General features: G+C 47.2%; 1 protein-coding gene across 3 annotated transcripts; it reads left to right on the top strand.

The window, feature by feature from the left end:
* The first annotated feature begins 54,733 nt into the window (after nt 1-54,733).
* On the top strand, nt 54,734-140,011 carry RPH3A (rabphilin 3A). 3 transcript variants are annotated; one of them, XM_045534786.1, is made up of 22 exons: nt 54,734-54,989; nt 55,115-55,235; nt 84,993-85,081; nt 90,280-90,291; nt 98,398-98,544; nt 113,680-113,809; nt 115,085-115,171; nt 116,736-116,901; nt 118,009-118,047; nt 118,147-118,299; nt 120,830-120,916; nt 121,431-121,493; nt 122,394-122,633; nt 124,516-124,595; nt 127,006-127,080; nt 127,924-128,033; nt 131,654-131,780; nt 132,523-132,579; nt 133,248-133,402; nt 136,557-136,638; nt 138,238-138,334; nt 139,451-139,950. In XM_045534786.1, the coding sequence occupies exons 3-22, from the start codon at nt 85,011-85,013 to the stop codon at nt 139,579-139,581; spliced, it is 2,109 nt and encodes a 702-aa protein (XP_045390742.1). In that variant the 5' UTR covers nt 54,734-54,989; nt 55,115-55,235; nt 84,993-85,010; the 3' UTR covers nt 139,582-139,950. The 3 variants fall into 3 exon arrangements, with proteins under 3 accessions (XP_045390742.1, XP_045390743.1, XP_045390744.1); XM_045534787.1 differs by lacking the exon at nt 90,280-90,291; XM_045534788.1 differs by lacking the exons at nt 54,734-54,989; nt 98,398-98,544 and having other exon boundaries at nt 55,166-55,235; nt 139,451-140,011.
* Nucleotides 140,012-144,179: the final 4,168 nt, after the last annotated feature.

Genomic DNA, 144,179 nt, shown 5'->3' with positions numbered 1-144,179 from the left:
GAAGGTAGAAGCCTTTTCAGACTTAGAAGGAAAGAGGGCAGGAATGGTTTGGTGACGTTTGCCATGGGCATAAGCCAGGCGATTTGCAGGTCTGTACCATGTATTTGCTCTCCTTAAAATAAGAATCTTCCAAAGGTGTTTGTTTTCATTCTTCATGCACAATTTATGACTTTGCCTTGATGTTGGTCAGGCTTTGTCTTGGACATGGTAACACATTTATAATGCTCTATCCCAGTGATTCTCACCTGGAGGCAATTTTGTCCCCCAGTGGTCATTTAGCAATGCCATTTTTGGTTGTCACAAATGGAGGGGTGCTACTGGCATCTGGTGGGTAGATGAAAGCTACTAAATATCCTACAATGCATAGGACATCCTCCTACAACAAAGAATTATCATCCCCAAGTGCAATAGTGCTGAGATTAACAAATCCTCTATCTCCTCCAGTGTTTCCCGGGATAAACTCCTAAATAAATACCGATGGGTCCGACACTGGTAACAAATGGGGACGTGGAGAGGAAAGAGAGGCATACAATAAAGGACCTATTATCAAACTAGCCACCAGAGCTTATTCCTTCCAGGAAACTCTAAGGGTCAAAAGAGGACACACACCTCAGTTATCCTATCTGAGAGGTGTGGGAGCTGGGGTGTTTATACACCAACTCTCCACAGTCATTACTTGAAGGCTGTTCCCAAATGGCATTTCTAGAGCATCCTTTACTTCCTGATAATAGTGTGCATTGCACTCTGTGTAATAGCTTGTCTAATCATCTCCCCCACGAGATTGAAAACTCCATGAGGGCAGGGCCCATGTCTGTCTCTTTTTATCATTGTAGCCCCAGTAAGTTGCAGATAGTCAATAAGGATTTCTGGAAGGAATGAATGACTAACAGCCTCTTTGGGATCAGTTGGTCTGCATGCAGGAATGGCATGCAACACATTAGGGGCAGTTGACTGATACATTATGACTATTGGGTACGATGTTGTAACGGGAGATGGGAGCAGCTGACCAATCTGTGTCCTTGTATTTGATCAAGGGATTGTCCATCCTGTCATAGAAGCCAGGGTAGATGCTGTTCCAGAAATTTGTGCAGACAGCAGCCTCCACCTCTGTATAACCAGAATTGAGCACTTCCCTGGTACCAATGGAACTGGGAATATTCTGGCATTCTATTTGCTGAATCTCACGACCACCTTGTTTTTCTATCTTTATCCATTAGTTTTCCCTTATAGCTTTCTGCCCCAAAGCCGCTTAACTTTGAGCCTGCAGCCTTTTTCTTTTCTTCCTTCTCCTCATTGCACCAAAAGACTCTCTCAAGAAAAGGAAAGTCAGAATTACCGTCCACACGACACATTTCAGGCTCATTCTGCACTCAGGTTGTTTCCTGAATCTCTTTGGCAGAAGACAGAAGTGTAAGATTGACAATTGTCTCCATGATTGGCGGGGAGACCCGTGAGTGTATGTGTGCGTGCACGTGTATGTCTTTGGAGACTTTGGGAGACATTGATTAAATTCTGCAAAGTTCAATGTCAGACTCAAGGGTTTCAGGCGAGCGAATCAAGCCAGGCATCTGAACATAATGATGGATGACATGGGGCCAGCACGTCTTAGGATATCAGATTGTGGCAGGCAGATGATGCCTTCCACATGTTGGTGGCTGTATTGTTTCCTTGTTCTGTAAATATTGGTGGCTCATACTAAATTAAAAGAACAAGATTTTCCTTCCAGTTTTAATGAAGATCTATGTTACTCAGGAGACTGAACTATGGTGTCTGTATCGGTTACTCAGGAGACAGTAAACTATAGTGTTTGCTGTATAAAAAACAACCTCCAAATTTCAGTGGCATGCAACGAACATTTAGTCTCATTCTCAAGTTTGCAGCTTGGTTGGAGTGGTTCTGTTCCACGTGTCTCTTAGCCTCTTCCTGGGACTAACAGGTCACCCAAGGCACGTTCTTTTCTTGGCAGAGTTTCAAGAGGGCAAGCCCAACCGTGCGAGGACATTCCAAGCCTGTACTTGTGTCATATATGCACAGCTCACATTGGCCAAATCAAGCCACATGGTTGAGTCCGAAGCCAAAGGACAGGGAAGTACACTGTGCCTTTTGTAGGAGGAACTCCAGGTTGCATGGCAAAGGGCACAGTCGCAGGAAAGGATGAAGAACCGGGGCAATAGTTCAATCTATCACAGTGTGCAGAGCCTGGTTTGTGGAGTCAGACAGACCTGGATTTAAACCTCTGCTCCTCTATTTACTTAATGATGACTTGAGCAAATGACTTCGCCTCTTTGAGCTTTCTCATCTATCTGACACGTGGGTATAATATGGATACCACACCTCGGTGTTGTGGAGAGGATTAAATGGAATAATGCACATACGCTATTTAGCATAGTTCTGGGACAAAGAAAGTGCTTAATAAATTACAGCTAAAAACAAAACTCTAAAGCCTCCAGTGCTGTGGATATGACATCTCCTCTTCACATTAGTCACCATGAAGATTATATTACTCCTTCATTTCTCTTCCTGGAATTTTAGCGACCTGAGGAGTTGGTGAATCTCCAGATATGCCTAGCTTAGGTCACAACGGATGATCTTAAAGGATCTGACCCTTGGAATAGGAAGGATGTTAAGCTTTGAATTGATCAGCAGAAAAACAAACAGCAGCAGTTGCTCAGGGTAGCAATATTTCAGGCAAGCAAACAGATGGAAGGCCAGATTGTGAATATACCAGGCTCCAAGGAATCTATTAGAAAACACTAATGTATTTGTTATAGTTAAATATTTTAAATTTGTTGGGCTAACAATTGTAAGCAAAATAATATCCTTTTATTAAAAGAAAATTAAAGTAGCCTGCAGTACTTAAATAGCTTTTGCAGTGTAAGTGAGTAATAAGATTAGATGATGAATTTTTTTTCCTGGTGGTGATCTACCTTATCTAGATATTTTAACTCATTGGCAAAAGCCGCTAATCTCAGTAATGCGTACTTATGAAACCTACCATGGCAACGGTAATTGCATTCGAGATATGGCCGTGTTAGATGTTGTAATCCCAAGTTACATATGATCCAATGAAATGAAAATGATAAGGCAGCTGGGAAGTGGAGCTTTTAATTCTTTTTATCCAGGAGTTTATGTCTCCAATTTTCATGCATTTCCAAGTTCCATTAACAAAAGAAAAAAAAAAAAAACTCTTAAGTAGAATTGAAGTGGATTTTTAAAATAGTGGTTAATTTCCCTTTCTCCACACTCTTTTGACATAAATCTGTCTACACCTGTGATAATGTGATGAATGGATTTTATAAAGATGGATAGAATGTCAGGCCTGGAAGGGGCCAGAGAAGGCTTCCCTTCCCCTTCCTCCTCACTGACAGATGAAAAGACTCTTTGCCCTGGAGGTGGATTTAAGGCTGATTGGGAGAACTTTTGCTCATTAGGCTCGGATTTTTATAGCAAGCTCTCCCATCCCTGTCACATCTCCACTCTGAGAACAGCTGAGAACCGGTTATTGGAATCATCTCCTTTGGAAAGGAGAGCTTAGCTCTTCAGAGATCACGTCCTGATCAGGTTCTTTAGGTAGATCTGAGACTAAATGGACGTAGGACAAATAGAAATTCCCACTTAGGCATAAAGAATTCGGGCTATCAAAAGGCTATATAAGTAGGTGGTTTAATAAAGTAAAAAATATGATTTCTGGTGTCTGTATCTTCTAAGGAATGTTGTGGAATACTCTACTAGTTGTCTAAACTCCGTATAGTCTCTGCTTCTTAATCAGTAATAGACCCTTATATTGTTGGTGGGCATCCATACACCCTGCTGAAAAATTATACTTCCCAACTCTGCTTGTGGACAGGAGGGGCCAGTGAAATGCACATGGAAGTGTTGATGGTGCTTCTGGGAAATTTCTTTAAGGGAGGCTGGACCAACTGGGCAATAGAAACGCTTTGGCCATTTCCTTTACTTCAGTTCTATTTGCCTGAAATGTGGATGTTATGGTTGGGGCTCCAGCAGCCATTTTGTGACCATGAAGCAAGTTTGAAGACGAAAACCACATGTTAAAGGTAGCAGAGAAGGGGTCTGGGTTGCTGGTGACTCTGTAGGTCTGCCTATGGACTCATTTTACACAAGAGATTAATAATCTCTATCTTGTTTGAGCCCCAATTATTTTGGTATCTGTTAATATGCAGCTAAATTGAATCTTAACTGATATAAGTGTCAAGGAGGCACATCTATTAGACACCAAGAGAAGGACTATGAGAATCAACAAGGAAGAGGGGGAGATAGAGGAAATATAATAACTTATAATTTGCTGATATCTTTCATATAGCTCATTTCTCTGATCTTGTCTTGCAGCCTTGATATGTATACACAGTTGACCCTTGAGCAACATGGGGGTTAGGGGCACTGACCCTCCTCTCTGTGCATTTAAAAATCCATGTGTAATTTTTGATTCCCCCAAAACTTAACTACTAGTAGCCTACTGTTGACTGGAAGGCTTACCAACGACATAAACAGTCGGTTAACACGTATTTTGTATGTTATATGTGTTATATACCATATTCTTACAATACAGTAAGGTAGATAAAAGAAAATGTAATTAAGAAAATCATAAGGAAAAGAAAATGCATTTATAGTACTGTATTGTATTTATTGATACCATAAGTTTGCACCATCTGTTTACAAGATGAGTCATCTGTCTGAAATGGTGGCAACCACAGCTACAGACCTCAACCTGAGTTATGTATCAAGCAAGACAACTTTTTCTTGTAGTGTCATGACCTTTCTCCGGTTCTTGGGAGCATTTCCAACATCGCTAAGTGGCACTTTGTGTGGGTCTCATGGTGTTATTCCAGGTTTATGGTATCGCACTAAACATGATGAAAAATATGCGAGAACCTCTAGAGATCACTTTTTACTGCGATATGCAATTTACTGGAAAGACAAACAGCTCGCAAGGAGATGATTATTGTCACAAGCTGTTTTAGGCGGATGCTCGCAGCACTTGAGCTCACTACAAGAGCAACAGGAGGTGGCGATGAAATCATTACAGTGGTACAGCCTGGACCGCAGTGAATTGTACGCAGTCATGACTTAATACTGCATCTTTATGTTTCTCTCAACATAGAGTGGCACCATGTAGGGTCTGTAAATATCTGTGTGCATAAGTTTTGATAAATTTTAACTTTTCACGACAGATTCGTGTACATTTTATGGGAGCAAATGATAAAATAGACTAGTATCTACATATACTTTATGCATTCATGACAAACCTAGCTTTTTATATTTTTTAAAATATTTGTTGGATATGCAGTTTGTCCCCAAGGGCTTGGATTGCTGCCGTTTGCTGGCTCTAGTGGGCTGCTACGACCCCCCTGGTGACTGGCTGAACAGGCGTGGGGGGCATAGTGCACCACTACGAAATTCTCTGCTGTCTCCTGTAAGAAAATAGTTGAGCAGCATCCCAGAGTGATCCTGGCTTATTGTCATATCCTGGCCTTTGTTAGAGCTGGTTGTGTTCTGAGATGCTAAATATTGTGAATAGGGGAATAGTGAAGTATTTTATACTTTGGGGGGAGGGGAATTCTAAGTCCTGTAATTCATTTCAGTTTATGGTGTGTGTGTGTGTATCCGAGAAGGGGGCGTTGGAAAGAGAGAAGGAGGAACATGTCAATGAATACATGTATAAGTTTCCATTCACTGTCTTTTTGAAGATTCAACACCTGGTACGGTAGGCAGTCAGAAAGTGACAGTCATTTAATCTATCCCCCAATGCGTGGTAAAAAATGCCAATCAAGTACAAAGCATATAACCTATTATGCAGTCTTCGAGCTTCAGTGAATGTCCAGCTCTCTATTCCTATTAAATTTAGAGGAAATGCCTGCCTTCTAAAAGCTTAATCACCTGTGGATGTGTTTTGGAGACTTCATAACAAACAAACGGTGAATCAGGGAAAAGATTTCTTAATTTCTTTTATTCCAGTCTCTGCTCTGTTGAAGAGGCCCTCACCAGCCTCCTAGGTTTTTCCTGGTCTGTGTGATTTGTGCTCCCTCTTCCCACCTCCCTCACTTCTAATTTAGCAGTTTCAGATGCGACCATTATGTCATAGCCGTTTGGGGGATTTCTCCCTTGAAGCCTTTCTAATTAAATCTTCCAGAAAAATGACATTTAATTATGGATAGAGGTTTTGTTTTGTTTTGTTTTGGTCCCAAAGACAGTAAATATTTCAATCAAATTGGTGCAGTCCTCGTACTTTTTTTTTCTCTCTCCCTTTCTCTTGCCTAGTGAGATGGGGAAAAAAAATCCAAAACGAATCTATAAAGAAGGTACATATTTTGGGTGCTCACTTGTTTATTTTGACAGGCTTTTGGTGGGCTGTGAGAAGTCTCTGGCTTATGTCTTAGGTTCTAGCTTCAATCAGATAAGTGTGTTTGATTAAACATCGTTTTATACGCATTATCAGCTCAGCAATGACTTCTTTCAAAATAACCGTTCTGAGGATCTAATCTCAAACAAGGGCTTCTCGAAACATGAACTTTAGTGTTATCTGATTGGTGTTCTTGGTACGTGCTGGGTCCCACAGAGGCTCCTTAGGGTGACACCCAAGGGAAAAGCTGGGTTCTGGGGTATCAGGTGGCTTTAGCTATTGCCTTGGCTACGTCTGAGAGCTGGACTCGCTTTTGAGACTCAATTTGGAGATGAAGGATGGAAACATTCATTTTCAAAGATTTAAGGTCCCAGGCTTTGAAGTCCGACACACACGGGCTTCCATCCCAGCTCTTCATTTGCTACCAGTGTGAACTTTTGGAGCCTCATTATTTCCCGTCTGTAACATGGCATTAATAATTCCTACCCCCTGGGATTGTAGTGAGAATTCACTGAGTTAATGCATGTGAAAGCTCTGAGCAAGGTTAACCCTTTTTACAGCCTGGCTTGAGAAACCGGCTCTGAGACAGAGATGAGTGTGTAGGATGTTTAAGGAGAGCTCTTGGTATCCACCCCAGTGGAAGGGAGGAGAAGGGAGCAGGAGAGGGGACAGGCAGAGGTCGAGCTGCAAGATGGGCCCAGTGCTTGCCTCAGCTGACCCCACAGAAAACTCTGGAGCTAGAACAGCCCTCGAGAGGTATCCTGAGTTGGTTCAAGATGGTCCAGTGTGTATACTCTGCATTAATCCATCATTGGTATGGGCCACCCCGGGAGGTGTGTGGTTTTGGGCAAGGTGGCTCTGCAGTTGGGGCAGCCCGTTCTTCCTTGAAGATGGATGTGGGGTGCATAGCCTCATCCATCAAGACCCTGGGTAGGTGTTGGCTACTGTTGTCACTGAAAGGATTAATAGGAGATTGGACTTGAGGACTACTTTCCTCTCCCATAGGACGCAGAGTGCTGCTTGAGTTGCACGTTGCATTGCAGCCATCAACCCGGTCATTTAACAAATGTGCACTGAGCTGCCCCTGCAATGAGCTGGGCACCATGTTAGGCTCTGGTTCACCTCCCCTTGCTCTTGCGGGTCTCACGTTTGAAATGAGAACCTCGTCTTCTCCCAGTTTTGAGACAAACACCATTACGATGTTTGTCAATGATGGACCACACAGATGAGAGAGGTCCCATAGGATTATGATGCCATATTTTTACTGTAGCTTTTCTATGTTCAGAGATGTTCAGATACACAAATACTTCCCGATGTGTTACAGTTGCCTACAGTTTCGGCACAGAAACATCCTGCACAGATTTGTAGCCTGGGAGCAAGAGGCCACACCGTGTAGCCTAGGTGTATAGTAGGCTATGCCGTCTAGGTTTGTGTAAGTGCACTCCACGATGTTCACACAACGATGACATCACCTCGTGATGCATTTCTCAGAATGTGTCCCTGTCATTGCAAGATGCATGACAGTATATGGTGAGCCTGAGTCTGAGCTCCCGAACCAGACACCTTCCCCTGACTGCCCGCTGCAGCCCTGTCACAGAACAGAGATAAAAGCCTCGGGAGAATCACCCAAGGGGAAGACAAGATTTGAGAGCTCAGTATCGATTACCCAGCCTGTTGGCAAAAATGGCCAACAGCCTGATTCGCTGGGAGGTTGAGGGTCTCGGTGAGCTCTGGGCGGCAGTAGGGCTTTGCGAATTCCACTGGGACCCTGAAAGCACTTTCAGAAAAGTCAATAGAAACAAGGGAGAAAGGCATGGAGAGATGCCAGGGACGGAACCTTAGAAACTTCTTTTTGAGTGTGTGCAAGCCTCCAAGGGGAGCTCAAGTTAGATTTTCTTCTTACCTTCCTAGTTAAACCGAGTGGAAAAAAGTCTCTTTCAGATAAAAATGGTCAGAAATGCCCCAGGGCAGGGGTTTGGACACCCGCTGTGCTCTTGCCTGTTGGAGCTGGGATTTCAGAGGGAGACCATGCCTTCCTCACTGCAGCGCCAGCGCAGGCTAATTGCTTTCTGAATCTGTGCCTGGCAGAGTCTGGGATGGAGAACGACACTTCGCACTTGGGCCTGCCAGAGATGAGGTGCCCAGAATTTAGGATTAACTAGACATGGGGCAGAGACTCCTGGCTTCATGGAGTCCTGCCTCCAGCCTTGCCCAACTTCCCTCTACCCTTCCCTTAGGTCTGACCTGTTCATCGTCCACCCTGTCCACCCTGCTCACATACTTTGAGTGCCTCCCCATTGCTTATAGGAAGAAATTTAGACTGCTTAGTGGGACCTGCTGGGATCCAGCCCTATTCTACTTTATAACTCATGCTCCCATTTGGAGAACATTGTGCCCATTTTTCCTTGGGAGAACATCCTGAGACATGTTCTGCAAACATGCCTTGCCCTTTACTTTCCTCCTTGCCTTTGCATAGGCTGTTCCCCATGCCTGAAGTGCCTTTCCCCCTCTTCTCTACCTAATAAACTCCTACACATCCTTCAAAGCCTATCTCAAATTTGTCTTGACTTTGACTCCTCTAGCCCAGGGTTTCTCAACTTTGGCACATTTTGGACTGGACATTTCTTTGTTGTGGGGTTTTTTCTAGGCATTATAAGATGTTGAGTAGCATCCCTGGCCTCTATCCACTAGATGCTAGTAACACCCACCCCCGCCAGTTGTGACAACTAAAGGTGCCTCCAGACATTGCCTAAAATCCCCTGGGGGGCAAAATCACCTCTGTCTGAGAATCACTGCACAGCCAGAGTTTAGCAGCTGCTTCTGTGTTTACCTGGTGCCACTCAGGCACCTCATCTCACTGCACTGAGCTCATTTGCTCACCTGTCTGTCTCCTCACCAGACTAAAAGCCCCGTCAGGCTAGGACTTTGTCTTGCTCCCCTTGGTAGCCTCAGTTCCTTGTATTGTCCTGGCACATGGTAAATGCTGCAGGAATATTTGTTGAACACAGGACGAAATGAGACATGAAGTTTGGGGACAGCAGTTGTCCAGAGTTATGTCTCTTCATAAAGCCAGGGGCAATTAATCACCCTTGGGGCAAGAAGAGTGATGACCTCATGGGGCTGTGCAGATTGAAGGACTTACAAGATTTAAAGCTGTCAGAACAAGGCCAGGCACATAGTAGGTGCTTAATACGTGTCAGCTACTGTTGCTATTGTTATTTTTCTTGCTCTTCGGGGCTCTCTGTTTCAGAAAAGCTGGCAATTTGAGGGTCAAAAATGGCACGAACTGGTGGGTATTGTGGGTGGATCCCCATAGTTTTAGGCTATTTAAAAGAAACCACTTCTTTATAAAGTGAGTTGGAAGCAGATACTATGCTGATGGATGCTATATAGACATGGAGGGTAGGGGTGAGGACTCTGGGCCAGACTGACTGGGTTAGCCTCACTCACTTAGCCTCAGTTTCCTCATCTGTAAAATGGGAATAATAATAGCGTCTACCTCATGGGGTTATTGTGAGAGTGGAATAAACCATATGTAAAATGACACACAGTGAGACACTATAAGTCTATCACCACCATCATCATCATTATAATTTTTAGATGTATTCTTGAATGATAGTTTCAAAAATGGATCTTCCACAAAGGGAAGCTGGAATGTTTGGGGAGGGTGTGGATAGCAGAGACATGCCACTACTTCCCATTTTAATCCCGGGCAGACATGACTAGTCGATCGTCTTTCCCGCTGATCCTTTGGCGTCTCCTCCAGGGCACCAGCACTGGTAGATCACTGTCTGCACTTTGCGTGCGTGATTGTCCTTTGGGGTTGCCAGTAAGTTCCAAGTTCTGGAGGGAAGGCGCACTAGACCAGGGGCCACTGATATGACGAATAATTTCCCTGGACCTTAGTGTTCAATTTTCTACCTCCTGTCCTCCAGCCATCGTAGCTGGGGCACTGACACTTAAGGCCTCTCTCAGTGCCAGGTCAGGGAAGCCGACATGACAGGCTCCCTTGGGGAGGGACCCCAACCGCCGGAGGAAGGTGGAGCCCAAATCCACAACAGAGCTACTTAAAGTGCGGTCTGTGGACTGGTGCTGGTCCACAGAGTGCTAGGAGCTAAGTGCAGGAATTGAGAGTATGTTAGTTTCCTGAGGCCTCTGTAATAAATTACCACAAACTGGGTGGCTAAAAACAATAGAAATTTATTCTTTCACAGTTCTGGATTTCAGAAGTCTGAAATCGAGAGGCAGTTAGGGCCAAGCTCCTCTGAGGCTTTGGGCAGAATCCGTCCCCAGCTCTTCCAGCGTCTGGTGGTCCCCGGCAACCGTTGGCATCCCTGGTCTTGTAGCTGGGTCTTTAGTCTCTGCCCCGTCATTCACGTGGCCTTCGTCCCTGTGTATATCTCTGTATGTCCTTTCCTCTTACAAGGACACCGGTGATTGGATTTCGGACCCACCCTAATCCAGTACGACCTCATCGTAACTAATGACATCTGCAGGGACCCTATGTCCAAATAACGTCACATTCTGAAGTTCCTGATGGGCTTGCATTTTGCAGGGGACACTGTTCAACCCACGACGGGGTGGAAGCATTTTCTAGACCACATGCCTAGTAGATTATTCTACCCTCTGCCACCTCGACAGCATGGGTACAGAGGGGACAAGAAGGGTCCCCCTGGAAGACGCGTGTTGTTGTCTGGGGAGTCACACCACCTCCAGCTCAATTAGAACAAGCAGGTGACTCATCGGGTGGTTTTGTGCAGAGCAAATTAAACCTGTCCCACCACAGCGGAGCAGTGCAGACAACTTCATGCTGAACTTGTGCCCATATCTTGCATTTCCTAGTGCTAATTGTGGCTCGAATTCCCTAATGCCTTCTAAAACCAAGGTCTCACAACAGACCTGCAGGTCCTACGAGATGGGGTTCTTTGCCTGGGTGTTTGGCTCCCTCTCTCTCTCTCTCTTTTTCCTAATGAATAATTTTCTAAAGCAAAGTAGGGTCACAGTATGAGGTAAATGCATGCATTAAGGAGAAGAGGCCAGAATAAACAGAATTTGCAGGTTCCCTAGGTATTGTTTCCTGGGGAGCAGCTTGTAACTGTTAATGAACTTGAATAGGTTTGCTTGACAGCCAAGGGTCTCTGAGAGAATGCCCAGGACGGCTTTGAACACGTGACGGAGAAATTCGCACGTCTTCTCTGCCAGCCCCACCTCCTCAAGAGGGGTACCCAGCCTGTACGTGAGCTGATAATTCCATGAATAAAATGAGAAATCTGTAGGTTATATAATGTTGTTGATGGCGGAATTAGGAATTAGGTCTATTTTTTCAGCACCTACATGAGCCAACTGCTCTCTAAATTTTAAATCAACTTTGTGAAGGGCATATTTCTATCATCCTTTCTCCAGAGGAGGCAACTGAGGCTCAGAGAGTTGAAGTCATTTGCCTAAATGACTCATCGCCTGAGCCGGGGTTGGAACTCATACCTGGGGGTGATCCCTTGTGTCTGTCCTTAACAGGGGACATTGCCCAGAATCTGGGAAGGTCATCCGAGCCCCCTCTGTTTCCATGTTGCAGGTGCCAACCCGAAGAAATTTAGAGTTGGCTGCTTTGTTCTGCCATGAAAGGAGCTGTGGTTTATTGCGCTTTAGCTCAGACCTGGGTTCAAATTCTGACTAAGCCACGTATCAGCTGTCCTGGTCCTGGGCCTATTTGCCTGTCCTCTGCTCTGTTCTGATCACAGGGGGCCTCACCCCTACAGGCTGCATTTTTCAGACTTCCTTGTCTGCTGGCTTCCTGGGTATTCCTGCCCCTCCCTCTCTGCTTCTGGGAGCATTATTGACTCCTCCAAATTTCCAGCTTCTACCAGGTGACACTGGCCCCAGGGCTCTTGGAATCCTACCTCCAGCCCAAGGGTAATAACAGCTTTCTGCCATAGCCAATCCCTGGGTGGCCTCACCATCCCATTGCCTTAGCTCGCTCCTCACCCACGGAACCAATTCCCTGCATTAAATTCTCCCTTTTGTGAATGCTTGAAACGGTTTCTGATTCTTGACTTGATCACGACTGAGACACCAGCCAAGTGACTTCACTTCTCTGAGCCTCAATTTCCCTATCTGTAAAATGGGAATAATAATAGTACCTACCACCTAAGCTATTTGTGAGGATCAAGTGAGTTAATTTTAGTTAAGCGTTTGGCTCAGTTTTGGGCATATAATAAAAATGGTTTTCCCAGCTTGGAGACCCTAGGCATGTGTTTCCGGAAACAATTTAAGCAGCATGTAATGAATTCTATAGTTAGCCACGGAGCTTTATTTTGGTTTGCTTTTTTGAAATGCGTTGGTTCTGGGTATGCATATTAATGAATATCACCAGAAAAACACATTCCAGTGACTAAGCCTGGGGGCTTAGTCTAACGGATTCTGCCCGTCCGTCTTCCTCCCCTCTTCCACCTCACAGAGCATGCAAGCCGGCGTTTTCTCAGCGCCACGCACAGCCAGGTGGATGCAGAGAAAACGCTGAACTTTCAGAATTTCTTGGGGGCTCCTGAAAGCCTGTGTGTCATCGTGAAACATAAGCTCGTCGTATAAATCTGTCTTTCATAGACGCTTCGGTTACCGATGCCAAATGTCAACATATCAGATTGTTGGCTAATTTTAGCTTTCTCACTGACTGGCTTGCAGACATGTAATTAACACCACAGTCCAGAAGTGACCCAGGCATATCTTTATTTTGCATTGTGATTGTGAGACCTTGACCGTGAGAGCTAAGGTTCCAAGTCTGAAAGTGCCATCTACGTGTGGGATGTCTCCCGTTTCCTCCATAGTTCTGGGGCCACGCGTCCCTTTAACAGCTAAATAAAAACGGTCTAAGCTCCGATCCCACATAGCATAGGAAGTCCAATGCCTTCTTGGCTGCATTTGCGAATTCTCAGAGGGCTTTTACAGTCCTGGTCACTTTTTGTGGGAGATTCTAGATGGAGTCATGTGGTATCTTGCTTCCTGAAGCTGTTGTCTCCTCTTTGCCTAACTTTGGACTCCACCCCGCCCCCTGCTCCTACTGTCCCCATGCCTCGGGACATCACCAAAATAGGAAAGTTGTGTGTTGCAGACTTACTGAGGGCTTGGAGATGGCTGAGCTGGAGACCATGGCTCCAGAGAGAACAGGAAACAAATTAAAATGGAATGGTCAACGTTGTGAATTTCCTTAGCCACTCCCACCCCAGGAACTTTCTCGGCAATTGTCCTTCCTCTTGGGCTCCTGGGTTCTGCCCTGTTGCTGGGGCTCCTTGTCTTCTCGTTGGCTCTCATCTCACCTTCTCTCATTTGGGCTTGTTTCTTGTCCTTCTCTAGTGACCTACCAACCTCCAAACTCCACATTCGTGCTATTTTTGTATTGAGAGTGAAAAACATTTTTTTTTTTTCCTACTGCAATTCCTCCTAGACCTAGGGCTGTCTTTGTTCAGAAGACTGCTGTCATGAGAGTTTGGGGAGGGAGTGAGCTTTCTGCCCCCATGTCCCAGGTCTCACTCCGGAGCTTGGAAGAGAATGGAAAGGGACGAGGATGAGGAGAAGAGGGGCCTCCGTGAGTTGCAGAGAGGCCTGCGCGAGACGCAGGGACAAACGTGAGGCGCCATGTTGGTTGGTGTCTGTCTGCAGCATAATTTCACGAGCCCCCGAGTCTGCGATGACGCGCAGGTCTCCTGGAAGATGCTTCCAAGGCAAAGCATCATAGAACCCGCAGCACCCCGCACACTGCCACTGCCCCGCGTCGCTTGCCTGAATCACTATATTCCATAAAAGATAAATGACCCTAATCCTTGCCTTTTCTTACATTTTATAAGATAACGTCTGACGGGATTAGTGATTTTGCCTCTGTAATCTATAACCAGATGTGCTCTTACACCCGAACTTTGATGTGATTTTGCACACACGGAACCTCCACCCCTGTACCTAGCAGTGGGCCTAGAACACTCTGCCAGAGCCGCCTGATGGAACCTCTCTATAAAGTGCTGCTCCTCGGCTGTAGGTCTCGGTCTCCAGTCTTCAGTAAGACTTCAGAATAAAACCAACTTTAATTCTTTAAAAGCTTGGTTTTTTTTCTTTAGTCAACACCTGGAAGAGTTGAAAGTCCAAGTGAAATCCCAAGCGATGTTTTGGGATGGGTGATGTCTCCCGTGGCCACCAGCCACTGTCCACGTTGCTGTGATGTACAGCGCTTCCGTGGACTCCCCCTGGAATATTCAGTGAACGATGACATTGTTAGGAAATTCTTGCCGTGGGTAGATCCTCTAGGGAAATTGAAGCGGAAATGCTGTAGATAAAGCTTGCTATCTGAGGAAGCATCTATGGTGCCAGGAACCAGGGTGCTGAGAGAAGAAATCAGCCTCTGGGACATGTGGAAATCTAGTGACAAGAATGTTCTGGAATGTGCAGAAGCCGAGGGATGAGCCTTTGGACTTTGTTAGGCAGTGGGGATGATGAGAGCTGAGGTCCCAGCAGGAAACAGTCGGCGCTCTCAGACTGGGTTATTTGAGGAGAATTGAATGCAGGATTATTTCCAAAACTGTGAGCAGAGTTCAGGGAAACCAACAGGAGCTAGTCCTGTATCCCGGCGGTATTGTTGCTGGGGGTCATTCTCCCTCCAGGTGCGAAGGAGAAAGTCAAGTTCATTGCTGGGTAAATACCACTCCTGACATCTCAGTGTTGTGGGGACCAAGGGGCCTGTGGGGGTGCACATTGCCCGTGCATATTAGCTTCTTTTGGCTGCTATAAAAAATCACCCTACGCTTAGTGGCTTAAAACAATGCAGATTTATTGTCTTACAACTGTGAAGGTCAGAAGTCCAGAGTGGGTCTCATGGTGCTAAGATCAAGGTATTGGCAGGGCTGTGTTCTTTCTGGAAGCTCTAGGCGATAATTGGTCTCCTGGTCTCTTTAGCTCGACACCCCCCAGCAATCCTATCACCCCAACCTCTCACTTCTGTTGTCACATCTGTGCTCAAACCTCCCTGTGCCTCTCTCTTATTAACACACTAGTGATGACACTTACGGCCCATTTAGATAGTCGAAGATAATCTCCCCATCTTGATCTCTTGCAAATCACATCTTGCAAAGTCTCTTTGGCTGTGTAAGGTAAGACAGTCACAGGTTCTGGGGATCAGGCTGTGGACAGGAGGCCAGTGAGGAGGAGTGGCAATATTGCGTCTACCACAGCGTGGAACACACCACACACCCCATTCACATGGGTTCCTCCCGGCAGACCAAACCGCAGCACGTTTGTTGCAGGTACTGACCGTGGTGTGTGGCGTGTGCCATGCCACCCTCCTGCGATATTAGTTTCATATAATCAGTTTGCAGAGTTTTCCCCGTGGTCTACACTTGGGGAAACACTGCTCCACACCGTCTGGTGTTGTCCACTATGGGTCTGATGTTTGCAAGCATGCCTGCTCCTCAGCTACGGTACACATTGCTAACAGCAAAGGCAACAAACTGTTCTTTGTATCCTCCCTGCAGCTTCATGAGGATTTACATATGGTAGGTGCTCAATAAACGCTGTGGCTCAGCTGTCAATCTGCTCACAGGGGTGTTTTGAGTTGTTGGGCTGAGTGACGTACACTCTGAAAAGGAGTTTGGGGTTTTTTTTCCAAGGGCAATAGGGAGCTACTGAAGGTGTTAAGTGAGAGCATGACAAGATTTGTAGCAAGAATTGGGGAAGGATTTGATATGCTCGTGCTTTGGGCAAAGACATGGAGATGGGAATTTTAAAAATGCGGGTTTGGGGACTGGTGAGATTTCATGGGGAGATGTGGGCAAGATTTTCTTCTTGGTTTGTCTCCATTCACACTTTACAATGATTGCACACACATGCTTTCACACTCACACGCTGAGCCTGATTATCTTAGTAACCCCCACAGTGTCTAGCAGTAGCCTGGCACATAGTAGGTGTTAATTAAAATTTTGGTGAGTCACACTATACTTGGCAAGCCACTTGACCTTGACTGCCCTAGACTTCAGTTTCCCATCTGTAAAACAAGAAGGTTAGGCTAGGACCCTCACAGCTCTGAGTCAGTGGTATTTAGACTCCTGCTTCTTTTTGTGGAGGACATTTTTCGAGGAGACCCCTACTTGGGAGGGCAGTTGGACTGGAAGACTCTGAGGATCTCACACAACTTTGAGACTTTCAGATTTATAGTTGCTTCTAACATTTATCAAGCATTCATGTGCCCCAGAGACTATTCTTAGGCCCTGGAGTGGGTTATGTCATCAAGCCTTTACAATAGTCCGATAAGGAAAGTCACTATTAGTAGCCCCATTTTACAGATGAGGAAACCGAGGCTCCGAGAGTTAAGTGGCTTGTCCAAGGTCACACAGCCAGGGGGTAGCAGAGCTGGGATTTGAACACAGTTCCCCCGATTCCAGAAACCAGCCCTTACCCTCTGCTCTGATGTTCGAATTCTTCTTCCAGTGTATATATTTTTTAACCCCTAAATACTTCAGTGTGAATATCCCAGGAAAAAAGGTATTCTCTTACATAGCCACAGTTCAGTTTTCAAAATCAGGAAGGTTACTATCTCTATAACATTGTCCTCTAATCTACAGTTCATTTTCAAAGTTTGCTAACTGTCCCAGTAATATTTTCTGTCCGGGGTCCAACCCAGCGTTCTGCATCTCACTGGGTTCTTGTGTCACCTTCACCTCCTTTATTCTAGAACAGTTCTCAGCCCTTCTTTGTTTCTTGACTTTGGTGCCTTTGAAGTGTTCAGGCCTGCCGTTTTGTAGAAGGTCCTTCGGCCGGGGCTTCCCTCATGCTTCCCCGTGGTGAGATGCAGGCTGTGCGCTTTTGGCAGGAATGATGCGGAAGCGATTCTGAATGCTCCTCCGTGCATCCTACGCGGAGGCACCTGCTATAGGTGTGTCTTGTCCCTGGTGAGGTCGATCACTTAGAGTCAACTGGTTTCTCCACTGTAAAGTTGCAATTTTCCCCTTTGTAACAAATAAAATAATTTGTGGGGAGATACTTTGTGACCAGTAAATATCTTGCTATTCATCAAACTTTCACCCATTAGTATTAGCATCCATTGAAGATTTTCTAACTCCATCAATCCTTGTAGAGTTCTTAGTCGGCTCAGAGCTTCTCTTCTCCCCTCCCCCATTTATTCATGTATTCACATTTACTTACATTGACACGGACTCAGGGATCCGTGACAGTCTACGCACGTCAATCTCCCACCAGTTTTTTTCCCCAGGTGAGCTGTCACTTCCTCGTTTGTTCCCACCACGAATTCAGTTTATCTTTTCATTATTTGAAAGTCCAAGGGCTCCAACTGCCTGGAAATCTTCAGTTTTAGCTAGAAAGAAGCAAATTCTCAGACTTCTGCCTTCAGGAGGAGGCAGAGGAGTGAATGGGGATTTTTAGGAACCCTCACCGGGTCCCAGGGGAGCTCAAGGAGCCAGACTGTGCACGGGGTCCCCCTGCCTGTCCTCCAGCGATCGGTGTGCGCCGTGGGGTGGGGGGAGGTGGCCTCCCTGCTCTGTGCTGTCCTGGTGGCCATTTTTCCTGCCAGCCTCTCCCACAAACCTACATTTGTGGCTGTGGAAACGTAGATGCCTTTTCAAGAGGCACGAAGGTTTATGAGCTTCCCCGGGAAAACCCAGGAAGATCATTTCAGACTCAGCCTGCAGTTTTCTCTTCTTAAAGAGTTAATCCGGATGAGGTTAAATCCCCTTGCAACCTGTTCTTCCTTGGCAGTACCCGTGACACGTGCTTAACATCTTTCCTTCCCTTCCTCCTTTTCTACCTCCCTTCCTTCCCCCCTCTCCTTTCTTTTAACAAATTCATGCCCTTGAACACCTACTATGTGTCCACCCATGAACAAGACAGACACAACCTGCTCTCAAGCCCTCTTGTGACAAACATACATTAAACAATGTCACAATTGAATATTAATACCTGATCACAAACTTTGATCAGTGCTGCAACAGAATGTCAGAGGAGGCGAGTGCACGCTCACGTTACAGATAAAGAAACAGAGGCACAGAACTCATGGTCCCCACGGAGAGTCAGGGAGGTTCTAGAAGCCAGGCCTCCCAACGCCCACCTTGCCCTTCCATTGCTCAATCCGAGCTCCAGGTGTCGAAGGAGCAAACCTCACCTAGCTCGGCCGAGCCAAGCACGGAGCTGCTATCAGGCTAATGAACAAAGCCCTTCTCGTGTAGGATGAATCGCTGGGAGCCGTAGGAGATCAAATATTTACCTTCGCCGCCCACCGAAGAGTCAACTTAAGGAAAACGTGGACATCTGTCTCCCTTGTAAAAATAAGGCCCTTGCAGGTGTAGAATCAGGGGGAGGTGGCCCTGTAGTGCCCATGTCACTGTCTCTGCCAGCTCTCTTCCTGCTCTGCTCTCTCTCTCTGGGTCTGTCTCTGTCAGTTTCTCTGCCTTGTCCTCTCTCCATCTCTCGGTTTCTGTCTCTCTGTCTCTGTCTCATCTCTCACCGGCCTCCCACTCTGCGTTTCAGCCAGGCTCAGTGACTCGAAGTGTCCCCAGGGTGCCACTTTCTACCCTCCCGGTCTTTGCACATAGTGTTCTGTTTTCCAGGAGTGGTGATGTCAGTGCCAAATTTCTGCCTACCTTATTCATCCTTCGGGTCTGAGTTTAAATGTCGCCTTATACTTCGAGGAGCCTAAACTCCACGAGAGCAAGGTTTTTGAGTCTTTTCTTCACTGCTTGCTATGGTCTGAATGTTTATGTCCCCTCCTCCCTCTGACAAAATTCCTATGTTGAAATCCTAACTCCTAAGGTGATGTATTAGGAGACGGAGCTGTTGGGAGGTGGCTAGGTCACGGAGGCGAAGCCCTCATGAATGAGACCAGTGGCCTGTGAAAGAGGCCTGAGAGAGACCTCTGATCTCTTCCACCATGTGAGGACACAGCCGGAAGGCTCCATCTACGAACTAGGAAGTGGGTCTTCACCAGACACCAGATCTGCCAGCACATTGGTCTTGGAATTTCCAGCCTCCAGAGCTGTGAGAAATAATTTTCTGTTGTTTATAAGCCACCCAGTTCATGGTGTTCTGTTACAGCAGCCTGAACAGACTGAGACACTGCTGTCTCCCTCGTGCCTTTTCATGGGATTTCTATGACAATAACTTATTTACTGATGGAATTAATTGTATCTAGAACAAGTGCCTGGTGCATAGTGAGTGCTCGGTCAACATTTGTTGAATGAATGGGTGAGTGAGTCAATAAGAGGCTGGCTCTGGTCTCCCCCAGTCTGGGTCTGTGCCCCAGAGCATCTGGTCCTGCCACTGTCACAGTTCTTATCTCTGTTGTAATTGCTTCTTAGTGTATTGGTTAAGCTGCTGTAACCAGACATCTACAGCAATCCAGAGGCATCAGGAATGTAGAAGTTTCTTTCTTTCATGTAGAAGTTCAGGGTGATTGTTCCAGGTCAATAGATGGTCTTCACAGTTATTCACGGACCCATCAATCTGGGCAGCTCTGCCATCCTCAACATCTGGCATCCAGCTGCCCCTTCTTGCAGCAGGGGTTAAAGAGCACAGAGAAGTGGACATAGGAGTTTTCACGGGCCACCCCTGGAAGTGACACACAAGGCTTCTGCTCACATTCTCTTGGCCAAAATGGCTACATCTAGCTGCAAGGGAGGCAGGAAAATGTAGTCCTGGAAGATGGGGAGAGCAGATGGCAGCCTCTGCCACATCTGGTTGACTGTTTGAATCGCTCAATGGGCTATAAACCCCGTGAGGGCAGGGACCCTGTCTGTCTGGTCATCCTTGTGTCCCTCTTGACTAATACCCGGCCTGACTCACTGTAGACCAGCAGTTCTTGAACTTGGCTACCCATTGGACCCACGTGGGATATTTAGAACATCCTGATGCCTAGCTTCTACTCTTGAACATTCTTGTATAATTTCTATGGTGTGGGACCTGGGCATTGGGATTTTTAAGCTTCCTTGGTGGTTCTAATGTGGGGAAAGGTTTAGGAGCCACTGCCGTTGAATAAATGAATGAAGGGAGGCATGTATGCATGAATGAATGAATGATCAGATCTGCCACCAGATGTTGATACCCTGTGCCAGAGGTTACAAACTGATATTTTGGGAGATGATGTTTTGTTTGGCTTGTATGGGGCTTGAATTTTTTTTTTTTAAAAAACATATGTCAATTGCCAACATTTAAAAACTGGAAGATTCCATATAACACGTTGAACTTTTGGTCTGTTTCTGAAAATCAGATGATCTGGCCACACTGGGCTCCTTGCAGATGCTCTCAAGTTTGCCACAGTCCCCACCACTCCCTTATGTTCACCACCCACCCCCTCACCTATTTGTTGCCTACATGGAGCTTAAAGGCATTTACATTTGATTCTGCCTGAGTAACCTTCTGTGCATTATCTCATGACTTTCAGCTTTTTCCAGAGTCATTCTCCTTTGAGAGAAAGAGTGATGTGTTGTCAAGTCCATTCTAGGCTGGGCATTTTTCCTGCCTCTGCCTTCAATCCATTTGATCCAGCAGCCCCCGGCCCAGCCCACTGAAAACAGAAATAGATTTTGTCGATTTCATCAGTGCTCGGGGTGTGGGCAGAGGATGTGGTGGGATGAGCTCTGAACTGGGAGCCGGGATGCTGGCCGCTTTCCTCGGCTTTGCTTTAACTCACTCAGTCATCTTAGAGACAGGGTATGTTTCTTTCCTGGGCGTCAGCTCTCTCCTCTGCAAAAGGAGGCAATTGGACTCAATCATCTTCAGTTCCCTTCCTACGCACGGGCTCTCAGAATCAGGCCCCGTTTTAAAGACTCTGGAAGTCTTCTCCTTTGAAAAGGGCCATTTCCGACGGAGAAATCTGCTTCGTTGGGGACTCGTCCTTGAAATGAAGCTGCTCACACGTCCTTCCCCGATAGAATCAGCCATTTGCCAATCCTGCATGCAGCCATGCAAAGCTATACGGCAATCAATTAAACCAGTATAAATTGTAGTCATACAAATCCCATTAACAGGCGCAAAAGAGGAGATTATATCCTCTGGAAGCGAACTTAAACATTAACGCCTGCCGTCTTTGGGGGAAGTGTTTCTCTTTTATCTCTCAGCCAGACTAATAGTTTGTTTATAGCAAATGCTCCCAGAAAGAGATATATTAAAAATCCTTGTTCGCCATGGGCTGAGTCAGTCTTTAATATTCTCCTTCTTTCTCCTAAAGGAATCTCACCGAGGAGTCCAGATGTCCGTATCTGCAGGACAGTGTCTCTATGGGGTGCTTAATAATGCATTCTTGTCTGGTCCCTTTCGAGGTGGTTGTGCATGCAAAGCGCCTTTCCTTCCCACTGAGGGTGAAGGAGATAGCTTGGAGGTAGACGTGGATCTCTCATCCGCAGGCAGGGCCACCGCGTGAACGTCTATTTTCAGCCTCGTAACGCTGCGATTTTATATTTGTGGAATGTGCCTAAACTAGACAAAGGCAAAAAGTCATCATGTCGTGGACTTTGTAGTTGCATCACTGTCTTAGTTTGGGTTCCTTAGAAATAGACCCCATATCGGGGATTCAAGAGTAAGTGCTTTATTTGGAATATGGTCCCACTGGGAGAGAAACGGGGACGTGAAAAAGATGTCCCCAAGCCGAGTACTGCTGTGGACTACTGGAGCTTAATCCCACGGGGCAAACCTGGGAGCCACTGTAGAACATGCACCTTAGCTGTTCCGCCTGAGGGGCGAGGGAACTGGGGCGTACACCAATTTTTTCATCATTGCTTGAAAGTTGTTTCCTGGGGATATTAATTCCCTGATGCCTCTCCCTGCCACGAGCGAGGGTGGAGAGGCACTTAGGGTGCCCTGCAGTGGTTGGAGATGGGTGGGGCACAGGAGAAGGTGCTGCAATGTGCAATATCCAACTCTCCTTCTCTTGATTCGTGTCCTGACTTTCATTGTGCACCTTTTCTATTTCGCCTTTGGAGGATGCTAAATCTACTGCACTCTGGGGTCCAGGGCCAAACCAATCATCATCATCCTATCCCCTGGCCACGGTTACTGGTTCAGGGTGAGCACATGAAGCAATTCAGATCAATGAGAAGGTGGAGTTGCTGGGAAAGGTTTCCCATTCTTCTGAGAGGGCATCCAAAGCCAATCTTCTCTGCCCCGGTCTGGACTTGGGGGATTAGGGCACAGAGCCTTGGGAGTTGTTGGGGACCATCTTGAGACCATGAAGATGGGTCAGAAGGAAGATGAAGCCTGCACTGCAGAAGATAGGGAAAAGAAACAAAACCTGAATCCCAGCCTCACCAGTGAGCTGCTGAATTAAGCCATCCTTGACACATGGCCTTCCTTAGGACTTCTGGTCATTTGAGCCGATGAATCACTTTACTATTTCATCCAGTTGTTGACTTTTCTGTTGTTTGCAACTGCACACTCCCTACATGATTCAAATGAGGATTGCTCAGTTCGAGTGAGGGAGGTGAAATGAGGACTTGGGCGTCCTCATGCGTGGTTGGCAGGATGATGAAATGACAGAACTGTTCTGGAAGCCGTATGCATAGCGGGGAGCTCAGTGCTGTGAGTGTGAGCGTGCCCTTTGCAAGCAGATAGGCCTGGGTTTTAGTCCTGGTTCTGCCAGTTTTTAGCTGTGTGACGTTGAGAGGTTACAGACTGCTCTGAGCCTCAGTTTGCCCATCTATAAAATGCAGGATGATAACACCAGCCTCATAGGATTGCTCAGAAGATAAAGGAGTGCGAGACCTGTCATGAAGTCCATGCTCAGTAAATGCTAAGGCCAGTGATGATTCCCGTTATGGAGAGAGCATGTGGGCACAGCATCAGAAGCCTTAAGAATATGCAAACTTCTGGAATCAGCAAACTGCACTTCTAGGAATTTATCTTTCGTAAATAATCAGATAAGTGCCTAAAAAATATATATATGAGAATTTTCTTTGCACCACTGTTTAAATTGGCAAAAGATTGAAAACAACATAAATATTCAACCAATTATGGTACAGCTGTAGATGTAATATATGGGGATTATTAAAATGGTGATGTATATGGTAATATTATTGACATGCAAAGATGTTCTTTCCGTATTATGTGGGATAAAATCAGTTTTAAAGGCGTATATAAAGATTGGTGCAGCTGTTGTAAGATAGTGTTTGCACCCCTACATTAAGATTTGCTCTCTTTGGGGATAGGATGTGGCATTATGGGTAGGTTTCAAGGCCTTCTTTCCATGTCATTTGGGTATTTAATTATACAACGAGCATGTATTACACTTGTAATCAGAATGACAAAGTCTTTATACTTTAAAAACACAAATGAGGCCCAATTTTCCTGACTTGCTAAATTATCAAATGCCCTCATTTTCCTAAATATAAGATGAGCTTTCACTATTTCCCATAAGAGATATGGCTCACACAAAGGATTTTTCCCTAACCTTTATTTGTTTCTCATTACTAAAGTGATATGTGTTCCTAGTAAAAAAATTCAATTATAGAAATTTATTACTTGGTTCCTGCACCTTCCACTCTCACCCTATTATTCACTCCTAAATTCAAAATGTGTGTATTTTTAGCTTCTCTATGCATAAACTTATCTCCCGTGTTCATTTTCTATGTATATGCTAATACATATCTCTTGGATATCTTCTATTAGAAACCACTGTCATTAGTAAGCTACTCCTTCGACTTAGCCTTTCAGCGAGACATAAAATTCTGCATCATATGAGAAGGCAAATGTTTTTTTTGGAGGGGAAAGCAAGTCAATTTCAACAAGGAATTTGAAAAATTTGCTTCTTAAAAATCAAAGAACGTATACATATATTGTTTTTTTATTAACAAGTGATTTATGTGCAGTAAAAAAATACACAGATCCTAAAGTATATAGTTTGATGAATTTCACGAGATATATATATATATATTTTAAACATAGGACCATATTTTATAAACTTTCCAGCCACTTGCTCTTTTCATTTAGCAGTATATCTTGGATCTCTTTTCTCATCTGTCCCATTGTTTTAATAGCTGTGTAGCATTCCATCATTGTAACTGTAGGATCATTTGTTTTCCCAATCCCCTCTTGATGAACATTTGGGTGGTGTCCAATTTTTTGCTGTTACAGACAGTGCAGTGAATATCCTTGCACATCTATGTTTGTGCCCTTGCGGGAGAATTTTTCACAGGTGGATTGTGATTGATGTCTAAGCACAATCGATTCAGACTATTTCACATGGGATGTTCAAGAGATGTAATCTCTGTTCTCAGAATGGCCCCCGCTAGACAAACAAACACCGTTCTACTCATGTTTTCTCTGCTCTGGTCCTGACCAGGGACCTCAGCTTTCATGTCTACTCCTCCTAAAGGTAGGGGATTCTGGGCAGAGCCTACTCAATTCCTCCCTCATCTTCAAATTTTGTACCCAGGTGAAATCCTATCCACTCCATCTGGGCAACTTTGGGGTTTGCGATGATCGATGGAATGCCAGCTAGGTGCTGGACTCTTTTGGGCTCTGCAATACTGTGCTACACACGGGGGAGACAACAAACAAGGAAATAGATGAATGATGCTGGAAACTCAAGTTAGCCCCTTCTGGAAGGCCCACCTGGCTACCAGCAGAGGGTGACAGGGACTGATCCTTAGGTACCCTCCCTTATGAATAGCCGTCCCAGCTCTAACTGGAGATGGGAGAAATTTCTCTTTGGTAGAGTATTATTTCTGTTTCTTGCCTGATCTGTAAGAATAATGTTCCTTTCTCTTGGTAGACTCAGGAAGGCACTGGGGTTAATGATTATGTAGAAATAAATCCCAGATTTTTCAGAGGCAGCAAAGCATAGGGAAACGAGCATAGGTTTGGGGGTTAGAGTTTGAATCTCAGCTATGATTGAATAATGGTGCTCCAAGTCCATGTCCTAATTTCCGGGAGCTGTGGGTATGTTCCCTTATATGACAGAAGGGACTGTGCAGATGCAATTAAGTAAAATGTTTTGAGGGGGGAAGTTTATCCTGGATTTTCAGGGCGAGGGGCAAAGTAATCACAATAGTCTCTATACAAGAGAGGCAGGAAGGTCAGAGTTAGTATTAGGAAATGTGACAATAGGAACAGAGGCTAGGGTTATGCATCACGCTGAGCAAAGGGATGAGCTTCTAGAAGCTGGAAAAGTCAAGGAAATCATTCTTCCTTAGAGCCCGACAAAGAATGTAGTCCAGACACTCCATTCAGATTTTGACCTTCAGAACTGTAAGATAATAAATCTGTGCTGTCTTAAGTCACCAAGTTTATAGTATTAATAATTTGTTACAGCAGTAGTAAGAAATTAATATACCAGCCTGTCCACTTACTGCTGTGTGACTCTAGACAAGCTATTAATCTCTCTGAGCCTCAGTTTATCACCTGTAAAATGAGCACCCTCTTCTGTGTTTTTTTTTTTAAACAACTGGAGATAAAAAAAAAAAATCTAAAGTTCCTACCTTAGTGCCTGGAGCCAAATAGATGTCAAGCAAATAAACAGAAGACATTATTAGTATATTATTGATAATTTAATTCCTCCATATCATAAATGATTGAAGACACCTTATAAGAACACAACCCATGACCCACTAACAAAATAGAACTAGAGATTTAGGCTCAACGAAAAAATAAGTGAGGGCAGAAATTCAGTTCAGGGAAAAGACCACGCATGTGTAGGCAATATGGATTTAAGGAGTTGCTCCAGGTGAACTTCAGATTTGGCATTGAGCTCCCTGGTTGCCAAAGTGAAAAGGGAGATATGTCAAGTTTTATACTTTTTAATAACAGAGAGGAAAGAAGCTATTTTCTCATAGTACTGTAAGAAATCTCTCCCTGTATTTTTCCTTTGGCATGCTTAGCACAAGTGCAGTCAACTAATTGTGTGATTATCTATTTAAATCTGTCTCCTCTTACAAGACTAATTATTCTCAACCCTGGCTTCACACTAAAATCACTTGGGATGTTTAAAAAATACCAATGTCTGGTTCTGCCCCAAACTAATTACATCAGAATCTCTGGCAGTGCAGCTGACATCAGTATTTTTTAAAAGCTCCTCAGGTGGGTTCTGGTGGGAGCCAGGGTTGAAAATCCACCTAACTGGACTGTTAGCTCCCTGGAGGTAGCAAATGGATTTATCTTGTGTACTTTACCAATTTACCCCCAACACCTAGCCTAGTGCTTAGCACTTAGTAGGTGCTTAACCTGTCTTCTTTCATTAATTCTTTTTGCACAGGTCAACTATTCATCTGATTTAAAAAATATCAAAATGTATACAACAGAATGTCTTTCTCCTCACCTATTTTCCATTCATCTAGTTCTTCTCCCTAGCCCCTCGGTACAGGTGATCACTATTAAAGTTTCTTCCAGGATATCTTTATGCAAAGATAAGTAAAACTGAATACATATAGGTATGCATACATATATACATGCACACACATGTGTGTGTTTATGTTCTGTTAAATTGAGTTATTAGTCCCAACTCTTCACTCCCCTCCCTTGACATCAGACATCCACACCCTTTGCCTTGGCTCCTGGTGGGTAGGGTGTTCTTCACTCCTTGACTTTGGACTTGGTCGTATGACTTGTTTTGGCCAATGGGATGTTAGCTGATGGGAGGTGAGTCTTGAGATGTTTTTGTGTGATTGGTCTTACTCTCCTGAGCTCATGCTTCACCATGAAAAGAGCATGACCTGGTTAACTGTTACCCCTTCAGCCTGGTCCTTGAACAAGGAATAGGGAACACTCTAAATGGCACCTGTAGCTTGCAGCGTGGAGCAGAGCCACTCTACTGAGCCCCGCGGACGGCAGAACCCCAACCGTGTCTCAGATCCATGAGCATGAGAATGAATAATTACTTTTTAAACAGTTTGGAAGTGGTTTATTATGCAGCATTATTGGGGAAATACTGTATCCTCTGTGCCTCATTATTTGTCAATATGTCATGTAAATCTCTCCAAATCAGTGAATCGCAGTCTATTTTTTAAAATCTGTAGGGTGTAGATAGCCAAAGGTTGGTTAATGGATACAAAAATATAGTTAGACAGGAGGAATAAGTTCTAGTGTTTCATAGCAATATAGGGTGACTGTAATTACAAATTTATTGTATATTTTCATATAGCTAGAAGAGAGGATTTTGAATGTTCCCAACACAAAGAAATGATAAATGTTTGGGGTGATGCATATGCGAATTACCATGATTTGATCCTTATACATTGTATGCATGCACTGAAATGTCACACTGTACCCCATAAGTATGTACAATTATTGTGTCAATTAAAAATAATAATAAAAGCAAAAAAATGCTGTATATTAATAGAATGCCATTGTTTGGCTATACTAATCTATGCAAAGACATCTAGGTTATTCCCAATATTTAGCTCTTAAAATTCTTCAGTGAATAACCTTGTATATACATCATTTTGCACAAGTCCAAGCATTCTTGTAGGATAAATTCCCAAAAGGGGGAATTGCTGTGTCAAAGAACACATGCATTCATAATTTTGATGGATATTGTCAAATGACACTCCATAGGAACACTCCTACCAGCAGTATTTGAGAATACCTGTTTCCCCACAGCCTCGCCAACAAAGTGTTTTATTAACCTTTTGAGGTTTTTGTCCATCCAAAGGGGAAATGACATCACTGTAGTTTTAATTTGCATTTCTCTTACTTGAGTGCAGTTGAGCGTCTTTTCAAACGGGTACGAGCCATGTGTGTTTTCTTTTCTATGAACCGTTTATTCATTACCCTTTAGCCATATTTCTCTTAGATTGTCTTTTTCTTATTGATTCTCTCAATACATATTTGCTGAATAAATAAAGGAATGAAATACAATGAATTTAAATAGGGAGCATTGAATACCATGGTTCGACATCCCAAAGAAAACCCGGCAGAAGCAAGAACAGATTTGGCATGGCTGCGGCTTTTCATTGCGTTCTTTGATAAAATGCCCAGGACCTCACGTTTAAATGCCTGTCCTGACAGACAGTTCTGCAAGAGGTTGAGGTACCGAGGTTCAAGTAAGCAGCCTTCTGCAGCAAGAGCTGAGGACACCCCAGGGGCATCTTGGTTCTCGGGAGGACGTTCAGACCTCATTTGTTCTCTGAGATGGGTGGTCGGGAGTGAATCTATGTGCTTTAGACACCAGACGAGCAGGTGGCAGGTTGACAACCTATTGTGAACATTAAGGAGGCCAATCTGGGCTCTCATCTGGATGGAAAGTGTCAGACTCAGCTGGTGAACGTTCCGTGCACCACGCCCCTGCCTTGCTGTCTGGCCAGAGCAGGCTTAGTAGTAATGGTTTGTGTTGTTCTCATGGTCTTAAAGACGATGGTTGTTGCCACCATCCCTGCTGCTGTCATTCCTGCTGTGGCAGCTGCTCTGGTCCCCTCTACCACTCAAAGAAATGACCCAGAATCACCTCCCCTCACGCGTATGCTGTACACCTCTGCCCGCTGCCCTGGAGTTTTCCTGTTCCACAGAGGCATGCGGCGTTGTGGACTCCAGCTGCTACCCACCCATATGAAATCCAGAAGTGTGGGGGAGTTGACACCCCACTGTGGGGGGGGAGCTTTGACCAATGGCAGATGAGAGCTGGTGGATAAATTATTCCAGCCCCCAGATGGATTGTTCAAAGATGCAGCTTCTCTAAAGACATCTGGGAGACCAAGCAATCGACCTGTCCCAAAGCTATGCCAGCACCATAAAACACTTCCTTTTGTCTCTCTCCTTTCTTCCTCACTTTTGCTTTCCTGGGATTGCATTCCCCAAAGCAGTGTCAGCATATAACGCTTTTGCTCCAGGCTCTGTTTTCTAGGGATCCCAAGCTAAAATAGAAAGTAAACTCATTTCCATCCAGAGGTGGGGGTTTCTACACATTGTATATATGACATCTAGACAATGGCTTCTGGAATTACTGTGAGGAAGATTTAAAGGAAAAGCCCTACTATTTATTGAGCACTTACTATGTGAGAATTCTACACTAAATGTTTCACATACGCTATATCACTTAATTCTCACAATATCCCTATGAAGTATTACCGCCATCATTTTACCAATAAAGGAGACTTTGGATGTTTAAGTCACTTGTCCAAGCTAGTAAATGGTTGATTGAGCTGGGCTTTCAATCCTGTTCTGCTCAGCTCCAAGCTGGTACTTATGTGATTCAAAAGTCACATGATGTGCTGTAATGCACTTGAAACAAATGCCTTACCAGAGGAACTCACCTAAGTGTATCCAACTGACCCTTTATGGGCTCACTTTCCTGCTTTATAGGAGCAAGAGAGTATTAACAACAATATGTACCTTACCGATGGGCAACATGCTGTGCTTTCCAAGTGCTCCTATATTTTATTAATATCTTCCTACTGACCCAGGAGGACGGGAATATGACACTTGCTGAATAAATCCCCATTGATTAAAAGCAGAAACTGCAGCTCAGAGAGGCCAGGGGACTTGCCCAAATCCACCCAGCCTGTGGTCACTGGAAATAGATTTTGTGCCCCATTTGTGCTATTCCTGCAGCCCTCCCTTGCTCTCAACTGGGCACATATGCGTGACAGTTGTCACTGTTTTAGAAATTGTTTCATGCAACACTGAAAATTCAAGCAAAACAAAACATGACAGAGTAAAAATGAAGTCTCTGATCCTCCATTCACATGTGTGTGTATGTTTATCCTCTTGGAGTTATTCTCTAAATATACTGACATACATAGGACACCACTGAAAACACGCAGATGGCAGGTCGTTGTCCCACATCTTGCTTGGAGATGGTTCCTTCTCAGTTCATGTCCATTAATGGCCTCTCTTGTCTGAGGACCACTTGTTCGTTGGGATGGACGGACCATAAGTCATTTGGCTAATCCTCTGTTGAGAACATCAGGTTGCCTTCTGCCCCTGCTGCACATTCGTAATTAGAGAGTGTTGGCTGATGGATGAGAGGATGGGAAAGCGAAGGACTTGCCCAAGGTCGTGCAGCTCGTTGATGGCGATGCTGGGATTTGAACATAGGTCTCCTGACCCTGGTCCACCTTGTTTTGTGGTTACCCCACAAAACTGCAGGGGCACGGAACAAAACCCCAAAAGGCCAGGGTGGAAGGACGGATACGGACAAATGAGAAATGGTGGACCTTCAATGTCAGGGGCTATAAGGGGGTTGTCCCCTTCCTGCTTCTGGGGTGGTGTCTTGCCCAGCCATTCTCCTAACGCTCTGGCAGGGTCACAGCCACCACTGAACCTCCTCCAGTGCCAATGTCCCTCTGCTCTGCTCCAGCACAGCAGCTCAGCACACCCCGGGACACCTCCCTCGGCTCCCTCCAATGACAGGTAAGTCATTGATCATCCCTGAGAACCAGCTGAGAGCAGGATCTATTTAAAGAAGCACATGTTTCCAGGTGCTGAGTCACGGGCTGGGCCAGCCGGCCCGAGTCTGGGCAGTGCGGATGTTCACGGTACAGCGGTCACTGCAGCCTGGCTCAGAATTCGACAAACTACCCCAAAGAGGCTCTGAGCTGAAATACCACATTTGATAAGATGAAACACGATACTTGGAGCCCCACATGTTTCTAAATTTTAAACATGGGTGTTCTCGGTATCTCCCACCTGACCACTATTCTTTATTATTATATTAACATAATGTTGATCAATCAGCCATAATTGCTTTTATGGAGACCCAGACTGAAATTCTAGTCTGCTGTTTACCAGCTGTGCGACCTTGGGCAAGGTGAATAGCCTCTCTGAGCCTCATTGTCCTCATTTGTAAAATGGGGTTAACAGCTACCTTGTGGGGTGTAGGGGCAAGATAAGTACAGCAACATATAGGAAGCTTACGTCACAGCCTGCAGCATGTAGTAAACATTCAGCAACTGATAGCAAATTAAATTAAATCAAATAATTAAATTAGTGTTCAGTACTATGCTGCACATGCTAGGAGAATGCCAAATGCAATGCAATACGGTGCTGGCTCTTATGAAAGTTGCAGACTAGTTGTTTAAAGAAGTCACAAATTTGTGAAGTTTAACAAGTCTGAGCAATGCAACATTCAGATAATTATTGAGGACCTGCTTTGGTTCAGGCAAAGCACTGACCGGGGCTGTGGAGGTGCACAAATGGTTCCTGACCTCCAGCAACTCACTGTGTAATGGGACAGACCATGCCATGCAAACATAGAGTGACAGTACAATGTGGCAAGTTCTCAAATATGTTTGAAGTGGTAAGGGCATCCAGTCAAGGAGCAGCTAATTCTGCCTAGGACATTTGGGAGAGGCCTCTGAAAGGAAAAAAAGATGACAAATACATGGCATATGTGATATCACTCTCCATTCTCTGTCCATGGCAGTCATTGATAGTCACAGTCCTCTGCATCCTTCTCAACACAATAATGACCCTCTGCATCCTTCTCAACACAATGCTCCAGACAGCCACTACCAGGCGATCAGCACTGATATGATAAACACTATTTGCCATCCTTGAGTGAAAAGGTATTTCAAGGAACTAAAAAGCATCAGCTGTGAGACACAAATAGAGCTGTGGATCTCAGGCAAGAGAAATGGTCTGGAGGGAGGTATGAACAAACCTGGACTTTAGTTGTAGATTTGACACTTACGTGCCCTGTGAACTTGGATCACATAATCTCTTCGAACATGTTTCCTCTAAGTGACTGAGTTCTGAGACAAGGGAGGCATTTCCAGGGTGGGTGCTCAAGGAAGGCTTTTACCGCAGGAGGCAGGATTCAGGGGGCTTTGAGGGATGGGCATAATTTGCAACAACAGAGATCAATGTGTGTGTCCGTGCGAACATGCGTGTGTATATGTGTGCATTCATGTTCTAAGAGTATGAGGGAACGTCGTAGGTAGGCAATGGATGGATCTCAAAATCTACTCCCCTCTTCCCTCTCCAAACATGAAAAGCAAACACATCCCAGCAGTCTACAGTATGGTGTGAGCCTTGTTCTTTGGGAACTGCAACAGGTGTCCGGATTGCAGGACCTGCTGGGAGTTGTCACAATTGTGGAAACAGTTCCCTGGGGAATGGGGAAGGTGGTGTGGCATCTGCCTGCTGCTCCTTCCTCTTGCGTGTCAACTTGCCATTCCCCGCAGCAGAGGAGCCATCTATCTGTCTCCTCAGCAGGGCCAGCTCACCCCTGAGCCCATGAGGATGCCCACTGGTGACCAGAAAGGCTGTTTGCCATGCAGACCTGTGTGACCCGCAGTCGTGCCTCCGAAGGGCTGTCTTCCACAGTGAAACCAGGGCAGAACCGACAGTTTAGCTCCAGATTCAATACTTGCCATTTGGACTCACTTTTCTGTTTACTTTTCTCATTCCACCTATAGCACAACAGACTGCTTAGCAGAATGGTTTGGGTGTGTGGACTCCACAGTCAAACTGCTTGGGTTCAAATTCTAGCTCTGCCACGTCCAAACTGTGCAACCTTAGGCAAACGACTCAACCTCTCTGAGCCGTAGTTTCCTCATCGATAAAATAGGGGGGCGATAATAGTACCTCCATCATAGAGAAGTGTGTGGATTCAATGAAAAAAATCTGTGGAAACACAGTGCAGTGTCTGTCATAAATGTTCAATACATAGTCACTATTATTATATTATCAGTTATAGTATTTCCTTTTTTACCTTGTCTTGCCCCAACAAAAATCTACCCTCCAGGCATGTCAAACCATTTGTGATTCCTTGAATATACCACTCCCTTTAATGCTTCTCCTTGGAAACCCTATTTCCTTTGCCTTCCCCCCAAGGTTGTCAGTCAAGGGTTTTAAAATTTCAAATGATGTAAGTCTAACATAAAGTAGCTAAAGCAGAAAAAATGTCTATTTGTTCAACTAACATCAGGATCTAGTATGACAGCCTCAGGAATGGCTGGATCCAGGGACCCAAATTATACCATCAGGACATTTTCCTTTCTCCTAGATCAATTTTCCTTTGTGTTGACTTCATTCTTAACTATGGTCATTCTTAAATATGGTAGTGGCAAGATGGCCATCGACAGTTCAGGTGTACCTCCAGCCATCGTAGCAATACCAGGAGAAAGAGAATGCCTTTTCATTTAAGGTTCTAAGAGTCTGAGATTGCCTCTCACTGGACCAGTTTTAGTCATGTGCTCATCGTCAGTCTAATCACTGTGGCTGGGAAGATGAACTATGCTGATTGGACAGATTTGGGTCATGTGTTCATCCCCGGGGCCATCATAAGGACTGAGTGTGGGTAAAAGGTCATTGGATACTGGGCAGAGAAAAACAACAGATGCTCCACACAGATGGCAAACCCTTTTCAGCATTCAAGATGAAGCTTGAATGTCATCTTAGTCAAGTGACTCTAAACCTACCTCCTACCCCCAGGTTGAGTCATAAGCTGTCTCCACTATTAGCCCACACTCCATACAATTGTAACTAACTCTTCCTCAAGCCAGGGGCTGTGTATTATTAGTGTTGTAGACTCTGGGCACCTAACATGAAATAAATGTTCATTGAATGAATGAGTGATGCCAGAGTCTGGTGGTCCTGGGCCTGTTTTCCCTCAGACCTATTGCTCCCCCTTCCCTGTCCTGTTATCATGGGGAGGGGATCAAGCCCTTTAGGTAGCATTTCCCAGGCTCCCTAACTTCCGCCTGAGGCAACCGACAGAAGACCTTGGCAGTACGTTTGAGGGTAAATTAGGAAGAACCTGGGGCTTCCCCAGCTTCCCTACCTATCTCTACCTTCCCTACCTCTCTCTAGCTGAGCGGCTTCTTTTGCGATGGCTGTATCTCTAGACTCCCAGCTTCTGCCTGTGGCCTTGGCCTCTGGGCTGTGGTCATACCTCCTCCTCCCTCTGTCTATCCAGACACAGGGACAGTGGAGACTTCTGGCTGTAGCTAATCCCAGAGTGGTCTTGCCATCCCCTGTTGGCTTCTGACCTTTTCCATCCCCCATGCAACCAACTTCCGGCATTAAATGTCATCTGTTTGAAATACTTAGCATGGCGTCTATTTAGGTTGGTGTCTGGCTAGTATCAACCTGTTAGGGGGCTTCATTTGGAGCCTGCAGACTGTGAGGAACAAGCTGGCTCTATAGAATTGTCTGAGCCAAAAGAGGACTTTGGTTTGCTCTTAGGGAAACTTTTCAGCTGCTGGTTTGAGAGAGAGGGAGAAGTCACCTCTGTCTACAGACTCTGTATTCACTAAAAGTTCTCCATTCAGCAAACACCCCTGCTGCTTGTCTGCATGGTCCCAGCTGGTCAGGGAGAAGCATGTCTGTGGGAAATCAAAAGATGTCAATCATGGGAGTGGTAGGGAGGAAGCTGTCGTGTTTCAATCATGGTGTGTGTGTGTATGTGTGTTTGTGTGATTGCTATTTTATGCCCAATTCCAGGTTTTCAGAAGAAAGGCAGGCTTCCTACCATTTGGTTCTAGGAAGTGGGGGAGACTAGTGAGATTATTTCTGCCCACAGCAAGCATAAGGTTGGGCAAGTGCAGCCCTCACAGTTCCTGCTGTGCCGCACAGAGCAGAGCGTGAACAGAGCAGTGCGGGAGAGCTCGACCTGTGGCCCTTAGTGCCCGTCAGACCTGTGCTCAAGTCCTGGCTTTGCCCTTATTACATTGTGATCTCGCACAAGGGACTTAGCATTTCTGAGTCTTGGTTTCTTTATCTATAAAATGCAGCTAATTATAGCATCCACTTCATGGAATGAAATGAATCAACGCGTGTAAAGTGCTCAATGCTCTGCTCGATGTAAACTTCCATACAAGCCTTCCATAAATATTGGCTTAAAACCTGACTGAGATCTCCATACTGAGGCTGGATCAGAGACCTTGGCAGGGCTGAGACCACACCTCACTCATCTTAGTACCCACAGTGCCTGGCACTTAGGGGATTAATTTAGTTCCAAGGAGTAGAGTTCCAATGAAGTTAGCTTAGATAAAAATGGAGGCTGTTATATGGAACCAGGGAAATCTTTTAGAACCTAATAGTAAGAACTATGGCTGGGCTTCACTGCAACTAAATCATACTGTCACCTTGGATCCCTCCCTTGCACATGTTCTTGGTGTCCCCTCGGTGCTTCTGTGTTTCATTTCTATCTCTATAGCTGGATGCCGTCTCTCCTCATGCATCCACTTGTACCTGGTCCATCATGGCCTCACCAAATGCCAGCTCTGCTCCCCAAGCCTACACTAGTGATAGATCATAACAGCAGTTTAGAGCCAGAACTTAGAATCACACTGCCTGGGTTCAAATTGTGGCTCTGCTACTTACTAGCTGTGTGCCCTTGGACTCGTTCCACACTTCCATACTCACATTGTGTGGCAGGCTGCACCAAGCACCTCATTTTCCCCATCTGTGCATTGGGGGCAATAGTAGCACCTGCCTCGTAGGGATATTGTGAAATAAGCGAGTTAATGTGTGTGAGGTGCTTACGATGCCTGGTACACAGTAAGTGCTCAGTTAATGTTAGTGATTCGTATACAACTCTTCAGCTCAACCTCCTGTCTTCGGTTGGTTCCCAGATGCACACCCTGAAACACGTGAAAAGGATTTATTAGGTTGTGTTCCTGTGGGAAACTGGAAGGGAAACAGGGAAATGGATCACAAGGAAGGAACAGAGGCCGCGCAGGGGGTGGTACCAAGCTAAGTCCGCGGAAGGCAAACTCCTGGCTTAACCCTGCAGGGGGCGCTCTGGAGTCAGCAGTCACTTCTGAGGGTTGTTCTCATTAGGAGGTGAAGGAGCTGGAGTAGTGACACTCCCGCACCTGTCAGTCATGGTTTAAGGGAATTCCGGGACCTGTTAGGCTCTCCGTGTCACCCTGAGAGGCCGCCGGCGTGCACGACGATGGTGAAGCAACCCCAGGAGAGCTGCACGGAGCACGGACCACACTTGCCTCTCCTCCCTAGGGAGCAACATAGCTCAGTCTTTGTATCCCAAGTTCAAGTCCCCCAGCAGCAGAAATCTAACGGGTACAGTGTGACCACCTCTGCCCCAGATGTGTGTAGCTAGGGGCTTCCTTAGCACGTAAAGTGGCTTGTTGGAAGGAGGACGATAGACGGAACAGCTTAATGAGAGAGCTAAGGGGAATGGATGAGGTCTCAAGGATGTAGACGCTCCTCAGCCCGGTGGGGGTCCCAGCTAGGGGCTTTGGTGATGCCACCGTTCAGGAAGGCAGTTTACAAAGCAGTCAGGTGGGCAAGCACTGGAGTCAGACCTCCAAGTTCAGATCCTAGCTTTTCCACGCTCTGATTTGTCCTCGAGCAAGTGACTTGGCCTCTCTGTGCTGCAGTTCTCTTAACTGGAAACTGGGTGTGACGATAATAGTATCTTCCTCGTAGGGCTCTCGTGGGGATTTAATAAGAGATGGTGATATTATTCAGCCATCCATGGGAGAACGAAGTACTGACGCATGCTACAGCATGAACGGACCCTAAAAACATCATGCTGAGTGAACGAAGCCAATATTACGTGATTCCATTTGTATGAAATGGCCGGAATAGGCCAGTCCGTAGAGATGGAAATGAGATTGGTGGTCGCATGGGCCTGGGAGAGAAAGGATAGGAGTGACTATCAATGGGTATAGGGTTTCTTTGGGGGATGATAAAATGCTCTGGAATTAGATAGTGGTAATGGTTGCACAATCTTGTGAATATATTAAAAACAACTAACCTGTACACTTTAAAACGGTGAGTGTTATGGTATGTGAATCATATCTCAATTAAAAATAAAAGATATGGTATGCAAAGTCCTTGGCTCACAGCAAATGTGTGATAAATCATCTTTCCCTGGATTACCGTAGTAGCCTCCTAACTGGTTTTTCCACCATCAGAGTATTCAGTGGTGCGTGAGTTCATGTCACTCCTTCTCTCTAAACTCTTCCATGGCTCCCATCTCTCTGGGTAAAAGCCCAGGTCATTACAGGGGTCTACGGGGCTCTACACTAGCTGGGTCCTGGGTTCCTCTCTCATCTTATCTCCTGGGAGTCTTACCTTGCTCTGTCTGCTCCAGCCATATTAGCCTCTTGCTGCTCCTCAAACGAATGCCAAGTATGTCCCTACCTCAGGACCTTTGCACTTGTGGCTCCCTCTGCCTTGAGCAAACTTCCCTTGGAGACGTGCTGTGCTTGCTTGTCTGCCTCCTTCAAGTGTTTGTTCAAATGTCACCTTCTCGTTGAGACTTTCGCTGACCACTCATTGTATTTAAAACAGAAACCTCCTACCCTGGGACTCCCTGTTCACCTGCCCAGATAATTGTTCTCTGTACCATTTAGGTTTATTGCCGACTCCATGATAGTGTTAGCCCCACAAGGGCAGGGTTTTTGGGCATCTTGCTCACTGCCGTCTCCCCAGTGCCTAGCACGGTGCCTGACACAGTCAGTGCTCGATATTTCTTGACCGAATAAATAAGTGTTAGTGCTTATTTTCCTCTCATGGGTGTCTCGTGCACTTAACCCGACACCTCTTTGAGGCATCTGTCTTCTTTCAGGTCATTCTCATTGGGTGTTGGTTTTAGAGGCAGACATTGTTCTTGTGGTATAATTACGAAGTTGCTCTAGAAAAGAGATTCATCTCACTTTGAAGTGAACCCTCTTTTTTCCAAAAAAAAAAGAAAGAAAGAAAAGACACCAGAGCCCCGACTGAATTCTTCTCTGTAATGAAACTAGTTTTTTAAAGCTGATGTGGAGGCTGATTTGTGTATAGCTGTCAGCTGGAAGGCTTTGAAATTAATTGTCTCAGCTAACCTCGTTGAGATCGAACCCTGTTACGTTTAGTGCATAAAAACATTATCTCCTCTTTGATGTCCTGAGGAACCGAAAGTCCTGCCTTATTTTTCTCTTGAGTAGGAGAATGTAATTTTTGTTGGTTTCAAAATTAAGACAGGGAACTAAATGGTAGTGGAAAGAACTCTTAGATGGGGAGTCAGACTCTGGAATTGGGATTCTACAAACAGCTCTGAAGTTCACTGACCATATGAACTAGGGTAAGGCTACCCTTTCTGAACCCTTTGGTGAAGGGTGCATTCTGAAATAATTTCTAATTGCACAAGTAACATGGAAATATATTCTTAAGATGTACAAATAAGGCTAATATTGCCTTTGACCATGACTCTCTTTTGCCCCTGAAGTATCCTGTTATATGTTAGATGTTTATATTTCCAAACGGTTTTTCATGTACCTGTATATAATATCGTTTTGTGAATCTGTGTCTTACGTAAATGTACAATATGTATAATATTTTGCCACGACTTGCTTTTCCATCCAGTAAATGCATATTTTTGAGTAGCTACATGGTTTTCCATAATACAGATGTGTTGTGACTTATTTAGTCATCATTTTACAGTTGAATGTTTTTAGACTATTTTCAAATTTTCCCTATTACACACCATATTGCAATGCCCGTCCTTGTTCCAGCCTCCCCTCTCACCAGACATTGAGAAGTGGAGTGGCTAGCTCGTAATTCTGTCATTCTCAAAGTGAGGAAATTGAAAAGGTTAAACTTTGAATCATTTCCAGCATAGCCCAGGGATAATTGGGGTCCCATGTGGCCCCCCAGTCTTTGTTTTTTTTGTCAATTCACAGAAACAACAATTTGGCAGAAAAATAGCATTGAATGCAATCCCACCTTTTACTTGATTGCTTGGGAAACCTCCAAAGACAGGGTGGCAGTGGTGCTTGGTTTAACCCAATGGACAAGGGAGCCCAATGACGCAGCCCACGCAGATCAGCTTCCCGGGGCCCAGTGCGGGGCGGGCAAGCGTGGAGAGTGCTCCAGAGGAGAAACAGAAGGTAACTGGGACAGTGATTATCTCAGGGGACAGTAATGGGGTGGCCGTGAGGGTCGTGGAGTGGCCTGGTTAAGACCATGAGCACCACAGCCAGAGTCTCTGGGCTTAAATCCTGCCTCTTTCACCCCCTGGGGATGTCACTTCTCTGGGCCTCAGTGTCCTCATCTGTAAAATGGGGATAACAAATGTGTCCACCACATAGAGTTGTGTGGGCATCGAATGTGTTGTATCATATGTCACATACTTAGATGAGGGATTGGTACATGGTAAGTGCTCAACAGTTGTTAGTGATTCTTGTTATAATAGTACTATCTTGGTACATCGTTCTCCTAGGCTTGCACAGAAATTGAAACGGGAGGGGAAAATGAACAAGACGTTTCACTGAGGGCTTGTGTTTTGCAGAAGAAAAAAGTAAAATTGAATGACAGAGGGTTTGGTTCCCCAGTGCAGAGAAGATCCGCCTGTCTTTTTCCAACACGAGGCCTGACCCCAGCTTTGAAATTTTGATTGCTAATACAAATCGGGCTTATTTACTTTTTCTCACTTTCAGCACTGCCATCTTTTTTTAAAAAAATAAATAATTTATAGGCTGAGGGAACATATTTAAATGGAGAGATTAAATGAGTCTTCGTTTGCTACTTTGAAATGTTTTAATCCCCTGAAGAGAAAGATTAAAGCTCTTTACAGAGGGTAGGAGTGTAATTTTTTTTTAAGTTGATGTTTATATTCAGCATCTCACAGAATCCTCTCTCATTTCCTGGTGTCAGAGGATAGAATAATGTCATTGCCCACACCATCACCCGGACACAAGGAAAGGAGGGGTGGGCTGGGGACAGGGCTGAGGATGCTGGAAGGGAGAAGTCAAGTGACAAGACTGCTTTGTAAAGAAAGGCACCGAGGAAGTGAGGGATGCCAAGAAGAAAGACAAAGCATGTTCTGACAAAGGAACAAGCCACATTGTGCCAAAAAATAATATATATACACAGAGAGAGAGAGAGAGAGATAGAGATATATGTGTGAATAGATAGATAGATAGATACATTGGATAGGAATTTTTAAAACAAGGGCAAAGAGGTTGGAATGAATGGGGAACTCTCCCAAGCATCAGAGATAAATTCTCAGATTGTCACTGACATATAAAGTATTATGATGATTAAATATGAATACAATATTTATGAAAAGAGAACATGAAACCTTATCTGGCTGCCAATATCCTGGATATGGCTGAGAGCACTGGGTTGAGAGTCTTTAGAACTGGGCTCTCCCACCCTGGAGTTCCCTCTTTCTAGTTTGTGACTCTCCCTCAGCCTCGCGTCCTCATTATAACAGCTCCACTGCTTACCTTGCAAGATTGGGATTGGTGAGTGTGAAAATCCTTTGAAGAATGTAAAGTTGTATATAAGAACATAGCATATGTTTAAAATGTAATAACAAGCAAATTATAAGTGTCTATTCCTCTAAGAATTCACTGTGCGGGTACTGCATGCCAGGCACTGTGTTCAGCCCTGGGGATACAGGGAGGACTATTTTGAGGGCTATAGAAAAACAGGGCTAGATGTGTAGGACACTAGAGAGAGATTAGAATTAAACTGTTCTAAGATCTTTATATCATCTTGGATGGTGGTAGGGAAATTGATTCATTTTAGATTAAATCACACAAGCATGTTTAAAAATGGAAGGTAATCACTGAAAAAAAAAAAAAACAGAAAAAGAATATAACTTCCAAACTAGCAATGGGAGAAATAGAAGACAGGGAAGGCAGGGAAGGGGACCACGGAACACACAGAGTAAACAGAAAGCACAAAATCAGATGACAGAATAAAGTTCAAATATAGCAGTCATCATAATAAATATAAATGGTCTAAACTCACCAGTTAAAAGATAGAGATAAAAAATGGGGTGGTTCTGGGGATAGATAATCCACTCATATCTAAAACATAGAAACAGAAGCCATATCTAATACATACAAACAGAGAAAAGTTGAATTGAAACATGGTCTTTTCCCAGGAGTGGATTATAGTTGCGTCAAGCACATCTTACATTTCCCCCTTTCTCTGGGAACTTTATGATAAGCAGTGATTAAGTTAAATTGAAAGAGTAGAAATCAGGGGTGAGAGAGAAAAGAAAGAGTATGCTCAGTGGTTTTAAAAGGGAAGAAACTGGCTTAGGATTGAAATGTACACTCTAGTATAGCTGATTGGTCGAACACTCACACTGTAGAGTCAGACAGACCCAGGCTTGATTTACAGCTCATTTATTCATTCATTTACTCATTTAACTACTATTTATTGAATGCCTACTATGGGCTAAGAAATCTGCTAGTAAGTCACTTTGATCTCTCTATAACTTAGTTTCCCCATTGTTTCCGTTATGTACTGGAACGATAATGCTATGTTAGCAACAACCACAAAACTCCAGTGGCATGTAACACTAGACACGTGCTCAGTAGTCTATGGGTTGGCTGGACAGTCGTGCTGATCTGGCAGGACTTGGCTAATATTTCTGAGCTCACTGACAAGCCTGCAGTTAGTTTGAAGGGTCTCTGGGAACTGGCTAGTCCAGTATAGCCTTGGCTGGAAGGACTTGGTTCTATCTCATGTAGCCTCTCATCTTCCAGCAGGCTAGCTTGGACTTATTGTCATGGTAGAAGCATGGATTCAAGAGAGAGGGAGAGAGAGAAATTATAAGCTGCAAGGCTTCTGAAAGTCCAGACTCATAGCATTTTATCGGCCAAAGCAAGTCACAGGTCAAACCCAATTCAAGGGGGGTGGAGGATGGGGGAAGAAAATGACTCCATCTCTTGATGGGCAGAGCTGAAAATCCCATTGCAATGCAAAGTCACACTGCAAGGTGTGTGGGTACAGGTGAAGGAAGAATTGGGGCCATTTTGCAACCAATCTATCACACTCATCTAGTTATGCAGAGATAATATTAGCACCTACTTCTTAGAGTTATTGTGAGAATTCAGTGAAAGCATGCATATAAAGCCATGATTTCAAGCTAGGCTTGCAGGAGGCACTCAGCCAATATTAGCCATTGCTGCTGCTGTTGTTGTGATCATTAATGTTATCATTATTATTGATTTGTGTCCTTCTCATCCACGGGCGTCTGCTCAGTGCAGTTCCGAGGTTCAAACCCCTTAGTAGATTGGCTTCTCTATGCCCCATTGCTTCTCCTCTTAACAAAGGAGCAAGTCAGTTGATGGAAAACTTCCTTGATTTTTGTGAACGCAGATGCCACTGTGTGTTAGCATCCTTTGGCCATTAGCTGTCAAGGCAGCAAGGCAGAGATCTATTTAAAGAACACGTAGGTGCCTTTGCTTTTGGCCGTCAAAGCTGTGCCAGGGGTGAAGACACATTTGAAATAGGAGCAGGAGGGTCCTGACACGAGACAGACCCTCCGTTCACCATCTGCATCTACCCAAGAAAGGGGAAGTAATTGCCCAGTGAAGCCTGGTTTCCTTGTGTTCATTAATGATGCTGGCAGCTGAACACGAATAGTTTATTTTTGATTTTTATTTCCAAAGAAGAGAGATTGAGGCTCGAGTCAGAAACGTGGCACAGGCTGCAATTTTGCTAAATTCTATAATCCTGCTCACAATACCGCAGCAGGATGGGGGCTGCTTTTTAGGTCGAGCCGGGAGAAGAGGCATTGCTGGGCCTTGGCTTTGCTGGGGCTTCTGTTTACGGACGAGCAAAGAATCGCCAAGATGCTTTTCATCATGTCGGATAAACCTCAACAGTGGTTGATATTATTAAAAGCCTGACAGCTTCCCCTTCATACGGGTGGCACCAGCTTTTGCAAAAATTGACATTTAGGGAGACAAGTAGAACAAATTTATTGATAGAAATCCCCACAAATCTTAATTCTTTAGAAGAAGGGAAACACCTTCTTTTGAGTTCCATTCCCAAACACAAGAAGAAGAGCCAGAGATGAAATGTGTTAGTGATTCATCAGAAAACAGACAGATTTTAGTTTCTCTTATTTTTAGAAGTAGCTGTCTAGGTACTGGGTTCTGTCAAATGAGAGAGGGATTATATTTGGAAATCCTAATTATGGAGAGGCTTTCTTTAAAAAGCAGCCTAAAGCCAAACTGGCTCCCACGGATGCTTCTTTGGTTGTTTCTTTTTTCTATTTAATCCTTCTGACACCCTGAAAGTAGTTTACACATAGAACCAAAAGAATCCATTTTGCCCATCCTTGATGTTTACTTGACTTTGTAGTTCCCGTCATCCTGTGGCCATCATTTTGAAAAACAGTGTCAGGAAATTTGTGAATTTAATTTTTTTTTTAGATGGAACGCCCAACTCAAATAGGCTAAAGCAAAACAAAAAACAAAAACAAAAACAGAGAGGGATGCATTGTCATAAATTATAGAAAAGTACAGCAGCTTCAGGCATGGCTGGATCCAGGTGCTCAAAGAATGGCATCAGTAATCAGTTTCTTACATCTCTCTCTTTTGCATTGAATTCAGCCTCAGGCTGGAGGATGCAAAGAATCCCCTCAACAGCCCCAGGCTTACCTTGTACCATCTTAGCAACCCCAATGAAAACAGTATACTTCTTCCCTAAAATTACCAGCAAAAGTTCCAGATAGGAATCTCACTGGCTTGCATTGGGCCACATACCCTTCCTGGTACCAACCACTGTGGCCAGGGAGTGAAATAGGTGGATTGGTTAGGCCTGGGCATGTGCCAACCCCCAATTTGATTAGGGAAAAGACCTGCAGGAGAAAATAGAGAGGAAGCCAGGGAAGGCTCAAAGAGCTCTCAGACCCCAAGTGAAGGGGAGAGGGAAGGCAGGCCGGGAGTGAGCATCCTAGACTCTCGTGCAGTATGAAGACGGTTGGGCAAGGCGTTGTGGAGTCCTCCAGCCAACGTCTCTGCCAGAGGAGTCCTGTGTCTCCCAGGGACAGGCCTGCTTTTGCATCCCTGCTGCACTCCGTGATTGGCTGGGAGCAGCCCGTGGGAAGCATGGCCTCATTTGCACTGATGGATTTGAGGGTGCAGCAGCTGGGGCCTTTGGTCGATTAAGCTTCCTGTAGCTGGAGGTGTGCAAGGCACTTTCTCATGGCTGCCACAGATAGCAACTCGCATTTATAAAGTATCTTACAGATTAAAAGGAGTTCAGCACACCCTTTCCATGTACAGACAGGTTACGAGTTATCAGGGTTGCTTCACTAGTCAGCGAAGGGGCAGGACTCACATCCTGACCATTGCCTCCCTACCCATCACGCCCCCTCTGTATGGGGTGGAGTAGTGCCCCGTAAAATCCACGTCTACCTGGAACCTCAGAATGTGACCTTATTTGGAAATAGAGTCTTTGCAGATATAATTACTTAGGTGAACGTGAGATCTTGCTGAATTAGGGTGAGCCCAAAATCCGATATGATTGGTGTCCTCATAAGAAGAGAGAAATGGACACAGACGTAGAAGAGACAGAGGTCTGCAAGCCATGGGGTGATGGGGACAGAGATTGGAGAGATGCAGCCACAAGCCAAGGACACCAAGGATTGTCGGCAACCACCAGAATTGAGGAGAAAAGCATGGAACAGATTCTTCCCTGGAGCCTTCAGAGGGAGTGTGGCCCCTGGTGACACCTTGATTTTGGACTTCTGGCCTCCAAATCTGCAAGGGAATAAATCTCTATTGTTTTAACCGCCCATTGGTGGTAATTGGTTACCGCAGCCCTAGGAAACTGATATATTTCCTAAGAGAAGCTGCCGCCCTCTAGTTCCTCCCTGTGTTCGTGCAGGTGACCCTGTCCTTCCCCAGCCCCGTGGGGGCCAATGATCGGATACATCCAAAGTCTGTGGCAGACAATGGAGGCTTAGAACTGTTGGGCCAAGAAGACTTGGTCGTCGACAACTCCAAGGAAAGTAGCCGAGAAAAGAGACGTAGTCATGTTGATAGCACGCTGATATGATGTGAGGAGAAGGGAACTTCGCCTCTGCGGTCTTCTTCCCCCAAATCCATGACCCTGGTCTGATCACAAGACTCATTAGACACACCAAAATTTCAGGGACGTTTTATAAAATACCTGACCAATACTCTTCAAAAGTGTCAAGATTGAGAAAAATAAGGACAGACAAGAACACTGTCACAGATTGGAGGAGACAAAGAGACGTGATAGCCAAATGCAATGTGGGATCCTAGAACAACAGAAGACATGAATACAAAACTGGGAGAATCGGAATGAAATCAGTAGTTCGGTTAATATTATAGTATGATGGACAATGTTAATTTCTTAGTTTTAACAAATGTACCATGGTTGTGTATGGTGTTGATATGAGCGCAAGCTGAGTTAAGGGTATATAGGAACTTAAAGGGCTTCTGTAAGTACGAAATCATCCTGTAGTAAAAAGGAGAGAGAGAGAGAGAGAGAGAGAGTGAGAGAGATAGAGAGAGATATTGGTTTATAATGTAACTTTTCTGAATTATATCAGGTCTGGCTAAATTCCATGTCCTGTCCTTGGATATATCTGTTCATCCATCCATCCAACAAATATTTATTGAGTACCTATCATGTAAATTGGACAATATTCTAGGTTCTGGGGATATGGCTGTTGAACGACTATTAGTTGTCTGAACTCATGGAACTTATATTGTAGCAAAGGAGGCAGACTCTGTCTATCTATCTATGTATCTATCTAAGTTAACAATAAACTGTCAGATGGTGCTATGCAGAAAACCAAAAGGCAGTAAGGGGGCAGTGATCAGAGAATCACTCTTTGAGGAGGTAACCTAGCCGTGACCTGAATGACAAGAAAGAAACCTGCCAGGCAAAGAACAGGATGATGTGTGGTCCAGGCAGAAGGAGCAGCTGGTGCAAAGGGGAGGTGGGAACAAGACGGAATGTTTGATAAACAGCAAAGGCTCGAGGCTGGAGCATAGTGAGAAATGGGTGGGTGGACGGTAGGACATGAGAACCAGGAGGCACAGGGTGGGCGTGGGGCAGGTGATGGAGGGTCTGCAGGCCACAGTGGGAAAATACCAGAAAGGTTTTGAGAGAGGGGGAATGACACGTCCAGGTTTGAGTTTGAGGAGGCTGCTGAGGAAGCTACTGCAGCTGTCCAGGCAAGAGCAGCTGGTGGCTGGGAGTAGGGGCTCCATGAGACCCATCTTTCCAATAAAGTTCCCTTTTTACTCCAGCTGCTCTAAGCGGTTTCTGTTTCTCACAGTCAAATACGTGCTGATTATGACTCAGGTTTTCTGATGCCGCATCTCATGTTCCCCCACCACGCTCTGAGGTCTTCAGTGAATTGGCAAAATTTTCCTTTAGTATGTCTTCCTTTTTGTATTCCTTTTCTCCCCTCTATGTATCAAGCACTCTTATACTGTGACAGGGATGGTATCAGTTTTTCATGCTTCTGTATTCTTAGCATCTGGCACATAAGTCAGTCCTCTGCATATGCTTGTTGAGTGAACAAGTGATCGAATGGCCAGGGTCTTGAAGGAGGAATAGGATGTGCATTTGGAAGAGACTTTCAGGCACTTCTCTCTTCCCAGGGACTATGTTTATTAATGGAGTCAAGCCATGCCACTTTGTAATTTGCTTTGTAATATGGAAATTACACCTTTTCAGGGTCATACCGAGCGTATCATGGTGTGACACTACTTCATCTCCCCTGGTCTGGGATATGCCACAATTTATTTAAATCACCCCCTATCGTCGGACACTTACGTTGTTTCCAATTTGCCGTCATTATAAGTGATGCTGTGAATGATAATCTTTGCACATACATCTAATTATTTCCTTCAGTTAAATTCCTGGGCAGAGTCTCATAAGTCAACTGGTAAGTATGTATAGGTTTTCAGGTTTTGGACACATAGTGCTAGATCACCCTCCAGAATGGCTGTGCCAAGGTACCTTGCCACGTGCGAGCCAGCTACTCTGATTGCTAATCTGCTGCCTGAGAGCTGGGCTCTCCCCATCTCTGCAGCACTTTTCGCTGCCTTTCCTGCTTGGCCAGGTGGGAATCATGGGGTGAGCTAGTCCCTCCCTTCTTCAAGCCTGCTGGATATCTGTTGTGTCATGTTAGGATTATATAAGTGTGATGTTGAGAAATCTTGGAGGAAAGATGCTCCCAGATGTTGGAGCCAGTGCAGGAGGGGGGAAGGAGAAATGTGGGGGCACTGGGAGACTGGTTACCTGGCATCCCCTCACTGCCCCCCACCCTGCTTCCCTGGCCTCCGATGGAGGTAGCCTTGTTCAATCCCTTCCCGCCTCACATGTATAACAGAAACAAGCATCCTCTATACTGGGCATCTCACATCTCCTTTGTAACCCCTGGGGTCACATTGTTTTGTAATTTGAGGGGTCTTTTCTGTCTCTCCATTGGAAGGGTGGAGTCCTTTGGTATCCCCAGCATCTGGCATGGGATAGAAATAAAAAAACCTAACAAAATAAGGATAATAGTAATAACAGTAGGTAATGTGTTGGACACTTGCTATATGCCAAGCCCTTTAAATATTTTATCTTGTTGAACGATTCCAATAAACTAATGATGTAGGTGTTACTGTCATCCTCATGTTACAGATGATGGTGCTAAGGCTCGAAGAGGTGAAGTGACTTGCCCAAGGTCACACAGCCAGTGCGTGGAGGAGGCGAGACTCGAAGCCAGCTCCCTCTCAGTTATTCTGCTAGGTGCTTGGTGATTGTCTCAGCCACTAAGTCGGGAGCTGGCTTTCCCTCTGGTCCCTCCTCAACACTAGCTAATCCCTGGGAGACTTTGAAAGATACCTGTCCTTAGTGGAGACGAGAAATCTGGTTTACTGGTTCCCAGGGAGAAGTCAGACTGGGGGTTTGAGATGATCTTCTTGGGGAAGTTCTTTGAAAACAGCTCTCTCTCTCCCCTGACCTCCCCACCTCATGTCAGTGCCTGGGATCCCCCCAGCATGGATTCATTCCTAATCCAGCAGGGCTTAAGGCTCCTTTTGAAAATATAGATTCAATAAAAAAGAAAATGTAGGATTTTCCAGCAACTGTCAGCCCCTTCCATCGTTAATACCTTGGTGGGCGTGAGGACATCTGAGTTTTGTCTCAAGCTGCAGTTTCTCACTCTACTCTTTTCTTTCCACTTGTCCAAATTCAGTCCAGCTCAGTCCCAGCCTCCCTCCCCGGGAGGTTTCCCAGCCTCTCCCGGCCTGTTCAGCTCTCTCCTGCAGCAGCAACCCCGGCATTGCTCTTCGGGGGTGATGATCAAGCCCACGTCCCCCTAAAGTTGTTCAAAGACAGCAGCATCTTGAAGACATGGGGTTCCTTGCAGAATACCATGAACTTCTGACATGTCTCATTTATGGGAACCAAAAAATGCAGTTTTGGGTGGTCAGATGCCCCCTTTACGAGATTCCAGTAAGATGAAAGGTACGAGCGTGAAAAGTTCTAAGAATAACTCGCTTATTCAACATTGACCAAACATCAGATTTGTTCTGGGCCCTGAGAACTCAGAAATACACAAGACTGAGCTGTGTTCTTGGAATGTCCAGTCTGGTGGGAGGGTCAGTTCCAATGTGGGATGGACACAGGGAGAACAGAAGGTTAGGGTCTGTCGCAGGAGCTCAGCTGGGGAATCACAAATACTGTGGATAAGTAAGTGTCAGTTACTGATTTGTTGCAGGCTAGAAACAGATTCTGGAGAGGACCCGGGAGAGGAAAGACCCTGCGTGCTTACTTAATCCTCTTGGCCTCAGACTGTGCTTTGGGACTCACAGGCACACCTGGGGAGATGGCCCTGAGAGATGCAGCTGCTAAGGGAGGGGCTGGCTAGGTAAATCTGACATACCTGGAGGGCTGATTTCAGAGCAGACAATGCTATTGAGGTGCTGGGAGTGAAAGAGAAAACCAAATTTATTTCCATCCTATGTTGTAGCCACGTAAATGTCCATAGAAGAAAACATTATGTCGCCGCTGAAAATGGGAATACAGTAATTTTTCTAATGCACTTTAAAGTCAATGTGGAACATCTAAACATTGAAAAAAAATGTGTGTCCGTAGACCACCTAACGTCCTGTCTTGGATCTCAGCACAGCATGGGAAATGCCTCTCTTCAATAATAAATAGTAATCACAATGGCAACGTTAATAAAGGTGATACACACAGGGCTGTGTACATGCCAGGCTCTGCTCTAAATGCTTTGACACATATTAAATGTGATCCTACTGACATCCGTATGAAGATGTGCTATTATTCACTTTACTGATGCACAGGGAGTTTTGTCTTTTTTGGGGGGGGGGGTAACTTTCTCAAGACCACATGGTTTACATGTGGTAGATTTACGTTGGAAGCCTTGCTCTTAAACCTAGCCTTTTAACCATGTCATTATACTGCCTCTGCCATTGCTGTCCTTCTTCCGGTACCTGGGGTCGTTTTGGGCTGGAGGCTTGACTACACTCCTTGAGGGTGGAAGGAGTCTGGCTAAGCACTCAGCACACGGTAGTTACTTAATAAATGGTGGCTGTTATTCATTATTTAGAGTGCATAAAACTCATTCCCGCCCATTAGCTTGAGGAAATGTCTTGGCCACATCGGGAGGTAGGCGGGGAAGGTATTGTGGTCCCATTTTATAGCTGAGGAGACAGAGGCTCAGAGTGTACCAGTGACGTGCTCAGGATCATGTGGCTGGGAAGTGGGGGAGCCACAGATCAAACTCAGAACATCAGGAGGCAAGTCCAGGTTCCTTTCCCTGGGCAGTGCTGGATTGACTGATTAATAGGTGATACTTGTTGACTTGTCTTGAAAGCTCGCCCCATCAAGTCCTGCTGTGTCTTGTCTGTAATTACCCTGTTTTTTCCTAAGAAGGCTAATGGGCTTCCCCAAGGCTCGCCCCTTTTCCTGGTGGGAAGCGATCTGTCGGGGCAGGTAGGCTAATCTCGGGGACCCAGCACTTTCTCTCTCTTTCTCTTTTTCTCTTGTACTCCAACCTCTCTGCTGCATTTCTATGTTTTATCTTTGACTGATGCCCTGTGATGAGTTGTGCTCCTGGAAAGCTGCCCTGTGACATTTTTCCTCTTTTGTGTTACCGATGATGGCATTTCCCTGGAGGCTCTTGAAGGAGAAGGAGGAGGAGAGGGTGAAGACAGCATGGTTGCCCTGGCAGTGCTGTCCGGCCACAGAGCCTCGCGGTCAGGCCAAAGCTTTGAGCACGAGTCCTTTCTCTCGCAGGGCACACACACAGGGGGTTGTTCAGAACAGGTTGTCATGTAATGGAAGCACTGGGTCCTCTGGCTAAGAGGGAGCTGAGTCATGATCCTAAAGCTGACTTGCTATGGGCTTCTCAACGCAGGGTCCCCTGGCAGACTTGCTGTATTAATTTCCCATTGCTGTTGTAATGAGTAACCACAAATTTAGTGGCTTAAAACAACACAGATTTATTATCTGACAGTTGTCGAGGTTGAAAGTCCTCAAATCAAGGTGTCAGCTATGTTCCTGTTGGAGGATTTAGGGGAGAATCTGTTTCCTTACCTTTTCCAGCTGCTTCTAGAGGCTGTCCACATTCCTTAGCTTGTAGCCCCTTTTTCCATCTTCAAGACCAGCAACGTAGCGTCTTTGTATCTCCCTCCACCTCCTACCCCTATACTTCCGTCATTGCTTCTCCTCTCTGTGGCCTTCCTGCCTCCTTTCTACAGGGACCCACCCAGATCACCCAGGATAGTCTTCCCATCTCAAGATCCTTAACCTAATCACATTTGCAAAGTCCCATTTTCCACTTAAGGTAATATAGTCACCACTTTTGGGGTTGGGGATGAGGACATCTTTTGGGGCCATTGTTCTGCCTACCACCCTTGCTAAGTGAAATGAGAGCATTCTTTCTTTCTGGGCCATCTCAGTACCCGTCTTCTTGGGAGATATTATAGAAGAGTACAGTGGGCCTTGAGATAAACTCTTTAGAGTCACACCCCACCCTCCCTCTCCTCCTAGCGGTGGTATCTTGGGCAGGTCACCTGATCCCTCCATGTCTAATTTCCTCATCTCTAAAATGCATAAATAGTGTAACACGACCTCATTGCACTGCCGTAAGTCATGAATAGTGCCAAGGTGATTAAGTATGGCACCTGGTAACTATTAATAATAATCACCAAAAAAAATGGGAGAGATTATTGTAATTAGAGATGCCATATAGCATAATGATTATAAACTCAGAGGACCTTGGTTCAAATCCCACCACTGATGAATGAAATGGCCTCAGGCTAGTTGCTTTAGGCATCTGAGTCTGTTTCCTCCTTTGTAAAATGGAAATAAAACCATTACCAGCCTAACACAGGATTTTTGTGAGGACGAAATAATAATATGGTGCACACGAATCACCCAGAACATAGTGGGTAGCTTTTGTTGTTATAGGCATCACTACCACCATCATTCCTGTCCTCTTTGGGAGTGATGAAGAGTATTGATGGGATTCCTCTGGCCTCAACAAAAAACAGGGGCAGGACAAGACAGCTTGCCAAATCCAAGTCCCCGAGGAATCTCTTTGTAATGCCCCATCTTTGAAGGAAGTCTCAGAGAGCATCAGAGCCTGGCTGGGCTCAGCCTTCAAGAGCCTGATTTTGAGACATCTTCCTGCTGCAGTGCCACAGGCTGTTGGAGCTTACAGCAGCAGCTGGGTCTTTGCAGGAAGAGCCCTCCAGGAGCACTCAGGGCAGGAGAGGGGTTTGGGGATGGTGACCAGGGAGGTGGGAAGGGTCGGGCATGGTCCCCTGAGGAGGCAGGGCTAGTTCCTAGATGGTGTGGTCACCAGGGAGGGTGCAGAGCTCTGGTTTCAACCATATTATTATTTTTTAATTCTGCTGCAAAACCCATGTTTAAATGAAGGCTTGGGCAGATGCCCAGTATGCAAAACAGTTAAAAGCACAACTGTTCTATTTGAAACCAGAGTGTGTGTGGGGGAGGGGGCAATTCAGGCCTCCTATTCACTTCCACGGGGGCCTCTAAGGGGCCTGGTTTAAGAAAAAACCCTCAAGGTTGTAAAAGCAGGCTTTGGAGTCAGACAGACCTGAGATTTGCCTCCCTGCCTCTGCTACTTCCTGACCGTGTGAGCTTGGAGGCTTCGCTTCACTTGTCCGAGCTTTACTTACTCTTCTCATCTGAAAATGGGGCAATAATAGCACCTACCTCATTTAGTTGTGAAGTCTGGAATTAGTAACTGTAAAGCGCTTAGCACAGGGCCAAACACATGGTAGGTGTCTGGGAATTCAGCAGGTGACAGCTGTTTTCCTCCCCTAAGGGAGAGCTGAATTCATGATACTCCTGCCCAAAATACATGCCTATGGCCAGGAAAGCTGTGAGGTGGGGTAGAAACTCCTGAGACTGGAGGTCCAGAAACTACTTGTGTTCTGATTCCACCACCAGCATCCTGAGTGACTTTTGTGCCTCCCTGGGCTTCTTGAATCACTCTTCCAGTGTTTATTGAGGGCTTATTCTATGTCTAGGGATGTTTTAGGTACTAGAACACAGGCCCTGGTGTCGGAAAGGCTTGTATTCCATACTCAACTCCGCCAACTCCTAGCTCTTTGGCTGTGGGTAAGTCACTTCCCCTCCCTGGTCCTCACTTTCTCCCTCTGCAAAGTGAGGGAACTGAATTTATGGCATAGAGTCTTTCCAGAAAATATTCAATGAGATCTTGCCAAAAAAATCATAGAATGCATTTGAACTTGACTCTGAGATAGAGAAGTGTTCTGGATCATGGGCTTTAGAATCACACAACCCTGGGTTTGAATACTGTGTCAGCAGTTTACTGTGTAACCTTGAGCAAGAGACTTAATTTCTTGAGCCTCAGTTTCCTCCTCTATAAAGTGGGGACAATGAGAGTGCCCTCAAAGAGTCATGGTGAGGACTCAAGGACAGGGTACATATAAAGTTCCTAGCAAAAGGGCTGGCACATAGTAGGTTCTCAAAACCTGCCATCATTGCCTCCACTGCCACCATAATCATCACCATCAACATCGTTACCATAATCATTACCAACACTATCATAACCATCACCATCACCATCGTTACCGTAATCATTACCAACACTATCATAACCATCACCATCAACATCGTTACCGTAATCATTACCAACACTATCATAATCATCACCGTCAACATCGTTACCGTAATCATTACCAACACTATCATAACCATCACCATCAACATCGTTACCGTAATCATTACCAACACTATCATAACCATCACCATCAACATCGTTACCGTAATCATTACCAACACTATCATAATCATCACCACCATTACCATCAAGATGATGACAGTGACCACCACCACCACCATCATCACCATCTATAAAATGAAGCTCTAGTTGGTCTCTATGACCCTGACATGTTAAGTCACAGCTCTCATGGGGAGAGTTAGGTGCAAGTGTAGCAGCTCACCCTGGGCCATCTGGATGGAAAAGTTTAGACGAGGGTCCTCAGTAGAGAAGGTTCTCTTTTGCTTTGGAGAGAGGCTCTAAGCAGATCTTGGTCTGTTTGAGAGTTCCTGTCCTTTCCCCAACATAAACCCTTTCCCATGGTTAGCAGGAATAGGACCCTTGCGATCTGGAACACTGGGAGTGGGAGGAATCCATTCCTCTTTGTGTATATCCCCCTTCAATGATTTTATTTCCTCGTCCATATAGTGATTTCACTGCAGAAAGCCAGTCTGGGTCTTTGGGGGCTGGGTGTTTGGCCAAGGCTCAACTGCCTGATTTAGACCTTCGAAATGTCCCTCCATCCCATTCAGACCACATGCTGAAGGGTGAGGTTGGCACAGAGCATCCTGCGTTGGCTGTCAAGCCCTTTACCCCTCTGCCAAAACCTGTTCGAATTTCAGGACAGGTTACAGATCATGGAATCATAGCAGCCCACAACTTGGGGGTTCTTACGGTTTCCCTTTAACCTCTTGCTTCCTATCTTTAGGAAAATAAGGTAGTCATATCCTCTTTTTACAGTTGGGACTTGGAAACATTAAATGACTTTTCCAAGGTTGTATGGGGCTGTACCTGGCTTCCAGAAGCCTTTGAAGTGCTTATTCAATGAAGCCATCCTGTCCCTTAGAAATTTCCATTTCCTAAGCCTCATCTTTCCTTCTCTGAGTTCTAAGGAACCCCAGGGACAGGTCAGAAATCTTCAGCGATGTGGGTGAGGTCAGGTCAGAAAGGCTGAGCTTTGGGGGCAAAACCACTCGGAGACCCCCACACTTGGGTCAAATTCTTCTGAGTAGGGAGGAGCAGTGAAGTTCTGCGGGCATGTGGGGGACAGGGGCAGCGAAGTTACAAGCTCCTTTGCTCTGAGAGTGAGTCACAATATTAGAACAAACGTGTAGTGGGTAGGCTGTCACTGACTTGGCCGTGTGATGTCGAGAAGTCTCGTCCCCCACCCCTCTGGACTCCCCCTTCTCTGCTCGAACCATCCAATTCCTTAACTTCTCTGCCTGGGAGTTCGCTTCCCGCCCAGCCCCTCCTCCGCCGCATTTTAGCGCTGTCCGCGGTGCTGACCGCAATCCCCTCATTGCCATTCCCACCAGCTGGGATCTCTGGGGCGCCCAGCCGGCCTCCCGCCTTTGTTTCTCTCTCCAGGCACCGCACACATAAATCACGGGTGGGAGGCAGGATTGCTTCCCCCTGCCCCGGGGAGCTGCTGCCCCTCTCCCCTGCTCACTCGGGGTTTTGCAGTAGTGGTGGCAGCCGCGGCAGGATCCGGCACTGGGGAAGCAATTGATTCGCCTACTGCCAGCAGCCTGGAGTTGCCTGCGCGGACTGGAGAGGAAGAAAGAGAGAGAGAGAGAGAGAGAGAGAGAGGCACTCACAGAGCAAAAACCTTCATCCATGTGGAGGACAGGCTGAGGGAGCCGCTGTCTTTGCCTTGTCCACTGCCTCACTGACTGCTCTGAGTTTTCTCCTCTTCTGGCAGTGGTATTTCTTTTTGTCTTAGTCCTGCATGATTTAGGGGTAGTTGGTGTGTGTGTGTGTGCGCGCGCTTGCATTTTTTATTTTATTTTGGGAAGAGTAGGAGAGTCAAATGAACAATTTTATTTCAGGCACCTCCGCTGAGCTTTCAAACCAAGTCATTGAGACTTAGCCTCTTCCTACCCGGCAGGGAAGGGAGGAGTTGGCAAGAATTTGGCTCACCCATTCCCCCTGCAATCCTCCAGTGTCGCGGTAAGTGATGTTCTTCTTGGTTGTGCAAATGGGCTAGGGGTATTGAAATCCCAAGGGTGATGTGCGTGCATGAACCGGCGGGGTAAAGGGTGGTGGGGAGGGGAGCGGTGTTGAGGAATGGCCACGTTTACTTGCCCACATTCTGCAGTATTTATTGCCTGAGCGGCACCCCAAAACCATTTGAGATTTCGGCTCTGCACCCAGGGAGGGGGTAAAATGTGTTCATGTTTTAGGCAACGCGATCGAGATTGTGGCTTCTGCCCAATGTACCCTTTCCCTTGCAGCAGAAGCTGTTGAAAGTAGCCAGCAGTTCTCTGAGTGCATTAACCCTTCATGGGGCTGGCCGGGCTGGCAGGGAGGGTCTCTGGGTGTTGTGATTTAGCAGGTGAGCACCTTGATCCTGCTAAATGGGATGGGTCACCTGAGGCTGGAAGGTTAACCCTTGCCTGGGCACACTAGGTTTGCCTAGGAGAGAACTTAGATTGTACCATCTTCCAGGGAGAGCTGAGTAATTTAATTGTGGTGTTTTTTGCAAGCTTGGCTATTCTGGCTTTCCTGAGATGGGAGAACTGGGAGCCACAAAAGGGCCACACTTTGCTTGGAATAAGTGATCAGGCCAGCGAGAAGGGAGCAGCCAGCTGCCTGCTCAGCAGGTGATGTTTTATTTTCACAGGTGGTGTAACCTGTAAGTGATTGCATGGGGGGTGCATCCTGGAGCTAGCTTGGGGGACACTATCCCTGAGCCCATTTTGGAGTAAGGAAGGAGGGGAACAGGGCTTGTTCAGATTCTGGGGAAGAGTTCCAGGTTCCAGCTTCAGATCCCTTCCAGGGCAGATTAGACCCCTGCACTAGTTTCTTTTTTTGAGATCCGGATGGGGTAAGGCTGCACCAACCTGTTAGTGAGTGGGAAGTGGAGGTATCTTGAAACTGAATCCAAAAGCTCACATTTAATTTTAAAATGCCTTTGCTGCTAATCTGCAACCCATCAAAAGGGGATTTCTCTTTTCTTTCTGCTTTAATTGCGTCTACCTTTCTGGAAACGAATGTCCTTATTTTTAGCATCTTTGCTATTATCTCAGAGGCCACTTCAGACTTCTGCATCCCCAAGGATTTCCGCTTTAGGCTCTTGCTCTTGGAGGTGGGAGGAATGAAACATCAGTCCCAGAGACTGGCAAGCCTGGGATATAAGCAGGGTCTACTCACTCAATTTCTCTGGCTCCAAAGCCAAGTGGGGACGCTGAAATCCTGGGCATGTGCCTGCTCAGACAGGACGTATGATGCAAAGAGGGAGGGTAGCTGGGTGGTTAGCACCAAAGATTGGATCCTAAAAATCCCTGGGTTCCGTTGCTGGGTGACCTTGAGGAAGAAGTTGCCTTAGTTTCCTCCCTGGGAACTGTCAGTGTGAATGACGAATGTGAGGAAATTTGGTTCAAAGAAGGAGCCACAGATCTGGCCATGGGTGATATTTAAAATATTGAAATTTGGCACTAACTGATCAGAATGGCTGGGGCCCTGGAGTGGGGGAATCTTAACACTCTGCTGTAATGACTGTTAACCCTTCAATTGCTGGATTATGGGGAGGTTTGTGGGGAGCCTGGGAGTTTTGAAGAGAGCCATGGGAGCCTCAGGGCAGCATCACCATCCAGTATAAGAATATCTTCATATTTTAACTACGAGTTTAGCCATGCGGTGCACGCCGGCCCCGCTGAGGTAGCTAGGACTGGGTTGTCCAGATGTGGACGCTCCCTGCTGCCTCCCTTCCTTAGGAGTGGCCAAGATCCAAGAGGCTGCCCTGCCTCCTCCCCCCATCACATTTGAAATGGTGCATTGTGGTGCACCAGGGAGAGGGAGATAGAAGCTTCTGGAAAGAGACTTGGACTTGGATCAGGAGACCTGGGTTCTAGCCCCAGCTCTGTCTCCCTTTCCTGGACCTATTTCACCATCTATGCAATGAGGCAGTCAGTCTGTCTAGGCAAGCCCAGGGCCCCTTCCAGTCCTGAGGCTCTGTGACTACGAGATCTCTCTCTCTTTCTCTCTCTCTCTCTCTCTCTCTCTCTGTGTGTGTGTGTGTGTGTGTGTGTGTGTGTGTGTGTGTGTGTGTGAGGGGGGGGGAGCCCACTCTTCTAGGAGGGTTAGCATTGTGTTTGAGAATTTATCATGTGTGTTGGGAGGCCCTGTTTGTGGTGGATTGGGATGGGGGAGTCTCTTGTGAGAACTTTGCTAGGTTTCTAGAATCCACTGGAAAGCGGTCTGTCTTATTTACGGCCTCAGATGCACAGACATGCAGATTTTGCAGCACTTGAAGGCCCCACAGAGACTCTTCTCAGGGGTGGTGGCCGGGACACCTTTGAGAATCTCCACTCTGAAAAGATGCCTATAAACACAAACACACAACATCAGGGGCTTCTTGGACCTTCCCTAATGCTCATCTGAGCACCCCAAGTTCAGAACCTCTGATCTAATCTAACCCCTTTCGGGGGAGGGGGACCCAGAGAGAGAAAGCAACTTGCCCGAGACCACATAGGAAGTCACGGCAGCAACATACAAATGCACCATCATGAAGACCAAGGCGTTGCCCCCCCACTCCCCATACCCAGCCTGGGGTGCAGAGGAAGGACGTTCAGCAGCACCCCTCCAGCCCTTGCTGGGAATCAGAAAGCCAAGCCATGGAGACAAACGCAGACGTTTCCTTTCTCACTGGCTGGAGGGAGGCAGTGGCCAGAGAGTCTGCGATTCCAAAGGGTGGCCCAGGAAACCAGTCCCCCCAGCCTGCTCTGCCTCCGTCCTTCTTACTGCTGCACATGCCAACTGCCCACCTTGTCCGAGGCTGTGCGTTCCGGTTCGGGTGGCTGCTCTGGGGCTTTATTGGTAGGATGTGGCATCACCCTTCACTTAACTCTTTCCCTTTCTGTGTGTGGGTCCTCCAGACTCCATGCCTTTCTCATAAAATCCACCATGACATACGGACCTGTCTCCTGCTCTTTATACCCTTCCAGTGGGGGGCTGGTTGGAAATGCAGATAAGTCAGGAGCTGATGTGAAAGCGATGAGAAGAAAACAGCACGGTTTATTTCTGTTAAGAGCTGTGGCTGTAACCTGGGATAAAAATAATTCTGGGACCAAGCAGTGGTGGGCTGGAGCTGGTGAGTTTGAATTATTCAGCTGCCACCCAGGATGGAGAGCCTCGATGTGCTGAGAGAGGGGAGCAGGCACTGCAGAAGGAGCCCCCTCTTTCCTGGGCCCTGCCCCGTCTGCCTCCTTCACCAGCCAAGGCTGTAGTGTGCGGCTCTGGGGGCAGCCAGCCCCTAGTGAAAATTCTGACTCTAATGCTTCCTTGCTGTGTGACTTCAGACAAGGTCTTTAACCTCTCTGAGCCTCCTTTTTTATTTTTTATTTATTTTTATTTTTTGAGCCTCCTTTTTTAAATGAGGTGTATTAGGGTAGCATGATGTAGTGGTTACAAACATGGGCTTGAGAAATATATCTCCTGGACTTAGATCCCAGTTCTAGCACTTTCTAGTTGTGTCACTTCACTCCTCTGAATGTCAATTTCCCCATCAACAAAATGGGGATCCTAATGCAGTTGTGAGAATTTTAAGAGTTAATGCTTGCAACATGCTTAGTACTGAGCCTGGCAAGGGGTAAATGTTTGACAATTGTTAGTGATGGCAGTGACGGTGGTGATGGTAGCAGCAAAATCACCCCTGACCAAACAAGAGTAGGGGGAGGTAGAGGAAGGCGAAGTCTTTGAGCTGGTTGTGTAGCTGTGTGACCCAGGAGAGAGAGGACAAGGCTTGGAGACAGGAGACTTCCAGCCCCACTTGTTCCCTACTGTGGTCCTTGTGCAGTTTCTGCAGGACCCTGGACCTCAGTTATTTCATCTGTGAAATGGGCATAAGGACTCCCTTTCCCTCGGGCTTGTGAGGCTCCAAGCAGCTAATGGGGCCGTCATGAGCGTGGCGGGCAGGTCCCGACGGAGATGTCTAGGAGCAGAAGCCCTACTGACTTCTCTAGTCTTTTATTCCTCCAAATCCCTGGGAGGCTTTTGCTGAATCATCCCAGCCTATGAGCTCTGAGCCGTGTATTGTCTCTAGGAAACATGAGCTTTCCCTCCCTTCCCTGGGAAGTGATTTCCCTGACACAGAGCTCCTTGGTAGGGGTCCTAAAGTGCTACAAGGTAACATTCTTAAAGACCGAGACTGTGCTGTCTCTGTTTTGGGTGCACCAGCCAGCACACAGCAGGGGCTCAGCAATGACTTACTGAATGAATGAATGAACACAGCCTCAGTTGATTGACTAGTGAACATGTCAGTTTGGGGAGGTGCCTCTGGCCCATGGTCCAGCCAGAGGCCTGCATGCAGTAGGTGCTCAGTTAGTATCTGTTGATTATGATGAGTCACTGGTGAAGGGTTAGGAAGAACTTGGCTCTCGTCTTGATCTGTTCCAGGCAAAGGACAGGCCCCTGCTCCTGTCAGAGCATTCATTCCTATTCATTCATTCACGCATCGCACATTTGTTGAACACCTGCATTATACCTGGTGCCGTGGTGGGCATTGGGAATAACACGGCAACAAAGACACAACCCCTTTTGGGACTTACATAAAGTAAGTGGCTGCCTACAAAATGTGATCTTTTGGGGGAGGGTGGTACAAAGAGGGCTCCTTAGTCACCCTAAAACACATGGTTTCCTGATATCTGAAATTCCATCATCAAAATTTCATTCTTTGTCTTAAGGCTTTGCTCTTGGTGAAAGGGCAGATGCTTTGGGGTGGGTTAATGCATCCAGCCTTATTAATCATTTACACTTTAATGAGAATTTGTAAGATTCTTTCCTAAGAATGAGGCAAGCTTGGTTTTTTCGAGCAGGGAGTGGGGTTTGCATATATCGGCTTTCAGGTAAAAGGAGTGGGGTGCCGAGAAAGGCAAACGTTGCCGGATTCCCATTCTTTTGTGGTAAAAAGCTCTTTATGCCCAAAGGAGTCAGATTAGCCTGAATCAGGTGGTTCCTCTAACTCAGCGGTTGTCATAGTGTGGTCCTCCCCCTGCAGCCATATCAGCATCACCCGGGAACTTGGTAGAAAGGCAAATTCTTGGGTTCCACCCAGACTTGCTGCACCAGAAATCTGGTGCAAGGACCCCACTTTTTTTGGAAATGTGAAACACGTTTACAGGCGTTCATTATAACAGTTCTAGGTGTGTTGTAAGCCTCGGATGTTTTGCTATGGCGCCTCTATCCTCCCCCAAGGGACTGAGCAGGGGAAGACCAGGCTCTAACCATTTCGTTTCTGCTCCTGAATCGCACAGGAGCACGAGCTGGATCGAGTAGGTTGTCCCCATTCCCTGCTAACCTCAGGCAACTCCAGGGGCTCGTTTCTTTCTAGACAGAGCCCTGGGACTTAGGTTCTCAGACGGCTCAGTGTCAGGGCAGCAAGAATCAGCCCTCCAGCCTGGCCAGAACTTTGGGGTTTGAGGGAACAAAGCTGGTTCTTCTTAGCACAACTCTGCCCCCGACTTGGGCCGGAGAAGTGGGGGAAGGAGCAGGACTGAGGCACCAGGCTGCTGAATGCAATGTCACTGTGGTTTCCTCGAAGTAATTGTCTTGCTGTCATTAGTTTTAATGATATAATGCACGCTTAAATCTCATTGTAATGGAGCTCTGTCAGACTCTGGCTTAGTAATCCAGCCAGTGAGCAAAATAACATGCCTCAGGAAGCGGGGCTTTTTTTTTTTTCCGCCACCCCCCGCCCCCTGCAATTAATCAACAAGAGGAAACTCATCTGACAGCACCATAATGATGTTGGGTTTGTGAAGGATTTATTTAGAGAGCGAGGGGGGCGGGAAATCTCTCCTCATCTCTCAATATAATCTGAGTGAGTTCATTCAGCTGCCGTTTCTTTCACTCTTTCTCCTTTCTTTCTTTCCCTTCCCCCCCCCTTTAATGCACCTACACAATGACAAGCAGCAACTTGTGAATGGGAGCAGCTTTCACGTTATGTAAGCAGGTTTCCGTGCCAGCTTCGATGGCGGGGCAGCGCTCTGGGGCTGCGGAGAAGAGAGATGGTTTCCGAGTTCGTGGGGAGGCTTTTCGTGCAGGATGCTGCCAGAAAGCATCTGTGTGGTCTCTTCCGTTCCATATCCTTCCCCTGCCTCCTTTCTTCTTTCTCTCCCCACCTGCCTGCTGGTTTTTTCCCTCTGTCACTGTGGTGTTAAGTTTCTGAGTCTCTGGCGCTCTCTTTTCTTTTCCCTGCCTGAACCTTGTCGCCTCTTGTCTCCCCTTCCTTCCTTCTGCCCATCCCTCTCCCTGCCCCTGGCCTCTCCCCTTTCCTTTGCTCTCCCTCTCTGTCTTCCTCCTCTCCTGACTCCTCCGTCTTTCCTCGTTCCATCTTTAAAATGCACAGAAATGACTTGTGCAGAAAAGGCATTTGCGAGTCCCTGAAACCCCGTGTGGTGAGGCCTCCAAGTAGGGTGACCAACCGCCCCGGTTTGCTGGAACTGAAGGGGTTCCTGGGATGCAGGAATGGGACCTGTTCCTGGCAGTGGCTCAGCAGGTGCGGTCCTGGGAACAGGGAGAGGGGCCTTGGCTGTAGCCAGGGGCCGGTAGCTTATGAGGCAAGACCAGTAGCGTGTGCTGAGTGAAGGGTCTTCCAGGGAAATCTGCAAATGTTCATTCCACACTGGCTGGAAAACACAGTTCCCCTCTCCCCAGAAGGAAAGGTAGCAGCTCGGAGCTTTTTTGTCCCATGAGTAGCAGTTGGATGAATCTAACAGCTTGAAGCAGGATATTGTAATTTGGCAAAGGCAATGAAGCCCCTGGAAGTGGCGAGCTGGGGTGTCTGAACAAGTCTTTCTCCCGAAGGTTTGGAGATCGGGGGCTTGTGGGAAAGGCTGTTGGACATGATGGAAGGGTTGAGCTTCTTGGTGTCTGAAGCTTCCTCGGTGATCATTAGAGACCCACCTGTTGTTCCCGGAGCCGGCTAGACCGGTCCAGAAGGGGATCCATAGCACTGGGAATACGCCAAAGGGCAAAAGCAGACAAGTCAGCATTCCGGGGCAGGGGTCCAGGGCCCTGGCAGGGAACAGGGGACTCTGCTCAGATGGATCATGCCCCAAGCTCGCCTTTCAGATGGGACCCACTGCTCATTCTGTGCATTTGATTTTCTTTTTTTCCCTTGGAAGGGTCTGGCTGGGGCAGCCTTGGCCACTAGCTGCAGAGGGGTCTGAGCATGCGTCCTCTTCTGAACAATTGACAAGTGCTTTGGTGAAAGGTCTCAAGGGAAAAATAAACGGTGTGCACACGTCTTGGTGACCAGGAGGGGACTTTGGTTTTGACTATAATGCGAGAGGACCTGGCGTCATCAGTAGACTCTCAGTTATCCACGGAGGATTCTTGCAGATTAGCAGAATTTATGTTTTGAGGTAAGGGCCTTAGAGTCGAGTTATTCTTGTTTTTCATTTCCTGGTACACAACCATCATTTCTTTTGTTTGTATATGTACCTTCAAAACATGTATTTTTTGTTTATAGATCTCACAGTTTCTCATTTCTTTTCCGCTCAACACTAAGTTTTTTAAGGTCCATCCACATTGCAAGATGTCCATCTAATCCTCTGCTTCTAATTGTTTCTGCACTCCAAGGCATGAATCCTGCATTTTTTATCCATTTTCTTAAATTATATTAGTTTCCCTCCAGTAACCCAGTGTAATTTCCGAGATCTTCCCCGGCACTGGCCGGCTGGGATTCTTTAGGCCACGGAGACTCATTTTAACAGAGACGTAATAGTCATCTGGGAGGTGCAGGTAGATGCTTCACTGTTTTGCTTTTGATTATTTGCTCAACAAACGTTGCGTGTCCACTCATAACGGCAGATGCCGTGGGCGTGCAGAAGGGGGCAGAAGAGAGCAGTGGTCCAGTCACTGGGGTCCGCAGCCGGGTGGACCTGGGTTTTCATTCTGACTCTGCTACCCACTGGCTGTGTGGCCTTGGCCAAAGTGAGTTTGCCTCTCTGAGCCTCCCTTTCTTCCTCTGTAAAATGGGGACAATGACAGTATTCATTACATAATGTTGAGCATGAAATAAGATGATGCATGACGTGCTTTGTGTAATAGAATTTTTTTCAGCAGGACGCTGGGGTGGGGGGCGGTTGGGTAGGTAGATGTTTATATGCCCCCCATATTCTGCTGAACTGACCCTCTGTGTCGTATGTATGTGCTTGTGAGTATATGCAGGTGGTGTGTGAGAAAGCAATGAGTGTGTGTGTTTGGGGGGATGTGAACATGGGGGTACTGTGTGAGCGCGTGTGCGTGACAATGTGTGTGTGAGTGTGTGTGTGTGTTCCGGAGTGGTTCCCTGGCTGAGGCCAAGACATTGCCCACCCTGTTGGGTAGTTCCCCTGCCTCTCTGTGGAGAGACCCTGCTCCCGTCCCAAGTCGGCCACACTGACGCCATACTGCCTCTGTCCACTCCCCAGGGCCTGGGTTTCCAACTCTTGCACTGACGTTGCCTCTGGGAATAGACTGGTGGGAGCAGAAAGGCTCCCCTTGGTCCCAACATGCTCCAAGGGTAAAATGCTGCAGAGGTTGGAAGTGGAAGTCCCCAAGTGGGCAGAGAGGCCCCTTAAGGCCCCCCAAGGTCCTGCGATTGAGAAGACTCCAGAGCTGACAAGTCTCTCTCTGGTTGTCATGGCAGCAGGTCTGGGATGGGAGCCTTTATCCCAGTGGGCCACCACAGGGCTGTCATTGCTGGTTAACACTGACTATGAGGGCAGCCCCAGGTTTCTGCAGCAGGGTGGTCTCTGACGCTCACCTGCTTCCACCATTCCATCACCCTCTTGCCAGAAAGAGAACTGAGCTAAGGGCCTATCCATTTGGGTTCCAGTCCCAGCTGTGCTACTTTGTTGTATCCTAGAGCTGCAGTTTCAGTCCAGGGAGACAATGGATTGGGGCCCACGGCCCGGCACTCTGTGTCACACAAGCGATCTCCTTTAATCCCACAAAGCCTCGGGAAGGAGGTGGCATAATTATCCCCGTATTGCAGACAAGGACACTGAGGCTACAGAACACAGGGAGACGTCCGTTCCCCAGATTTATACTGTTAGCAAAGAGTAGATCCAGGGACTCCAAGCCAGATCTTTTTGACACCAAAGTCAAATATTGAATTTTTATAGCAAGAAAATAAACCTTTCAGGGGCTCTTTCTTCTGCTCTATAAAATGGAATAACCATCAATCACTGCTTTACTTACTATTTGGGATTTTTGTGAAGATAAAGCAACTTAGAAGTGTGGTTTTTTTTAAATATATAAATCTCTGCAGAAATCGATTGTCTAGTCTCCAGCTCCTTCTAGGTTGGATCCAAAACATGAACACGGTTCCAATAGAGGACTGCACGCACTGACCAGCAGGAGGCGCTATGCAAGCCCTCAGAAGCACAGCTGCTGTCTCCAAGCCACCTGGCTTGGGATTCCAGCTGTGGGATTTGCCAGCCTGTGACCCTGGGCAACTTGCTCGGCCTCTCTGGCCTCGGTTCCCTCGCCTGTATGACGAGAACAATAATAGCACCTCTCTCATGGAGTTGCCATGAGGATTACACAAGTCAACATACACATGAAGCACTTGGAATGGTGCTCAGTCCACGGCAAACTATATAAATGTTAGCTGTTTATTATTGCATAGGACTTCATTTTTTTTAAAAAAAAATTACTTCTAGATTCAATAGTGCTTCACAATAACATCTACCTGGGTTTAGTTTCCAGCTCTGCTGCCCCGTGACCTTGAGTAACTCATGAAGTCCCCTTCATCTCTGTTTCCTCCTCTGGAAAACGAGGAGAACAACAATACCTGTTTTATTGGGCTGTGTAGAGAATGTAACAAGTCAGTACAGAGTCTTTGCGTGGAGCAGAGCCTGGCACATAGCACGTGCTCAGTAAACACCAGTCAGTGTGATTTTGGTGAGGATGATGCAATCTCAGGGCTCAATGTTCTAGAATGTTCTCGAAGGGGTCCTGCTAATCCTTTTCACCCTGCCCCCACCACCCACCACCTGGAGACCGTTCCTCCAAAGTCACCTTTCTCAGGGAGGCCTTTTCTGTCCCCCTTATTTAAAATTGCACCTCCCTCCCCCGAGCTCCACCTCTTCCTTCTCTGTTTTCCTCCCTAGAACTTGGCACCGTGTGCACACTACCTGCTTTAAGTATTTATTTTGTTCATTTCCTATTTCCCCCACCCCACCAGAATGGGATAATTTGACTGTTTTATTAACCACTGTATCTCCAGCACACGTATCCCATAGGGTCTGGCATGCAGTAGGTGCTTAATAAGTATTTGTTGGATAAAGGAACACTAACAGTATCAACCTAATGATCCTTGCTCTTGTTTGAAAGCTCCCCCTCCAGACTACTCTAACTAATCTAATGCAATAGCAGCAAAGGGGGGAAAATCCCTGAGCCTCAGAAAGAATAGGGGAGGCACAAGGAAGGTGTGGAGCCACCAGGGACTTAGGCCACGGAGAAGGAAGCGAAGGTCTTTTATACAAGCAGCTCTGCAGCCTGATCTTTTTAACCTGATTAATCACATTAAACCTTTGTCAATATCAACATTGCCTCAGCCCCGGCCGCGGCAGCTGGCGGAACGGCAGACATTCAATATTTAAGAAGACCTGCATTGCAGGCTGAGGGTTTGGGCTGCTGGCTGGTGGAGGAGCAAGCGGCCAATGTTTGGGTGCAGTCTCTTAAGTGGTGGATGATATTTTAAAAGGAAAGAAACAAAAGAAGGAAAAGCCAAAAAAAAAAAAAAAAAAAAGCCCTCAGCCTCTCCTGGCTTTCCCCAGTTTCTGGTAGAGGTTGAACAGAAAACCCCAGAATTTTATCTCTGATTCAGGATGAGACAACATTGCCAGCAGAAGGAAAACTGTGAGCCAGGAAATTTGGTCTCCTGGGTTCCGTTTTCTACTGTTGTCTAAAGTGGTGGTTCTCAGATTGCGATGCACAGAACTGCAGTAGCAGTATTGCCTGGAACTTACTAGAAATCTGTGTCCCAGACTTCTTGAATCGGGAGCTCAGGGGCCTAGGGGAGCAGGCATTGATTTGTGCTTTCGTGAGCTCTCCAGGTGGTTCCGATGCACTTTTGAGTTTGCGACATGCCTCCATGAAGGGCGGGACTGCAGGCGGGTAGTTCTCAGCCCGTCTGCCTTTTATAATCACCTGAGGGAGTTTTGAAACATATCGATGCTGGGACTCACCCTGATGGTTTCTTCTTCCGTTGGTTTGGGTGGGGTCCTGGCATTGACATCTGAAAACTGTCCTCCCGCAGGTGAGTCTAAGGCACAGCCAGGATGCGAGTGAATCTTTGTTTACTACCTGCGTGACTTTGGTGAGTCATCTCACCTCACAGTTCCTCCATTTTGACATCTGTAAAATGGACCCTAAAGCCCCATCTTATGTGACTTTCAGAGAAATCATGTTGCTTAAGACAGATGCTATTGTGAAATCTTTGAGGGGTGCCCTGTGTTGTGGCAACGGGGGAGTTTATAAGGTTTCCTGGGACGTGCCGGTGTCTATTTGGTCATTCTTGACCATTTCCTTCTGGTTGCTCCATCTGCCTCTTACCATCTTGGGGAGCCAGGGCCGCAAGAACCCTCACCGTGCAAGAATTTTAAAAGAGTGCTCGAGGCTCCTCAGTGTCGAGATTACCGTACCTGGGAGAGGAAAGGTTGACATAAAGTGCTGAAGGCAGAAAAAACAAGGCGATGTGGGTATAAATTCACACCTTACAGGCTGTGCTAGGCTTCCCGGGAGAGGCCATCATCGCCGAGAGGTGCTGAAGACGTCTCCGGCGGCACCAGGTGAGCTGCCTCGGGCAGAGTTGAGCATCACTCTCCCCTCCCCACCCTCTTACCTCTGAATTCGCAGCCTTAACACTCCGTCTCCTGCTGGCTTCAATTCTATAGCGTAAAAGCTTGGTTTTCCACTTCTTTGACTTCTATGTCCCCAGGTCCCTCAGTGAGCAAGAGCTGAGTGAGGAGGTAAGAAGTCTTGTTGGGGACCCTTCAGTTTCCTTTCTTCATGTTTCGGACCACAAATTCAGCAATAACTCTGCAAAGCCTCACCTCTTCTTTAAGAAAGAAGTGACCTTCACATTTTCCTTCCTTTCCTATAGAAAGAGCTGGAAATCAGGGCTGAGGGAACCCAGTCCTCACTTGTTCTCAGCTTTGAAAGGTGGAAATCTTCCTATACCTCCAACCGCAGCCCCCATCAGTGACCCGTTTTATTGTGGAAGCCAAGCATGCAGCCTGGCTTGGGATGAACCACTTGCAACTACCCCAAGCTCACCCTTAGCTCGCTGCAAACCTTCCACTTCTGAGCATGCTCTGCGGGTGCTAGAGATGCAAAGTACAATTACAAACGCTTTGCTGCTCGGCCTCGGTTCCTTACCCCATCGGACTCCAGAAAGGCTGTGTGCTAGGTGATCCCTGTAAGTTTCCTGTCCCTGGTAAACCCCCAAGCCAACATGTTCACTCTTGGCAGATTCGCTTCCTCCTCTTTGCCTACTCCTGCCCCCAGAAAGGTGGCGGCAGAGGAATGGGGTCGAAATGCACCTTCGGTTTCTTGTGGGAGAAACTTTGGGAGAAGTTGGCCCAGAAGCAAGCCCTAAGGACAGTACGTTTTATGTGCTGGGTGTTTTCCCTCCCACATTGGCTTTTTGCATCAATTATCTCGTTATCTGCCCCTTGACTCCACCACACTCCGAAAAATAAAATAGCAAACGGACCAGACTACCAAGCATCTGTCCCGCTTAATATTCCTCATTGTAAGAGGGAAAGTGAAAAGGTAGGAATGTTTTCTGATTATTCTAGCACTTTATATATATTTGTATATTGTATAATATATATTATGTATGTAATACAGTATATTTTGTGTCATTTTTATCTATAATATGTATCTCATGTATATATGTACACACACGTGTACGTGTACATATATACGTAGAAGGAGTCAATTCTTGTTACTTGTGATAGTTAATTCTACAAAGTTACCACAAACGCTGCATTAGTAAATACTGAGCCACATTGCTCCTAGGGAAAGTGCAGGGTTAGATTCCTGCAAGTCTCTGGTTCCAGCATCTTCTCCAACTGATCAATACTTAACGTTTTTTTTTTTTTTTAATATGTGTTTCTGTTTAAAGACATCTCATTTAGTATGCGCTGTTGATTCATTAACACTGAATTTGTGGCCAACAGCACCATACCTGATGCCTGAACAAAGTGTATCTAACACATTACTTTCTCTGTAAGGCATATCAGAGCCTTCCTGCTTGTTAGGAACACAGTACTTTAGCCCTGTGCTTGCGGGCCAGTTTTGAACAGCAAAATCACTAACAACAAAAATATGTGGCATTAAATAGCCCCGGAAAAGGAGACTTGACTACCGTGTGACAGCTGAGACAAGAAGGCAGAGTGTTGCTCTGTTTGCCTTCAGCTAGGAGCATCCGTGTTGGGTGACTCAAACTTTTCAGCCACTCTGTGCATGTCTGTGAGTGACCATGAAAGTTTCACAAGTATAGATTTTGGGGTTACAAATCAATTTTAGTGAATCAGTGTACACATGTACCCTCGTGCAAAACAAATGCTTCACCTACCTCAGTGAGTGGCTTTGATAAGATGAGAAACTGAGTAAGCTGCAGATGTAGTTTTGATGTAATGTCCCTTCAGAAGGTCATAAGTCAGTGGCTGGATGGTGATTTAACTGGGTAGGTTGAAGGTAGTGGGTGTGTGTGTGTGAGAGAGAGAGAGAGAGAGAGAGAGAGAGAGAGACTGGTGCGTGGTGTACTTATACGTAAGAACCTGACCCCTGGGGTTTGAATACAGGTTCTGCCATTTGTTTAGCTGGTGACTTTGGGCTAATGCCCAACCTCTCCATGCCTCAGTTTCCTGGTATAAAATGAGGTTAATGATTGAGTTGAGAATTAGTTTAGATAACACTGTGCTCAGCACTAACGTATGCAGAGCACGTAGCACTGTGATTGAAATGGATTAATGCTCTGTATTTATTAGGGGTTCAATGAAGAAGAAAATGGAGGAGGAAGAGACAGACGGAGATGGTTTAGGGTTTGACTTTCCAGCCTTACTACTTCCTGGGATTCAGTCTTGGGGAAAAGCAATTAACCTTTATAAACCTCAATTTTCCTATCTTTGCAATGGACTCAGTGGTGTCTCTTTGCAAACCTCATATGAGCGGATATATATAAATTAGTGTAGTCCCTGGCACACAGTAGGTGATAAATACCATTATAGCTGTATTCAGCAGCCTTAATATCCTGGAGATCATGACAAGGGTAACTTCACTCTCTTTATTTAACCATGTGCCAGGCACTGTTCTAAGCACTTTACAAGTATTAACTCATTTAATCCTTTAACATCCCTATTAGATAGATACTATTATCTGTATTTTTCACAGGAGGAAAGCAAAGCACAGAGAGGTTAAGTAACTGTCCTACCATCACACAGCTAGAAAGAGGCAGAGCTGGGATTTGAACCCTGACAGCTTAGCACCTCTCAGCCTCTGCACTATTTTTGCCTCCCATGGGGCACCACACCTGCACCCCACAAACACACACACGTACACATGCCACCCTCATTTCCACCCACAACACCCGCCAGCCTGGATGGTTGGGAAGACCAAGGGCTTTGTAAATTGCAGAATTCTTTGCTTTTAACACTTGATATTTTCTTGGCTGTTTTCATGGGGGCAGAGAGACAGGAAGAGGAACACTGTGGTTCCTTCATGTCCTCCAGCCAACACTGGCCAGGGTTTCATTTTCTGTTTCTTCCCCCCACCTGGCGCCTGGGAAGGAGAGGGGAGTGGATGGCGGCCGGTTTTCAAGATCTATTATTCATGAGAACTAAGAGAAGCTTTTTGTTTTTTTCTGATGTGGTCTTGGATTTCTTAAAATCCACACCCCAGGGAAGTGGCTGCACCTGAACCGTGTGAGGCAGAAAATGTACTTCCTGTGGCTGCCGGAGACTCTGGGTGAAAACATTATTCGGGGGAGGTGGGGTTCTGGAAGCACACCTGGGTGACATCTAGGGAGGGTTTTTCCGCACTGCGATGGCACTAGAAGCTCTCTACGTGTTACTTTTCACTCCAACCTCAAATAACCCTACGAAGTGGGTGCTGCTACAGCCCCCACCTTGCAGATGAGGAACGGAGGCTCTGAGAAGTTAAGCAATTTGCCCAGGCTCAGCCAGCTTAGCTGGGGGTTGCATGCGGGTCTGTGTGACTCCAAAGCCTGCCCTTAGTGGGAGATGCCGTCCCGAAATTTGTACTGTGGGTGAAAATGAGGGTGGCATGTGTATGTGTGTGTGGAGGGGGGGAGGTGCAGGTTGGTGGGCATGGGGCACACTGGGACAGGGGTGTTATATGGGAGTGGGTTGTGTGTATGTGATGGGGTGTGTTTATGTGGGAGTGTTCACATGAATGCGAGGGAGGCCTGGGGTGGGGTGGGGTGTGGTCAGGGGTGTGTGTGTGTGTATGTGTGTGTGTGTGTGTGTGTGTGCGTGTGTTTGCTGTGGCAAGGCGAGAAGACAAGAAGAGCCCTTCTCCGGGTCCTAACTGCCTCTTCCTCGCCAGGATGAAGTGAAACTGTGCATTTTCCAGGGCAGGGAGCATCTTAGGCTAGAGTCCTTGAGCTTCATGTCTTGTAACAGAAACTAGCCCTGCCTGCTTGATAAGAGGTGCAGACCAAATCAAGGAGTTAGTGCGAGGAGTTTTGACCACACAGGAGCGGGAAGAATCTGTGAACTTGGGCCATTCTTTTCCAAATGCATAAAGGAGCAGTTTCAGAAAAGCACATTCATTATCCTCTTTACAATAGCCCCAACAAATGGTTTTGCTACATGTGCGTGATTACCTCCAGTGACTGGGAACTCATTACCTCTCAAAGTAGCATGCTCTCATTTTGATGGCTCTTACGGTCAGAAGGCTGTTTCTTATCTTAAAACAGCTTCTCCCTTACTGTACCTATTGCCCACTGGTGTCAGGTCTGGCTAGGTGGCCCATGTTATAGGTGTGGCTATTCAAAGTAGTAGTTAAGAGTGCTGGCAGCAAAGGGAGATATACCTGGGTTTATAACCTGCCTGGCTCCCCCATTCCTGTCTGGTGATCTTGCGAAAGTTCATTTGCCCCTCCGAGTCTCAGGAATGGGAATAAGTTCAGCCCTCATCTCACGGAAGGTCGTGTAGATTGAGTGAGGTTGTATATGGAAATCGCCCACCTGAAGGCCGGTGCTGTTAATTTCTGTGCTATCCCACCTCTGCAGAGCTGTGAAATGCGGACTCCAAGGGCAGGATAGAGAACTAGCCAAGAGTGCAGGCTCCAGAGCCACACCACCAGGACTCCAAATGTGGCCCCACCATTTATTAGCTGTGCGACGTAGGGAGGCCATTGCCATCTCTAAGCCTAGAGGGGCCAGGGAGGGAACATTAAGTGGGAGCAGGAGAGAAAGGGTTGCATGGAGAGGTCATGCTGTGAAGTGCTGTGACCCTCAACAGATGGCCACAGCCAGCCCATGGTGACCAGCAGGGGGGGTCCAAGGGGTAAACACCCCAGCCTCTCTCTCCCTCCTCCCCCCAGGCTTCTGCTGGTCCTCCCTTTGGACCAACCCAACTAGAAGCCAGAGGTGCTCCCACATGGCCCCGCCTCCCAGGGCACAGACCAGGGCGGAGGCAGACCGACCTGGAGGAATGAAAAGAAAATATGCAGCAAAGCTATTTTATTATTCAGTTGAATCACACGATGCTGTCACTATGCAACTATTTTTCTACAATAAAAATAGCAAATGAATATGTTTAACCCAACGGATGATCAAGCAGGGTAGTCAGGAGGCTCATTGATATGAGACCCAGCTTAGAGTCGTTGGATATTCCACCTGCTACCATGTGACCTTGACAAGCACGGGCCTTGGTTTCCCTGTCTGTGACAGGGAACTATCCCTGGGAAAGGTCCCTGGGAAGGCTGTGTCTCCCATCTATAATCTACAAAAATGCCCGTCACTGAAAGGACCAGGAATGCTGCCATTTTTTAAAGGGACACATGCTCCTCTTTGAGTATTTCATCCCTGAGGCGGGGAGGGAGCAGAATGACACCTGTGGTCTCCCGTGGCCTGATGAGATTTAGGCTGCAGATAAGTCAGCTCCAGCTGAGTTTTAATCAGAATGAATTTCATTGCAGCCCGGGCCTGAGTGGCAGCCGGGGGCCATTAAGCTAAATGACTTGTTTTAATATGGAGACCTGCCTAATCACGTTTTCCTGTTTGGGGGCGGTGTTGCCTGTGAGCGCATGCGTGAGCGCAAAACTCAATCCTGAGCTTTTCCTCTTTTCTTGCTCACCACGGTGTGGCTGGGGCAGAGATAAGCCCGGTTAACAACAGGACAGAAGCAAGTTTCTGCTTTATCAACGAATCAGGTAATTGGCTGGACTGCGCAGGGAGCACTGAAGAGTGTTCTCTGAACAGTGTCTGGTGTTTAGGTTTATAGACTCAGGACTCAGAGGGACTCCATAACCCAGGGAGGAAGGAAGAGTTTGGGGTTCCCTTATCCAGCAGAAGACATTCTCCCCAGGAAGATCAATTCTGGGTGCTCTGCCCTGCCATCAGGGGAAGTCAAGTACTGCATTTATTTCTGCAGACTCATTTCAAACGCGTGCCCTGTTGTGACTTATTGGCTGTGTGTCCATGGGCAAATGACTTTACCTCTCTGGGCTTCAGTTTCCCAATCTTTAAAACTGGGCAATGAAAGATCTTGTTTTCTAGGATTGGTATGAAGATCAAATGAGATGTTGCATGTGAAACATTTAGTGCAGTTCCTGGCCCACAGTAAGCACAGGTGGAACGGGTTAGGCTGTGCTGCGATAATGATTCCTAAAGTTTCAGGTTTGTTTCTCATGCTACCTGGAGATGGGGAGTTAGCAGGGGGTGTCTGCTCTGGATGGTCCTCACTCAGGGACCCAGACTGAGGGAGGCTCCATCTTCATACAGCCAGGATTGTCAGGACAGGAAAAGGGAAGTGTGGGGAAGTGTGCACTGGCTTTGAAGTTTCCACTTAGAAATCTTCATTGGCCAAAACAGTTCATGTGGCCACTCCTAGCTTCCTCAGAGAGAGAGAAGGGCAATCCTATTGCACAGTAGGGGACCAAAAATGCTTAGCCATCAGCACCAAAGACAACCAAAGCATTTGACAAATGACCCTGGCTTTAGAATTATTATATCATTATGATCAGTGTCTTGGTATGGTTATATTGTTATTTCCATCATCCATGACTATTATCCTCTACGCACTTACTCTGGTTGCCTGAAACTGGGCTCCCATCTCTTAGGAAAACATAACCAAGATTATTAATAATAATAACTATAGTAATCATTATTAATAATAATAAATCAATGATAGCTTCCACTTGACAAGAGAGTGTTTGGTGCCAGGTTCTGGCCTAAGGACTTCACAGATGTTATCTCATTTAATCCTCATAATTCCATTTTTGAGATGGGTCCTATTTTTGTCCCCACTCCACAGATGAGGAAACTGAAATGAAGGAAGGTGAGTAAATTTGCCCAAGGTGACCTGACTCATAAATGGCAGAATGGGCTTGGACCTGAAACTCATGCCCTTAGTCACCTTGCTGAACTGTCTGCTAAGAGCATGGGGTCTTAGCCTCTGGATCTTTAAGTGGAAGTTGGGGTTGTCTGAGTGGAGATGCTATACCCTATCATTGTTGACCCACAGGAACAGGGGTTCATCATTGGGCTCCCACTTTCTCTTTTCATCCCAGTTTCCCCTTCCTCCCTGTCTTCCGTGCACCCAGGCTCCTCCCCCATGAATCTTTCCATCCCCTAAACATTTTCATGCTCATTGCAGCCTCTGAGCCTTTGTTCACTCACTTCCCCCAATCCATTCCTCCATCCTTTATGTCTTTCACACCCAAGCTCAGCCTTCAAGGTCCAGCCCAAATTTTCGCTTCTCTGAGAAGACACCTTCACCCCTACCCCAAGCAGAATTAATCCCAGAATCTGCCTGCTCCTGTGGCATTTTGCACATTAACAAAATCTAAACCTTTTCTAGAGACATACACCTCCCCCCACACACACACTTCGCCTTTTTAGAGGAGGGAAGAAATTAGTCTTTGTTTTTAATTAATGCCAGCTCTCTCATCCTGACTTTTAATACCGCCACCTCATTTGTCTTATTAAGTACTTAGTTTTGCTTTTAATTAGTGTTTTTTATTGTCACTGAATTTTAATTGCCAGTGCAGGGTTTCAGTGGGCCTTGGTGAGGATGCTTTAGAAACATTTCCTGTCCTCCAAGGAGCTCCACCCAAGCTCCATGATGGGGAAGGGAGAAGTTCAAGGGATAGCTGAAGGTTGGTATATTTTTCTCCCGGCCTCAGCCAACTCTGGTTGCCTTTGGAATCCTTGTTTTCTCCAAGGAAGCTTGGTCTCACCTTAAAGACATACAAACAGAACTCAGAGGGGCTACAATAGCAGAAATTCTATTCAAATTTGGCTTCTCAAATTTGAGAGGAATAAAAAAAAAAGGGGGGGAGAACATACTGGCTCATGGTAGCTAAAAAGGCTGTGATAGATTCAGGCATGACTGGATCCAGCATTCCAACAGCATCATCAGGAATTAGTCTTTCTCTATCTTCCAGGTCTGTGTTCATTCTTTGGCCAGGTTTTCCCAGGTGGTAGCAAAAGTGATCAACAGCAGCTACAGACTTCTGTTGTACCAGCTTAGCAAGCCCAATGAAAAGAGAATGCTTTTTTCCACAGAGTTCCAGCAAAAGTCTTAGGGTAGGCCTTCATTGGCCCAAATTGGGTCATGTGACTATCCTTGAACTAATCACAGTAGACTAAGGGGTGTAATACACTGATTGGCCAGGCATTGGTCATTGGCCCACCTCTAGGGACCAGGTTTGGGTGAACCCCACCTGTTGGGTGAGCCACACAGGTTGATATTGAGAGAGGGATGGTTTCCTGAAGGAAACTTGGGGTACTGTTACCCTCCCCCAAAAAAGGCTATCCAGATAAATGCTGGACAGGCAAACACAGGAGATGTCTACTCCATATACCTACTGTGGTATCTCAATTAGGCCTAAGCAAGCAATAGGATTTAGACCTTTGTTTCCCTCCCCAGCCCTACCCTCAAATAACATTAGCAGTGTCCTCCTTGACTGATACTTGGAGAACATTTTAGATTTACAAGATCCCTTCATATGTATTAACTCACCAGCTCTTCCCCAACAACCCTGCAAGGTGGCATGACAAGGAGAGGAATTTTTATATCCCCATTTTATAGATGCAAAATGTGTCAGAGTCACACAGAGAATGAAGAGGGGAGCTAGTAGTGGATCCCACGAATCTAGGTCTGAGGCCAGCAACTATTCCACCACAATAAGCTGCTCTATTGGTCAGTTTTTGCTGCATAACAAACCACCCCACAAATTAGCGGCTTAGAACAACAACCATTTATTTATGTCATAATTCTTCAGATTGGCAGTTGGATTGAGTTCAGCCGGGTGGCTCTTCTGGTTGAGGTCAGACTTGGATAATCTTGGCTGGGCTTGTTCATGTGTCTGTGGTTGGCTTGTATGTTGGCTAGGACTGGCTGGTTTATGATGGGGCAGCCCTAGTAGCTAGGACAACTGAGGCATCCTGCCATGAGATTGCTCATCCTCTAGCAGGCTATCCTGGCTTCTCATACAGTGATTGCAGGGTTCCAAAAGTAGGAAAAGAGGCCAATTTCTAGAGGGCTAGCATTTTCAAGCCTCTGAATGCATCAGATTTTCTACTGCCCAGTTGGCCACAGAAAAGTCTCATAGCCAGCTCAGACTTAGAGGGTGGACAAACAGATTTCACGTCTGGATGGAAGGAGCTGAAAGGGGCAGGGATATAGGAATGAAAGAAATGGCATTAGTTTTTGCAATGAAACCACCCCATCTGCAGTGAGCTTACCTGTCTATTTCCTGAGTGAGGGGAAAAAAAGAGTGGGTCAGATGCACCTTGAGGGAGCAATGCTGGTGGAGGAAATTGCAGCACTGTGGCAACCTACGGAGGCATTTAGTGCTCCTTTTGCTGCTGGAGAGAAAGAACAATGATGGATGATGATGGCGATGAGGATGATCGTGCCAATAGTTAACATTTACTGAGCCCATGCAATGTTCCAAGTACCACGTTGACTGCCCTGCCTGCATCGTCAAACTTCATTCTTCACAACAAGCTCAGAGAGAGTGTAGTGGGTGGTAGCAATTGAGCATGTGGAGTCTGGCGTCCGATCTTATAGGTACAAATCCCTGCTCTGCCAATCACCAGCTGGATGGGCAAATCGCTTACCCTTCTAAGCCTTGGTATCCTCACCTGCAAAATGGAGGTAATATTTTACCTTCATCAGTGGGTGTTTGGGAGCATTAAATGAGATCATCCACGGCAAGCATTTAGCCCAGGGCCAGACAGAACCTAAGCAGCTGTTACGATGAGGTAGGTAGTGCTGTGATGACTGCCCTTATTTTACCGATGAGGATAGGCCCACAGACATGGAGTATCTGCCCAAGACCCTGTAACTGGGAGAGGCCTGGAGGAGGAGCTCTGTGCTTGTCTTCAAACCTGTAAAATTGGGACTGTCTTGTGAAGTTATTTGAAGGCTCATGGCGGGAACCCTCTGTTATTGCTATATGGCCATATAGCAGAGGCGACAGTGAGTTTGCTTTGTTTCAAGGCCAAGAGCACAAAGTTATCTTTGTCTCTAGCACCTCTCAGGCCTGTCTCTGTCCTTGTCTCTGGCACCAACCAGCTCAGCATGGAAGGAGCCAAATCCTTGTCATTCCAGCCTTGGCCAGGTTCAGAGGAGGCTGGGGCTGTCCCAGCTGGCTCTACCAACAAGGAGAAGCCAACTGCAGCAGACTGCACTGTCTGGATGTGAGTGGACGTCCAAGGGACACCAGGGCTCTGAGAGTGGAGGCAGGAACCGCCAGGCAGGCAGGCGAACGGAGGGGCCCTCAGCTCCGCCAAGTGTGGGTGACAAGGCGGGAGATTGCCATCTCCCTCTTTGCTGCCCCGAGCACCCTTGCCCTGGCAAGGGTGTGTAGAAATCCTAGGAGCTTGACAAATAGTCAAAGCTGGATGCATGTTGGAGACAGAATAGGATATATTCCACTCACATCACTGCTCAAAGCCTTGCTATGGCTTATGCAGCATCACTCAGCCTGGAAGCCTCTACATGATCCTCGTGCTCTGACACCCCCCACTACTGCCCTGATCTCAGCCCCCCTTGCCCACTCCACTCCAGCCACTCTGCCTTCCTTGCCATTTCTCCAACATACCAAGCTCGTGCCCACCCCAGGGCCTTTGCACATGCTTTTTCCTCTCCCTGAAATGCTCTGCCCCAGACAGCCACCTGGCTCAGCCCATTACCCGCTTCAGGTCTTTGCTCAATTTTTTTTTTTTTAATTTGAGACAGAGTCTTGCTCTGTTGCCCGGGCTAGAGTGCCGTGGTGTCAGCCTAGCTCACAGCAACCTCAGACTCCTGGGCTCGAGTGATCCTCCTGCCTCAGCCTCCCGAGTAGCTGGGACTACAGGCATGCACCACCATGCCCGGCTCAGGGTCTTTGCTCAAATAGCATCTCTCAGTGAGGCTCCCTCTGCCCACCTATTTAAAATCAAACTCCTCTCCCCCTTCCCAATCCCCCCTTCCTGTTTTATTTTTTCTAAAGCACTCAGCACCAGCTGGCACGGTTCACATTTGACTTGTGTGTTGATTGTCCGCCTTCCCCACGGGATGCTAAGCTCCATGAGGACAGTAACGTTTGTCTTTGTTTGTTTGTCTTAATGCCGTATCCCCTGTGCCTACAACAGTGTCTGGCATGTAGTGGATGTTCTATAAATATGTTTCGATTCTTCCAATTTCCCTACAGAAGCTGGCAATCTCCATTTTTAATTAAATTCTGTGCATTTAAGATATTGACTTAATTTTACTTTAAAAAATCCTGCATGAGTGGAACAAAACATATTTTCAGGCTGGATCCTGTCCATAGACACTCCCCCTCCCCGTACTCCGAGGCCCTTTGTGGAAGTGCATTTCCTATGGGATCAGATAGTCTGAGTGAGTTTTTCTGGGTACCTAACCGAGCAGTGATGCGCCGGACTCGGGAAGCGGGGATGTGCAGGGAAAGAGGCGGAGGGGGGGAACTGGGCACTGTCCAAGCTGGTGGCCGCAGGTTCTGCTGCAAAGCATCTGGTTTAATTCCAAGACTGCTGGGATAGGGAGGCCGACTGTGGCATGGAACTCCACACAGACAGCTGCCGTTCGCACCGGTTCCCTGCAGTGCCCTGAAGTGCCGCACAAAGCCCCTGCCAGCCCAGCCCTGCTGGGTCACGTTCAGACACCTGCGGCAGCTCAGCCTGGAAACTAAACGGGCTTTGAGTTGTTTTTTCCATTCAGCTACAACTGGCAGAAGCCCTCGGAGGTTCTGGGGGAGGGAACCACAGTTCCTTAGCAAACAGTGCTAAAGGGAGAAGCGGCACAATGAACTGCAGAGAGGCCAAGGGAGGGCTCTGGAATCTGGCTTTTCTGGGGTTAGGACAGGGTCTTCGTAATGGTCGAAGATGCCGGGTGGCATGAGGCTTAGCACCAGGCTGTGGAGGCAGCCACTTACGTGCAGGTTTATTGGGTGCATTCACTGAGCTCTATAACTTATGTGAAGATTTATTGAGCACCTACTATATACCATACTCAGGACTGACTGCCAAGTGAAAATGGATGGCCCCTTGTTCAAAAATTATTAAGAGTTCCAAGACAGTGACAGCAGGGCATTAAGGCAAGTGCAGCGCCCTTGTCAGCACAGGGCCCTCTACACACAGAGCCCTGCTCAACTGCATGGGTCACAGCCCTGGGAAGCCGGCCCCATATGCACTGTGGGTGCGACTGTTGCCCAAATACAGACCTGGGTTCTGCACTCACGGATCTTACAGAATAGGTGGAAAGACAAACAGCAAATAAATAAAGGAGAAGAACAAATCAGGATAGGTATTATAATGGCAGTGAACTGGATGAGGGTGAGTAATGGGGTGAGGGGAAGTGATGTAGTCAGGGATGGCTTCTTGGAGGAAGTGACATTGAGCAGAGACCAGCAGAGCCACGTGACAGCGGAAGGAAGAGGCTGTCAAGGCAGAGAGAACAGCAGAGGCAAAGGCCTGGAGCTGGGAAGGCCACCGTGACCGGGGCATGGTTGGACACAGGGGGAGCCGCAGAGAGAGCGTCATGGCAGTTCTTAGAGATCATGGGGAGGGTCTTCAATCTTATCCTCTGTGCAACAGGCATCCATTGAAGCGCTTTATTATTTTTAATTATATTTTGTAAAACAAAAAAAAGTTCATTTATTTTTGAACAGGGAACATATCCACAAGGTTGCAAATGCCAAAGAATAGATCCTTAAACGTCTCCTTCCCCTCTCGGTCCCAGCTCCCCAGGCCCCTCCCCAGAGGCAAGCAACACCTCAGCTCCTTGTGAATGCTTTGCAGAGACACTTACGCACATCAACCAAAAAGCACGTGCACATACTCCGCTTTCCCCTGTGTACGCAGATGATGGCGCTCTGGACCATCATCCTACACTTTGACCTTTTCTTCAGACAGTTTATCTTGGTGATCAATCTCTGTTCGTCATAAGTAGCGTCATTTTTTACGGCTGTGTAGTTCTCCGCCATACACGTGTACCATCATCCGGCTAACCAGTGCAGATTATTAGACCTCTAGATTGCTTCATTGTAGGAATTTAAGTGGGACCTTGGGAAGCCCACTTACACTTCCCATGACTCAGTGATTCCATCTGTAAAATGGGATAAGAAGAACACATACCTCATAAGGCTATTGCGAGGGTTGAATGAGAGAAAACTTGAAACATGCTTAGCATGTTGTAAACCCTTGATGTTTGAACTTTCAGGTGGTGGTGTTGCTTTTGTGACTGAAAATGGACTGTTTTTTAGAGCTTGTACCAGGTCAGTAGCGGAGTCTCTGCCTAGCTAAGGAAAAAGCGCTGGAGTCTCTGGCTTCTGGGAGAGGAAATCATTTTATGCTTTCTGAAGCTGCAGCTGCAGGGCTGGATCCGAGCCACTCCGTTGGTCCTACCCGAGCGAAGCTTGCGATCTCTCAGAGTCACCTGGCAAGGGGCTGGGTGGGCAGGTCTCTGAGCATTTCTGACGCTGAGAGATGGGAATGTGACCAGGGGCCAGAGGGCTGGGACCGGATGGTCACCAATGTCCCAGACACTGATCAGAGCCCAGGAAGAAAGAACAGGTGTGAACAGAGTAGTGAATAAGCACATGGGCTTTGGAGTCAAGGTTTAAATCCTAGCTCTGCTACTTGGTAGCTGTGTGATTTTAAGCAGGTGACTTAACCACTCTAAACCTGAATTTTTTTTTTTTTTGCCTGTAAAATGAGGATAATACCATCTACCTTGTAGTAGGATTGTAAGGATTAAAGCAAATAATGTAGGTATGGAATTTGGCACATAGTAGGTGCATAGGTGCCCTAGAAATGTTAGTTATTATTGTTGAATCAACCATAGGAGAAGCAGGAAGAGGGAATTACAATTTTACAAGTGCTTAGTGTATGCTCAAAAGTATAGTCAGTGCTGAAATTCAGCAGCTCAGCGACACCAAGCTTCTGCAGTGGTCCTAGCGCTGGAAACCTATACTACTTATGTGACACATACATCTATACTTTTGCTTTTGATATGCACGGTTGGTTTTCTTCTCCTGGTCCTCCCTGGGGCTCTGGCCGCCTGTCTGTGATGGCAACGGTCTCTCCGTAGCAGGCAGTGGGAAAGGGGGAGTGGTCTGAAAGCGGCAGAGGCTCACCGTCGGACTTTCTCCTTTTCTGTTGATTCGCCCTCACATCTGAGACCTTGGCTGGCCTTCATGGAGCGTCGACTGCAGGCAGGTAGGAGAACATCTTAGGATCATGCTCTGTAGAGTTAGTAAAAAGCTAAGCGACCACCAGGGGTGACATAGTGAGCTCGTGGCTCAGAACGCTTTCCTAAGATTCTCCTGTCTATGCCCACGCGAGGCCAGGTTCCCTAAAAGTAGAACCTGAGATGGGGTTTCTTATGCCAGTAACAGACTCGGGGTGCTCTAAGGAGGAATGTGCAAGGGACCGAGGGAAGCAGGACAGGCGGCCAGGGAAGCTAGATAAAGACGTGGCGTCAGCTGAAGTCTGGCCTCAGCCTGATCCACGGGGGGCTCTGGAGTGTGATGGCAACACAGACTCGTCCCACCTGCCCTCCCTTATCAGCTAGTCCTTGGCTTTGGGCTGCTCCCTGGTGTCTCTGGGCAAAGCAGTTCCTGTTGGCTGAGGGCAATTCTCTGGCAAATGGTGCTCCTAGAAGCTGTGGGGGGAGGGTGCACCAGCTGTAGGGGGATCTGGCCGGGGCACCAACAGAGACCATTACAACACCTCCCCCCAATCCCAGATCTGCCTGCGGACATGCGACCTCCTTTCCCTGGGCCCGTTTCTCCAGTTGTCCAAATAGCCTCGACTGCTCAAATGTTTTCCTCTCCCGGTCCAGGCTGGGGCAAGCTCTGGACAGAGTCCAGTCCTGGGCTGTTCAGTGCACTTAGACCCCTGAGTGGCCAAGCTATCCTAACCAGGGGTGGCTGTCCGGGGTGGCTTGTGGCCTGGAGGGATGGATTGGGTGGTTTCCACTGGGTGGTCAGCCAGTAAGTTTGGACTTTGCAGGTGGGATTTCAGTGGGAAACAGCACTGCTGGTGTGCGGGACTGAACGCAGGAAGGGGTGGGCAGCTGGGCTCTGCTCTGAGGGCAACAGAAGGTGGAGATCGGAGCTCCTGGGAGGTGTTCCCTTGTCCCAGCCGCCTCTTCCCCCCAGGGCCCTCCAAGGGCGGCCTTTCCTCTCTGCTGCAAAGCAGGAGGCCAGGCATTCGGTTGCAGTTTCAGCTGTCCAGACCGAGTGCAGCTGGGGAAGCGCTTACCAGGGATGGAGGCTCTGCACCCAGCAGGGGCCGGGGTCCCGGGGCTTCGGGGAAGCCTGCTCAGCTTTCAGCACAGGCCACACCGAGGCATTAGAGTTCCTTTCTGCAGATTTCCTTCACAACGGGGGCTGTCTCTCCTTTCTTTCTGTTTTTGAAATGGAAACAATGAAATGGTCATATTAACCTGGGAAGATTATGTTAACCACATGGGAGCACACGAAATAGCTTCTCTACAAGGGGCCTTCTCTGCCGCATGTCCAGCCAGCAGCCCCCTCTGGCTCCCCGCACACAAAGGTTTGATAATTGCAAAGGCTGCAGGATAGGAAAAGGGGCTTCATCTCCCAGCTTCTCATCGATTCAGCATCATGGAGAACAAGACTGTGTTATAACGAGACCTAATGGGGCGTCGGGACCCCCTGGGCACTCGGCACCAAGTTCTGTTTGGTTTTTAAATAATTATAATGTCATCTCCACGGCCCCTTCCCCTTATTCTTTGGTGAGACTTTTGGAGGGGCGGGAGGCAGGTTCAGAGATGTCATAAGCCCGGCGGAGTTCAGCTGCACCGACTTCGTGTTGGTGGAGACTCATCATACATTCAGCAAATCTTTATGAAATACCTCCTGGGTGTCAGACGCCATGATAAGTATTGGAGATTAAGCAGCGAACAAAACGGAAAAAATTCTGCAAGGAGCTTACATGTTGACAGGGAGATTCAAACTCTAAGCAAATAAACAAATTATATTAAACTGGAATAGTGATAAGAGCTACAAAGAAAAATAAATCAGAGTGAAGGAGGCCAGAGTGCAGGAGATGGAAGAGGAGCTGTTTGAAATCGAGTGGTCAAGGAGGCCTCTTGGAGGAGGTGGCGTTTAAGAACAAACCTAAACAAGGGAGCGAGTGACCCAAAACAAGCATGTGTAGAGAGGGTTCCAGGCAGCGGGAAGACCAAGTGGGATATGGTTGGGGTTCAAGGAACAGCAGGAAAGTCTGCAGGGATGGAGAAGATGGCATGAGAAGAGTAAGAGGAAAAGGATAGAAGGAGGCTACAGGGAGTCGGGCTGTGCTAAGGGGGTTAGTTAGTCTAAGAGCAATGGGGAGCCATTGAAGACTCTTGAGCAAAAGAGTGACATAAGCTGACTTGCTTCTTGGGGTAAAGGGAAAGACATAAAGTACATTCATGTTAAGTGTTTAGCTTGATGGCTTTTGCAGATTTATACACCTCCTTAATGACGAGCATGTATCAGATCACGTATCAGATCACGATACAAAACCTCTTCACCCCACAGAGGCCCTTTCCCGTCCCTTCCCAATCCATACCCTCCCGAAAATTTGCAGTTGATTTGCTGTTTCTATCACCATAATGTAGCCGTGCCTGTTCTTAACCTTCACGTCAATGCTATCACATGGTGTAGTCTCTTCTGCTCCCAGCGCCTTTCAATCTGTGGATCCGTCCGTGTTGTTACGTGCGGTCTATCGGAGGTTTATCTGCCACTGCTCACCGTCATCCCACTGGCGATTCCACAGTGGATTCATCGACTCTTCTGTTGATGGGCATTTGAACCGTTTTCAGTTTTTAGCTATTATGAATAAAGCTGCTACGAACATTTTTGTACACGTCTTAGAACATAAGCACTTTCTTTCTTGGGTGTACACCGAGGTAGGATTCCTGGGCTGTAGGGTAGGTGAATGTTTCGCTTTAATAGATGCTGCCACACAGTTTTCCAAAGTGGTGGTGCCATTTTTTCCAGCTGTATTGAGATAAAGCTCACATATAATACAATTCACCCATGTACAGTGGACAGTTCAGTGGCCTTTAGCATATTCACAGACTTGTGCGTCTAATCAGCATAATCAACTTTAGAACATTTTTATCACCCCCATAAAGGAACCTTGTGTCACACGGCCTCCCCGGTCCTAGGCAATCACTGATCTATTTTTTGTCTCATAGATTTCCTTCATGCTTCACATAGGTGGAGTCACACACTGTGTGGCCTTTTGTGTCTGGCTTCCTTGGCTTAGCATCACGTTTCCAAGGCTCACCCAGGTGGCAACGTGGATCAGTATTTCTTTTGTTTTGGTTTTTTTTTTATGGCATTGCACAGCTATGACACATTTTGTTTATCCATTCATCAGTCAGCACATATTGGGTTGTTTCTACTTTGCAGCTTTTATAAATAATGAACAAAATGGGTCAAGGGTAGTCGGAGGGAAACCAAGGAGCACTCGAGCAGGGACAGTGCAGTTTGGATCGGCACGGTGGCAATGCAGGCTGAATGTAGTGCGCAGATTCTAAATCTATTTTAAAGATCAAGCCACTAGGATTTTCTGATGGTTTGGATGTAGGGTTCTTTTTTTTAAAAAAAAATAAAACGTCCAGGGGTGACTCCAGGGTAAATAAGTCAGATGACATGCTTGGAAGAAGGATCCTGGATTCGAGTGAAGAACTCTGCCCGGCACCCTGCCGGCTGTGTGGCCCTGTGTAAACAGGGAATGGGGAGAGTTTGGGTTTGAAGGAGGGAGCTCTCGGCTCTGGTCTATTTCTTGCCACAAGGGAGCTGTGACTTCCAGCAAGACACTTTCCCTCTTGGGATCCAAGGTTACCCACCTGGAAAACGGAGAAGATAGATGAGGTTCCTTTTCTTCTCTGTGTCCCCCCGCGTGCATAGCACAGAATAGGAACTCAAGAAATAAGGAGCGGCCGAGTGACAGGGTGACATTCTGTCTGGGTTGGTGTTTTCCAGGAGCACGAGACTTCCGCCATGACTGACACCGTGTTCAGCAACAGCTCTAACCGTTGGATGTACTCCAGTGACCGACCCCTTCAATCCAAGTAAGTTGCCGGGTCTTCTTGGGAGTGGCTTGTTTTCAGTCAACGAGGTTCTGACAGTTTTACACTTGAAAGAAGGAAAGGACAGTGAGAAAAGAAATAGAATTTCCTTCCTTGGGGAAGGGTGGGGGAAGGAAACTAATGGGAGTTTTGTCATGGAAACTTTTCCCCTGGTTTGACTGCTTTGCAAGGTTGGAAGAACAAGATTAAATTCTTAGCTCCGTGCTGCATATTAGAGGTGGCCTGGTGGAATGGAAAGAGAACTGAGACTTGGATTCTAGTTCCGGATATGAGCTAATTTACTGTGTGATTATTGGCAAATTTCTGTCTCTCTCTGGGCCTCAGTTTCCTCATCAGTCAAATAAGGACATAGTAGTAGGTCAGAGATTACAAACTGGCAGGCTACAATCTGACTCTGATTTGCAGAAGCGTGTTTTATATTTTGGGCCTGATCATGTAAAAGTTGGAAGATTTCACATAAAATCCAGATTTCTCACATGTTTTCAAGAGATCAGAAGACCTGACAGCACTGGACCAAAATTCTAGCCTGCCAATAATTCAGCAAGAGCTGAGCAGCAGCTGTTATCTTTAGATTGACAAGAGTTTTCCAATTTTCCACAATCCCCACCATTCCCTGTTGTCTCCAATACCTAGTCTACCTTTGACATTTATGTTACCCACCCATCTCTGTTGGTCTCCCTGAAATAGATGACCTCTAAGTGTCTTTAACTGTGAACTTCTATGGGTTTTATGGTGGGTAGTATTTTAGAGCCAGTTTAAGAGTTTAAATTCTAGGTAGGACAATTGAAAAGATGGTTATTTTTGTGGAAGGACTAAATGTCAGGGTGTGCTAATAATTGTGGCTTGCCCAAGGGACATGAAAAGGCTTTTAAACAAAGATCTTTCCTTATTGGAGGGAGAGCAGCATTTCCCTAAATTTGGTCATTTGAGCATTTACCTTACAACTTTTACCTTATCTATGAAATATCACTATTGTCTTCTCTAAATTGCCAACTTACAAAACATAAACACTTTTATTTAAGAAAATTTTAGGTCCCAAATGGATCTAAGTGGATAATTAGTTCATGCTTTCCATGAACAAAGGTAATAATACAAATAAACAGTTAAAAGAAAAAATGTTATTGCATAGTGCCCTGTCATTTACTATCATTAATTTCTGCTCTTATTTTTATTAGAGAATCCTTTCCTATTTTCTTGGACTCTCTATTACTCTCTAACTACTTGGGTTATATCTCTGGTTCGTATGAATATATAAGCTTTCCCTCTTTTCTAACATTAGTAATTATACATGTGATAAACAAAGTACCACATTCAAATTATCCCATGAGCTTCAACATAGAGTATTTTCATAATTTCTCATTTCTATGTATTTTTAAGTTTCTCTAATGATTTCTATGTTAATCTTTGAGTCACCTAGAGGTACATTTAAAAATTTCCAAATGTTTGGGGATTCTTACTTTATTATTTTTTCTATTAATCTCTAATTAATTTCATTTTGGTTGAAGAATGTGAACTATATGATACTGATTCTTTGATCTGCTCACTGAGTACAAAGGGAAAATGGGCATTCTTTAATTATTGTTTGTAAGGTCACTCACACATATTAAAATCAGCTTATTAATTGTGTTCATAAATATTTTTACCTTAACTATATTTGTGTCTGCTTATGAGTATTATGTTGAAGTCTCCTGCAATCATGGTGGATTTTTCAATTTCTCCCTGTGGTTGTAGTAGGTGGCTACAGGTTTAGAGTTGGTATATATCACTGAAGAATTGAATTTTATCATTACGTAATTTCCCTCTTCATCTTTATCTCTAGTGAGTTTTTTGTCTTAAACTGTATTTGATATTTTTGATATTAGAAAGCAATACCAGCTTTCTTTAACTATGTTAGTATTTTTCAATCCTTTTATCTTCAATTTTTAGTCCCTCTTACAAAGAATATTTAGCTAGATTTTGTTGTTTATTTAATTCAACATGATAATCTTTGTTTTTAAGCTGATGATTTAATCCATTTACATATATTGTAATTATCAGTAAACTCTTTCTATAAAAGACCACGTAGTAAATATTTCAGGCTTTGCAAGCCATAAGGTCTCTGTCACAACTACTCAACTTTTACCATTATAGCACAAAATCAGACATAGACTATATGTACCTGAATGGGCATGGCTGTGTTCATTTAAAAACCTTATAAAAACAGGTGGCTAACTGTATTTGGCCTGCAGGCTATAGTTTGTTGATCCATTATATAGTTTAACTTTTCTACTCTCTTATGTTTTTTTTTTCCTATGGTTCTTTTGTCTCTTTCCTTGCTTTTTGTTTTTATTAACTGGGTTTGGGGCTTTTTCAATTCTGTTTTTCTCTTTATTGGTTTGGGAATCATATATAGTCTATTCCTATTATGTTCATAGGAACCTAAAGGCTATCCTTAAAGTGTGACCATTCATAACTAACCGTGTCTAAGTTAATCACTATCTCAACATCTTCCTCCGGTCAACACAAGCTTAAAACACTCTAATTAAACATTTCAGTTTTGACCCTCCCCACCTAGAAGCTGTTGTTCTCTAGTCTCTTAGTTTAATTCTCTACTTAACCCCACATATTAGACATTATTATGTTTATACAGGCAACGTTCATTTAGATTTACCTACCTGTTTTCTAGTTTCTCAGTTCAAACCTTCCTGAATCTTCGTTCTTTTTAGGATCACTTTACTTCTTCCTGAAGTACATCCTTCCATTCTACTGTTGGTAAATTATTTCAGATTTTGTGTTTGAAAACGCCAATTTATCCCTTGTTCTTGCAGTATTCTAGGGGACTTTGAAGGTGTGGTCACGTGGTCGAGCTAAGAGTGTTGTCACCAAATTGCCCTTCCTTTGTAAATGGCTTGTCTGCAGTGCCATGAGCTTAAGTGTGTATTTCTTATTGTTTTTCCTGCTTGGTGCATGTTGTGCTTCCTGAAACAGTGGATTCATGTTTTTCAACAGTTCTAGAAAATTCTCAGCATTATCTCTTCAAATAGTCTCCTTTCTTCAATTCTCCCTATTTTCTCCATCTGGAATCTGATTGGATATGCACTAGACCTTCCATGTAGCTCATCCTTTCTCTTATATTTTATATCTCTTTACCTTCCTGCTGCATTTTGGGCAATTTCTTCCCACCGCTCATCCTAGCCATACTCTATCTGAGAGCATATTAATCGCCCATGAAACCATCCCATTGTGTTTTGGGAATTTTAATAGTTACATATTTTATTTCTAAAAATTATTTGTCTATCTTTTTACTATCTTCCTAACCCTTTTTTTAAATATCTTCCTAACCCTTTTTTTGAGTTTCTTGCTCCTTGCTCAGTTTTTAATCCATATTTTATTTCTTTAAACATTTCACATATAGTAAGTTCACATTCTGTATCCAATCATTATTATACCTGAATCCGTGGTGTGCTGGATCTGTCCCATAAGGGCTCATTAGAATGGATGTTAAATTTTTAAGAATTTTGTGAGCTGGTTACTAAATGTGGCCATTATTAAAAATTAAGTTATATAAATTTACAGTTGAAGTAAATTACAAAGGTGATAACTACTCAAAATTCATTGCTTTTAAATTATTTGACTACATTTTGATATTCTCTGTTATTTATGTCTACTCTCCTTGTAAGGTGGAGATACTACATAAAGGTGTGCTACTGCGTATTTCTTTCCAGCTCTTCATTCAGTGACATCATGTTGACAGTTGAAACCACACTAGGGCTTCTCCCCCAGAAAGTCAGTTGTTAAACGTTTACCCCTAGTGCCTGAGGTCCTTGACAGTCTATGTCTGTTGTCTTATTGTTCCTGTAGATTTTCACTCATAATCATTCACTTCTTTGAACGCTCACTGAATGGACTCCATTGGTTTCCTTTTTGATAAGAAATTCCTTGTTTCCAAAGCCCTTCTCATGATGTCTTCTTGGAGCCAAACTTATTTTGCAGAGAATATTTCATCAGCCAAAAAATGTGTCTCTGTAAGATAAACAGTTGCCTGAAGGGTAGATGGGATAAAATATTTATTTTATTTAAGAAATGTCAGCTAATTAAAATCCCATCCATCAGAGTTTACTTTAGTCGATATGAAGCCAAACAATTTGCCTTACAATTAAATTAGAATTATTCAAACAGTCTGGACCCCATTTCATTAAAGCGCTCCTGGGCTCCCGTGAAACGTCTCGGCATTCTGCATGCATCTGGCTGGCTTGATTGCTACTGCCTTTTCTCCAGATATTAAAATTATTTTCCAATAAATGCTAATGGGTGAATTACAGTCATCACACATGGTGTCTAGTCTGCTGCAGTGGTGATGAGCTAATGCAGACACTTCTAATGTCTTTCTCCAGTAAATTAAGAAATCTAGTCTTAATTAACTGCTGGATGGCCAGATACACTTAGTGCTTTTGTGATTTTTCAAATGTCTTGCCCTCTTATCCTCCTTGAATCTAATAATCGTGTTTGAAACCGACAACAGGGGGATTTGAAGGGAATGTATGCACCTGCTCTTTGCTTGGTTGGGGCAGTGGTTCCACTCTCCATGTCAGGAATATATGGGGAGAAGTGCTGGTCTCTGACAGCTGATATTTCTATCTAGCTTTCAAGTCTGCAAGCCAGACAGGGCCAGAAATGGGAGGTGGAAACTGAGGCACAAAAAGAGACTGTGACCTATCTTTGATTGCACACCTGGCAAATGGAGATGCTGGTCTCCTTTCTAGAATGGAAGAACTTGCTTCCCCAAACTGGGGCACTATAAATTCTACTGTTCAGGGCTCATTGTTCTACGTAGTGTGGTTCTTAACGCACAGTATCTGAAATAACAGAAACCAAGAGTGATGGTGGTCATGTTATCATTAAGAGATTTCTCTTTGGTACCCTCAAAACCATTATTCAAATACCTAAATGATCCATTAGTTAATTTATAAGCTGAACAGATTGATCAATTTAATTAAAGATGTGGATTTTATATAAGCCTACATTGGGGCAGCCTTGTTTTAGATGTGCTGAAGTAAGGTAATAATGGCTGAAAAGAATGGGAGTCGATCACCATCACTCAAGCTATGTGGTGGTTGCATCCAAACAGTGTTGATGTTATGAGATTTCTTACCTAACTTGATTCATTTCTTTCTTTCTCTCCTTTCTTTGCCTTCCTCCAGTGATAAAGAACAGTGAGTATTTTATGACTCTTTTTCCTATAAATTGTATTTTATCTTTTTCTGATCAAAGTGGCTTGCTCGTAAACAGAGATGGTTGAAAAAGGGAACTAGCAAATTTTATGTATCTAAAAAAAAAGCTAAGTTACTAAAGAACACACACCTATCTCAAGAAAAAAATGTGTGAATTTAAAAAAAAAAAAAACATGCCACATCAAATTTGGTGAAAAGATAGTGGAAGATATTCCTAAGGAGAGCACTCAATTCATTCTTGTTGGTAATTTGTGGGATTTCAGCAAGTTTAGGGACCACTTTATGCTCTTGTTTCTGCAGCATTTTGCTGGGTAACACTGTTCTTGGATAAGGAAAATGTGAACCCCAATAACTTCTATCATCAATAAAAGATGATGATGAACAGAACAGAGCTTGTGGGTTGCTGCACCAGACATTTAGTCACTGTCACCTCATTGGAGGTCATCCTGATTTCCCGGTGAAACGTCTTGGACTTGGAGGCATTATCTTTTCTCACAACTTTTGTGTTTTTGATTGGATTCATTTCCTAAATATGCATGACAGATTGGATGCAGGGCTCAATAAATGAGCAGCTGGACTGCAAAGCAGCCCCCTCTTCAGCTGTGTGCATGCATTCAGGAACTGTGGAAAGTCATTTTACCCTCCCAATAGTGGGACTTGGGACTCACTGTCCTTGTGGCCTTGGGCAAAGCCCTTTGCCTGCTTGGACCTTGGCTATCTTGTTTGTAAAATGGGCATGATAATCCTGCCCTTTCTCCCTCACTAGGGGGTGGTCGAATCAAATAAGACGCACAGCGAAGTTTTATAAACTGTAAAGCACTAAGCAGAGTCAGATGAAGCTGTGAATCACAATCTCGCCTCACCTTTGTGTTTACAGAGAGAGCACTTGCACAATTTGCTCAGCTTTTTGGGACACAAATAACCACATCCTCAGGCCAAGAACTCTTTAAAGGTTTAGTTAATGTGGATGAGACTTAACCAGGTGACCTGAGAAAATTCTTCTCCCTTCTCTGTGCTTCAATTTCTCCATCCGTCAAATGGGAGCTTTGAATGAGCCGACTGTTGAAGACTCTTGAATGCTCTACAGTCTCTGTGGTTGGCTGGTAGGACCCTGGCCAGGCAAGATCTGCTTTCTATGAAGTCATGAATATATTATTCAGGTGTGCCAGGGAGAGATGCTGAATCATTGTCATATTTTTAAATATGACATCACAAGAGAGAAGGTCATGGCTCCAGAGGGTCTCAAGGCTCTTAGAAGCTTCTTGAATGCTGCACATTGAAAGGTGGAATGTATGTCCATTCTCCTCCCCTCTCTCCTCTTCTCCTTCTCTTTCTTCCTTCCTTCCTTCCTTCCTTTTTTCCTTCCTGCCTTGCTTCCTTCCTTGATTAACAAATACTTACCAGGTACCTACTATATACCAAACACTGTGCTAAGCACCAGGAATATAGAGATAGCCAAAGTATACGTATGTGTCTAGTGGGGTCTACAAACAAATAAACAGCAGTTATCAACAAATACACTCCAGTGTGTAAGGAGCTATAATAGCAGGATCACAGTGGACTGTGGGAGAACAGGAGGGTCCCCTTGCACAGACATGAGGTGGTGACAGGAGAGCTCTACAGGAAGAAGGGACGTGTAAGCTGAGGCCAGGGGAAGGAGGAATACCATGCAGGGGAGACAGAGGAGTCCCAGGGAGGGGGACACAGCACCTGCAAAGTCCAAACACGAGAGAGAGCATGGAATTTGGGAAGAACTGAATGGAGTTCAGTCTGGCTGAAAAGGTTACCGGGAGCCCAAGGTGCCCCTGGCATTCTGAGGACATGGGGGAACCACAGCATCCCCTCAGCACCCCGTTTAGTCTGCTTGGGGTAGATCCCCCCCTGCAAAGGGCCTTCATGCAAGCTGGGCACGTGGAGAGCATTCTGTGGTGCGGTTGCCCCCTCTCCCCCATCCTTTCCTTTGGGATCCATTAAAGTCTCATTCCCTGTGCTGTAAAGAGACTTCCTGCTGACACCTGCCCATGTCGGCACCCTGGAGGTCAGGGAGGGCGAGGAGAAGAAAGGAAAGAAAAAGGAGGAATTTTTTTTTCTGCACACCGCTGCTGCTGAATGCTTCCGAGCTCCCATGCCCCGACAGCACTTCCCCTCTGGGGAGTTATAATTTATTAATAGAGACATCTGGAGCGTATTTTTTTTCTTTTTACGTGACTACTGTGTGCATGAAATGAGGAATCGAGGTAGGAGGCAGGAAGGCGGTGGGAGGCTGCAGGGAGAAACATCTATGAGGGGCTTCCATGTGCACTCAGGACTATGTTCCTTTGGGTTGGGGGCCACTGATGCTGGCCTTGGCAGGGGGGGGTGCTCCTTCTGACCCTCTCAGGATACACCCGTGCAGGTACCTCCAGGTAGCAGAGGAAGCACATCTACGAGGCCCGTTTCTCGAGTGTCTGACTCCATTCATGTTTCTTGGCAATTCCTTTGTCGCCTGTGAGTGTCAGGCATCTGGAAAAGGGACAGGTCAACTGCAGTGAACTTTGAACGTTTGGTTAGCAGCAAAACTCTTTCTCTGAGTAACATTTTATTCAGATGCTCAATATTTAAGACAGATAAGAGTGAAGCTGGATCAAGACCTTTAGTGGCCGAAGGCATTAAAAATATCATGGTGAACTTTACAGGACAGTCATTGAAAATAATACTCAACCATAAAATAAGCATAGGAAGTCCACCAGGCGTCAACTTTCTGGGGGAACCGTGGTGGATACTATATCCGTTAGCGTCTGCTGTGTAACAAACCATCTTAAAACCATCAGGTTAGATGTAAGGAGTAGGAATATAGACTCTGACTGCTTGGTGAGGTTAATCTCAAATTCACATGGGGGCCATCCTTGCAATAACCCATATTTCATGCTTTAATTGAAATATCAAATATGAAAGTCTTTCCAATGTTTATCTCCATTTTGTTTGTTTATTTTTTTATTTTTATGGCTATAAAATAGTTGTACATATTTTGGGGGTACGTGTATTTTGATACCTGCGTATAATATGTAATGATCAAGTCAGGGGAATTGGGATATCCATGACCTCAAACATTTATCATTTGTGTTGAGAACATCACAATTCTTCTCTTCTAGCTATTTTGAAATATACAAGTCGATGATCCAGGCTGCACATTTTGTTTTGTTCTCTTGGTCCCTCCCACCCAGGGTCAGTGACTCATCCTCTTCCCTACTCCTCCCTATCAAAACATTCTATCCATTCATTCATTCTCTCAAATCCAGTGCCCACTATACATGCATGCAGCTCTGTTAGGTAATTTTTCACTGAATTGTCACTATGGCAAGGATTTGAGAGCCAGTTTCATACCCAAGTATTTAATGAGAAGAAGAAGGAGACCTTTTTGAGCATTTACCGAGTTCTAGGATGTACACTGAGGGCTTTGTATACATGGTCTAGTTAATCTTCATAGGAGCCCAATGGGGTCACTAGGAAGTATCCCCTTTGACGGATGAGCAAATGGAGGCTCAGAGGTGCTAAGTATTAATAACTTGTATGTAAGGTCACAAGCCAGGCAGGAGCAGAGCCAGGAAAGGAATCTAGGCTGGGTGACCCCAAAGCCTATGCCCTGTACCCCCCTCTCTTAGGCTACTGCATCTTCATGGCAGCCAGTGCTGTAATTATAGGCAGCCCCCAGGGCTGCTTGGGTTGAAGGGCCACCCTGCCAGCAGCTAGTTGGTAAGAGTTACTGTGGAAAACTCCAGCATTCGCCTGGAGAGGCAGCCCCACGAAATTCTGGAGCCCAGTCTGACATCTCAGCGTGCGGCCAGAGTTCCCAGTATAGTTCATTGATTGGAGTCCTTCATCCCCCACTAAAAGTTAGGACATCTCAATTAAGAGGATGGTCACCATAGCTGGAACTGCTGTTTCCTGGGTGTTTGCACGTGCTAAGCACTTTGTTTGCATTTTTACACTTAACCCTGCTGAGAGCCCCATGATGCTACCCTATCAGCATTCCCACTTCACAGACCAGGAAACTGACATTCAGAACATCCGGCACACACTGCCAATAAGTGGTGGACCCAGGGTTCCAATCACTAACTCTGCCAAGTCAAGGAGGGCTCAAGTTGGCACACAGTAGGGCCTCTGGGCATTTTCTGGATTGAATACAATCCTCTGAGTAACTTGTCCAAGGGAAGCAATACTTCGGTCTCCAGCTTTGGTCTTTCACAAGAGCCCAAAGCCGGACTGTGTTCTTGAGGACGCAGAGCTGGCATCCTGTGCCAGAGGCCCTTGGTGAGGATCTCATTGTGAGGACCCATCCTTGAGGCTGCCACACTCACGTCGCTCCCCAGCCCGGGGCAGCCTACACAGGCTCATTCTGTCCCCCGAGAGCAAAGGCTTCAGTTTGAAAAACTGATCTCGTTTCCATCTGTTTGCTTGTGGAATTAAAACCTGAAAATCCACAGGAGGCTTGCGAGTTCCCACTGAGACCAATCGGGGACAATCTCAAACACTGGATGAGCTGTTTGTCAACTGCGTGTTCTGGAGCAGAAGATGGGGGGAAGGATTTGGAGAGGTGCCGGCAGCCTCCAGCAGGAGCACTCGTCTGCAGTCTGCAGATGGAGCCAGTTATCCTAGGCAGGGCCTCTTGGGGACCCCCAGCCCTGCTCACATCCCTGGAGCCACTCATGTTCAGGAGCTCGCCTCTCCTGTGCACGCTGACCCCAGCAGTGGGGTGGGGTGGGGTGTGAGGCATTGGCTTCAGGTCTGCCCCATGGCTGACCACACCCCTGACCAGATTGTGAGCTGCAGGAATGTGTCCTTGGAGGGTCTCCACTGGGTACCAGGCCCAGAATCACACCTGTGTTCAGCTGTGGTCACTGAGCCACCTTGTAAAGGGGGGAAATAAATGGAGGGGGGATGAGCAGAGAAATCCAGGAGGAGAAATGAAGGCAGAGGAAGGACGAATGGGGCAGCTGAAATATCCATTTCCTGCAAATCAAAACCACAATGAGATGTCACCTGACTCTCAATAGAGTGAATAGACAGCCTACAGGATGGGAGAAAATATTTACATGCTATACATCCGATAAAGGGCCAATAACCAGAATCTGCAAAGAACTAAAGCAAGTCAGCAAGAAAAAGTCAAATAACCACATTAAAAAGTGGGCAAAAGACATGAACAAAAGCTTTCCAAAAGAAGACAAACTAACGGCCAATAAACATATGAAAAAAATGCTCAGTGTTTCTAATCATCAGAGAAATGCAAATCAAAACCACAATGAGATATCACCTAACTCCAGTGAGAATGGCTTTTATCAAAAAGTCCCAAAACAGCAAATGCTGGCATGGATGCAGAGAGATAGGAACACTCATACACTGTTGGTGGGACTGCAAACTAGTACAACCTCTATGGAAAGCAGTATGGAGATACCTCAAAGAACTAAAAGTAGAACTACCATTCGATCCAGCAATCCCACTACTGGGTATTTGCCCAAAGGAAAAAAAGACATTCTATAAAAAAGACACCTGAACTCGAATGTTTATAGCAGCACAATTCACAATTGTATTGCTATACCAATTGGTGGAAACAACTCAAGTGCCCATCAATGCATGAGTGGATTAATAAATGTGGTATATGTATACCTTGGAGTATTACTCAACCATAAAAAATGGTGAACTAATATCTTTTACATTAACATGGATGGAACTGGAGACCCTTCTTCTAAATGAAGTATCAGAAGAATGGAAAAACAAACACCACGTGTACTCACCATTAAATTGGAACTAATCTATGCAATGTCACTTCACTGTATTTAATTGGTCACACAGGACCAGTTCTGATTTGGTGTTGGAGGGGACTACACATGGGAGGGTGTAGTGCCAGGAGGCAGGGACCCTGAGGACCATCCTGGAGCTCGCTCCCATACTGGTCTTCCTCCCCTCCTTCGGCACGCTCTCTACTCCAGCCCTCTGCAAAGACCTTTCCCTCTGCCAGATCCAATCTCTCCCCTACCTTCCCTCACCCCTCCAGCTTCTCTTTGAGGTCTCAGCAGGGGCCAGCTATACCTTTGTGGGGATCAGAGCTTATGTAATTTAGGGGGCCCTCTTCAAGATCAAGAGGACAAAAATATCTTGCTTTTGCAAATTTTCCTAATCGCATCCTAGGGCCTGTCCCAGGGTTTTAGGAGGTGCCTGTGCAAACAAAGGGCCCTAAAGCTTTCGCTCTGCCAGGATCAGAGAGAATCTCACCACTTCCTCAGGGAGCTCTGCCCGGTCCCTAGACTGAGTAACCCCCACCGCTTCAGGCTCCCTGCATGTCACCCATATAATTAGATGTTTAATGTCTCTTTTGGCTACCAAGGACCGAGTGTTTTAAAAAAACTCTTTTTATGTTCTTATTCTCAGATAGTGATCTAAATGTCATGGACACAATAGTGAACCAGAGTCAGACAAGGTCCCTGCTGTCCTGTAATCTACATTCTGGTGGGGGGAAGGGGCAATAAACAGGTAACAAGGAAATTTTTAAAAAGAGGACTTCAGCTAGAGACAGGTGCACTGGAGAAAGTGGACCATGATAACGAGAGGCCAAGGAAGGCCTCTGTGAGACCATGGTGATGAGAAGGAGTCAGCCATGGGGAGATCCGTAGAGAGAAGTGTTCCTGGCAGGGGGAACAGCAAGCGCAAAGGTCCTGAGGCAGAAACAAGGTTTGAGTGTTAAAGATTGAGCAGCGAGGCCAGTGTGGCTGAGTATAGGGATCAGAGGGAACAAGCGGTGCTTAGGACAAAGAGGCAGGTGAAGGACAGACCAGGTAGGACATTGTAGAACACGCAAGAACTCTGGGTTCTATTTTTATTAAGGTAAAATTCACATACCATAAAAGTAACTGTTTTAAAGCATACAGTTCAGCGTCATTTAGTATATTCACAGTTTTGTACAACCATCACTTCTACTTAGTTCTAGGTTTTATTCTAACTCAATGAGACACCACTGGGGAGTTTTGAGCAGGAGGTTTGAGTGGTGTCAGCATGTGTCCCTCCCAGCGGTACCTGCTCTAAGGCCACACCTGGGGGGGAGGGAAGGCAAAGTGTGTTTCCACCTGCCACATCCTCCTTCCCTTTCTCCCAACAAGACTTTCCCCAGGGCATCTACTTCTCTTTCCTTCTCTGCTCTTCAGAACCAACTAGCTAAGGTGGGAGGATGGCAGAGGAGGGGGAAGAGGGAGGAAGACGGTTGTTTAATTTCCAACTTCATGCCTGCTGACGTGCTTAGAGCAGCGGAAGGGACCCAGGCTGGCGGCTAGTGGGGTGGTAGCTCCTGAGGATTCAGAGTTCCTGGGTTTTCCCTAATAGGGACAAAAATTTCCAGCGGTGTTCAAGCCTGCATCCCGCTCAGGTAGCGCGCCTCCGAGCCCTGGGGCATGGACCGTGGTATTAGTGGAAAGGACACCAATTTGTCATAGACCATGGTGTTAACTCTGCTTCCAACAGCCTCTGGACCATCACCGGGGCCACAGGTTCCACTTTCTCCATATTGCAGAAGCTACACGTGCAGGCTGCCCAGGTCTAGATATTAGGTCTGAATTCAAGAGATTTGTGTAAACCTAGTTGGCAAGTAGTTTAAATTTATTTTTTTAAAAAAAATCTGTGGCCCAAACAAAAAACATCTCTGTGCCAAGCAGGTGCTGGGGCCAATCTGGGAGCCAGGGCTTCAGACCACCTGCCCAGACTTGTTTCCATCCCAGCTATAGAAGTCTACTGTTCTGGAACCTTTTCCTGAGAACACCATTAACTTCCAGGTTTCCATGAGCTTCCTGCACATGTCACTTACGGAGTATTTACCGTGTGCTAAGCACTTAAGAAAAATAAACTCATCAGAACTCTAAGAAGGAAACACGTGTGTCCCATTGTACAGATGGGCAGACTGAGGCTCTGAGAGTTATGACTCTTTTGTGCAGGCAGTGAGCTCCCCAGCAGGAAATGGGGCTGAGGTTTGCCAGACTGCAGGGTGGACAGGCCTAAGCGCTTTTCCATGCTGCCTACGCAGGCTGTCTTCTGTCCACCCTCACACCTTCCCAAATTGCCTTGCAGGCTCCAGGGAGGCTGGTCCGTCCATCCCAGCGGTCAGCCCGACAGGCAGAGGAAGCAGGAAGAGCTGACCGATGAGGAGAAGGAAATCATCAACAAGGTGATCGCGCGTGCTGAGAAAATGGAAGAGATGGAGCAGGAGCGAATCGGGTGAGGCCCAACACTTCCCTCCACCTGCGAGCCTGAGGCAGGAGGGGCGCCGGCCTGGGGCAGGGTTGCCTCTGGGCTTTGTCACTTGCGACCCACCAGCCCAGGCACACCAAGATCCTTGTTGCCTGAGGTGGGAGAGCTGGGAGGAGAGAAGAGGGAACAGAGGAGAGAGTGGGCTGGGGGTGCATTGAAGATGGGGAAGGGGAGTGGTCTCATGGTGGGGAAGCTGGAGACTGTCGTTGGAGGCTGCAACAGGGTGTGGTGGGTACAGGCATAGGGTGGCTCAGCCAATCACAGCTGCACAGAGACGTGCTCTAGAGACCTTGGCCTCGTAGGTGCCAGAACAAGTAGCTGAAGGGAGGTTAGGAGGACAGAGAGTGGGAGAAAAAGAGACTGTGTGTAAAAGAATCACAGAAGAGAATTGGAGGAGTGGATCCTATAAGAGACGGACAGCATGCGTGTGGGTTACAGACGTTAACCCAGTGGGTCTGGACTCAGAGAACCCGGGGTCCCAGGCCAGCCCCCACGTGCCTGCTGTGGGTCTTGGGCACATCGTCTGACCTCTGTGAGCCCCAGTTTCCCCACTGGCAGAATGGGGGAAATAACCGTCATGATCCCACAGGGGTCTTGTAGGGACTGAGATGGCGCGTGCACAGTTCCAGGCTTGAGTGACGCTACGGGTTTAACAAACGGTAGGAAGGAGTGGGAAGTGGGGTCCGAAGGACAGGGATAATGAAAATGCGTTTGGGAGAGAAGCCAGGCCTACAAGAAAGATGTGTGATGAGCGGGGGAGAGAGAGAGAGAATGAGTCGATGAGCAAGGATGGTGCTGGAGAGCGAGGGAGCGGCACACGGGTGGGCTGAGAAGTGGGGAGAAGGAAAACGCCACAGTTGACGGGGTGAGAGGAGTCACTGAGGGAAGGGAGTGAGTGTGTGTGTTTGGGGCACTCTTGGCATCGGTGGGAACCTTGGCTGCCAGGATGCAGAGAGCCCAGCAGAGTGGTCTTCCCAGGCCTGGATCTCAAACGGGAAACGGGAACAGGGGGTGCTGGGACGCCACCTCCACCCCAGGCCCCTCCCCAGGGGACAGCTATTGCCAACTGCTACAGCTGATTTGGGCCGCTGCGGTGCCTGCTGATCCCCCCACCCACACACTCAGCTGGGGGTTAACGAGGTTCCCAGATGGAAAATGATGTTCTGGAGACGCAGGCAGTGGGTGCCTTTGATTTAAGCCTCTGCAGCTAATTCCACTCAGGGCAGGCTGGGGAGATCAGAGATGCTGTTGACAAGTGACAGATACCTGCCTTTAGCTTCCTTGGGCTATTACCAAAGGGATGGGTTTGGGGGGCTTGCTTATAGGGTTGGGTTTTTATTTTACTTTTAAAAAGATTTCGGGAATAGGAAGTTCTGTAGGTGAGTGGTCTGTGTGTGTGTGTGTGTCTGTGTGTGTTCACACAACAATGGACTTCCGCCACGAGGGAATAAAGTTTATGGATGTTAAGGGTAAACGGTAGCAGCAAGGACTCCTCTCAACTTTTTCCTGCATAACATTTACCACCAGCTATCATATTTTATATTTTACATATTTAGTTTAATTAGTATATGTCTCTCCCATTCAATTATAAGGTTTATAAGGGTAGAGATTTTTGCCTGTTTTATTCCCTGCTGTATTCTCAGAGTCTGGTATATAATAGATACACAGCAAAATATTTGTTGAGTGAATGAGTGAACATGGCAGTTGACGCTGTCCCCCAATTTTTTCCTACATCACTTGTGGCCAAGAGGCTAAAGAGTTTAGAATCTTGTTTAGGGTCCAAATTCCCAGGGAAAGTATGCTGATTGGCTGGTTTATGTCAGGTGCTATCTCTTGTCCAATCAGCTGCAGCCAGGGGTGCCTGGCCATGTTGATACAACATGGTTGCTGGGCTGTCCCTGTGGACTGAGCAGATCACTGCTTGAATGTTCTAGAACAGGATAAATGGGGTCCTTGCCTTGTCCTTGATATCCTGCCATATTCCCTCTACCAACCTGGTAACATGGCAGCAGAGCATAGTGGTTAAGAGCTGGGGTCCGAAAGTCAGAGAAACCTGGGTTCAAATTCCAGCCCTGCCCCTTACTCCCTGTGTGTTCTTAGGTAAGCCACTTGAACCTCCCCGTGCCTCAGTTTCCTCATCTGCAAAATGGGATGGCATTAGCACAGACTTCTCAGTGAGTATCTAATTAGCACACAAAGGATTACTGTGGTGCCTTGCACAGAGTGCAAGCTCAGTAAATGGTGGCAATTATTCTATGGTAAGTTTTTTTTTTAAAAAAAAGGAAGCTCATTTTTGGCACTAGCTGAAGCCTCTGTTCTAGATTTATGCCTGAGACTCCTGTTTGTCAAGCCCTGGAATTCTAGCAGCCCCTGGCTTCCCCTGAAGGAGATTTGAGAGGCTTCCAGGGGAGCTTGGGCCAAGTCTTTGGTGACAGAATGTCCCTTTGCTGAGACGGTGTTTTCTGCCTGGCTTCCCAGAGTGGGGAGGACAGTCCCGGAAGATTCTGGCTATTGTTGTTTCACAGCGCTCTTCCTGCAGCCAGCCCTGGCTGGTGGCATCGCCAGAGGCGAACCCAGTGCTATTTGTGTCTTATAAGCTCAAACCTGCCCTGATTCCTGTTCTGCCCACGCTTCTCTGGGAGAGGATCAGAGTAGAGTCAGATGAAAGCCAAGTGAAATATCAAACATAGAGCAAGACTGAAAATGGGGGTTCCAGCTGGGGCCACTGAAGTACCTGAGGATCTCAGATAATGAGACTGTGGGGCCTCAGTTTCCCCACCCATCAAATGGCAGGGTTCTTTCTACTCAGACTCTGTAGTATCTTGGGGTATCTGGCAAGGACCCCACACCTTACTGTTGCCTATACCTCTCAGAGTCAATGAGCTCCTTCTAACTATGTTAAAATTGCAGGTGTTTCTATGTCCCCTTCTGGGTCCAGACACCAGCTCTGTGATGCTGAATGTTCTTTCCTATGACCCAAGTGAAAGCCATCTGGGAGAGCTGTGAAATCATTGTTAACAAACGTGATAAATGATCACCATGACGGGTACCATTTATTGAGCACTTACTATGTGCTAAGCCCTGTGTCTAAAAACTTCATGTGAATTAACTTGGTAACTGCTCCTCTCATCCCCATCAAGTAGGTGCTATTATCATCCCCATTTTGCAGGTGAGGATACTGCGGCTTCGAGAGCTTAGGTCATTTGCCCAAGATTGTGTAGAGAGGCAAGGTATACATTTCTATCTGGCTCTCAGGACTATGCTTTTAACTTCATGAGATGTCTTTCCTGAAGGCCTATCCCCAAATTCCTAGACGATGCAGAGCCTGGAAATTTTAGTCACTCAGGTTTAAAAGGGGACATTTTGAGAGCTGGGAGTTGAAACCCTTTCTGTGCTGGCCCAGTGAGTCTCTCCAGCTCTTACTAAGCTGTCTGTACCTCCCAGAGCTGTCAGAGCTGGTCTCCATGCTGCCACATGTCTGAGAGTTCCAGGAGAGAGATGCCCTCAGGGCTCCCAGGAGGCACTGCTTCCCTGAGGCAGTTTTGCTAGAGTGAGCTGCCCCAGGGAGCTGCCCTAGGCATGCAGCAGACCAGAGCTGTTTCCCTCCCGGGAGCCCCTTTGCTTCTGCCCAGGAGTAGTCTAAATCCTCACTCAACACACTCAGCTCACAACCCAGCTCTGTGCTCGCCTGCATCCCAGGAGAGAGAGAGGATGTCCAGAAAAGAAACTCATTAACCAACCTCATTTTGCCCCCACATTCCTTATATAAGTGCTAAGTGGGATTTCAGAGTTTATTTTGCATGCCTGACTGCTACAGACTTTCTATATTAGTTAGAACACTTTGCTTGCAAGAAAGGAAACTAATTCCGGCTAGGTTATTTCAGTTTTCTATTGCTATATAACAAACCACCCAAAACATAGTGACTTAAAGTAACGACAGTGTATTATTTTTCATAATTCTGTGGGTTAAGAATTCATACAGGCTCTGCTGGGCTGGTTTTCTGCTGCAGGGGCTGTTGACTGGGTTTGCTTACTCAGCTGCATTCAGCCAGTGGCTGGGCTGGGCTGGGCTGGAAGGTAAAAAGCTTTACTCTCATGCCTGTACCTAGGTTCTCTCCACAAAGCCCCTCTCTCTCCATGTAATCCTTCATTATTCATTAGTCTGGCCTAAGCTCCTTTACTTGGCAGCTGGAGCCCAACGGAACAAAGGTGGGAGTTGCCAGGGCTCTTAATAGCTAGGTCTGGAACTGGCAGGGCATCATTTCCACCACCTCCTATTGGGGAGGGGAAATGGATCCCATCTCCTTATGGGATAAATGACATGTACATGCAGGAGAGGTGGCTATCTTGGGAGACTTTACTACATCATGCAAATAGGGAAATATAATATGGGGCTTTGAAGCTGTCTCAGGGCATCTGAGGGCAAGAACACAGCCTAGTCTCATGCAAGGGTCTACATCTCATCCCACATGTTAGAAAACATAGCCATGCTAGATCTTCCCAATTTTTATACCTCTTCTTAGTTCTAATTCTAAATTCCCAGGGAAGGAACTGTGATTGGCCCAGCTCGCCCTAGGTGCCTGCCCCTCATCCAATCAGCTGTGGCCAGGGGTGCCAGGCTAGACAAACACGGCTGCTGAGTGTAAAAGGGGCCTTTGTGAGTTGGACAAAGACACACCTAGGGTGTCCATACAACTCTTAGAACGTATTACATTTGGAATTAGACATTTGCCTAAAAAATTTGTTTGCATTTCTACCTCCCTCCTCCATATTGGTAGTTCCCTCTGCATCCTTAAACTATTTCTTTCTGTCCAGAGTCTCTCAAAGACATTTGCTCACATATCCTGCCTGCGAAGGGACTGGCAGCTGGGTGGCTTCCATGTGAGGTCAGCTTCCCTAAACAGATGGGCTCAAAAAAGTAATCAGGATTTGTCATTAACCTTGGCATCCAGACGCCGTGATGGAGGAGGAAGTCCGAGAGACTTGTTGTTGACAGAATCTGTTGCATTCGTATCACCTCCTCGTCTCAGTTCCACCATCCCCCATGTTTTTGGCACAGAATTTTTCCAAAATATGGACACAGGAAGAAGTGGGTAATAATGCTTGGAACTTGGTTCATCTAATTAGGTAGACATCTTTTCAGTTTGACAAGCCGACCATAAGCCAGGTCATACTCTCCTCTTTCTAAAGGAAGACCCCCCCCCACTTTTTTAATTTAACTTGAAGTCCTAGACATTCTATAAATGGGATTCAGGGGGTTGAGGGCATCCTGATATTACAGACATATTTATGCATGTGTCTGTGCATTTTTAGAAGAAATATTCATAGATTTCATCAGGTTATCCGGTTTGGGGGGCCTCTAAGCCCCTCCCAATGTTAAGAACTACTGAGTAGTACCTCAGTTTCCCCAGGGATTGGACCAATGCTTCTCAACGTCCATCCAACCCTAATACTTTATGGAATCTGTTTGTACAAGATGAAAATGGAAATTTTTTGGATTCCTTAATTAGCCAAGTGCCTGCCATAAAAGAGAGCACAAATAAATATTAATACATGTTGAGTGAATAATACGTGCGGAATGAACCATAAACCCAACTGACTAAGCCTCTCATTGAATCACTGTACCCTCACGGCCTCCCTGACCTCATCCATAAAATGGAAGGTTGGGTGGGGCAGTCTGCAAGTCCCTCTAGCTCAGGGCTTTCCAACTTCAGCACATTTTAGGACAGGTAATTCTTTGTGGTGGGGGCTGTCCTGTGCATTGTAGACTGTTCAGCAGCATCTCTGGCCTCTACCCACTAAGATGCTTGTAGTAACTCTCCATCCAACTGTGACAACCAAAAATGTCTCCAGACATCACCCAATGTCCCCTGAGGGGCAAAGTCACCCCCTCTTATCAGCATCATGTGCTGGCTCTGTGCTCAGGGCTATATGTAGGTTCATTTATGTAATGCTCACAATAATCCTATGCAGTGGACTATATTATTTCATTCCCATTTTACAGATGAAGAAACTGAGGCCCAGAGAGGTTAAGCAACTTGCCCAGAATCACACAGTTCATAAGCAATGGGACTGGGATTACGAACCCAGGCTAGCTGGCTGCAGGATTAGCTGCTATTCCATAGAGAAACAAACGTTTATCTCCAAGCACTGTGCTAGGGACTCTCAAATATGTTATATTTCCTTTAATCCTCATGATGTCCTTGCTGAGAGACAGACTGGTGCCTCTGCTTCACAGCTGAGAAAACTGAAGTTCAGTGAGGTTAAGCCACTTGCCCAGAGACACACAGCCTTTGAACTTGAATATGTCTTTCTACTTTATCCTATTGCTTTTGGGGAGTACAGGTGGGAAAGGCAATTGACAGATGATTTCAGGGATTTAGAGAAGCCAGCCATTTCCAGGGTATCTCAGATATCCACTCCGGTTAATCGGTGCAGTCTCACATGTTTCTTCCTTCAGTGACACAGTTCATTCCTCTACACCACAGTGGCCCCTGTCCCCAGCAGGCCTCAGCACCACATCCTCTCAACGCTGTTTTCCATGACGGGGAAGGGCAGGGAGAGAGGGGTCAGAAACAGTCCCAACCATAAGCACAGAAATGAACTTCATTTTTCTAGCATCTGGGCAGCTGGACCTAACCTCCAAATCCATCTCCGCCACTCTTGGGTTGTGTGCACTTGGGCAAGCGACTTTCCCTCCATGTGCCTTGGTTTCCCTATCTGTAAAATGGGAGTAAAGAATAGAGGCGAATCTCTCAGGTTATTGATGGCTTAAGGCAAACAATGCACGTTGGAGTACTTAGCACAGCACCTAGCACAGTAAGCACTCAGAAACCATAACCATGACTACTGCTGTTACTGGGTGTGTAATGACACGGCACCTTGCCAAGCGTGGGCTGCACTAGCCCAGCTGTCTTTCTCTCTGGGCTCCCAGAGTCTCCAACTCTGAACCGGGGTGACCCCCTCCCCAAAGCGCCAAGGCCCAGGCAGGAATCTCATTCACCAATCCCTCCAGGAGAGAGACCCGGGAGCTAGAGCTCCCTGGGTGGTGACAGTGATGAACAACAGTGAGAATTAATGAGTCTGAAACGCACATGCCCTGCGTGCCAGCCGCGCAGCTTCATTATGGGGCAGCTCAGTCATTTAAGGACAGGTTCCTGAGAGACCCTGGCATCAGAGCCTCGGGCCAGCGTCAGGGCAGCCATTTCCCCGTTCACAGCAGATGGTCCGATCTTGACTTCAGAGGGTGCCAAGTGTAATAAACCCAACAGTAATATCCCCCCACTTGGCAATTAGGGTGAGGTACGGCGTGAGTGGCATGATTCTGGAATTGATGGTGTGTGAGAGAGAGACACACACACAGAGCAGAGAGAGACCACGTGGCATTGCATCCACTTTGCTGTGTTTTATGAATTGTTGTGAAATCGTGGTCAACTGCTGCTTCTAAAGGCAACTGCTCTGGCCCCATCCCATCGATTGGTGGAGCCCCAGCTTTTAGTCATTTTCCCTGCTGATTGGGGCACTGGCACACAAACCCATCACCCCGGGGCTCTGCGGCATGCCACACTGAGCCTACTTCCTTGTGCAGTTGTCCAGCCACTGGCCTTCTCTTCGACTTTCACCGCGACGCTGCGGCAATACTGGAAAGTTCAAAAGCGGTTACCTGGATGTTTCTGAGGTCAGTGTGGGCTTTTTGAGAGAGGCTGAGCTCCACAAACAAGCATCTGTCAGTCCTACGCTGGGCTCGTGTCCTTACCTGCTGAAGGCTCTGCAAGACCGGAGTGTGTACAGACATGTATGTGGAGGCATGTTCTTACATGTAGGTTCTGATCACACACGTATGTATGTGCATGTGTGTGTGTACACACTCACCAGTACATGTGGACACATGCCTCTACAGGTGTGCCCGGGGGCATATGCATTCATATGTGGGTGCATGTGCCATCTGTGTGTGTGTTTATGTGTTTGTGTTTAGAGATGGGTACATGAGTCCTATAGATTTCTAGTCACTGAAGCCCCTTTAAAAGCTTCAGAAAGAGACGTCACAGGCAGATTATAGCATCCTGGTTACATAGGAAAAAAATGTGAGGACAGGGAGTTGTAAAAGCCACAAACTTCCAGAAAAAATAAGTAGCAGCGACCGGTACTGAGTATTACCATTTTACAAACCCTGTCTCATTTTACCTTCGCAACAATGCTAGAAGGTAAGGACTTTGTTTTCTCTAATTTACAGATGAAGAAACTGAGGCTCAGAAACGTTAAGTAACTTCTCTGGGGTCACAGAGCCAGGAAATGGCAAAGTCCAGATATACAGCCAGGCAAATGTGGGTGCGTGCAGACGTGTGCGTGTGTGTGCATGTGTGTGTGTGTGTGTGTGTGCACGCTAGTGTGCCTGTGTAGGGAGTCTACCCCTGGAGAAGGTGACTGGAACCTCGCAGAGGCCAAAGCTTGGCTTGTCTGACATCCACAGCCAGACAGGAAGGAATTGCCCAAATCTCGCCCTGCGGAGGAGGCTAAAAATACATTCAGACCCAAATCAGGTTCTGGGTGGCTGATGGGGCAGGAATGTGGGTGTGACAGGCAGAATAATGGCCTCCCAAAAACACCCACACCCCAATTCCTGGACCCTGCAAATATGTAACTTCCAATGGCAAAAGGATCTTTGCAGATGTGATTATGTTAAGAATCTTGAGATGGGGAGATGATCCTGGATTATCCAAGTGGACCCTTGTGATGACATTGGAGAGGTCTTAGGAGAGGGGACAGGAGGGTCAGAGTCACAGCGAGATTGCTGGCTTTGACAATGGAGAACGGGGCCACGAACTAAAGAATGCAGGCAGCTTCCAGACTGGAAAAGTCTGGGAACAGCGCCCCCCCCAGACCCTCCAGAAAGAGCAAAGCCCCGTCCACATCTGGACGTTAACCCAACAAAACCTATGTTGGACGTCTGCCCCCCAGAACTGTTAAGGTAATAAACATATATTGTCTCAAGCCACTACATTGGTGGTGGCTTGTTACAGCAGCCACAGGACACTGATACAGGAGCCACTGTTTGAAGCCTGCTGGCGTGCAGTGGCGCGGCGTGGCCCTCCCGCTGATGTGCTCTTTTACCACCACTGAGTCAGACCCGTTTGGGCCAGTCTTGTAGTTTCAACAGACCTGTTGAGCCGCATGTGTAGAGAAAGGCCAGAGACGCACCTGCCTCATTCTATCTGGGACATTACAGCATCTGAAATTCTCACTGCACCGGGGGAAGTTGAGTCTCCTCCACTTACAGCCCTTGAATCCTGTCCTGTCACACTTAGACTCAAGGCCCCGCCTGGAGTGGCCCCCGCCATCTCTCCCCCCGCCGTGCTGAGCATCTGCCGTGTCCTTTTGCACGTGCTGTTCCCTCGCCTCCCATGAGGCCCCATCCTGACTGTCCCTGTCCCTCCAGCACGAGTTCTCACAGCTGCCCATACTTGTCCTTCAGCGTACTTACAATTATCATGGCCATCTGTGCGGTTATTTAAATAATGTCCCAGCCCCTCACTAGAATGCCAGCTCCGTGAGGGCAGGGGCCTCGTCTGTTTGGCTCACACTGGATCCCCACTGTCTGCTCGGTGCCTAGAGTAGGTGCTCTGTGAATATGTGTCCAGCGAATGAATAGCCCATCTGCCTCCACTTGGATGGCAGGTTGGGAATCCACTTCCCACCACCTCCAGAGGTCATCCATTGGTGCCCAGAGGATGGGACATGCCCTCTCTGGGACTCTGGGAGCATCCCGGGGAGTGGGAGGCACCCACCCCATTTCACCGAGTGACCCGCAGTTCCCCGTAAGCACTCAACCGGGTGATGGATGTTCCCTGGACGCCAGGCACGAGCAGTCATCATAAAGCTAATCAGGCATGTAAAGACACAAGTCAAGAGTGACAGCCACTTACAGGGTCCAGCTAATTGGGCACTTAATGTGGGGGGAGGAGGGTGGAGACATTGGACAGGCAAACAAAGCCAGGCAGCCAGTGCGGACGCGTCCACTCCTAGTCCCTGAGGGTCCTCCCGTTTCAAAAAAGGAGGAGGAATCTGGATGTTTCAGCCTCAGCCTCTGAGAATCCCTGAATGCTGTCCGCGGAGGAAACGAGGTGCATCTCATCTGACCCCTCCTATTATAGTCTGGGAAGGAGGGACCCAGCGAACAGGTGTTTCAAGGTCATTGTCTGGAGAAGAGGTCGGATTCAATCCCGCCGCGTCTTTTAACCCTTCGCCCACACGATGTCTGTCTTCAAAAATGCTCTTTCTTGTCTAACACAAAGGTAATACATGTTCATTGTAAGAAAGTTAGGAAAGTATAGACGAGTCCAGCTAATTGGGTGCTTAATGAGGAAGAAGGAGAGGAGGCATTGAAGAAGGAAATAAAAGTTACCCATAACCCCGCCACCTGGTGACAATCACTGAATATTTTGATGTGTTTCCTTCCTGATTTTCTCTTTTATTGTGAGTGCACACAAAGAAGGTATCCAGGTGGGTACGTCTCAAACCCAAACTCACGCCCTACTCACAATCCTGCAGCCTGGGTTTTTTGGGTTTTTTTTCCGTTTGACATAGTAAGAAGAGCGTTTTCCCATGGGATGTGCCTTGCGACTCCCCTTCCTACTGTAGCATTTCTCGAAGTGTGACCCGAAATTCACCAGCAGCCGAGACACTAGAACAGGCAGGTTCCCTGGCCTTTCCCCAACCCCATATGATCATTCTCTGAACGGGGGGGGGGGGGGGGGTGCTCTCTCCAAGTGATCTAGATGTACCGTAAATTTTAAGAACATTCCCCCGAGCAGTGGCTCTCAACAGGGCCTGCCTGCTTAAATACTGATATCCGGGCTTATTTAGCTCCGCAGCTGAGGTTGAGAGGTCACGGCCCCACGCGCTGGTGTTTTTTTGATGCCGGCTGATTGACGTGCAGTGAGAGTCGGAACCAGCTTCCCTACGCGCGGAGGGCTCTCCTGCCAAGACTGGTAAAAACAAATATTTCTTCTGGGGTGACGATGCTGGAATGTTTTATCACCAGGATAAAGACTCATTTGTGACTCGTGGTCTTCTATGACCCAATTTTGACTTAGCTTCCTGCAAAGTTTGATTTCCTAGTTTCGAATCTTTGGCTGTTCGGGGCCTCTTCTCGCATCTGGGGCCACAGGGAGGGGGCCCCGGTGGGCATCTGCAGGGAACATCCTGCTCGTTCCCGCTCTTCCGCGGAGGAGAAGGTCTGCACATCCATCCTCTTTATTGGTCCACGCTGAATTTGCAAATAACAAGGCTCCCTGGGCTGAGACATCTGAAGAATGATCCTAACTCTGCTGCATTTCTGTGCCATTTGCTGCCGCTGAAAGAAGCTAATGAGACACTCCCAGTACAATGTGCGTTCAATGGGGCCTTCCGGAATTTAGGGTTCAATGGTAGGAGGGGCGGGCCATCTGGTAGGGAGGTTATGGTGTGGGTTTGCAGGCAGTGGGCAAATCCGCAGCCTTTAAAACTAAGAAGAGGCAGAAAATCTCTTCTGAGTTTCCATAACAAAGCACACTGCGGTTCAGAATTAGATCATCTGCCCAGTGCTTTCTTCCTAAGTGCGCCGGCAAAGCTTGACATGAGGCAGGGGGCCGTGGGAATTCATGGAAAGCAAAGATGATTTACTGCAGCAGAGAATGAGATTCCAGCCCCAGCTGAGCGAGCCGCGCAAGCCTCCCTCCGTCTCCGTGCTTTGGGACCCCCGATGGTAGAGTGAGAAGAACAAAATGGAACTGTTTTCTGACTAAGGCAGAGCATAGACCATGCCATCGCCACCCCCTGCCTCCGATAGCTCACCTTATTGTCTCCTAATATTTTATGATTCAAGGGCATCAGGAGGCGTCAACTTCAAACCGTAAAACCCTGGAACCAACTCTCTAAAGGAGATCTAACTCCACAGCCCAAACAAAGGGATAAATGGGGAATGCTCTGGAACGGGGTGTGGCAACTCCCCCCTCCACGCAACCACAGGGGTGGCCCTGAACTGGCTCTGTGTAACCCCTGGGGTGCCACATAGCACAGTTTGACAACCACCAATGTAACCCAACGCCTCCTGTTTTCCCGATGAGCAAGCAGAAGCTCAGAGAGGCAAACACCAGGGCTCACATCCAGATTTCTCAACTCGGTGTTGAGGGGTTTTTTAGGGAACACAGTGATGGGTCGGCTGTTGGGTGTTTTGTCCCAACCTCAGGGAAGTGAGAGGCAGATGGGCCAGCACCAGCCGGGGTGACCGTGTGTGTGCAGCTTGGTTCTTGCAATGATGGAGAGCCCCTTGGTGTGGAAAGGGTAGAGGTGTTGAGCAGGTTGGAGGTCGGGCTGCTCAAAGACGGTCCCTGTGGCTCTGCTCAGCATGTGGCCATGTGTGTGGTAGTGTGGTGTAGCAGCTAAGGACAGGGACTCGGGACCCAGAATGCCTGGGTCTGAATCCCAGCTTTCACCACTTCCTAGCTGTGTGACTTGGGGAAGTCACTTAACCTCTCTGTGCCTCAGTTGTCTCATTTAGTAAACGGACACAAGAATAGCACTTAGCTTCCAGTGGGGCTGGAAGACGTCATTAAGAAAATCCCTGTGGAGTGCTCGTCTCTGTGCCTGGCACACAGTAAGTTCTGAGACCATGCACTGGGGCTTGCTCCGGGTACTGCCTCTCCCATGATCCTATAGAGTAACTGCCAGGGGAAACTAGGGATGGGAAGAGCGGGGGAGATGAGGAAGGGTCATGAAGAACATGCTGCCCCCAGCTCTGCACGTCCTGCCTCCCCAGGTGTCCTGTCCAATCCAGGTCATGGCGGGGGCTCTGGAGCCTACAGGCTACCTCTGGCTCTTCCTCTGGCTAAGTGGCTCCTCTCTGAAATGGGACGCAAAGGGAGAGCTGCTATTTATAACACTGCAAGTCAGAGCACTGTGAGGGATGGCAGGAGGGCCGTGGGGAGGGTCTGCAACAGGTGGCTGCTGGGCAGGGCTGCCACGGCCCCTCTGGGAGCTGTGATGCCCAAGTCCCCTCCCATGAGTTCCACAGCTGGAACCAGCCCATGGAGGGGTGGTCAGACTCCAGCCGCATCTGGGATCACTGGCTGTGTCTAGAATGGGTCCTCATTTGAGGGAAGGGCAAGGAGATGACTTCAAGCTGGTGGGAAGTGACAACAACAACAAACCCCAAGATGGAAGCAGGATGCCCTACGGGTGTCATTGTCATACAGCCCTGTTATTCAGAGTGTGGTCGGTAGCATCACCTGGGAGCTTTCTAGACATGCAGCACTTCAGGCCCCGCCTCACACCTGGTGTTTCAGGATCTGCCTTTTGATAAGACCCCCGTCTCATCGGCATGCACGTTGAACTTGAGGAGTGCGAGGGAAATGCACGTGAAACTTGGGTTCTAGTTTTGGCTCTGCCACTTCCTAGCTGTGTGACTTTGGGCAAGTCAGTTAAATCCTCGTGCCTCACTTTCCTCACCTGTGAAATGGCATGATAGCTAATAAGCACTTATGTAAGTGTAAGCTTCATGCATCACGTGACAATGCAGCTTGCTTTTGCTAGATACAAGTATGGGGAGGGAGCCGCCCTCATTCATTCATTCATTCATTCATTCAGCCATCCTGCACGAATGCCCACTACAGACCAGGGACTGATCTGGCCCCGGCCACACAGCAGGGAACAGGACAAGGAAGGTCCCTGGCCCGGGGGAACTCATAGTCCAGAGGGAGCCAGAGATTGTTCCACAATCAGCTAATTGCATAATGCAGGTAATCTCACAGTCACTGACAAATGTGGCAAGTGCTAGGACGAAGTATAGGGTGGCTATCAGAGTAAATGGGGGGTCAGAGAAAGTGCCATTCTGAAGGATGAGTGGACTCTAGACAAGGAAAGTATAAGACTGTGTGTGTGTGTGTGTGTGTGTGTGTTTGTGTATGCAACAGAGAGAGAGAGAGAGAGAGAGAGATGACAAATGCATGTGCGGGGGTGTATTCCAGGCACAAGGAACAGAATATGCAGTAGCACTGAGGCAGACGGGAGAACTGGAACTGAAAGGCCAGTGTGACTAGTGCAGTGGTTCTCAAACTGGCCCACGCGTCAGAGTCACCTGGAGGGCTGGGTCAAGCACAGACTGCTGGGCCCCACACCCAGAATTTCTGATTCACAAGTTCCCAGGTGATGCTGGTCCTGCTTGCCTGGGGACCACACTCAGAGGACCAATGCACTAAGCCACTGAATGTGAGACCAAGAGGGAGAAAACATTCAGGGTTTCACCTGGGGCCAGACCACGTAGGGTCGTGGAAGCCGCATGTATTATAACAGCAATCAACAAAAGGTTTCAAAGCGGGGTGGGAGGCGACGGGATCCAATTTATGTTTTAGAAATGTCACTATGACTGTGGCAGGGAGAACAAATTATGGACAGACATGAATGAAAGCAGGGGCCCTGCAGAGAGATCACTGCAGGCACCCAAAACAGAGATGGCGGTGGTTTGGCTGGGGTGAAGATGGGAGAAGCAGGTGGATTCCAGAAACTGCAGGGAGGTAGATGCAACAGGATTTGGTGATTGGGTTGGGTCATTGAATGTCAAGGGAGGAAGGGAGCCAGGGAAGGCCCCCGTGTTTCTGGTGAGTGGATGGTGGAGACATTTCCTGAGACTGGGAGGCAGGTTTGCTTGGGGTGGGGGCAGAGGAGCAGCTGAGATGAAGAGTTTGGCTTGAAAGCGTAAGTTTGAGATGCCTGTAAGATATCCAAGTGAAGGCGCAATGTAGACAGTCAGATAAACAGATCTAGAGCTCAGAAGGCAGTTTCCCGGGAAGAAGTGTCATGAGCTAGAAAGGACTAGATCAGGTTCTTGATCTGAACTCAGTAGGATGGATGGCCTTTGAGGGTTATGGGAGCAGGTCTCTGATGTTCTGAAAATGCATCAGGATTTTACGTACATGTGTCTCTTTCTGGGGAAGAGTCCACAATTACCATCACATACATGCTCAAGACTTTGGCTCGGAAGAGGTGAAGCCCATCAGCCTGACACTGTGGGTCATGTTGGTGGTCCCCAGTCCCACGAGGTCCCTGTTCCCCTGTCTCTGCTTCCAGGCGCCTGGTGGACCGCCTGGAGACCATGAGGAAGAACGTGGCTGGGGACGGGGTGAACCGCTGCATACTGTGTGGAGAACAGCTAGGGATGCTGGGCTCGGCCTGTGTGGTGTGTGAGGACTGTAAGAAGGTACCATCACCTTCTCCCTCCTTCCTTGCTCGCACCTGCAGAGGGGCTGGTCCCAGGCTCTAGCTTTGGGTGGCCCTGGGTCTTGGGGATGCAGCTTGGATCCTGAAGATTAGTTGCCAGGATATGATTTGCTCCTGGAATGCCCCCATGCCCAACTGTCTTCCAAGGTTCCTCTGACCCTGGTTCTTCCTTGGAAGACACTCTGATCCTTCCAGCCCCTTAGAGCTGAGCTCCACCCAGGATGAGGTAGGACAGGAGCTATGGTTGAGCCTGCAGGTATCCTGTTGTGGCTTAGCAAGTTCTGTGTCAGTTTAAAGAGCATGCTAGGTACACGTTTATACATGTGTGTGTGTGGAAATGCTTTCAGCATTCTGGTGCCCTGGTACAAGAGACTTAGAAAGCCTCTATCCAGCCAGGTTAGCATCACTTAGCTTTGAGAGCAGCTGTTCTTGAAGGGGAGTCTTCCTGTGCTCTCTTCACCCTCTGCCTCCTCCTCAAATTATCTGCACCTGGCAATTCTAGGGCAAAGATGCAACTATTTTGGGGTCTGCGTGACTCCAAGGAATTCAGGTGAATAACCCAGCGGGAGACATCTATAATGTCACTTGGCATCTCCTGCTTGATGTCCCATTTAACATTTAGAATGAAATATCAGGAAAAGCTTATCACTCAAAACAAACAAACAAACAAACAAACAAACAAACAAACAAACATAAAACCTTGCATGCTGCAGTCAACCAGAGAGTGATAATTTCGTAACCTATTAAGTTTTCCTATTTGATTTCCAGGAAACTCACCCCAAAATATAATGCTCCATTACACAATCATGACGTTTACCCAGATTAACTTCGTTCTCCTTGGGGAGTTGAACTTCTAGTCATAGTTTAGGTTGTCTCAGATCCATTTTGCAGATAAAGAAGAAATAAATTAATAAACAAAAATGGATATATGGCCTTTCCTCTTTAAAAATTTTGTCAATGATCTCTTCCGTGTGGATGCTGAAAACTCAGATCCCATGGGACTCTTGGGGAATTCCTTCACCCAGTGCTTAGAAATGACTCAAGTTCTTGTTCTTGGAAATAAGACTCAAATTGGAACTTCGTTCTCACCGGCCTTGCTCATGGAAGGCCGTGTGAGGAAGGGAGAGGAATTCTGGATCTTACATCCACCGAGAGAAGGGGGGAATCTATCGTCACCCCTCCTGCCCCTTTCTCCAACCCCTGGCATCTCAGAGGATAGCTCACCTGAGTATATGTTGGGCTGTTTTGTCCCCAGAATGTCTGCACCAAGTGTGGGGTGGAGACCTCCAAAAACCGCCTGCATTCTGTGTGGCTCTGCAAAATCTGCATCGAGCAGAGAGAGGTGAGTGGCATGGTCCCATCCTGGCCCTGGAGCACCCTCCCTTCTGGGCCAGCTTTCTTTCCCTCCCTGGAATCAGGGCAACAGGGTGGTACTTGGAGGCTGGGGGTCCTGTCGCAGGTTTTGTGTCTTAAGGGATTGGTGGGAAAGGAACCAGCTCAGCGTGCACACTGGCAGGATGACCTCTGAGTGTTCGGGTGAATTTCTTTTCTCCTCCTCTGCTTCTCTGTCTTTTCTCTTCCTTCTTTCCCTTCCTTCCTCCCTCTCTGTCCACTGCCCTGTGGCCTCTGTTCTTCCCTCGTCCCCATTTCTCCCCTTCTGGGTCTCCCTCTGCCACCATCTTTCCTTCCTCTTTCCCTCCGTTCCATGTCTTATCTCCACTCATTCTTCCTTCCTCACACTCTTCCTCTCATTTAAGCTCTTTTCTTCCCCTCGTCTTTATTGCCTTTTCCTTCCTGCTCCTCATTCTCTTGTTTGCTTGTGCTCTGCACACCTTTTTCTCTATACTTTCTCTTTACTTTGTCTCTCTTTCTTTCTCCCATGGCAGCCTTCTCTTCCACGCCCTGCTTGCTACTCATTTTACGCCAACAAAGTTCTTTCTCCTTCTCCTAATTCCTGCACCACTCACCCCCTGCTGCAGATGCCTGGCTTTGGGACTGTGTGTTGGTGGCCAGGTTCTCCTCAGCATCAGTCAGGGGCCTGGCAGGAAGCAGGTGGCACCCTTCAATGGGGTAACCAAGAGTTTGATGAAAAGTGTTACTTACAAAGTTCTGGGTACAGCTAAGGGAAATCAGCGAGGGTTGGTGTCACCTCATCACCAGCAAAAGCAGGGCTGCTGTTACCCCTCCTAAGTCCGAAGGGATGGAGGTGTGAGCCGCTACCAGGCGGGAAGGAAGGTGTAGCCCAACAGGCGTACAGTCGCTGTCTGACTAGCGGGGAGGAAGCCAGGGAAATAAATGCCACAATCGCATCCTCTTCCTTGCTGCAGACTCCTGCGGGTGCTTCTGACCGCATAAGCCTGCAGTCAGAGGTCAAGGAAGTCCAGTTACTGCAGTCTATACTGGCAGCCTCCCGGGGCACAGAGCAGGGTGGAGAATGGATTGAGGGGCAGTGGAAGATGTTCAGCACATTATCCTAAGTGTGCTGCCCTGTTCCAACCCACAGGGCCGGGAGGAAGGCCACAGGTCTTCGGGAAGTTGTGGGTAGCTCACCCTCTTTCCAACAACCAGTGCCGTGGAGAGCACACCACATTTAAGCGATGCGAGACTTGGTGTTGAGTTCTCGTCCTTCCATGCTCCAGCTGTGTACTGTTGGATGGGTCCTTAACATTTCTGATATTCAGCTTTCTCCATCAACAAAATGGGCACACCCAAACCCTTTCTATTGAGTTTTCAGGGCCAGTGCACAGGATAAATATGAACTGTGCAAGGCTGGGTACTGGTGAGAAAAGCGTGCTGGCCGCTGTGTCAGTGAGCTGTAGGCAGGGAGCAAATGTAACAGTCAACAACATGAAGGCAGGTGCAATGTGCTCGGCTGCCACATCTTCAACCCTTTCCTGTCCTTCCAGGTGTGGAAGCGCTCTGGAGCGTGGTTCTTCAAAGGTTTCCCCAAACAGGTCCTCCCGCAGCCCATGCCTATAAAGAAGAGCAAGCCCCAGCAGCCCGTCAGCGAGCCTGCTGTCCCCGAGCAGCCCGCCCCTGAGCCCAAGCCCGCTGTCCGGGCTCCAGCTCGAGGTAGGACAAGACAGTTCTTCTTTCAGCACCAAGGACAGAGGTTGGCGAACTGGTCTACCTGAAGGAAGTCCTGATGCCACCATGTCTATGTTTCCACCCAGCTGGTGGACAGTCAGCCTCTGGACTTGGGTCTAGGACTCTCGTGTCCCCTTCACAACCCATTATACACCCTTATCAGAAGGGTTGCACAGGGAACTTTCCAGCAATGCCAAGCTGCGAAGAGGCTTTGTTGTCATCCCTGGTGGAATACTTAGTAGTACAACAGAGGCAGAAATTAAAATTAGGGACTGAGGGACTCCCCTCACCAAAATAATAAAAGTGAAAGATGAATGGAAAGGACGTTGGTAAAAGAAAATTACCACTACTATTGATGTTATCACTATTATCCAAGTATTATTATTAATTATTCAAATGATGATAAAAAGGGAGAAGTGAAACAGTAAAAAGGAAAAAAAAAAAAAAAGCAACCACAATGAAAACACATTCTGATTTGATTAGACCACTAGGGCTGGCCAGATAAAGTTCTTGCAATAATTTCAATTGACCCTAAGTGATAAAATTTGGTCTAAATGACAGTTCTGGAGTCAAGTGAAAACGCTGCTTCTGAAAGGAAGGTTATAGTTAGAGGTCTCCAAAATTAAAATGTCCAACTCTGTTGGATATAAGATGTCATCTCAAGGCATTTAGCACAGTGCCTGGCACCCAAAAGGCATTCAACAAATGCTTTCTTCCTGACAAAGGCATGAGCAATTTCTAGTCATTGCAAAGAATCGCCACGTTGGCAAGATACACTGCATTCCTGAGGAATCCCCAGTCTCCACCCCTAAAAGATCCTTCTTCCTGGTTAAGCCTCACCCCCTCTAGGCTGAGAAGATTGTGTAGCTTAACTGTTCTTTTCTAAGCCTGTGTGTGCTGATATGTGTTTGTGCATGCAAAGGAAATAATGTGCAATTGTAAACACATCAGAGGGGCGCTTGGGAGGAAGATTTTAATTTTTTATTTAATAAAAATATTCTTGTGAGTGGTGGATCAGCCTCTTCGTGGGCTTCTTAAGTAGTGGTTCTCCCGACATCAGAAAACCTGTACTCATCATTTCTCTCTCTCCAGCTGACACGGAAGATAGGAGGGCCCCAGGTCAGAAGACAGGTGAGTTCTGCTGGCTCTGTTTTGTTCTTTGGGACAGGAGTCATTTCACCCCATTCCCTCGTTGTGCTTTCTCCATTCGATTCATGCTTTTCCTTCCAGGCCCTGACCTGGCCTCTGCTCCTGGGCGAGGAAGCTATGGGCCTCCCGTGCGCAGGGCCTCCGAGGCACGAATGAGCTCGTCTGGCCGGGATGCAGAGAGCTGGGACCACGGCCCCAGCGGGGGTGCTGCAGACTCCAGCCGGAGCCCGGCAGGTGAGAGAGATGGGCAAATCCAAACAAGCCTCCTGGATGAAGAGAATCAGAAAGAACAAGGAGGATGATGTCTTCATTTATTTATTTATTCAGCATTCATGGAGCACCTACTGTGTGCTGTGTTTTATCCTATAATAGATGCTAGTTCTAGTCTATGGTAGAGGAAAGACAGGATTCAGAAACAGTGCTGGTTCTGGACAGCCATAATCTTGGTTAGGTCCTTTTCTTGCTCTGACACCATATGTAAGAAAACTTAGCACCTCAGTTCCTCTTCTTATTGGCGACGGAGCTGGGCACACACCTTGTGGTTCATCTGCTGCCCAGACCTGCTAATGGACATATGGTTTGGATGGACAGAGAAAGATGAATTTCTCAGATCTGCAACATCTTGAGATATTTGTTAAGTGCTTACTGTGTGCCAGATGTTCTCCCATGCTCTTCTCATATAGTATCTCATTTAATCCTTGCCACAACCCCAAAGTTTAGGTATAAGACTTTTAGTCCCATTTTACAGATGGGGAAACTGAGACTCTGAGAGGCAAACCCACTTGCCCCAGGTTACATAGCTGATAATTGGTTAAAATGGGCATTAAACCCCTATCTGTCCAACATCAAAGTCCGTACTTTCTGTTTTTCTCTTCCAGAGGTGAGGTTTTTATTGGCAATGCTTTTTAAAATCTTTTTTATTACTATAAAATATATATAACATAAAATTTACCATTTAACCATTTTTACTTATACAGTTCAGTGGCATAAAGCACATCCACATTGTTACAGAACCAGACCACTATCCATCTCCGTAACTTTTTAGTCATTCTAAAATGAAGCTGGGACATGTGTCTCTCCGTTAATTCATTATGTTCCAAATATTTATGGAGCACCCACCATAATTTTCGCTCTTCCTCCTCATTTTCCAGCCTTTACTAAGATTCCTAGTTGATTATAGGCCCTCAAATGTTTGCGGATTTGAGTTAATAGTTAATCATAATAGCAACTCAAGTTTATCGAGCACCTACTCTGTCATCAAACGCTTTGCATGGGTTATAGCATTTAATCCAACCAACAACTCTTTTTAGGTGGGTGCTATTATAATAATCCTCACTTTATAGATAAGGCAAAGAGAGGATGGAACAACAACAAGAAAACCACAACCTGCCCAAGGTGACATGGAAATAAGGGCAGGGTGGAAACCCCGTCTATGGCATTGAGTTTCGAGGGTTCCCTGAGGGTTCCATGATGTTCAAGACGTGGTGCATTTGAAGAACTCAATGAATATTGGTTATCGTTGTTTTATAAACTCACTGTTTCAGTGTCTGGCTCCTTCCTGTGACCGGGCTATGGGCTCCCAGAAGAAACAAGATGGGGCTTTCTCCATCTTTGCACAGGGCTTGGCACTTGGTAAACATTTAATGAAAGCCTGTTGATTGAAGGAGTGAGTGAATGAACTAACGAACAAGGACCCGGATGAACAAATAATTGGCAGTGGTAATGCAGGACCATGGGACAAGACTTGATGATTTGTAAGCACCCAGGAAGAGGTGGCAAAGCACCCTTTGTCATGAGCGTTCAAGCATCTGTCCAGCAAAAAGAGCTGAATTCAGGAAAGGGGGGATCCAGCCCAGTGAGATGAGAGAGGGGAGGGCTTTGCTCCCAGAGTAGCACGCCCTCTGGGTGCCCAAAACTGCTGCCCACATCATCTCATTCAACCCCAGCAGCTCCGTGGAGAGCGATAGTACGTAAGGGTCTCGGGCACAGACTCCAGAGACCAACTGCCTGAGTTCAAACCCTGGCTCTGCCACTAACCAGCCAAGAGACACTGGGTGAGTGCCATAACCTCTCTGTGCCTCAGTTTCCCCATCTGTAAGATGAAGCTCATGAGGCACCCACCTTATGGAGTTATGAGTGTAGAGATTAAGTAAGTTCTTACATGTAAAGTCCCTGGCACGAGGTAAGCACTGAATGAATCAATGTTAGTTCATCATTATTATGAAATCGGTAGAGCTGTTGCCTCCATAAGGCATCCGAGGTTCAGAGGGAGTGCGTGCCCAGCCGGGGGTCATGTAGCTTCCATGGGAAAAAGCTGGGATGCAAAGCCAGGGCCATCTGAGGATAGACAGAGTCTTTCAATAATAATACAATAATACCAACACCTGACATGTCGAGTGTTTACCACCTGCCAAGCCCTGTTTGCATCACTGTATCTTCACCACAACCCTGTGAGCGAGGTACTTTACCTCTGCTTAACATTTGAGGAAACTGAGGCCCAGAGAGGATCGGTCACTTGCGCAAGATCACACAGGTAGAAGCAGGATCCCAGAACCTGTGCTTTTTTAACCACCACGCCGCTGCTGTGAGTGTTGAACAGAGACAACACGTGGAAGGCAGGAGGAGTCGGGAAGGGCTGAGCATGTGAGGGGCTGCCTCCGACAGAAACCCGGGGTCTTGCCTCCTGCCGGCCGACCCGTCCCAAGCTGCTCCCTGCTGTGTGTGTGTGACACATGACGGCTGTTTCCTCTGCTTTCCCCTGCAGGTTTGAGACGGGCCAACTCGGTCCAGGCCGCCAGACCCGCCCCAGGCTCGGTGCAGAGCCCAGTGCCACCTCAGCCGGGGCAGCCAGGTACCTGCCACTCGCTCACCGGCCCCTGCCCAGACTGTCACTCAGCTGTGTCCCCGATACCTCCCACCTCTGCTTGCAGAGCTCGCCGGGCTTTCTGCAAAGCTGTAGCCACAACTAAGTCCTGAGCTCTTCTAAGACCCGTAGAATAAGCAATCCTCCGGGCCGAGAAGCCAGGCAGGGAGCGGGAGGAGGAGGAAGGGAGAGTCTTGTCCACCCAGCGCGAAAAGTGACAGTGCTCCGTTCATCAGCGTCTCCCAGCTCAGCGTCACCACCACGTTTCACAGAGGAGCCAGCTGAGGCCCAGGGAGTTCCCACAGCCTTGGGTCTCGGACCCAGGCCCTTCTGACCCCAAAAGACCCCTTCTCCTGGGGGGGCTGTTCCTGCAGCCTCAGTTACCTCTGCATGTCACCTGCCACCCCGGGCCTGTGTCACACCTGTGAAACGAGGGGGGAGAGGTGAACACCCGAATGATGCTGCCTCTCTGCTGCGTCCTTTTTCTCTTCCCCTCGCTTAGGACCCCCGGCAGGCAGCAGACCCGGTCCTGGGCCAGCGGGCCGCTTTTCAGAACAGAAGACAGGCAAGTATCCACGTCCTCCGTGACCCGCCCACGTGGCCACCTCTCTCCTACGTCCCTGGGAGAGAGCAGGGAGCTGCCAGATCTTGACTCCGGTGCTAGCCTGCACCGGAGACCTATCTGATAAGATCTAGGCAGCCCCCCAATTCCAAAACTCGATAGTTCATACTAAGATCAGATAGATAGAAAATGCCGAGGCATGCAGTTAAGAGTGTGGACTGCCTGGGTTCAAATCCCTGCTCCTTCACTTCCCAGCTGTGTGACCCTTGGCAAGTTGCTTAACTTTTCTGAGCCTCAGTTTCCTTACCTATAACATGGGAAAAATACTGGGACCAACCTCACAGGGCTGTCGGGAGGATTTAATAAACCAATACACAGAAACCTCGGCACAGTGCCTGGAACGTATGAAGCCCGCACTAAGCGATAGTGATCTCTACCTATGATCACTACATTCATCACCATCGTCAGTCATTGCTGCAAGATATTTATTGCTTTATAATTCTCCAGGCACTGTGCTTAGTGCTGCACATTTGCTTATTTAAAAAAAAAAATACTACTATCTGAGCCCCTTCAGATATTATATTTCCCATTTTACAGGTAAAGAAACTGAGGTTCAGAGATGTTAAGTAATTTGCCCCAGGTCACACAGCCAAGATTCAAACCCAGGCTGTCTGGCTCCAGAGTCCACACTGCTCATCAGGGTCCCCCTGAGGTCTGCTTTGCCTACATTGGAATCAGCTCGAGGGGCTTGTTGTGCGACACAGATTCCAAGACCCTCACTGCATGGCCCACAGATGCTGAGTGGGGCCTGGGAACGTGCATTTTTGAAAGCTTCCCTAAGTGCTGTTGTTGTAAAACAGGGATTCAGCTGCGCTTTCCTGTCCTCTTCTCATCCCCCTATAGAGGTGGCTCCGAGTGACCCCGGCTATCCAGGGACCACTGCCCCATCTCGAGAGGAGAGAACAGCGGGAGCTGGGGGCTACTCAGTGGCTGCAACCAGGGAGGACCGAGCGAGCCACCCGCCAGCACCCTATTCCCAAGCATCCGCAGCTGCCCCACAGCCTGCCATGGCCCCTGCCCGCCAGCCACCACCCCCAGAGGAGGAAGAGGAAGAAGCCAACAGCTACGATTCGGATGACGCAAGTAGGTGGCACTTAAGGGAGCAGTGTCTGGGAAAAGTGGCTTCTGGAGCTGACCCCAGGAAAGCAGGAATGGCTCCGGGGACAGCCCCATCCATCCCCAGCCCCCTAATACGCCAAACCCAATAAACATAGTAACCAAGTTTTAGGTAGAGAAATTTGCATTCCTAAATTCACAAAATGAAATCAGCTTTCTGAGGAATAAATGCTACACGCATTTTTTAAATTGTGGTAAGATACATATAACATCAGAGTTACCACTTTAATCATTTTAAACTATGCAATTCAGTGGCATTAACTGTATTCTGGAAGTTCAGTCTGGTAGTTCCTCAGCAGGTTAAACATAGAGTTATCATGACTCAGCAATCTCACTCCTGGGTGTGTGTATGTGTATTTTAATAGTTTTTAAAACTCTTTAATGTATGTCTTCTAAAAGCAATTTATTAACCATGATTTAAAAGTTACTGGGCATTTTCTCTTGCATGTATCCATTCAGTGACCTAGTAAGTGCCTGCTCGGTAGCTCTCCCGACTCAGACCGCAGGTCCCAGGGACACACACATGCACGTACTCACACGCCAGTGACATGTCTTCTCCCGAGTGTGTCCGGGTGGCCTTTGTGAGCCTGGGGAGGCAGGATTGGCAAGTGTCTGGATCCAATATGTGCCAACACAGGCTGAGCACTTGCTTTGTGCCGGACACTATTCCGAGTGTGTCCCACGCCTTAGCTCACTGCGTCTTCCCAGCGAGCCTGGGAACGGTGGCTTTTGCTATTCCCATTTTACAGACTAGGAGATGAGGCTCCGGGAGGGGCTGGTGGTCCACTGCGCTGCTGTGGCGGATCAGAGGCCAGATCTGGGTGAAATATCAGCTGTCCCCATCTGTTCCCTGTGCTCTCCCAGGGGTCAGGGGTCTGAGGCCCCAGGACAAAGGAGTGAGGGGAGTCCCCCCCACCTCGTCAGCCGCGGGCCGTTTCTGCTTTGGACATGCGCTGTGTCTCTCCACCTCTCTGCCTTTCCTCATCCTGGCCCTTGGCCCAGAACTGCAGCCACTGTTCCTGCCTTGAATGTCCCCCCAACCCTCCAAGCACAGATGATTCCTCCCAGCCCCATATTTGACGCTGCTGTTAGTCTATCCCAGTGGTTTATCACAAGCCTATCCCCACACTCAATTCTGTATACTCTTCACTTACCCACCTCTATATTTGACAGGTGTTTATTGAGCATGTACCAGGTGCCTCAAACTATTCTAGGTGCTAGGGATACCATGGCAAAAAGCAACGAATTGGCTGATCTACTGGAGCTAACATTCTAGCAAAGAGAGACAGTTAACATACCAATGAGATCATTTCAAATACTATAGAAACAGAGCACCATGAAGGAAATAAAATGTGTTGAGTGACTGTGAGGGTAACTACTTTAGGGAGTAATCAGAGAGGGCTTCTTGGAGGAGGTGACATCAAAGCTGCCATGTGGATAATGAGAAGGTGCTAGCCATGTAAGAATCTAAAGGGAAAGCATTCCAGGCAGAGGCAACAGTGAATGCTAAGTCTCACCTATTCCTTCAGCAAATAAGTGAGCACCTACTGTATGCCCTGCATTGTGCACACTGGGGAGACAGCAGTCACCAAGGTAGTCCCAGCTATTTCCCTCATGGGGCTCTCAATCTGTCGGGACAGAAAGTCATTAACTAGGCAATTGCACAAATGATTAACTGATAGCAGGTATCCTGAGTGCTTAAAGAAGTGGAGGGTCCACCAGGATGAATTTTCCAGCATCTTCCTCTTATCTGTAGTCTCAATGCCTAGCCCACATAGTAAGTGCTCAGGAAATGTTTGTCGAGTGACTAAATGAATGTTCTCTTGGTTCCTGTCTCTGCCCCTTTCAGCCACCCTGGGTGCCCTGGAATTCAGCCTTCTCTATGACCAGGACAACAGCTCCCTGCAGTGCACCATCATCAAGGCCAAGGTGGGTGACGGGGCCAGGCTGGGGACCTCGCAGGATGCTGTGGCATTTCTAGGAGAATCAGAAGGGGATGTTTACCAAAGCTGTCTCCTGTCATTGCCTTGTCTATCTGTGACAGTGGCAGTGATGAGAGATGTCACAGTAATTAGCCAGGCAAATTCCTTTGGGGGAGGACTTCCTCCGGGGATGGTCCCAGAGGGGTTTCTGTTATCTGCAGCCACCCGCTGGGAGTGGGGACACCGGGCTTCTAGGGCAGAGCCAGTATCTGCCCAGGCTGGTCCACAGCGTGTCTGGAGGGGACCGTGGAGGGGCTGCCCGGGAGGTAATGACAGCCTGGCCTGACAGCTGACATGGCCTGCGTCTGCCGCGTCCTTCGGCTGAGGTGGCTGTCACGCTGCAGCAGCCCGAGCTGGGCCTGTGGCTGCAGATACCAGGACACTAGCATGGGCTTCCGAGGGGGCGGGAAAGCCACGCTGCATGCTCAGTGGGGGAGTGAGGTGACACAATTCCAGACCCCAAGGAAAGCTGGATGAAGCTCGTGCAAACCCCAGACAGTAATTGACTGAGATTGGCCTCCCTCCTCCTCAAGGCTGCTCCGCGCAGAGAAACAAGCAAGGGCTCGGGAGCCAGACTCGCTGGGTGCCGATACCGCCTGCCACTTCCCAGCTGTGTGATTCTGGGGAAGTTACTTAACCCCTCTGTGTCTCAGTGCACCCATTAGGAAACTGGGGCTGAGAGTCGTGCCTCTCCCAGGAGGATGGCTGTGTTAGATGGGGGTGGCCGGGACGGTCCCCATCTGTGCCTGCTGCCTCACTGTCATAATTGAGATCTCCGTCTTTCACTCGTAAAATGTCCCAGTTTGGATGACAAACAAGGTATGAAATGCTCAACACAACTCCTAGATCAACACATTCCCCTGCCCGAGCCACTGCTTCATTTATTGAGCACCTATAATGTGTCAGCCACTGTGATAGCATTTAGACGCATTTAACTGCCCCCTCCACGAGCACCGTGAGATAAGCACGTACATTATCTTGTTTCATCTTCATAGAAACTTCTGGGGTAGGGGTTCTTATTAACCCCATTGTACAGATGGGGAAACTGAGGCTTAGAAAGTTAAGGCCACACAGCTGGTAAAAGGATAGAGCTGAGCTTTACAGGTGAGATCTCTCGTAATCCTCCAAGAGCCGCATGAAGCAGAGGCTTCTGTCAACCCCAGTGAACAAATGGGGAAACTGAGGTCCAAGGAGATCACTGGACACAATACAGTTGACCTTTGGACAATGCAGGGTTAGGGGCGCTGACCCCCCCTGCAGTCAAAAATCCATGTATAACTTTTGACTCCCCAAAAACTTACAAACTACTAGTAGCCTGCTGTTAACTGGAATCCTTTCTGTTAACATAAATCAATTAACAACTTTTGTACGCTATATGTATTATATACTGTATTCTTACAATAAAGTAAGCTGGAAAAAAGGAAATATTATTAATAAAATCATAAGAAATGAAACATATTTACTATTCATTAAGGGAAGTGGATCATCATAAAGGCCTTCATCCTCATCATCGTCACGTTGAGCAGGCTGAGGAGGAGGAGGAGGAAGGGGCCGGGTTGGCCTTGCTGTCTCCGGGTGGCAGACGCGGGAGAAATTCTCATATAAACGGACCTGCATAGCCAAACCCGTGTAGTTCAAGGGTCAACTGTACGTGTCATTAACGTTGTGACATGGGAGGGTGAGACCCCAGAGGTGGGGGGTGCCTACGTGGTCTGGGCATGGGGCATGGGCAGAGTGTGTCCGGGCCCTAGCAATTTGGGGGTCGCTCATATTAACAAATCAACTTGATTCCGGCCCCAAACTAACTTCCTTCCCCGCAGTATCTCATCTGAGCCTCAGCCCAGCCCATGTGGGGCCTGGGCAGAGGCCGGGACCCCCATCTTATGGATGGAGACTCTGAGGTCTCGGAAGTGAGTGCAGGGGTCAGAGCCAGAACCCAGGAGTCTCCTCCCTCCCCTGCCCCATCTGGGACATCTTCTCCCAGCCCGGCAATACCAACCGATCCTTGAGCTGTGTGCCAGGCACTTCACAGGTGCGATTGCACTTCCGTCTCCCCACCCCACGAGGCAGCTGCTGTTCTCACTTGACAGGTGAGGCGACAGAGGCTCAGAGGGGTTAAGAAACTTACCTGGCGTCACACAGCCAGGAAGCGACACGGCCAGGCTTTAAACCCTGTCTCTCCTGATTCCAGAGCTCTTTCCACAATATTGCATTTCCCTTCTCTCTCACTTTGGACGAGGAAGCCCCCAGGGTGAACCAACGGGCAGGACAGATGCCAGGGGCTGTGCCCATTGCCTGTGACAGCTGAGCAGCGGGCCCTCCCGAGGCCCTCACGCCGTTGCCTCCTTCTCTTGCAGGGACTGAAGCCCATGGATTCCAACGGCTTGGCCGATCCCTATGTTAAGCTGCACCTCCTGCCGGGAGCCAGCAAGGTACCATATGGCCCGGGCATCTCTGCACGCTGGGCGCCCGGGCCCTGGCAGGCACCCAGGGTTCTCAGCTCAGAGCCTAAAATAGCCCTATCTGCCCCAAATCCCCCCCCCACTCGTCCCCCTCCCACCTCATCCTGAGAGTAGCAGAGCCCTTGCAAGGGATAGAGGGTGGGCCAGGAGTCACTCTCCCTCAAGGGACAGGGGCTCTGCCCATTTGTCCAACTCAGAAACCTGTGACCCACGAGCTGCCAAAGGCCAGGACAGAAGTAGATCCTGCCCATGCTTTTCCCCTGCTCAAATACCTGCAGTGGCTCCCCAGTGCCGACCACAGTCTCCCTCCCCGACCCGGTTCGTGCCCCAACCCAGCGCTTCTCATCGCTCAGTAGAAATGAACACCTCTCTCTTAGAGTAAAATTAAAAACTTTGTCCCCTGTAAGGAATGGCAGGCATGGAGGGTACGATTTGCAGGAACCATCCCAATATCCCCTGCCTCGGAGGGAATGAGTGACTCTCGTTTCTGCCTCCCTGGCCCGTGAATGATATTTCTTTTTCTCAGAGGAAGATGTCTCTGCTTTCTTCTCTCAAGGGAAAGTTCAAGGAGGGGCCCAGTGCATGGCGGGAGCAGGGACCCAATGTCAGGCATTAAATCATTTGTCTGTGGCCGTCACCCTAGAAGGCAGCCCCCAGTCCCTGAGAACGTGTATTTGGGGATAACTAACCCTCGGATGCTCCTGTGGCTAAAGCCACCCCCTGACCCCAAGTCAGCCCAAGGGATGGGGCTCCAGGACGGGCTCCCCACTGAGGCAGATGTCTGTCTGTCCGTCCATCTCTCCTGGGCTCTAGTCCAACAAGCTTCGTACAAAAACTCTGCGGAACACCCGGAACCCCATCTGGAACGAGACCCTCGTCTATCACGGCATCACCGACGAGGACATGCAAAGGAAGACGCTCAGGTGCCTGCCGGGGGGGTGGGCAGGGGGCTGAGGCTGGCTCCTCTCTTTAAAAAGATCTCTCAGTAGTTTTTTTTCCTTTTTTACTTTTATAAAAATGGTATATATTTTTGGTAGCAATGTTCGAAAATACAGGTAAGTACAACTGTTCACTGTTAACATCTTGGTATCTGAACATTCAGGTGTGTGTGTGTGTGTGTGTGTGTGTGTGTGTGTTGGTAAAATTGAGGGCTTGTAAAAATGTTTATTAAAATGGCCCATCCTATGAAGTAATACACCTGTCTCACTTAACAATATGTTGATGCCATTTCATAATTTTCTACAATGTTGAATTAAACTGCATTTTAAGTTATATAAGTAATAAATGAATATACACTTTTTGTAAAAAATCATAGAGCAAAGCTCCTTTAAAATGTTGGTCCCCTGCCTGCCCTGGTCTCCTTCTTCCCTTCCTCCTTCTGTGAGTGTATACACATTCATATAAAGCATATAAATATATATATATATAAACATATATTACTATTTATAACATAAAAAGTATCATGCTCTATATATCTGGAAATTGCCTTTTCTTAACAATATATCTTGGAGTTATAGCCGTGAAAGGGCATTTAGATCTACCTAATTTTTAACTGCTTCAGAGTATTCCACAGAATAAATAGATTTATCACAGATTCTTTTAAAAATATTTTTATTATTAAATATTAAAAATATGCAGAAAAATATAGAATATAATAAAACAAAAATCCATGAACCCAATACTGAGTGTTTGAAAAGTCTCACTATTTTTCTATTTGCTTTAGTCTTTTTAAAAAAAAAAAATAAAGCACTACAGATGCAAGTTGAAGCTCCTCTTGTATACCCCATCCCCCATCCTGTTCTCTTCCTTCCCTCCCCAGAATTCTTTGGGCCTCATTCCCAAGCTTGTCTTACACTTCACAGTTATGTATCTGTAAACAATACACGGTATCATTTGGCATGTTTTTAAGGTTTATGTAAATGTTTACCAGCTTATTTAGCCAATTCCCCATGGGTGTGCAGTTAGGTTTTTTCCAGCTTTTCTCTGTGACAAGCAAAGTTGCGACGAGGAAGCTTCATTCTTCCTTGTGTACATCCAAGTGTTTCCTTAGCATAGAAATCAAGGAGGAATATCGCTGGATTGTAGGATATGTGGCTTTTTGCAAAAACATTTTTACAACACATGCAAACTGCTTTCCAAATTGGCTGCAATATTATGTTAAGTAAACATTTTTATTGCAGTGTAACATTCATTTTGAAAAATGCACATATAATAATTGTGCAGACTGATGAATATTTACAATGTGAACATACTGGGAGGAAGGAATGGAACATTCCTAGACCAAACAACCCTCTCCCTGTGGCCGTTCCCTGTGAGGGCCTCACCCCAGGTATTCACTGTCCTAACTTCTAACAGGACAAATTAATTTTGTCTGCTTTTGTACTTTATATAAATCAAGTTGTACAGTGTGACTCCTTTGTATCTATATTCTTTCACTTAATGTTATATTTGTGATATTCATCTAAGTTGTGTGTAGTTGTAGGTCATTCATTCTTGTTGCTATTTAGTATTCCACTGTGTGAATATACCACAATTTTATTTATCCATTTCACTGTATTTGGGTAGTTTCTAGTTTGGGGCTATTACAAATAGTGCTGCTAGGGACATTCTAGTAGCTGTTTCTGGGTGCATAGATGCACTCATTTCTGTTGCATATATACCTAAACGTGTAATGACTAAGTCGTGTTCAGCTGTAGTAGAAACTGCCAGCTTTCCACAGTGGCTGTGCCAATGTACACGCCCATCAGCCATGCCTGGGAGTTCCAGTTGCTTCGTATTCTCATCAACACTTTTTCATGTCTGGCCATTCTGGTGGGCACGTACTGGTGTTGCATTGTGGTTTTGCATTGACAACATTATCTTTAATGCATGCTATTTCATTTTTATGTTTATTTCATAATTGTCTTAAGCAGTCCTCCCATTGTAGAATATTTTTTATTTCTGCTTTTTCACAATTATAATCAATACCATGATAGACATCTTGGTAGCAAAATATTTTTGCACTTACCTTATTATTAATATATCTTTGAGGTAAATTCCTAGAATGGATACTACAGGGTCAAAAACAGTGATTACTCTTAAGTCTTTAGAGACACATTGCTCTGCAGAAGGATGGTGTCGGTTACACCCCACCCAGCTGAGTAGAGACAACTTCTTTCTCCAGTCTAGTACAGTGTGGGACTCAGCCATGAGGGCGTTCAGGCTGTCCAGGACTTTGAACATTTATTCAACTGATGTTGCTGGCCAAGAAGTGAGGTACCATTATAGTCCCTGCCTGTCCCCCCAGAATTCCTGCCATGCTGTGGGAGAACAAGTCCTTCCCCTTCTTAGTACGTGTCAGGACAAATTGTCATGCCTTGACTGGTCCTTTTGGCTCCTAAGGGACCTTTCTCCTGTCCTTGCTGTGGTGTCCTACCCAGTGCTGTGCAGAAGGCATAACACAAGAGAACATGTTGTTTTAGGATTCAGGGAGACCTGGATTCAAATCCTGGTTCTGCATTTTTGTAGGGAAAAATTACTTAATCTCTCTGGGCCCTAATCTTTTCCCTAAAGTATAAAACTCAAGATGTTTTGGAGGAGGAAAAATTAAATGAGAAAAGGTCAGCTAAGTTCCTAACTTTGCAAAAGAGGATGCTCAAATGGCCACAAAGCATCTGAAAAGGGACTCGATTTCATTACTCATTAGGGAAATGCAAATTAAAGCTACGGTGACTTACTGTCACCCATCCAGAAAGGCTAAAATTAAAGACTGACGAAATCAGAGTTGGAGAGAATGAAGAGCAACCGGAACGTTTGTCAACCGCTGGTGGAACCACCTTGGAAAACTGTTTAGTAGTTTCTGCCGAAGCTAAACTTATGCATAGTCCGTGGCCCAGCAACTGTACTCCCAGGAAAATGGTCAGTAGAAATGCATACGTGTTCTGTTCCTCCGGGAGAGCAAGAGGGAGTGGACGCGATCTGAGTGGTTCTGGAAAATAAAAAGGAAAAGAAACACACACATGTGTATACTAAAAGACATGAACACGCATGTTCCATGGCAGCTTTATTCATAATAACTGAAAACTAGAAACGACCCATTGTCCATCAACAGCAGAATTATTATGGTGTATTTTACACCATGGAATACTACACAACAATAAAAAGAATAAATTAGAGTCCTGTTGTATGATTCCATTTATATGAAGGTCAAAATCAGGACAAGTGACTCCATGTGTCCAGAGGTTGAGAGGGTGGTTATCTCTGAAGCAGGTAGAAGAATCCTGAGAGTTCTGGGCTCTGGGATGTTCTATATCTTGTTCTGGGTGGTGATTCTATCAGTGTGTATATATGCAAAAAGTCATCAAGCTATAAACCTCACACTCATGCACTTTAGTGCATGTGAGTTATGCTGCAATAAAGGAGAAATAAAAAGTATTAATACTGGGCCCAGTGATCAATGAATAGGAAATCGCCTTATTCCTGTACACATTCCACAGCCCTTGGCGCATAGTAGGAGCTCAATATTTGTCCCTCTTTCTCTCCCCACTCCTTGTGTCGACGGCAGGATCTCTGTCTGTGACGAGGACAAATTCGGCCATAACGAGTTCATTGGAGAGACCAGATTCTCCCTCAAGAAACTGAAGCCCAACCAGAGGAAGAATTTCAACATCTGTCTGGAGCGAGTGATTCCCGTGAGTGACTTTGCCCCAGGGATTCAGTGAGAGGAGGGGAGATAGGGGGAGGCTGCCTTCCTCTGGGTCTACACTGGGGGAAATAGATCCAGGGTCCAGCAGTGTGGCCTGCCCGGGTTCAAAGCCCAGCTCTGCCACTTGCTGCTTCATGGCCTTGGCCGAGGGAATGAACTACTCTGAACTGCTTTTTTTTTTTTGTCTGTAAAATGTGTGTTATAATATTTAATAGTACCTGTCTCTTGGGAGGGTTGTGTTAAAAAAAAATCAGAATAGAACTTAGTGCATAATAAGCACCCATAAATTGACAGTTGTTATTACAAGAAATAATACTGCCTTCCACACCTGTCAGGCAGGAAATCAGAAAGCACCCCGGAGATAAACAGGAGGCAGCATCGCAGGAGGTTTAAGGGTGTGGGCTCTGGAGCCAGACACCCCAGGTTTGAATCCTGGCTCTGCCACTTGTGGTAGAACCCGAGGCAAATTGTTTAATTGCTCTGAGCCTCCTAGTTCTCATCTGTAAAATGGGATGATGTGGTACCAACCTCACAGGATCTTTTCAGGATGGAATGCGATAGTTCAGATTTTAGCTAGGAGGGAAAATGTGGGAGGGCCACAGTAGCTGGGAGAACCACCCTCGTGGCTCTGGATGTGAATGGCAGTGTGAGGGTTTCTGGTCCTTGTCATGTAGGAAGATACGCCCCATAGACAATGTTATCTTTCCTTTCTCTTTCCTCCTTTAAAGATGAAGCGCACGGGGACCACCGGGTCGGCCCGAGGCATGGCGCTGTACGAGGAGGAGGTGAGCGCTAAGTGGGAACAAAGCCACAGTCGGGGTCTGCGCTGGGCTGGGCTGGCAGTGTCCTCTGCTCTCCCACCCCGCCCCTTCCTCACTCTTTCTCCCCCAACCACGCGCCTGCGGATTCACCGTGAGAGCTACGGTTTGCCCAAGTGGTTAGAACATCAGACCGGGGAGGGTCCCCTCACAGCGGAAGCCCCAGCCCCTTCCGCTCACCCCCGGGATGACCACGAGTCCCTCAGCCCAGTGGCCAGAGCTCTGCTGGTGACCCTTCTGGGCTAGGGCAATGGCACACTCCCTTGGGGGGGCCGCGGGCAGGCTCTCTGAGCTGCGTGTCTGGCGGAGGCTGGACTAAAGCTCCTGCCCTCTGCCTGGGTCCCTCATAGGACCCTGGGGACTGCACTTGTGAGATCAGTTGGGTTAGGGGAGCCTGAGATCAGAGTCAGGGCTCAGTACACCTCTGAGTCTGAGTAAAGCCTCAGACGGTCCCCCTGGCTCACACCACCATCGGCTCCCCTCGGAGGCCGGGCCGCCCGCTGTCCGTGGTGCTGACCCACTAGCTGGGGGGGCCGAGGCCCTCGTGCCCTCCACGGGCTCCTCCCTAATGCTCACCAGCCGCAATGCCGGGCCCCCTTCCCCCCGGGCCCACACTGCCTTTCCCCCCAATGCAGCAGGTGGAGCGAATCGGTGACATAGAAGAGCGTGGCAAGATCCTGGTGTCCCTCATGTACAGCACACAGCAGGGAGGCCTCATCGTGGGCATCATACGCTGCGTGCACCTGGCCGCCATGGACGCCAACGGCTACTCAGACCCATTTGTCAAGCTGTGAGTCAGTGGCCTGGGGCCCCAGGGGGCGTCCCAGGTCCTTGGAAAGGAAGGACGCAGAGAGCTTCCCCAAGATCATTGCATACTGCGACCCAGAGAGGGCAAGGAATCTGCCCAAGGTCACACAGTGAAATGCATGCCCGGAACCGGCTAGAGCATGAGATCGGAGTGTCAGGCAGTCAGACTGGTGTGTCACTTGCCCACATGCAAAGCTTTGTGACTCTGTCCCCTTCCGAGGAGGAAGAGCGGTTGGCATGGTTGCGGTAACCCCATTTGTACCCCCAGGAGTCGGCTGCACACCCTCCAGGAGCTCAGAGCCACCACCCATCTGGCTTGTTCCAGGTTCATCCTGGGAATGCTCAAAGAAAAGACCTTAGATTTGGGGCTTATTCCGGTAATCTCAGTCACGGGGAATAAAAGAGACGTTGCTATCTGTGTTAGTCCAGATCCTCCGAGAGGAAGATGCCAAAAATAGGATTAAACAGACAAGGATTTCATTAGGGAAAATGCCTGTGTGAGGGAAAGTCAAGAGAGAGTCCCGGAGAACGAGGGCGCTGTTAGGCCACAAGGCAGGTCTGACCCGAGTGAGGGGAAGAGGGAGGAAGGATGGAGCGAAGCAGCCTAGACGCAGTTCAGTAGGGCCATCAGCTGAGTTCTGTCTCCTAGGAGCAGGTCTGCCTCAGTTTCCCTGCTGGGCTCTGGCATCAGCTAGGAGCACAGCCTTGGTGCAAACATGGCATAGACTTCAGCTGCTGCATTTGGGGCCTTGGTCAGTTACGCTTCCTGTGGTGGGACGTCTTCCAGGCACGTTTTTATGGCCACCACTGTGTCAGGCATGAGGCTCAACTCCCACCTCAGCCAGCTGCTAGCTAAATAAGCAAGTTATTTAGCTCCTCATTCACTTTCTTCATTGGTGAAATGTAGACAATAGTGCCCTGTATGTCCAAGAGTGAGCATAAGGCTCAAATGAGATACCATATACAAAGCAACCAGCATTGCCCCTGGGACAGAGTAGAATTCTGCCTGACTCGTGGCTGCAAAATGTGTGTTTCTACACATACAGTTAAGAGCATGGGTTCTGGATCCAGGCTGCCCAGGTTTGAATCCCAGCTCTAGTAGTCTCCAGTATTCTCTAGCTGTGTGACCTTGGGCTCATGGCTTAACCTCTCTGGGCCTCAGTGTCCTCATCTGCAAAATGGAAAGAGTAATACTGTGCATTAGTTCAGTTCCTCCAACAAGGGGACACCCGGAGAGGACGAGATGTGCAAGAGGTTTGTTGGGGAAGACGCCTGCCGAGGAAACCAGGAGGGATCCAGAGGAGGCCTGCAGAGACGACAGACCCTGCCACGGGTCTTATCCCGGTAGAGGACAGAGGGAAGGAAGAAGTTTGGGGAGGAAGAATCTTAAGCTGCTGCAGTGCATTTCCAAGGAAATTTCTACCAGGGCAATTTCTACCATGGGCACAGTCACACGTCAGAGGAGCTCTGCATCTTCCAGAAATGGGGCTGCCTGGTGTCCTGCAGGTTCAGTCATTGGCTAAGAACAGCCCGTGGGAAGCATGTCCTCAGCGAGAACATGATAAACTCAGAGCCCAGTAACTTGTCAGTCAACTTCACCCCCTGAAGTTGGAGGATGCAGTCCGAGGGGTGTGTTTTCATGGGGTCTGGTACATAGTAGGTGCTCAATAAACACCTGCCATCATGGGTGTAAATAACTACCATCATTATTCTTTCTCATGGCAGAGAGTATTGATGAATGTTCTCCCCAGCTGGGAGTCTCCTCCCATCTCCACTGCCTCTGATAAGAGAAAACAATATTCTCCTTAAGCCCGTGGCTAAAGAACAGACTGGTGTGGGCTTTCTTTCAGATCTTCTTTGAATGAGGATTTAGTTAACAAAGAACAAACATGTCAGCGATGAGTTCGATTTCGAAGAGTAATTTGGTTTTGCCCAAGAGAGAAAATGAGCTCATGGGACGTTGTCCTGTACTCCATTAAATCTCAGCCACATGCAAATGGGTTTTCTTAAATAATTCTCTCTACCGCCCCCTCCCCCCATCCATGCCGTCCTTCCAGGAGAAGTAGAGTCGCTGTGGTCACCGGTGAAACAGCTGCCCTGGTGGCTGTAGTTGTGGGAAAAGAAACAGGAGACTATGAAACCATTTCTGACCAAAGATTATTTTTAAAGTCAGAATTACCCTTCATTTTTGCTCAGGACTTGGTAATTTTCAACTCCTCATTTGTGTCTCTTCTTAAAAACAATCCTCAAAAGCAGTTCTGTGAAACGAGAAAGAAATGTTTGCCTTCCTTACAGGTCAGGAAACTGAGGCTCAGTGAGATCATGCTCATGTTCAAAGTTGCTCAGCTAGTGACAGCCTGAGTCAGAATCCAAATGTCCCAACCCTTAGGAGTTTTTAGCCCATGCGTTTCAGAAAATATGGGCTGATCACCTACTATGTGCGAGGCGTTGTGCCTGCACTGGGGAAGAGCCTTCTGGACAGAGGAAGCAGTGTGTGCAAAGGCCCTGGGGTGGAAAGGAGAGTAATAAGCAGGGCAAAGAGTGTGGTCTAAGATTAGGCTGAAAAAGGGCAGGGACCCAACCCTGCAGGGTCTCAAGACCACATTAAGGATTTTGAACTTAGCCCTGAGGTCAAAGGGAATCCAGGGAATAGTTTTGACAATGGAGTAACAATAATCAGATCTGCATCTTTTTTCTGTCCCTATGCCAGCATCTCTCCAGGACTTGGAAGTAGCCTAAGGGGTGACAGATGAGAAAATGCCAGGCACCACCAACCATGGCCCTCAATTTAATTCACTGGGGGAGAGTGTGGGCTGACAGCGCAGACTCCAGATACAACCTGTGTGACCTAGGGCACATGTCTCAACCTCTCTGGTCCCTCAATTCCTATGTATGTACAATGAGTGGTCGCAGTTCTGCCCCCTAGGGTTCGTGTGAGGATTAAATATGCCTGAGGTGCTTAGGACAGTGTCTGGTGCCAAGCAGATGTTTTAATGCCCATAGGTCATTATCAAAGTTGATTCACTTTATAATTTGCTCATCAATTATCCTGACACTAGAAGGAGCCTTTGGGGTCATCGAGGGGCTCTTCTTAGTCATTAAACTTCATCCATAACGATCCTCCTGTCTCCTACCAGCTGGCTGAAACCAGACATGGGAAAGAAGGCCAAACATAAGACTCAAATTAAAAAGAAAACCTTGAATCCCGAATTTAATGAGGTAAGGCCTCATTCTTTGTCATGCTCTGGGATGTTTCTTGTGTGTTAGAGAGACATGAATTCCTACTAGACTGTTACAAATCATCTGAGAAAAGCTGTCTGTCATAGATCAGCTTAAATCATCTAAAGAAGAGGTAATGAGTTCCTTGTCACTGGAGGAAATCAAGCCCAAAACAAAAGCCCACAGATTAGGAATGTCATTGGGAGGAAGCTGTGTTTGGATAGAGATTGAACTAAACCATCTCCAATGTCTTTACCAATTGACATAGTCTAGAATACTGAAATTTGGGGAAATAATAAATAAAAGTAGCAATACACTTTACCACCCTGCCCTCTCCCTCACACCCCACGTCCCTCCAGTGCATCAAGTCCTGCTCAAGCCACTGTCCAGGTGCCCACTGAATGTGCTCCTTCCTGTGCATTCTCACGGCCCCGCCTTATCTCAGACCCTGGCATTTCACACCTGGACTACCGCAGTCGACTCCTGACTCTCTTCTCTGTGCTCGGAACCTTCTCCACGTGAGCACGAGCTTTGTAAAACACAAATCTGAATTTGCCACCGTCTTGTTTCCATAACTCAACCACGGCTCTCTGATTTCTTAGCATGACAATCAAGCCCTGTCTGACACACGCCCTGCTCAAGTCACACTGAACCCCACGCAGGTCCCTTTGCACCTGCTGCTCCCTTTTCCTGGACTCCCCCCTCCCTCTCTTCCTCTCTGGAAAAGTCCTGCTCCTCCCTCAAGGCCCAGTGTGAGAGTTCCTCCTGCACATACGCCTCCTCCGTGTTTCCAGACCCCGTGCATACCTCCATCTCAGGCTGTCCCTCTGAATCTCACTTATCTGTTGACAAGCCTGTCAGACGCGAGGGGTCCAAAAATATCTGTTGAATTAACAAAGGATTCATTGGAGGAAATCGTGGAAGAATAGATGAGTTCTGATCTAACCCACAGGTATGGTTCCCATCTCAAACCTAAGATAGAGAGAAAGAAGCAATGCACAATCAAGGTGCCATGAGACCCCAGCTCTGAGCCCAAACCCCCATCCCCGAGCCTCACTCCATGCCCAGGGCGGGCATGAGTCCATGTCCTAACCTCTGTGCCTGCCAGGAGCAGCCCCGGGTGCTGCTGCACCCACTGAATTCTCCCTTCTCGGCCCCTCCCCTGAGATCTGCTGTTGGGTCGGAGCTGGCCAATTGGGTTTTACCATATACTGCAAAGTGGGGAAGGGAAGTTACAGTAAGTGGCTTTGGTGCTGTTCGCTTTCTAGGAAACAAACACCCACGTGCACACACATGGGGAATGCACTGTGCAAACAGCCCCAGAGCCATTTGCAGCTGTCCTGCCCCCCTCTTCTGGAATCAGAGCAAGTCACAAAATAAGAAATCCAAGTGGCCAATAAACTCATCAGCAATAAAGAAAATACAAATCAAGACCAGATACTGTTATCTCATAATGAATTGACACAAAAATATTTTAAAATGCTGGTCCTCGGTGTTGGTGAGCATGTGGAGAAACACCCATGTTCCCTCCGACTCGGCCTCTGAGCCCCCGACGCTGAAGGCTCAGAGGACTCTCGTGTCTTCCTCTATTGCATCCAGGAGTTTTTCTATGACATCAAACACAGTGACCTGGCAAAGAAGTCACTGGACATCTCGGTCTGGGACTATGACATTGGCAAATCCAACGATTACATCGGTGAGTGCCCCCAACTCCAGAGAAAACCCCTCTTCTGTCCTCCCCGGAACAGGAGGGCCTTACCCAGGGCTACAGAGGGCTGACGTCACTCCTTTCCTTCTGGCAACCACATTGTTCAGATGCTAGGGCAGGCCCGTGGTCCCGACTTTGTTCGAATTTGGGAATGTCTTTATGTGAACAGGCTTACAAAGCTTGGTTACTTGCTGTACGAGGCACCTTCAGTGCAGTAATTAAATCACAAGAGAGGGGGGTGTGGTCTCTGCAGAAAGCAGAGTGCAAGGGAGTTCTCCTTAACCTATTTGCAAGTCCAGGATAAAGATTTTCATTTTCCCAGCCCCTCTCCGAGTGATGAGGCAGAAAAATAATTAACGACGGAGCAAGAAGGGAACCCCAGGCAGGGCTCACAGCCCGAGCAAAGGTGCAAAGACAGGATTGAGCAGAATGATGAAACTGACTCTTTGGAAGTAGAGGACGAGTTCCCAGAAGTAGTAGGAGATAAGTTTCGGTGAATGGATTGGTGATTTGTAGAACATCTTTGAAAATAGACAGTGAATGGCCAGGCTTGGTGGCTCATGCCTGAAATCCCAACGCTTTGGGAGGCCAAGGCAGGAGGATCGCTTGAGGCCGGGAATTCAAGACCAGCCTGGACAACATGGCCAGAGCCCCATCTCTACAAAAATAAAAAAAGCCAGGCACAGTGTTGCATGCCTATAGTCCCAGCTACTCAGGAGGCTGAATCAGGAGGATCGCTTGAGCCCAGGAATTCGAGGCTGCAGTGAGCTGTGATCACACCACTCCATTCCAGCTTGGGTGACAGAACGAGACCCCCTATCTCTAAAAAATAAAAATAATTTTAAAAAAATAGACAATGAAATGATGACTTGGTGCTACAGTAGGGAGCCACTACAGGTTCTTGAGGCAGAGAAGGTCTGTAGTAATAATAATAAAAGCAACAACATCATAACAATAACCTTCTACAGCAAATGGATCCCGAGCTGCTGGGGGTCAGTGCTTGGTGGTGGTTTTCCCCCAACTACACATGTGGGTCTAGAATGAAAATCCCATGTGTCCCTCTGTTGTGACCACCTGTCCCTATCTTCCCATCTTGTCCTCCAGGGGGCTGCCAGCTGGGGATCTCAGCCAAGGGAGAGCGCTTAAAACACTGGTATGAGTGTCTGAAAAATAAGGACAAGAAGATCGAGCGCTGGCACCAGCTACAGAATGAGAACCACGTGTCAAGCGATTAGGATAGTGTCCGGGTCCCCAGCTCCATGTCCCACCCCCTGCCTGGGTCACCCCCAGCCTGCCCAGCTGCCCACAGCACTCTGGTCTCTCTCCTCTATGCCTACCTCCCCCCGGCCCCTGCTGCCTTCCCTGAGCCCGCCTTTGAGGCCCCCCTCACGTTGGGCACTGCTGCCAAAGACTCCTCCCTTCCCGACGCCGGGATGTGGGCTCAGAACGACGCCCCTCTCTGGTCCCTGGGATGGAGACCTGGGGTGGGGCCGGGGGGACGTTTACAAAGAGGTTGGGCATTTAATAACCTCTCAGCTTGGGTAAATTTACAAAGGTTCTTCATCATTTGGGACTGTGTTTAGACCCTCCTGGCCTTGAGCACATGTACACACACACATACACACAGACACACATACACACACACACACACACACACACACACACACACACACAACCCTTTCGCTCCCTGGGTCGTGTCTCTGTCTACCCTCAGTCGTTCACAGACCCGGTCAACGCTGTGAGGACAAACATTGGGGCAGAAATAGAGCCCCCAGGCTCCCCTGCCCCTCCAAAACACGCACCTGATTGCCAGGAAAACAGACCACTGTGTTCAGGAACCCGCCCCTCCCTGCTCCAAATGCACCGAAAACAGAGGGACTTGGAAGCCCTCCTCTTTCAAAATGTCACCTGTTCGCTTCCTAGCAAAAAAAAAAAAAAAAAATACCCTATCTCTATTGCCTTCTCTCTTCTCCTCCTCCCTCTTTACTTTCCCTAACTTTTTCATCACATTAAATTTCCCCTTTCTCAGCCTCTCGCCCCCATCCCTTTTCTGGTGGTGTAATAGCAAAAAAACCACACAGAAGCGTGTCTTAACCCAGCCTCACACCCTCACCTGCTCCCACCAGCCTGACCGGAAAACTCTGAGAAACTGGCCGGGACCTGAAGCTGCCCCTGGGCCCGCGCTTCTTAAATCACCCCCTTCTCCCGTTGGCAGAGCCAGACACCCTCGGGCCTGGGGCCACCGCAGGTGCGTGGCAGCATCCCCCGTGCCGTGTGGATGCCCCGAGAGGGGCGCTCGCAGCCCCGGCCTTCCCAGGTGGGCGCCAGAGGCATTTAGGAGACCCAGGGCTGTGGGTCCGAGGGGGCCCCATCCAAAGCCCCCAGTCTGTCTCCTTTCTCTGCTCTTACCTGAACAAGCTGGCCCCGTCCCTGGCACCCTTTGACCCTCAGTTTCGTTGACTCTCATCCTGTCTGTCACTCAGAACCACCGGGCGTCTGTCTCTCTCGTTGTCTGTCCCTCTGTCTCTTTACTAAGTTGCCTGGGAGAATCTAAAACAGAGAGTGGCGGACCCGAATGCTAAAGGCTTTTGGTTCATCATCCACCATTCACTTTCTTCCTAAAAAATCAATAAAAAAAAAGGAGGAAAAGGCAATGTGGGCAACCATTATATAATACATTTGCGGTTGGGGTCAGGCAATTTTCAGTGCCCCGTGAGAAATTTTGGTTTTCCTAATTTCGATTAAGTCCTTTCTCGTGAAAATCATCCCAAGCCCCCGTTGTTCTCTATAGAAGCATCAGTTGGATACTAAAACTCTCACTTTCCCCAGATCACATCTTTTCACCTTGCCTTTCAACGCCCTCCACACTCAGCTTCCTGCACAATTCGCTGGAGGGCTCATTTCTTGCCTTGAATAACCATTTTCTAAACACCAACCTCTGTGCCCTCCCCAAGGCGGCCGACAGCTTCCCGGCCACGGTCTTTCCCCGTTAGTCCCCTGCGGCACCTCCTCCCAGCCCACCTCCCTCCCACGGTCTGCCCTTAGGAGAAAGCATGCTGGCTGTGTCGCCCAAGCCTGGCGCTGGTGTTGGCGCTGGAATCAGCATGCAGCAAGCTCACAGTGCTCCCGGTTAGTCTGGGCGCACGCTCTTCCCAACCAATGGAACCGCCTCCCCGCCTAGAGTACACACACGCCCTCTGGTGCATGCACAACCACCCACCATCTTTCTCTGTGGTGATGTAGCCAAAAATAAAGTAGGAATATCCAGGAAAATTGGTGGTCTGCATTTGTTTCTTTCTAGTTTCTGGAGGGCCCTCCTCCCCACCAGGATACATGCTGTTGGGAGAGTCAGTATTTAATGAGCATCTACTAGGTTCCAGGCGCTGGGGGTATAGCAGGTGAACAAGACCGATGTGGTCTCTGCGCGTGTGGAGTTTGCTTTCTGGTGGATTTCATCTTGGGCAGGTGGACTCCAGGTAACTGGACCGGCCACACACACCCCCTTAGAAGAATGTTTTCTGCCAGTGCCCACCCAAGAGGAAGGCAGCATCTTCCTCCTCCTGCCCCAAGCACCGGGGAAAGTCCAAGTCGTTGTGGAATCAGATATTGCCAAGGCCAAAAGAACCATAAACTTGAGCCAGGACCTAGTTCAATCAACTCACTTATCAGACAGACGAAGAAACCAAAGCCCAGAGAAGGAAGTGTGTTTCACAGAGGCAATGCCAGGAAAGGAGCTAGATCGTTGGATTCCCAATCCAGTGTTCTTAATACACTGATTAATAATAACATGGATCATCAAACACCTCCCTTGCATTCTAGCACCTTCCAACCTACAGAGAGAGTGCCTCATGTGAAATTCTCAATAGTCCTGAAAGTGAGCTAAGCAGGTAACTAACTTTCCAGAAGGATTCTTACTCTCACTGAAATCTATCCCAAAAGTGCTTAAGCGATTTATCAGGAATGTTGGTGACTTCCAGACGGAAGTCAGTTCTATTCCACAGAAACTTCTCTTCCAGGCGAACTTTCAGGCCATTTCCTTTGTCTCACCTCCAAAAGGGTGATTCTCAATGTTGGGGGCAGAAGTTGACATATTAGAATCACTTGGGAGATTTATTTTCAAACTACCCACCTCCCCACAGATTCTGCTAAACCCTGACGGCAAGGTATATGTTTGAAAATATGTCCTGGTTGGTGTCTTGTGATCCCCATCTTCATTAAGACTTTGCAAAATCACTGCCCAAAAAGTTAAACAGTTTTTCCTGCAATTTGGCAGCTGCCACTAGGTGGAGACAGGCGCCACTTAGGTCCATACAAGACTCACAGGATCATGAGACACTTGCCACTCTCCCCGCACTCACAGCAGACATCACTAATCAATACAGCATTTTCCCCACAGAGCCTACAAGCAGCCTTCGAGCCTTTCTCAACACGGTGGTCAGGCAGCCAGCACCAGTCAGTCATGGGTGGCTGGTTGAAAAGAAACCTAATTTCTGTCCCTAAACTTGTTGATCTTCATCGCAGCATGGGGACATGCCTAAACAGGCTGAGATGAATATACATGAGGAAAGTTTTCAAAGATATTGCTACACTCGACCTGGCTAATTATGCTTTTTCCCCCCATTGAAATAAAATACTTTGCAAAAGGCAAGATGGTGTGGCCGAAAGCACCTGTCCTGAAAACACACCAGCCTTTTAATCAACTCAGCCCAGCATTCAAACCCTGTCACCTTCTAGCTGTGGGACTTTGGCCAAGTCACTTAGCCTCTCTAAGTCTCAGTTTCCTCGTCTGGAAAATGGAGACGTCAATAAATACTTCAAAGAGTTGCTGAGAGGTTCCAGTGGGATAATCGCTGGAGAGCCGCTGGCACATCCTAGGGGCTTGATAAATGCCATTTCAACGTGCCAGCCCCGACCCTCCAGCCCCTCACACAGGCTCACATCGGGGAAAATGCCCTTGAGCTGGCACTGACTGAACACAGGGTGTTGGAGCTGAAAGTGGGAGAGGCTCAGGTGTGGCAGAAAACAGACCTTGAAGGTCTCCGCCCAGCCGGGAGCACAGTTCAACCCGCAGCCAGAGACGTTTACTGTGAGTCGGAGCCAGAGGCAAGTCCACGTTGCTGAGGTCTGTCTCCCGTCAGGGCCAGCGAAGGTGAGGCCAGCGCAAGGGGTGGGTCACGGGGCTGGGGGTCCCTGGCGAAAGCAGTGGGGTCCCAGCCTCAGCTGGGCATGTGGCCAAGTGACTGAAGCATTCAGCGCCCTGAAACCTGCCAGGCTGCCCCACCCCCTCCTCAGCTCAATCAGATGTGCCCGGGGTGTTGGCCTGATAAGGTTAGTGACCCACGAGAGGTTGGACACCCCAATTACCCTGATTTTATCATTGTACCCTGTACGCCTATAGCAAAACATCACAGGCACCCCATAAATAGGTGCAACTATTATATATCCATAATAATTAAAAATACATTTTAAAAAAAGAGCACCATGAAAAAAAAAAGTATGCACATGAGAGGTATGCTTTGCTTGGCTCTTGTCCAAATTATTAATAGCTGTGTGACCTTGTGTCACTTTCTGCTTTTGGTTCTTTGACTACCTGGGTAGGACATCAGATATCATAGTATGCTCTAGCTTAATTGTCACGGCCCACAAATGTGCCTTCATTTCCCGTCCTCTTTGGGGGAGGCCCCCGACTGGAGTCCTGCATCATCTTTTTTTCTCGAAAAGCACAAAAATGAGTAGTCTATAATTTCCTATTTCTGTTTCTTTAAAGGGGACAATAATTTAAAGCCACCTGCAAAGGCATAAAGGCATCGTCCTAGGCATAAGTGGATTTTTT

This window comes from Lemur catta, chromosome 21 (assembly GCF_020740605.2).
Source record: "Lemur catta isolate mLemCat1 chromosome 21, mLemCat1.pri, whole genome shotgun sequence".
In the NCBI taxonomy this organism is placed as follows: Eukaryota; Metazoa; Chordata; class Mammalia; order Primates; family Lemuridae; genus Lemur; species Lemur catta.
The sequence above is the reverse complement of the archived record's forward strand: the minus strand, read 5'-3'. Positions and strand labels throughout refer to the sequence as shown.

Coding starts and splice junctions, on each gene's coding strand:
- RPH3A (XM_045534786.1), top strand. CDS start 85,011: ATGACTGACACCGTGTTCAGCAACAGCTCTAACCGTTGGATGTACTCC. Junction 115,172..116,735: donor TCTGCATCGAGCAGAGAGAG/GTGAGTGGCATG, acceptor CTGTCCTTCCAG/GTGTGGAAGCGCTCTGGAGC. Junction 124,596..127,005: donor GCACCATCATCAAGGCCAAG/GTGGGTGACGGG, acceptor CTTCTCTTGCAG/GGACTGAAGCCCATGGATTC.